General features: G+C 49.3%; 2 protein-coding genes and 2 pseudogenes across 2 annotated transcripts; 3 read left to right on the forward strand and 1 right to left on the reverse strand.

The window, feature by feature from the left end:
* The first annotated feature begins 1,593 nt into the window (after nucleotides 1-1,593).
* DMP1 (dentin matrix acidic phosphoprotein 1) lies at nucleotides 1,594-9,905 on the forward strand. The gene is made up of 5 exons (XM_052642304.1): nucleotides 1,594-1,647; nucleotides 2,128-2,175; nucleotides 5,431-5,463; nucleotides 5,918-5,965; nucleotides 8,556-9,905. Exons 1-5 carry the CDS (start codon nucleotides 1,594-1,596, stop codon nucleotides 9,903-9,905), a joined length of 1,533 nt encoding a protein of 510 aa, XP_052498264.1.
* A 13,052-nt stretch (nucleotides 9,906-22,957) lies between these two features.
* On the forward strand, nucleotides 22,958-27,768 carry LOC128049557 (sugar phosphate exchanger 3-like; annotated as a pseudogene).
* A 10,938-nt stretch (nucleotides 27,769-38,706) lies between these two features.
* LOC128049558 (epididymis-specific alpha-mannosidase-like) lies at nucleotides 38,707-73,842 on the reverse strand. Its single transcript, XM_052641786.1, is given in 22 exon segments — nucleotides 38,707-38,804; nucleotides 39,233-39,335; nucleotides 40,741-40,853; nucleotides 42,455-42,592; nucleotides 44,077-44,269; nucleotides 44,346-44,401; nucleotides 44,404-44,452; nucleotides 45,574-45,826; nucleotides 46,168-46,355; nucleotides 47,802-47,805; nucleotides 49,112-49,380; nucleotides 51,196-51,329; nucleotides 52,639-52,777; nucleotides 53,861-54,045; nucleotides 56,996-57,197; nucleotides 59,329-59,418; nucleotides 62,136-62,229; nucleotides 62,279-62,367; nucleotides 64,036-64,208; nucleotides 69,054-69,159; nucleotides 71,559-71,702; nucleotides 73,702-73,842. Coding segments are annotated over 22 exon segments (2,961 nt in total).
* Nucleotides 73,843-102,816: 28,974 nt separating this feature from the next.
* The window catches only part of LOC128049648 (epididymis-specific alpha-mannosidase-like), a 43,469-nt pseudogene continuing 2,794 nt past the window's right edge, over nucleotides 102,817-143,491 (forward strand).

Here is a 143,491-nt window from a genome sequence, read left to right on the forward strand (position 1 = left end):
CACCAGTTCTTGAGGTGTGAAATGAAGCCACCCTCCAGGAAAATACAGTTTGATTTGGCAGGTTTCTCTCAGTGTGATTCACAAGTGTATCTCAAACCTCTAATCTTCCCTGGATCTTTCGGTACTGTGAATGACGCTGAAAAAATTTAGCATAATCATGTATAATGTATGACTAAAAGGAGCACAGTGGATATGGAATGCTCTCTGGAGCCATAATATGAAGGCTACCATAATGGTTTTCTTGCAGGTGAAAATGCAGGTGAAAAAAATGCAAAACCAATCAAGTTTGTTTAGATGTTATTATGAGATTATAAGGACTTCCCTGGTGGCTCAGATGGTAAAGCGTCTGTCTACAATGTAGGAGACCCGAGTTCGATCCCTGGGTCGGGAAGATCCCCTGGAGAAGGAAATGGCAATCCACTCCAGTACTATTGCCTGGAAAATCCCAAGAACAGAGGAGCCTGGTAGGCTACAGTCCATGGGGTCGCAAAGTGTCGGACACAACTTCACTTTCACTTTCATGAGATTATAAAAATGACTGAGGATCTCTGGGTGTGTGTGTGTGTGTGTGTGTGAAGACAAATGCCCACATCTGTCAGTGGTATCAATAATGTAGTTTTTTGGTAGGATTATATTTGCCAGTCTGTTCTGACACACTGGGCTGCACAATCAGTATCAAACTGAAAGATCAGAAATTTCTCTATTGCTCTTTCCTTACTTTTCCTTCATTTATCGTAGCTTATTTATTAGTTAAGAAGTATTTATAGAGCTTCTCTTTGAAAAGTTTTCAATTTATCTCTTGGGAGTGAAGTTTTTTAAAAAATCGCTCATAAACCTAATAATTCACACATATACTTCATCCGTTGAAGTATATATACCATTAATTTTTTTGTATACTCACAGAGTTTAACAACCTTCACCAAAATCAATTTTAGAACATTTCATTATGTCCAAAATTCACCCATTAGCTGTCACTCCAACCCCTCATCTTCTCTTTGCCCAGTTACTCAGTCATGTCCGACTCTTTGTGACTCTTTGGACTGTATCTGGCCAGGCTCCTCTGTCCCTGGGATTTTCAGGCAAGAATACTGAAGTGGGTTGCCATGTTCCTTCTCCAGGGGATCTTCCACACCCAGAGACTGAACTCACATCTCCTTTGTCTCCTGCATTCCAGGAAGGTTCTTTACCTGCTGACCCAGGAGGGAAGCCCTGATCTCCTCTGTGCTGTGTTGTGCTTAGTTGCTCTAGCCCTGGGCAAACACTTTCTGTCTCTATAGATTTGCCTTCAATGGACCTTTTCTATGAATGGAATCATACAGTATATGATCTTTGGTGCCTGGCTTCTTTCACCCAATATAATGTTTGCAACATTCCTCTACTTTGAAGCATGCATCAATACTTCATTCCTTTTTATTGCTGAATAATATTCCATTGTACGGATATAGTGCATTTTATTTGTCCATTCATCAGGTTAAAAAAAAAACTCATCTAAATGTCCATCGAAAGTGTTAAAAGTTGAAGCTGTTATATTTCTTTGGTGTGAAGAAAATCATCTTCTGTCTTTCATCACAGGTAGGGGTGACACCCACGGCTATGAAGACCACCATCCTGCTTATGTTCCTGTGGGGACTTTCCTGCGCTCTGCCAGTAAGTATCAGGAGAGGGATGTTTGAAAAAGAAAACTTTGTATCTAAAACTGCATGTGTCATTTACTATAAGCGAAAGTGGTTATGTATGTTCCAGTCAGATGACAATAGTAAATTCCTAGGAAGATCCTTTCTTTAAAGTATCATCCAACTTATTCCTTATTCTGCTCAGATGGCATTCATATAGCGAGATGCTCATTTTCTTCCTTATAAGCCATGGTTTTCAAAATGTTATCCCCAGACCAGCTGCATCAGGATCAACTAGGACCTTGTTAGAAATGTAAATTCTCAGGTCCTAACTCAGACCTACAGAACCAGACTCTCTGAGGATGGGACACGGCAATTTGTGTTTCAGCAAGGCCTCTAGGTGATTCTTATTCATGCTAAAATTTGACGACTACTCCTTCTAACTACGAGATTATATTAACACCTGCTACCTTGGAAATTTCTGGAGACTGACCATGTGTACCAAATTTTCTAGGTAGCCAGGTATCAAAATACTGAATCCAAGAGCTCTGAAGAATGGAAGGTGAGTAGAAATAAGATTTTTGGAAATATTTTTATTTTAGTATGTTATTAGTATAACCAAATTGGCTTCACTGCAAATGTTGAAACTACTAATGATTTTAACGAACACATTAGTAACCTGAGATATAGAGGGTAAGGGCTATGATTTCTATTTCTTATAAGAAAATGTAGTCCATATAATGCTTTGACTTCAACTTAATAATGTAATTTGGTGAGGAAGCATTTTTTTCCTTTAGCTTTATTTTCATAATTGGTCTGTGTGGTAGTGCAAGGGGATGGTTGACAATGAACCAAATCTGTCCTTGAAAAATTAGGACTAGAGATCTGTTTTATCAGATGTCTGGTAGACAAGAGGTTAGGAGGTCAAGTCCTGAAAAGAAAGAAGAATGAGAGAACACTAGAGTCTTTGGAATGACAGCTAATTCAACAGTTCTTAATGCTCAGTAACTCAAGAGCCATTGCCAGACACAGTTCTTTGTTTTGCTTGTGTTAACTTTTTGAATCTTCACAGTATCCCCAGTGAATTAGGTATTGTATTTTATTCTTATTTTACAAATGAGAACTCTGAGACACAGAAAATAACCCAGTCTATCTAGGTAATACGGTTAATTAGTGTTCACGTCTGGCCCCAGAATCTGTATTTTTACTGAGTGTTATACCCTTCTTGGAAAGGAACCAGGTCTAGGAAGTCAGCAGCTTTTCAAGACTGGAGCTATATTGTCACTCCGTATCCATAAGGGGTTTAGTTCTGAGACCTCTGTGGATACCAAGATCCATGGACGCTCAATGCTTATATAAAATTGCATAGTATTTTCATATAACCTGTGCACATCTTCATGTATACTTTAAATCATCTTTAGATTGCCTATAATACCTAATAAGATGCCATGCAAATAGTTGCTGGAGTGCAGCAAGTACGTTTTGCCTTTGGGAACTTTCTGGAAGTTTCTCTTTTTTTTCTTTCTTTCTTCCCTTCCTTCCTTCCCACCCTTCTTTTTTTCCCTACTATTTTTGATCTGAGGCTGGTTGAATGTGTGGATGTGAAACTCATGCATATGAAGGACTGATTGTACATGTGAGGGTTAAAATCTTAACCTAAATCAGAATGTTTTTCATTACCTATTTCCTGCTGGCTTTTACATATACTACAGCTAGTTGTTTAGTTACTAAGCTGTGTCTGACTCTTTGAGACCCCATGGACTATATAGCCTGCCAGGTTTGACACAGCTAAGGCACAATGCTAGGGCTTTCCTGCTGACTCAGACAGTAAAGAATCTGCGGGCAATGCAGGAGACCTGGGCTCAATCCCTGGACTAGGAAGATCCCCTGGAGGTGGGTGTGGCAACCCGTTCCCAGTATTCTTGAGAATACTGGAGAATGCCCATGGGCAGAGGAGCCTGGCAGGCTACTATATAGTCCATACAGTCCAGGCTACAGTCTGGCTATGGTCTGACTCACAGAGAGCTGGACATGACTGAGTGACAGAGCACGGGGAACAATGCTATTAGTGCTGGCCAGGTAATGTCAAAGGCCTGAGACAGGGTCCTGCCCCTGCTTGAGGCTGGAATAGGCACTGCAAGATTTCTTACATGAACTTTCACCAGGGCTGTCCTTGGGCTGGTTAGTTTAAAAGCAGCTGCTGTGGATCCTTCCGTTTAGCCAGAGTACCACAAGCATGCGGGAGTCTCAGGCCTAGCCTTAGCATGAGAAAAATAGCAACGTCTGGCTCCCTTCTGTCCTTTAAGGGACTGGAGTAGAGTCTGCCATGGTGCCTGCAGCAGTGCCACAGGACAGAGACTTACAGTGACCATGGCTTTTCCGTCTAGGAGAGATCCCCAGCCCAGGACTGCCGAGAGGCTTGCTGGAGATGCGCTTCCAGAGCTTCTTTCTGCTCTCCTTGGCACCTTGGATCTGCACACCCATCACTCAGCCGCTTTGGGCCACGTGGGATTAGGGACTTTTGTCCTGCTCAAGGGGGAGGGGGAGAGTAGGTGGGGAGAGGGCACCAGAGATGGTGCAGGCATTCTTAGAGCTCCTATAAGATTAAAGAAAGTAAAATAAATCAGAACTATGACTGATTAGTTTTCAACTGCAGCATTTTGCAACTTGGGTGATCTTACATGACTCAAGACAGGTGGCTTTTTTCTATTCAGTTTTGTCCACTACTCAATTTTATAAAGGATGTTTATAATCCTTTTGAATGTTCTCAAAATGGATCATTTCTTCAGGTTTTATCATACTGAATGGTTCTCAAGAGGCTTTCATAAACATTAGCCAAATTCCTCCTCACAGCAACCATGGGCAATAAGCAAAGTGGTTGCTAATATTCTAAATTTAGGAATAAGAAATGGACATCACAGAGGTGAAGTGAATTGTCCAACCATAGAGCTATGGTTTTTCCTGTGGTAATGTATGGATGGGAGAGTTGGACTGTGAAGAAGGCTGAGCACCAAAGAATTGATGCGTTTGAACTGTGGTGTTGGAGAAGACTCTTGAGAGTCCCTTGGACTGCAAGGAGATCCAACCAGTCCATTCTGAAGGAGATCAAACCTGGGATTTCTTTGGAAGGAATGATGCTAAAGCCGAAACTCCAGTACTTTGGCCACCTCATTCGAAGAGCTGACTCCTTGGAAAAGACTCTGATGCTGGGAGGGATTCGGGGCAGGAGGAGAAGGGGATGACAGAGGATGAGATGGCTGGATGGCATCACCAACTCGATGGACGTGAGTCTGAGTGAACCCCGGGAGTTGGTGATGGACAGGGAGGCCTGGCGTGCTGCGATTCATGGGGTCAAAAAGAGTCGGACAGGACTGAGCTACTGAACTGAACTGAACTGAAGACCTAAGTGTTTTCTGAAACACATGAATTTCAGTACTACCCTCAACACAGTTTTCAGGGCTAAACACAAGCCAAGGAGCGAATTGACACTTTAAATCTGGGTTTATGAGTTCGATGCTATTTTTTCTATCTTATATTTTTTCTGGGTTGTGTATTTTTTTTCAAAGAAAATGTATTTTTCTCTAACTATGGGAAATATGAAAATCTTCTAAGTTATTCTATATACAAGACCTTTTTATGCCATTGGTCTTCTCACATTCATTCATTTTTTTAGCCCTTTCATTATAAAATATCATTAATACTCATGTAAATATAAAATATCTATCAATAAGCTAAAAAAACCTAAAATTATTATGAATGTTTGCAATGGTATGATCTACCTGTGAAGGAGTAACTTGTTTTCCTTCCTTTGTTACAGAGTCATTTGGCTCAGACACCAACACCACCTTTGGTAACTATCTCATTTATTTATTCAAACTTTAAACTTTTTATTTTGCATTGGGTATAGCTGATTAACAATGTTGGTGTAGTTTCAGGTGAACAGCAAAGGGTCTCAGCCATACATATATATATGTATCCATTCTCCCCCAACCCATCCCCCCCTTCTATCCAGACTGGCATACAACATTGAGTAGAGTTCCATGTGCTATACAGTAGGTCTTTGTTGGTTATCCATTTTGAATATAGCAGTGTGTACATGACCCTCCCAGTCTCCCCAACACTCTAATTTATTTTTTGTCATAAACATCTCATAAAATCACTTTGACACTCTTCTCGTCATCTCAGGCCATTTGGAAAGTCATAAATCCAAACCACAAGTGATTGATGCGCACCATGTTTTCTTTCCTTTCCTCAGGAATTACTAACATGAAAAATAAACAACAACATTTTTTTTTTCTTTTTAGGAGAGCAGTGAGTCATCAGAAGAAAGTAAACTTAGCTCAGAGGAACAGGTAATTAAACAGACCTTTCTTAACTTTCCAGGCTACTTAGGAGTTGAAGGAAATGATGTTAGATTAAATTACCTGGTGACTGTTCTAAATATAAGATGTTCTAAACTTTGGTTATGCTGTCTAAAAAGTCCTATAAAATAGGAAGGAAAAAAGAGTGGGAGAATTCAGAGGTAGACATGCTCTTCATTCCATATTTGTCACTGGGGCCAGATGATAGACACTGTGGCCCTAAATGTTCCTCTAGCTAAAGAGAACATACTCACACACACAGACACAAACTCTGTTAGACAACAGCTTGCTCATAAATCTCAGAAATTGCTTTTACAGTTGGAGCAGTTCAGACCAGGCAGAGAAAAACATTCTGGTTCATACCTTCGGGGCCTGAAGACTGCCTCTGTGCCTAGAATCCTGCTAGACTGCTAGAGGAGAGACTAGCTCTCACCCTGAGGAAACTTTAAGAGGACAGTTGCTTCAGTAATGACTTAAAAAAAAAAAAAAAAAAGTTTCTCATCTGTGTCCCTGGGAGATAGAAAAGCTGACTTAGCTTGAAAGTGAAAGTCGCTCAGTCATGTCCAACTCTTTGTGACTCCATGGACTGTACAGCCCATGGAATTCTCCAGGCCAGAATACTAGAGCGGGTAGTCTTTCCCTTTTCCAGGGGATCTTCCCAAGACAGCAATCGAATCCAGGTCTCCTGCATTGCAGGCAGATTCTTTACCAGCTGAACCACAAGAGAAACCCAAGAATACTGGAGTGGGTAGCCTATCCCTTCTCCAATGGATCTTCCTGACCCAGGAATTGAACTGGGATCTCCTGCATTACAGGTGGATTCTTTACCAACAGAGCTATGAGGGAAGCCCTTAGCTTATATCCCTGTAATAAAAAACTTGCTAGCATCTTTTTTCTTCCCTTCCACTTTCCTATGCTTTCCCTCCTGTTCCCCCTTTTCTCCTCCTCCTCTTTCTTCTTTTCATTTTTCTAAGACATTTAGTTATAGCTTTCTTAACTGTCCTGTCGTTTTAACCAAACTCAATCCCCTGTGCTCCAGCTATCCTAGAAGCTGGGTTTCTCCTAGGATATTGACTAAAGATTCATCAGACGAACATTGTATACATTTATAAGCACAGAATTGGGGAAATGCTCTTTTTTGGGGGGACCCTGTGATTTATAATCTCCATGTTCTCTGAGCTCTTAGATGAGAGCAACAGTTTGGGGGGAGGGGGTGCAATATGAGACTACTGAGGTAAGGAAAGCTACATGGGTGCTCAGTTCCAGCAGATTCGTGCAAATTCTAGTGATGGGAAGAGTGTCATCATCCTGTATTCCCTCCTGATCAGAACTCAGACACTGATGAGTAGGGTCAGGTGGGAAATGAAAAAAAAAAAAAAAAACAAAATGGGCAAGTTGCTTGGGCTTCCCAGGTGGCTCAGTGGTAAAGAATCTGCTTGCCAATGCAGGAGACGTGGATTCCATCCCTGGGTCAGGAGGATCCAGTGGAAAAGGAAATGGCAACTGACTCCAGTATTCTTGCCTGGGAAATCCCATGTGGCCTGGCAGGCTACAGTTCATGGAGTCACAAAGAGTCGGACACAACTTAGTGATTAAACAGCAGCAGTAGAGAGAGAGAGAGTAGATTTTTCCAGTGCATGATGAATGAAGGCTCACGGACCTTCCTTATCTGAGTAGAGCATCCAATTGTTTTATTTCTGGGGATCATCCCTCTGAGCTACACTTAGAACTCAGATATCACCCCGGTTGTACTCCTTCAGCTGAGCCTTCTATAGGCAACTCTCTGCCTGTGCAAACCGGTATAAATATGGTTTTGGTGAGATCTATATCTTACTGCAATATTATACTTTCATTCAGCCAAAGGTTTCATTCACCTCCTCTAATACATGTCCATCCTCAGCCTCAGAGTTGATTTGAAAAAAAAAAATCTAAGTCATTTCAAAATCACCTAGTATTTTTTTTTTTTTAAACTCTATTAATAATTTGATGAGTATTATATCTTCCCTAGTGGCTCAGATGGTAAACAATCTGCCTGCAATGCAGGAGACCTGGGTTCGATTCCTGGGTCTGGAAGATACTCTGGAGAAGGGAATGGCAATCCACTCAAAATTCTTGCCTGGAGAATCCCATGGACAGAGGAACCTGGTGGGTTACAGTCCATGGGATTGCAAAGAGTCAGACGCGACTGAGCGACTAATACATTCACTTTCACTGTTTTAAACCAAATAATTTGAGGAGTATTATAAATCAATTCTTTAATTTACAAAAAGTTTATGAAAGTATCCCTTAAGGACTCATACTTACAATATGATTTGAGTTTCATAAATGTGATTTCTAGAGAACATTTTGAAAAGATTTGTGCAGCACTGAGTGAATGGTGCCTATGGAAAATGGAGTGACTTGACTTTCAACTTCCCCTCCTTCATTTTTAACCCCTGTTTGAGACATTACTGAGTCATACAACTGAACATAGCTTAGATGAGGGATACAGGAAGAAGAAAACAAAAAGAGCCTAGATGGGTATTAGGTACAACCCTCTAGAGCAGCTCCTGGGGGTACTGACCATGTCTGTTAACTCCAGGCAAATGAAGACCCCAGTGACAGCACAGAATCTGAGGAGGTCCTGGGCCCTGATGGTCAGCAACACGTTCATAGACCAGCTGGTGGCTTCTCTCGGAGGGGAGGAAGCGAAGGCGATAATAAAGATGATGATGAAGACGAGAGTGGAGATGACACCTTTGGGGATGATGACGGTGGCCCAGGACCCGAACAGAGACGATCAGGAGGGGACTCCAGGCTTGGAAGCGATGAAGACTCGGCTGACACCACACGATCCAGGGAAGACAGCGCCCCACAAGGGGATGAGGGGGCCCACGATACCACCAGCGAGAGCAGGGACCTGGACCGGGAGGATGAGGGGAACAGCAGGCCCGAGGGCGGTGACTCCACTCCAGACAGCGAGAGTGAGGAGCACTGGGTGGGAGGCGGCAGTGAGGGGGACAGCAGCCACGGGGATGGCTCTGAGTTCGACGATGAAGGGATGCAGAGCGATGACCCGGGCGCCTACAGGAGCGAGAGGGGCAACTCCCGAATAAGTGGTGCCGGCCTCGAGTCAAGAGCATCGAAAGGGGACGATGAGGAGCAGGCAAGCACCCAGGATTCCCATGAGCGCCCAGCAGCCGCGTATCCCCGCAGGAAGTTCTTCAGGAAGTCCCGCCTTCCTGAGGAAGATGGCAGAGGGGAGCTTGACGATAGCCGCACGACGGAAGTCATGAGTGACTCCACTGAAAACCCCGACTCCAAAGAAGCCGGCCTCGGCCAATCCAGGGAACACGGCAAGAGTGAGTCTCGACAAGAGAGTGAGGAGAACCGGTCCCCGGAAGACAGTCAGGATGTCCAAGACCCCAGCAGCGAGTCTAGTCAAGAGGTCGACCTGCCTTCTCAAGAACACAGTAGCGAATCTCAGGAAGAGGCGCTCCAGGAGTCCAGGGGTGACAACCCCAACAACGCCACCAGTCACTCCAGAGAACATGAGGCAGATAGCGAGTCCAGTGAGGAGGGCGTGTTGGATAAGCCCTCCGATTCAGAGAGCACATCCACAGAGGAACAGGCTGACAGCGAATCCGACGAGAGCCTCAGGTCCTCGGAGGAGAGCCCTGAGTCCACTGCAGAGCAGAACAGTTCCAGCCAGGAGGGCGCCCAGACCCAGAGCCGGAGCCAGGAGAGCCCGTCTGAGGAGGACGATGGTAGCGATTCCCAGGACAGCAGCAGATCGAAAGAAGACAGCAACTCGACCGAGAGCGTGTCAAGCAGCGAGGAAGAGGCCCTAGCCCAAAACACTGAGGTAGAAAGCAGAAAATTAACAGTCGATGCTTACCACAACAAACCCATCGGAGATCAGGATGACAATGACTGCCAAGATGGCTACTAGCATGGGCGTGCCTGAGCGCCTCTCACAGACAGGCGTCCCGGAGGCTGGAGACTAGGGAAAATCATAACTGTAATTTATTGACGTTTGTATCAGAAGAATAGCCTAAGGCCATTTCTTTCTGAAAGGAAATGCTCGATGTTATACTTGTTTGTGTCTAGGATGTCATCAAACCATAGAGGTTTCAAAAATGGGAAATGTCACTAGAACACCCTCCGTGAGAGACCTGAAGCAAGGAAAGATGCGCATTGTTGCTTCACAGCCGAAATAGTTCCTAACTCATTAACCTAACGCACAGTTACACACGTTGTGCTATGTACCAGGCACTGCGCTGGGTGGAGAGGAGGTCAAGAAGCTTAAAGACTTGTCGCCTGCTCCTGAGGAGAGGTCTTGTTGTTGTTCAGTCTGTAAGTCGTGTCCATCTCTTTCTGACTCATGGACTGCAGCACGCCAGGCTCCTCTGTCCTCTACTAACTCCCGGAGTTTGCTCAAATTCATGTCCATTCAGTCAGTGATGCCATATAACCGTCTCATCCTCTGTTGCCCCCTTCTCCTTGTGCCTTCAATCTTTCCCAACATCAGGGTCTTTTCTGATGAGTGGGCTCTCCACATCAGGTGGCCAAAGTATTGGAGTTTCAGCTTCAGCATCAGTCCTTCCAATGAATATTCAGGATTGATTTCCTTTAGAATTGACTGGTTTGATCTCTGAGAAGCTTATAGAGGGATAAATAAAGCTGAAAAAGGACAAATATGACAAAAGCAAGAATTATTACAATCCAGTGTGGTGAGCGCTATTAACACAGATATGAACAAAGCACATGGATTCACAGAAGAGGGCACACTTTGCCTTAAGAATTAGAGAGGGCTTCACAGCAGGAAAGACACTGGAGTCAGAACGTTGCATGGGATTTCTCCATTTAAGGCTAGACAATTCTATTTATCCTTGGTATCAGCAATAGAAAATCCTGTATGAATAAACATTTAGTTTGTGAAAATGTTTTCAAATTATGGCACAGTAATGTGTTTCAGATAAGCAAAAATTCTTTTTTCAATTAATTAACCCTTTTTGATTTTTTCTTTTTGTGTGTGTGTATATGTGTGTGTGTGAAACTCCCATGAGCGTCACCTCCCTGACCACTGGTGGTGATATGGAGGACTGGGTAGGGGAGGGTGGAAAAATGAAATTCCTCTTTAAATAGACAACTTTCAGCTTAATGTTTTTCTAAGATCAATCTATGTGTTGCACATAGCAAAATTGTGTGTATAGAATTCAATTGATTTTTGCCTAATACACTTTGAAATGTTACCTCAACCTAAAATATTTGTTTTGTAATAAAGATTATAATATCCAGAAGTATGTGCTTATTTCTTATAGTGATGCCAATTTTTAGGATACAAAACAACTTTTCCTTTAAGACATTGCAAAATAGTTTATTAGCTTTCTCCCATTAAAACAAAAGATTTCTTTATTTCCTGAACATTTAATTTTATTGATAATTCAGGTAGCATTTGATAAAATTACTTTTCATGTTGTTTATGATATTTCACTAAAGATATCTGTTATGGATAAGCGAAAAAAGGGAAGCCAACTCTCAGCTTTTTGTATTAGGCCGCACCAAAATTTCATGGTGTTTGGGTTTAACATTAGCTCTTGCTGGTCTCACAGATTGTCTTAAATGTAAACTTTTGGAACTACACGGACACACACTCTTTACACTGTATTTCCCTGAAGGAAACGACCTCACCTCAGCACTTCCATTTTTTTTAAGGTTTTTTTTTTCTTTTTCTAATATGGATCACTTTTAAAGTCTTTACTGCATTTTTTTACAATATTGCTTCTGTTTTACATTTTGGTTTTTTGTCCATGATGCCTGTGCAGTCTTAGCAATCTTACACCCCTTGCCTTGGAAGGCGAAGTCTTAACCACTGGACCGCCAGGGAAGTCCCAAGTATTTCCACTTTTTCAAATGTGTTTTCACCCACACGGCCACTAGAGCACATCACGTACATGCTAAGTTGCTTCAGTTATGTCTGACTCTTCGTGACCCCATGGACTGTAGCCCGCCAGGCTCCTCTGTCCATGGGGTTCTCTAGGCAAGAATACTGGAGTGGATTGCCATGCCCTCCTCCAGGGGATCTTCCTGACACAGGGATTGAACCTGGGTCTATTACATCTCTTGCATTGGCAGGAGGGTTCTTTACCACTAATGCTCCCTACAAAGTCATTCAGAGAACCAAGACTTCCCAGTCTTCAGTCTGACCTTTCCCATCCTTCATGTCTCTCTGTTCCCTCACAACGTCAAGCCTATGGTAGATAAAATATACACAGTTTTCTAATCTTCTTCCTTGAGATTTTAACCCAGTAGATCTGGAGTAAAACCCCAAGTTATGTATTTCAAGAAGGGTCCCAGGAGATTCTGAAGTAGCCCATTGGCATATCTACATTTCTGTTCTCTGACTCTACAGATTGGTTATCTGGCTTTATTAACCTACAGGTTCCCACCAACCCACAGTTTCTTCAGAGGAAAATGGTCTATGCACAGACCTCTTGGTTGCCTGAGATATAGCTGACCAGGTTCCAGCCACCCATATGCCCCTCCTCACAGCAGGTGATCAGGTGGGTTGAGCACCCCACCCAAGACAGATGGGCCAACAGCCTCAGAGCAGGCGTGTTACAAAGGCTCTGCCTGGTGGTGGTTTGAGGTCTGATCTGAGTTCCTCTCTCTGGAGATCTGGCTGTTAGGGAAAGAGAGGTCAGAAAGTGGTCCAAACAAAAACAGATGGGAAAATACAGACAGGCAGAAATAGGGAGAAATTTTAAGTCCATTAATGATGGAGCACAAAACTGAAAATGATCGAGCTCCTGTCACTGAGGGACAAAATCATCATCTTTTTGCTCTCATACTTGGTTCCTGACTCTCCTGTTGTCTATCAGGCCTTTCCTGGATCTCTGTGACCTTCCTGACTCTTAAGGGCCACCTGTATCCTGGCAGTACAGCCACCTTTCTGAGGCTACCTAAGACAGGCTTTGTTCCTTGCAACCAAAAAGCCTCATGAGCTCAGACGTGTGAACGCAGGTGTTAGGCTACCAGTGCTCCAAAGTGATGCTACCACAGAACCCTGGCTGGCTTAACAGCCTAGTGGAGAAAGTCCTGGACAATCTAAATGCACCTTGGAGAGTGAAAAAGAAAATATCCCATGGAGAGGAGACAGAGAAGGAAGTGGATGGAATTGTTTATGGCACATGGAGGTTTGAGTTTAAAGATTTGTTGTCTCCAAAGCATTTGGACGAGAGGAAGAGGGAAGGGGACATGATCAAAGGAGAGACTGGAAAGGTGGACCAGGATCTGAAATGAAGGTCTCTGAATGCCAGGTTAAGGAGAAAAGACTTCATTTTTAAGAAGTGCCTTCCTGGGACCAAGTTTTCACGTCTTTTCTATACCCGTTTAAAAACATATAAAAACTATAGAAGATCAAATGAAGCACAGAAAAGCTAAGTTAATTATTCTAGTTTAAAATCCCAAAGCTAAACTAATACAGCATTGTAAAGCAATCATACTCCAATTAAAAATATATTAAAAAGTAAATAAAATCCAAGAAATGACACAGCCTGATTCCACTTCAGTTTGAGGATGAGCCACTGAAAGTTTCAAGCAGTGGATTAACATTCATGAATATATGAATATGGCCTTATCTGCTTGAAATATAAGCAAAGGAAATGCTTATATTTTAGCTTGTTTTTGGCATATAAGGAAACCAAGAGCCTCTCAATCATTTTCTAATGGTTTGTTTTCCTAGACCGGTAACTTTGAAAGAGCCCCTTTAAATGGAAAAGTTTACTGTTAGCTGGAAAAGCTAACAATATTCCGAAAAAAGGAAGCTTATATGAAATGTTTAGAAAACATGGCTTAATGTGCAAAGAACTCATTCAGCCCAGAAGCCACTGATTGTACCACAAAGCGCTAGACACTGGCTTGTTCCGCTGATCCCACTCATAATGACTCGGGATGCGCCAGTAACACCGGTACTATAATAACACTAGTGCTGCTGATCCCAGCTGTCCTTGTTGCCAGAGATCATTCTCCACCAGCTCTGCTTCACTGCATCACTAGCTCTCAATTCAACATTTGTGGTAGATTCATTTCCCAGGTTTCTATGGAAGACAGGGGGGAAATCAAGACACTCTGAAATTGAGCTACATGGGGGAAGGTGTCTCTATTTGCTCTAAAATTATCTGCTAAATTGTTGGTATGTTTAAGTAGAGGGGCTTCCCTGATGACTCAGATGATAAAGAATCTGTGTACAATTCAGGAGACCTGGGTTTGATCCCTGGGTTGGGACCATCCCTTGGAGGAAGGCATGGCAACTCACTCCAGTACTCTTGCCTGGAGAATCCCATGGTCAGAGGAGCCTGGCAGGCTACAGTCCATGGGGTGGCAAAGAGATGAACAGAAGGATCCACAATTTTCATCATATTGAGAGGGTAACAGGCAGGAAGGCCAGGGGTCTCCAAAGGAGGAAATAGGCTGCAAGTGTCAGACATTTTTGTCTCTCTTAGGCAGCAGGAGGAAACAAACTAGCGATATTTTTTTCCTTCTCTATACAAATTTAAAAGGCGGTTTGTCTTAAAATACTGTGTTGCCATAATGACACCTGGTTTCACCTGAAGTTAATTATTCTCAACCTAGAGATAACCAATGCATTTCTCTTATGGAAATGTTTATCTTAAGCTATGCTAATGTACTGGAGAAGGCGATGGGACCCCACTCCAGTACTCTTGCCTGGAAAATCCCATGGACGGAGGAGCCTGGTAGGCTGCAGTCCATGGGGTCACTAAGAGTCGCACATGACTGAGCGACTTCGCTTTCACTTTCCACTTTCATGCATTGGAGAAGGAAATGGCAACCCACTCCAGTGTTCTTGCCTGGAGAATCCCAGGGACGGGGGAGCCTGGTGGGCTGCCGTCTATGGGGTCGCACAGAGTTGGACACGACTGAAGCGACTTAGCAGAGAGCAGAGCAGAGCATGCTAAGGTACTATACATTTACCCCAAAATCTGTCTTCAAGTCAAATCCACCTCTTGGCTCAGAACCTACTTGACAAACCAGTATGTTATACTCAGATATTGTTCACTATTCGCTTTCATGCATTGGAGAAGGAAATGGCAACCCACTCCAGTATTCTTGCCTGGAGAATCCCAGGGATGGGGGAGCCTGGCGGGCTGCCATCTATGGGGTCGCACAGAGTCGGACACGAATGAAGCAACTTAGCAGCAGCAGCAGCAGCAGCAGCAATCTATGTAAATGAAATTATTTGTATGGTGATCTGCCCTTCAAGATTCAGGTTAATCATTTTATGGCCCAGGATGAACCATTTGGTGCCAAGATAATCCCAAAATGCATCTTATGGATGAGGGGCCTGGTGCCATTCTGAGTTTTAAGACATTCCTTTCTTTTATTAACAGACTCCTAGTGACTATATAACATCCCGCTGAAGACTAGCAGGGGGTACTCTTTCTGCCCCCTTCTGATGCCTATGTCAGAAGCTTTCTCTATCTCCTTTATACTTTAATAAAACTTGATTACACAAAACCTCTGAGCGATCAAGCCTTGTCTCTGGCCCCGGATTGAGTTCTTCTCCTCTGGGGGCCAAGAATCCTGGCGTCTTTGCGTGATTCAGTGACAACCTTTCAATATTCTCACTGGTGTCTGCAACTAAGAAGCTGGAATCTATTAAATTAAATAAAGAAAATAACACCAACAATCATCAGATCTGCCTGAATATTGTTTTGCGGAACTATTGCATTCTGGAAAAACCCATCAGTACTGAGGAGGAGAGCTGAGAATACAGCATAATTAATATTATATGCATTGCTTGCCATACATCACTTGCATATCATAGCTAAAGCGTGGGTAAGGAAAGATAGTATAACATAAAATATCTTTCTGATAAAATGAATACAAATTTTAAACTTCTTCAATGTTAATATAGAAATATATTAATATTCTATGGTAGGACTTCCCTGGTGGCTCAGACGGTTAAGCGTCTGTCTACAATGCGGGAGACCTGGGTTCGATCCCTGGGTTGGGAAGATCCCCTGGAGAAGGAAATGGCAATCCACTCCAGTACTATTGCCTGGAAAATCCCAAGGACAGAGGAGCCTGATAGGCTACATTCCATGGGGTCGCAAAGAGTCGGACACGACTGAGCAACTTCACTTTCACATTCTATGGTAATATAATGAAAATGAATATTCTCAAAGTAAAAATTTAAACTGTAGAGTTCTTTTGCATTTCAAGTATATTTAGATGCTGGGTTGCATGTTGATGTACAGATTGAGAATTGTATTCATTCTCCTCTTCTTTGTATTAGGGAGTAAAATCTTTGGATTTTAGAGGAGCACATGGCTGCCCAGAGGGGGACTCCTTTTCCCAGGCTTCCTTGCAGCAAGGCATGCCCATGTGGCTAAGTTCTGGCCAATGGAATATGAACAGAAGTGATGCTCCTGGTCGCTTTCCATCTCACTTCTCTTTCCTATTGGCTAGAAACTGGCAACTTTGGAAATAGTTTAAAGTGAAAGTAGCTCAATCATGGAGTCTTTGTGACCTCATGGACTATACAGTCCATGGAATTTTCGAGGCCAGAATACTGGAGTGAGTGGCTGTTCCCTTCTCCCGGGGATCTTCCCAACCCAGGGATCGAACCCAGGTCTCCCACATTGCAGGCAGATTCTTTATGAGCTGAGCCACAAGGGAAGCCCAAGAATACTGGCGTGGGCAACCTATCACTTCTCCAGGGGATCTTCCCAACCCAAGAATTGAACCAGGGTCTTCTGCTTTGCAAGTGGTTTCTTTACCAGCTAAGCTATCAGGGAAGCATGATAATTTCCTTGTACCCAAAGGTACCCTTGATTGTTTCATGAAAGAAAGAAAGTGAAGTCGTTCAGTCGTGTCTGACTCTTTGCGACCCCATGGACTAGAGCCTACCAGGCTCCGCCCTCCATGGGATTCTCCAGGCAGGAGTACTGGAGTTCTTTTTTAATCTAGTTTATTTTTTTAGTTTCCTCATAAGAAGCCTGGACTTCCCCTGGCTCAGACAGTAAAGAATCAGGAGGCCTGAAAAGTGGGAGACCTGGTTTTGATCCCTGGGTTGGGAAGATCCTCTGCAGGAGGATATGGCAACCCACCCTAGTATTCTTGCTTGGAGAATCCCCATGGATAGAGGAGCCTGGTGGGCTACAGTTCATGCGTTCACAAAGAGTCAGACATGATTGAGAGACTAAGCACTTTAAGAAGCTTAATCTACATCCTCATGAATATATGTATTATGTGTGTATATTCAGAAACTATATAGAGTTCTCACCAGAAACACTGAATTATCTTTCATTTAATAACTGAAGAAAAACTGTTCTCCAACTGTGCTCTCAGAATATTATTATGCATACTCAGTAGGCTTTAATATTATTTAGATTAAGTTAACTTTTAGACTGAATTTATTGTTAAAGTGAATGGAGTATTTAGCCTTTGCAAATATGGGTAATGAAGACAATGCCCCAGTCTATAAACTATTTTTTGAGGATAAATAGAAATTATATCACTGGTTCATGAAACAACTAGTTACCATTTGGCAAATTTTTACATCAAAGACTAAAATTATTGGTCATAATTTTAAGTTGAAATATTGATTATTCAAGTGCAATTTGCAAATTTGGCTCTTATAAATGAATATAATGAAAATAAGGTGAGGCTGCAAACTTGCTTCTATTCCATTGTAAACTGAGTAATAGAACTGGTTCTCGGCCTTGGCACATCACCTGAGGAATTTTTTTTAAGTCTTTGCCCACAGGGTCCATCCCAGAGAATCTGGTTTAATTGGTCTGGGATTAGACTTCAGCAATGGTATTTTCGAAAAGTCCTAGATAATCCCAATGGGCTTCCCTAGTGGCTCAGATGGTAAAAAGTCTGCCTGCAATGCAGGAGACGCAGGATAGATCCTGGGGTTAGGAAGATCCCCTGGAGAAGAAAATGGCAACTGACTCCAGTATTCTTGCCTGGAGAATCCTGTGGATGGAGGAGCCTGACAGGCTACAGTCCATGGGGTCACAAAGAGTCAGACAGGACTGAGTGACTAAATATAGCACACACAGGTAATTTCAAAGTGTAGCCAGCACTGAGAATACTGCTTTAATATAATAGTTAATTCTGAAAACTTTGGGGCACTCTTGGGTTCTAGGCACAGGTCTTATTCTATAAATAAAACACTAACCAAATTCCAACCCTATTTAATACGATGAGTTAAATTCTTATGTCAGTCACACAGACTTGTCTGCTTCCTCTGCTAACAAATAAATGGGCCCAACATTTGAGTTACTGGAGCATTTAGCTCTCGTCAACTCCCGGATGATGACTAGTTAAGACATAATCAGTCATCAGAAAAATTGTAAAAGTATTTTGGCTTTTTGGTAAACTGCCTATCCCAAGGTCAGTCAGAATACAGTATCTCTAAGTTTTGCTCTAGTTGGCTTTCTCTCAGCATCTGAACTGTCATCAAAATAAACCTGACTTAAGCCCATGAATGATTTCCTCTGTCCTTGCACCACAATACAACAGATGGGAGAGATTACAGCAGGAGAAACCTCTACAGACTGCAGGTCTTGTGATCAGACACACAAAACAGCCTGGCTTTCCCTTTTTGGCACAGATCATGACTATTATTTTAAGCAACTGAATACAAATATAGTGTTTGGTTTGAAACCTTATTGTGTAACTGACATGAAAGAGACCTTTACCATTCTTTTATGTCACACAAGTCATTCTTTCCAAGTTGCACGTCCAGCAGATTGTCTGGAAGTCCCCCATGGGGAAAAAGGGGAACTAGCAGAAGGGAGGGTGCAGGAGGTCTGTCTGGACCTTGTTGTTGGAACCACATCCACCCCCAACCCAAATAGAACTTCAAAGCTGTCTCATCTCCTTCCTGGGGTGGGTGTTTCCGCACCTTCATCCGGCCTTTCCCCTCACAGTCAATACCAAGCTATGGCAATAAATTGGGAGTTTACATAGGTAGAGAAAGGACAGACTTCACTGTGCTTTGAAATGGTGACCGTATTAGTAAGAGAAAGTTTTGTTTGTCCTTTAGAAGTTCGACTCTGAGGATGTACCTAAGAATACACTGTCCTTTATCCTGCCTTATTCAGAACTCTAAGGATGTGAATTACTCTGTCCACTTTTCTCTGTTTTAGCTTCACTAAGGGGGCATCTTGAAGAAGTCAAATGACCCCAAGGAATGAAAAAGGACTAAATAATGGAGGAAATAGAAGGAGAGAGGAAAGTGGAAGACAGAGAAGGGAGACTGGAAGGAAGAGACCCCCTTATGCCCATGGGAATTAGATTCTATATGGGTTGATAAATGTCTTGAAAGGCAAAGTAAAGAACTGTTTTCACTGTCCTTTAGAAATTGTATGTGTACTTGAAGGGATAATGTTATTTTTTTTTCTGGGAGTGGATCATACCTTCCTGACTTCTCAAATATTAAGGAGAGGGGTAAGGGGGCACCCAGCAAGTCTGAGGGATTATGACAATTTGAAATCTGGTCCACATAAGGTCAGAAGCAAAAGGAAGGTCCTATACAAGAGAGTGAGACAGGATGTTCTGGACCTTGCCCAAAACTAGGTGCATGCAGTTCAGAATCTGATACAGAGCAGGGCAACCACAGAGAAGATGTAAATATGATCTAGACATTCACCCTAACATGATATAAATATGAAGAGTTCCATCAGTGAATATATAGCTTAACCTCCTGGCCATCACTTGCATGCATAGTTGCAATTACAGTGATTTTTAATTTTCTCACTTAGCATATTTATGTTTTACAGTTTCAACTTATATCTTTCTTCTTCTTTCCTTTCACTATTTGAAATGAAGCAATGAACAACTTTATGCAAATATCCTTTGCTATTTATCAAGTTAGATTGATTATCCACTCTAAATTCATCCATTATCCAGAACAGCAATGAAAAATTTCCCCCTGTGAGAAGATGCCTTCAATTTAGCTACATGTATTCTTCCAACCAGTCTGAATGGAGAATCATATGTATCTTTTTAACCTCCCTCTATTGCAATGGACGTTCAACTAGGCTATAATTGCTTGATTTAATGTTGGTAATTTAATGGCACCAAGGGCTTCCCAGGTGGCGCTAGTGGGAAAGAATCTGCCTACCAATCAAACCCAGGTTTGATCCCTGGGTTGGGAAGATCCCCTGGAGAAGGAAATGGCTACCTACTCAGTACTCGCCTAGAAAATCCCATGGATGGAGAAGCCTGGTAGGCTGCAGTCCATGGGGTCACTAAGAGTCGGACACGACTGAGTGACTTCACTTTCACTTTTCACTTTCATTTGGGGCTTCCCTGGTGGCTCAGAGGTTAAAGCGTCTGCCTCCAATGCGGGAGACCTCGGTTCGATCCCTGGGTCAGGAAGATCCCCTGGAGAAGGAAATGGCAACCCACTCCAATATTCTTGCCTGGAGAACCCCATGGACGGAGGAGCCTGGTAGGCTACAGTCCACGGGGTCGCAGAGTCGGACACGACGGAGCGACTTCACCACCACCATTTCACTTTCATGCATTGGAGAAGGAAATGGCAACCCACTCCAGTGTTCTTGCCTGGAGAATCCCAGGGATGGAGGAGCCTGGTAGGCTACAGTCCATGGGGTCGCACAGAGTCGGACACGACTGGAGAGACTTAGCAGCAGCAGCAGCCAATATTCTTGTCTGGAGAATCCCAAGGACAGAGTAGCCCGGTGGATTACAGTCCATTAGGTTGCAAAGAGACGGATGTGACTGAATCGATTTAGCAGGTACCGCAAAGTAAAGATGTAAATTACCCAGAGGAATTCTTAAACTGCAGGCTTTGCAGAGTTCAAGTCTAAGAGTTGTAAGTTAATAGCTTTATGACCTGAAAGATAAGAATTATCATTAAATGCAGCTGGGGTTTATTGACATTTCTTTAAGAACAAAAATTTTCAAAACGTTTCAAATTCTGAAGTTCAAGAACGCTGGGTAGTTCAGCTCTGTAATTTCTATAATCCCCAGCAGGTGGCAGTATTGCTTTCTGTTATCATCCCAGAGAAGCCAGAAGAATCTGGAATTCAGAGCACAGGAGGATGGGTTAACCTTGGACAGAAATTTTCAAATTAAGGAATTAAGATTTTTTTTTTCACTAACCAAAAAGAACCCACGTTTCTGTCCACCTGGGAAGCCCCAAATACAGAGAGTGTGCATGACCTAATTGAATTCTTGATTTGAATATGATCTGGCTCTACTGAACTTGTCACTTTTCTGAACCTCTGTCTTTATTTTATTTAAGAAACATTACCTACATTACTGATAAGACAACTAATAAGAAATAGAAGGGAATGGCAACCCACTCCAGTACTCTTGTCTAGGAAATTCCATGGATGGAGGAGCCTGGTAGGCTACAGTCCAAGGGGTCGCCAAGAGTCGGACACAACTGACCAACTTCACTTCTTCAAGAAACAGAAAAGGATCACAACTAGACAGACTGTAGGCATACTACATGCTCTGGATGGTCTCCAAAAGTTCTAGAAATAAATGACATTGTCTGCTGCACTAAAAGATCTTGTGGGTTGGCAGAACCAAGGCACTAGCTTTTAAGGAACTTTTCTGCTCCACTAAAAAAGCACTGAGCTCCCTTGAGCCATCCACTTGCCTCTGCATCGTGATTCCCTAGTCCCTAGTCTGTGAAATCAAAGTTTATACCTTGTGAAATTGTGGCTGATAACTGGCAAGGATTGCTCATTCAGCCCTTCCTTCAATAAACATTAAGCCCCTAACAAGTTGGGGAGGGTTTGTTCCTAACATGCCTACATTCCTTTGGTTCAAAACTCTATTTTTCTTCTTCCCTCTTTGGCTTCTTTGGGTTATTTTATATCTTATGTTGACTCCCTTGGAGGTGAGATTACTGACTTCCACTTCAATATATGTGTGTGTGTATGTGTGTGTGTGTGTGTCTGTATGTGGGTGTGTGCACACACCCGCTAAGTCACTTTGGTTGTGTCTGACTCTTTGTGACCCCATGGACTGAAGCCCACCAGGTTCCTCTGTTCATGGCATTTTTCAGGCAAGAGTACTGGAGTGAGTTGCCATGCCCTCCTCCAGGGCATCTTCCCAACCCAGGGGTCAAACCCACATCTCTTTATGTCTCTGCATTGCAGGCAGATTCTTTACCACTAGGGTAACCTGGGAAGGCCTCCGCTTCAATATACTCCCCCATTTTTCCTTAAACTTCTCTTTTACTTTCTTCCCTGACCTTTCCCATCCTATACAGTATATTTATTTTGTTGTTGCCACAGTAAATAATTAAGGACAGATGCAATTTTTAATTATTTGAAGGAATGGGTTTAGGAAGCAGAAAATTTAAACCTCTGGGTGTATCAGTTATCTACTGTCGAGTGACACATCACCCCAAAATGTAGTGATTTACAACAAAGTAGCTATTATCTAAAAATTTCTATGGGTCATGAACCTCGCTGTGACTTAGCTGGGCCCTCTCTTTTGGGGGTTCTCACGGCTGCAGTAAACACGTTCATTCATCTCAAGTCTCCACCAGGGGAGGGTCTGTTTCAGGCTCACTCATGTCGGGGTTGGTAGTTTTCAGTCCATCACACGTCATTGTGTGAAGCCCTCAGCTCCTCACTGGCTGTTGGCTGGAGATCACCCTCAGTTCCTTGCCATGCAGGCCTCTCTAGAGGGCAGTTCATACACTGGCAGTTGGTTTCCATTCAGAGCACAAGCAAGAAAGAGTGAGCAAGAGGGAAGACACAGTCTCTTATAAGCTCATCTCAGAAGTGATATAACCATCACTTTTTTGTTTTAGTTCTTTTCTTTAAAAAAAAAATGTTTACTTTTATATATTTATTTATTTGACCATTCTGGGTCTTACTTGTGGCATGTGGGATCTTCTATCTTCTCTTTGGCATTTCTAAGCAGAAGCATTAGATTACTTTTATTTCACATATATCCACAGATGTTTGTGGACCAATGCCTGATGGCTCAGATCGTAAATAATCTGCCTGCAATTCGGGAGACCTGGGTTCGATCCCTGGGTTGGGATGATCCCCTGGAGGAGGGCGTGGCAACACGCTCCAGTGTTCTGGTCTGGAGAATTCCATGGACAGAGCCCGGCAGGCTACAGTCCATGGGGTCGCAAAGAGTCAGACGCACTGAGTGGCTTTCACTTTTTCAAAGATGTTTGTACAACATACAGTGACCACTTCTGACGCTTATAGCACTTTTTCCCCCAGTGGCCCAAAGAAAAAGGTTAGTGACACACGTGTATCACCACGGCAACACATGTAACACACGTTACACGTGTTACCCATGTAACACTGTAGCTCTGGGTGGAGCCCTACAGACGGAGGGTTGGGTTGCCTGCACGGCAACCGCCCTGCTCAGTCACTGCAGGAGGGTGATGGAGAGGCCATGGGAACTGTCGTGGGCAGAGGCCCCCACTCACCACAATCAGATGACTTACTTGGAAAAAACTTGATTTTGAGGACCCAGAGCTGTTCGGGATTTTTTTTTTTTTTTCCCCACTGTAGGCTATTACAGTGGAATAAAACTTTGCTCTTTACCAAATCTTAAGCCAGTGTTTTACTTGCATGGTTCTTAATACAAATTTTTGTTGCGGCTTGTGAGATCTAGTTCCACAATCAGGGATTGAACCCAGGCCCCCTGTATGGGGAGCTCAGAGCCTTAGCCACTGGGCCACCAGGGATGTCCCTACCCCTCACTTTTGCTGTAGGCTCTATGTGGAAAGCAGGCCACTGGATCTGGTTCAGTCAAGAGGAAAGGACTGCACAAGGCTGTGAGGATCCAAAGGTAAGGTTCACCGGGGCCACCTTAGAATTCATGCTACATAATGACTAAGAACAAAGGAGATTAGGATGGGGACGTTTGAGAAATTGTTTTAAGAGAGAAATTTGCTTATTTCTGGGCTTCCCTGGTAGCTCAGCTGGTAAAGAATCTGCCTGCAATGCAGGAGACCCTGGTTTGATTCCTGGGTCCGGAAGATCCCCTGGAGAAGGGATAGGCTAACCACTCCAGTACTCTTGGGCTTCTCTGGTGGCTCAGATAGTCAAGAATCCACCTGCAATGCGGGAGACCTGGGTTCGATCCTTGAGTCGGGAAGATCCCCTGGGGGAGGGCATGGCAATCCACTTCGGTATTCTTGCCTGGAGAATCCCCATGGACAAAGAAGCCTGGCAGACCACAGTCCATGGGGTATGTGAAGGTAAAGTTCTCTGGGGCCATCTTAGAATTCTGCCTGGCGCCTAGCACATGCTATATGGTGACTAAGAATAAAGGAAATTAGGGGAAACCCTGGCCGTGGCGGCCCAGGTGAGGTGGCGGGCAGGAGTGGAGGGGTTGTGGGCAAGGCTGACCCAGTGGAGCAACCAGAGCGGCTGGCCAGAGCGCGATTACTACTGCAGATCTCCGGTGCACAAGCGGCAAAAGAAGAAATAATATAAACCATCCATTATCCAGACTTTAAAGTCACGGTGAGAAGGAAGGTCAGGAGGCACACGGCCTGGCCAAGTATTTTTCAGAGAGGAACTCTGCTCTCCCAGTTCAGCCATCACCACGTGGTCACATCCCTGCTCACCTTCTTCAGTTATTCCGTTGTGCCATGCATTGAGAAAAACATTTAGCAAGGTCAAAGTCAATATCTCTAAGCAGTGGACCCCAGGTGCTTTTAACAAGTCCGTTGAACTGCCTGTGGAGATCTGGAGCAGCAGCCGTGTGTTTCCCAGTGCAGAGAAAGTACTCGGAACACTGGACACCATTTTCCTCTTCTCCTGTGCCATAGACTTTCTCATCAGTGGTATCTCGCCGATCGGCTGAATTTGTGATGGGTTCTATCTTGTGGCATGTGCTTTTCCGCATTAGTGGTGTTCATCTTTGGCACTCTCACGGAACGGCTGCATTTCTACAACAAACGGCTATTCTGCAGCCTGGGGATCATTGAACGGCCTGCTGCCATCCACCAGCTGGCCCCGCATGGCTTTTGTTACCAGCAACTGGTTTGGGAAAGCTGGAGTTGTTTTTGGTCTCTGGAGTGCCGGTGCCTCAGTGGGCAATACTTTGGGAGCATGTCTAGCTCCTTCCGTTCTGCGGTATGGTTATGAGCGTGCCTTCCTGGTGATGCTGGCTGTGCAGTTTGCCGGTGGGACCATCATGTTCTTTGGACTCCTGGTGTCACTGGAAGAAATTGGTTTCCCAGGTATCGAGACAGAAGAAAATTTTGAAGAAGACTCACACAGGTCATGAATTAATGGTGCCGAAAATGAAGAAGAAGCTGAGCCTAATTATTCAATCCAAGAAGGCAATATTGTAACCCAAGTCAAGGCAATAAGCTTCTACCAGGCTTGTTGCCTTCCTGGAGTTATAGTGTATTCACTGGCCTATGGGTGCTTCAAAGTAAAAGTCGCTCAGTCATGTCCGACTCTGTGGGACCCCATGGACTAATTCTGCAGGCCAGAATACTGGAGTTGGTAGCTGTTTCCTTCTCTAGGGGATCCTCCCAACTCAGGGATTGAACCCAGGTCTCCCACATGGCCGGCAGATTCTTTACCAGCTGAGCCACCAGGGAAGCCTAAGAATATTGGAGGGGTAGCCTATCCCTTCTCCAGGGGATCTTCCTAACCCAGGAATCGAACCGGGGTTTTCTGCATTGCAGACAGATTCTTCACCAGCTGAGCTACCAGGGAAGCCCTTGAAGTTAATGAATTACTCCTTCTGATTGCCCTTTTATCTGAGTATCAACTTCAAATGGAAGGAGGCCGAAGCTGACCAGCTGGCCATTTGATAAGATGTTGGAGGAATTATAGATGGAATTTTGCAATGCTTCATCTCTGATGTGTTACAGAAAAGAGCACTGCTGTTAGCTCTCAGTCTGCTTCTGTTCTTTCGGTCCCTCCATGGATACATTTGTTCTCCAAATGATAAGTCCTTCAATGCACTTGTCACAGGATTTTTTATTAGTGGACCTTCTAATATAATTCAGTTCAGTTCAGTTCAGTTGCTCAGTTCTGTTCGACTCTTTGCAATCCCATGGACTGCAGCACGCCAGGCCTCCCTGTCCATCACCAACTCCCGAAGTTTACTCAAACTCATGTTCACTGAGTCGGTGATGCCATCCAACCATCTCATCTTCTGTTGTCCGCTTCTCCTCCTGCCTTCAATCTTTCCCAGCATCAGGGTATTTTCTAATGAGTCAGTTCTTTGCGTCAGGTGGCCAAAGTATTGGAGTTTCGGCTTCAGGATCAGTCCTTCCAATGAACACCCAGGACTGATCTCCTTTTGGATAGACTGGTTGGATCTCTTTGCAGTCCAAGGGACTCTCAAGAGTCTTCTCCAAAACCATAGTTCAAAAGCATCAATTCTTCGGCACTCAGCCTTCTTCACAGTTCAACTCTCACATCCATACGTGACCACTGGAAAAACCATAGCCTTGACTAGATGGACCTTTGTTGGCAAAGTAATGTCTCTGCTTTTGAATATTCTGTCTAGGGTGGTCATAACTTTTCTTCCAAGGAGCAAGCGTCTTTTAATTTCATGGCTGCAATCACCATCTGCAGTGATTTTGGAGCCCCCCAAAATAAAATCAGCCACTGTTTCCACTGTCTCCCCATATATTTGCCATGAAGTAATGGGACCAGATGCCATGATTTTAGTTTTATGAATGTTGAGCTTTAAGCCAACTTTTTCACTCTCCTCTTTCACTTTCATCAAGAGGCTCTTTAGTTCTTCTTCGCTTTCTGCCATAAGGGTGATGTCATCTGCATATCTGAGGTTGTTGATAATTCTCCCAGCAATCTTGATTCCAGCTTGTTCTTCCTCCAGCCCAGGATTTCTCATGATGTACTCTGCATATAAGTTAAATAAGCAGGGTGACAATATACAGCCTTGATGCACTCCTTTCCCAATTTGGAATCAGTCTGTTGTTCCATGTCTAGTTCTAACTGTTGCTTCCTGACCTGCATACAGATTCCTCAGAAGGCAGGTCAGGTGGTCTGGTATTCCCATCTCTCTCAGAATTTCCCACAGTTTATTGTGATCCACACAGTCAAAGGCTTTGGCATAGTCAATAGAGCAGAAGGAGATGTTTTTCTGGAACTCTCTTGCTTTTTCCATGATCCGGCAGATGCTGGCAATTTGATCTCTGGTTTCTCTGCCTTTTCTAAATCCAGCTTGAACATCTGAAAGCTCACAGTTCTCATACTATTGAAGCCTGGCTTGGAGAATTTTGAGCATTGCTTTACTAGCGTGTGAGATGAGTGCAATTGTGTGGTAGTCTGAGCATTCTTTGGCATTGCCTTTCTTTGGCATTGGAATGAAAACTGATGTTTTCCAGTCCTGTGGCCACTGCTGAGTTTTCCAAATTTGCTGGCATATTGAGTGCAGCACTTTCACAGCATCATCTTTCAGGATTTGAAATAGCTCAACTGGAATTCCATCACCTCCACTAGCTTTGTTTGTAGTGATGCTTCCTAAGGTCTGCTTGACTTTGCATCTAATATTTTTAGCTTCACTATTTCTGTGAACCTTGGTCGTCAGGAGCTGATCCAAGTGAGCAATGAGGCTTTGGCGATAGTCACTGGGATGATGGAACTGGGAGCATTGGAGCTGCCATGGGCCAGTATTTAGTGTCTTTGATCCAGGACAACCTAAGATGGATGTGGATGTTCTACTTTTTCATTAGTATGACAATTTGCACAATTCTGTTTATTTCACCATTAATAGTGAGGGAAATATGCTGTCTTATGCAAAGACAACCAGTCGCGTTTTGACTGAGTGACTGGTGCCCACAAAAAAAACAAGAATAACAGGAGACACATCAGGGCTATTATTTAATTGACCCTATTTTGGGTTTGTCTTAAGAACTCCAGCGTAACCTCAGATTGCCGAGCCTCTTTCAGCACGGTCAGCCCCTTGGAGATGCTGACCAGAGCGAAGGCTGGGTTGTTTTTTCTACACTGCAAGAATTATTGTTAATGATTTTTATTCATCTTCTTTGTTTCATGACTGTACTGAATGGAGGGCCTATGAATCTGCCGACAACTCTGTTGGCCTGTGGAGGTTCATTCCTTTAACCATAAATGCTTTTTTAGACCTTGACCCCTGTTCTCCAGCCTGGAAAGCCGAGTGACCTGAAGCAGTCGTGCCTGGTTGGTAGCAATGACACGCTCCATAAATAGAAAGGATCATTGCATTTTGTTTCAGTCATGAGTTTACAGACAGCAGCTCATCTCTGAAGCATCAAATCCAGGTCCAGTGCTCCAGCTGGGTCCAGCGTAAGCCTGTCTTGGACAGAGAATGCCTTAGTTAAGCTCTGGTGGGAAAAATCACACCACATGCTGCGTGGCTCAGTTACTCTGTGTCTGCTCTGAAGTCCTTCAGCTCCAGAAGCAGAAATATCTTCCAGTGATCGTCAAATCTTCTCCTCTGTCTTCATTCAGAATTACCTTCAATGCCTGGAAGTCTTTTGTCTTCCTTTCAAGGACCATGAGATACCTCAGTTGTGGACGTTCCAGTATGCAATTTATACTGGAAGTACTCAACCCCAGGCTTGTTCTCTGGGAACTTTTTAGGATCCACTAGGAAGCCAGGAAGCTTAGCCCTATTTTCAGAGGCTCTATCTCGGTCATAACTGGGTTCCTTGCGTTACCTCAGCAGAAGACTAAAATCAGAGAAAAAGGAAAGACCTTTTGGCCCTCTATGCATTAAGTATGTGACGTTGAATCACGGTGGATTACTAGGGCCTGAGTGGTATCTATTCTTTAGAAGTCTGTAGAATATATGTCTTCAAGGCTGTGAATTCTATACTAATTATCATATTTTAAGGTTATCCTTATATATATTTTAAATATGGAAGTGAGCAGGTGAAAAATGTGAAATTTTATGGTTGCCTAATTTACATGGAGTTAGGGAAAATTTTTCAATTTTTGCTTTAATACTCTCAAATGTGTATTTATAAACTTGTTAATGTTATTTAATCAAGCAGATTTCCAATCAGTTAACTGCTTAATACTGACCAAAAGGAAAACTATGAAACACAGAAAGGGAAAATAAACTGACTTTTATAACATAAAAAAGAAAAGGAGATTAGGATTCTAATGAGATGTTTGAGAAATCGTATTGAGAGAAATCTGTATATTTCTATTTTTGTGTCCATATGTGTATAAGTTGGTGCCTTTTAATAAGCTCTGTTCTGTTCTGTACTTGAAAAACTGTACCTCACTCTCGCTTTTTCATGGGCTGTTCTCTGTTTTTGAAGCACAGTTCCTCCTCCTCTTTAGTCAGCAAACTTTCATCTGTGAGTTTCAGAATTCATCTTAGTCATCTCTTCTTCTGTGAAGTATTCCCTGAATTTCATTTTCAAGGAAAGCTAAGTGTTTTTTTGGTTTCAGTTCAGTTCAGTCGCTCAGTCGTGTCCGACTCTTTGCGACCCCATGAATCGCAGCACGCCAGGCCTCCCTGTCCATCACCATCTCCCGGAGTTCACTCAGACTCACGTCCATCGAGTCCGTGATGCCATCCAGCCATCTCATCCTCTGCTGTCCTCTTCTCCACCTGCCCCCAATCCCTCCCAGCATCACAGTCTTTTCCAATGAGTCAACTCTTCGCATGAGGTGGCCAAAGTACTGGAGCTTCAGCTTTAGCATCATTCCTTCCAAAGAAATCCCAGGGCTGATCTCCTTCAGAATGGACTGGTTGGATCTCCTGGCAGTCCAAGGGACTCTCAAGAGTCTTCTCCAACACCACAGTTCAAAACCATCAATTCTTCAGCGCTCAGCCTTCTTCACAGTCCAACTCTCACATCCATACGTGACCACTAGAAAAACCATAGCCTTGACTAGACGGACCTTTGTTGGCAAAGTAATGTCTCTGCTTTTGAATATGCTATCTAGGTTGGTCATAACTTTTCTTCCAAGGAGTAAGCGTCTTTTAATTTCATGGCTGCAGTCACCATCTGCAGTGATTTGGGAACCCCCCAAAATAAAGTCTGACACAGTTTCCACTGTTTCCCCATCTATTTCCCATGATGCGATGGGACAGGATGCCTTGATCTTCGTTTTCTGAATGTTGAGCTTTAAGCCAACTTTTTCGCTCTCCTCTTTCACTTTCATCAAGAGAGCTTTTTAGTTCCTCTTCACTTTCTGCCATACGGGTGGTGTTATCTGCATATCTGAGGTTATTGATATTTCTCCCGGCAATCTTGATTCCAGCTTGTGTTTCTTCCAGCCCAGCATTTCTCATGATGTACTCTGCATATAAGTTAAATAAGCAGGGTGACGATATACAGCCTTGACGTACTCCTTTTCCTATTTGGAACCAGTCTGTTGTTCCATGTCCAGTTCTAACTGTTGCTTCCTGACCTGCATACAGATTTCTCAAGAGGCAGGTTAGGTAGTCTGGTATTCCCTTTTCTTTCAGATATTTCCATGCTTATTGTGATCCACACAGTCAAAGGCTTTGGCATAGTCAAGAAAGCAGAAAGAGATGTTTTTCTGGAACTCTCTTGCTTTTTCCATGATCCAGCAGATGTTGGCAATTTGATTTCTGGTTCCTCTGCCTTTTCTAAAACCAGCTTGAACATCAGGGATTTCACGGTTCACGTATTGCTGAAGCCTGACTTGGAGAATTTTGAGCATTGCTTTACTAGCATGTGAGATGAGTGCAATTGTGCGGTAGTTTGAGCATTCTTTGGCATTGCCTTTCTTTGGAATTGGAATGAAAACTGACCTTTTCCAGTCCTGTGGCCACTGCTGAGTTTTCCAAATTGGCTGGCATATTGAGTGCAACACTTTCACAGCATCATCTTTCAGGATTTGAAACAGCTCAACTGGAATTCCATCACCTCCACTAGCTTTGTTCATAGTGATGCTTTCCAAGGCCCACTTGACTTCACATTCCAAGATGTCTGGCTCTAGATCAGTGATCACATCATCATGATTATCTGGGTCATGAAGATATTTTTTGTACACTTCTTCCGTGTATTCTTGCCACCTCTTCAGGTCCATACCATTTCTGTCCTTTATTGAGCCCATCTTTGCATGAAATGTTCCCTTGGTATCTCTAATTTTCTTGAAGAGATCTCTAGTCTTTCCCATTCTGTTGTTTTCCTCTATTTCTTTGCATTGATCGCTGAAGAAGGCTTTCTTATCTCTTCCTGATATCCTTTGGAACTCTGCATTCAGATGCTTATATCTTTCCTTTTCTCCTTTCCTTTTCGCTTCTCTTCTTTTCACAGCTATTTGGAAGGCCTCCCCAGACAGCCATTTTGCTTTTTTGCATTTCTTTTCCATGGGGATGGTCTTGATCCCTGTCTCCTGTACAGTGTCACGAACCTCATTCCATAGTTCATCAGGCACTCTATCAGATCTAGGCCCTTAAATCTATTTCTCACTTCCACTGTATAATCATAAAGGAGTTGATTTAGGTCATACCTGAATGGTCTAGCGGTTTTCCCCACTTTCTTCAATTTGAGTCTGAATTTGGTAATAAGGGGTTCATCATCTGAGCCACAGTGAGCTCCTGGTCTTGTTTTTGTTGACTGTATAGAGCTTCTCCATCTTTGGCTGCAAAGAATATAATCAATCTGATTTCGGTGTTGACCATCTGGTGATGTCCATGTGTAGAGTCTTTTCTTGTGTTGTTGGAAGAGGGTGTTCGCTATGACCAGTGCATTTTCTTGGCAAAACTCTATTAGTCTTTGCCCTGCTTCATTCCGCCTTCCAAGGCCAAATTTGCCTGTTACTCCAGGTGTTTCTTGACTTCCTACTTTTGCATTCCAGTCCCCTAGAATGAAAAGGACATCTTTTTTGGGTGTTAGTTCTAAAAGGTCTTGTAGGTCTTCATAAAACCATTCAACTTCAGTTTCTTCAGCGTTACTGGTTGGGGCATAGACTTGGATAACTGTGGTATTGAATGGTTTGCCTTGGAGACGAACAGAGATCATTCTGTCGTTATTGATATTGCATCCAAGTACTGCATTTCGGACTGTTTTCTTGACCATGATGGCTATTCCATTTCTTCTGAGGGATTCCTGCCTGCAGTAGTAGATATAATGGTCATCTGAGTTAAATTCACCCGTTCCAGTCCATTTTAGTTCGCTGATTCCTAGAATGTCGACGTTCACCCTTGCCATCTGTTGCTTGACCACTTCCAATTTGCCTTGATTCATGGACCTGACATTCCAGGTTCCCATGCAATATTGCTCTTTACAGCATCGGATCTTGCTTCTCTCACCAGTCACATCCACAGCTGGGTATTGTTTTTGCTTTGGCTCCATCCCTTCATTCTTTCTGGAGTTATTTCTCCCCTGATCTCCAGTAGCATATTGGGCACCTAATGACCTGGGGAGTTCCTCTTTTGGTATCCTATCATTTTGCCTTCTCCTACTGTTCATGGGGTTCTCAAGGCAAGAATACTGAAGTGGCTTGCCATTCCCTTCTCCAGTGGACCACATTCTATCAGACCTCTCCACCATGACCCGTCCATCTTGGGTTGCCCCGCAGGCATGGCTTGGTTTCATTGAGGACCACCAAGGCTGTGGTCCTAGTGTGATTAGACTGACTAGTTTTCTGTGAGTCAGCCATACTCACAGCAAACTAGTCATTCTAATTACTCAATGAAAACTAGCCAATCTTTTGGTTTACTCCTACAGTATGGGGAACTCTGCTGGAACTGCCTTTTACATATGTCTATCCGTCAGGGCTTTTACTGCAAATAATGATGTCCTCAACACTGTGTTCCCACTACACGTGCTTGACCTGTAACAGGAGAGCAATCAATGTCAGAATAAAGAATGAAGAAAGGAAACACCTCATACTTTGGAAACGTATTGTTTCAGTTTAGCCTCTAATCAAAAGGCTTCTTAAAGAGTACAAACTGGAAATAAATGGAGAAGAGCAACAGAATATTTATTGTTTAGTTGCTAAGTCATGTGTTATTCTTTTTCAACACCATGGACTAGGCTCCTCTGTCCATGCGATTTCCCAGGCAAGAATACTGGAGGGGGTTGCCATTTCCTTCTCCAGGGGATCTTCCTGACCCAGGGATTGAAACCACTTCTCCAGCATTGGCAGGCAGATTCTTTACCAATGAGCCATCAGGAAAGCCAATTATTCAATTACAGGATTTCTTATGTTAAATCATTGTTTTTCCTTGCAAATCCTCAGTCTACCTCTTATAAAGGTAGGATGGTCAGGTGATCAGCTGTGGACTTATTTGGGCTCTTAACTTTCTTCAATGGGGGTAAAACTATGTTCTACCATTTAATTGATGATCAAGGTATATGGATCTGTCTTTAGTAACACCAAATATCTTCGATCTTAAGAATATCAACTTGAATTCTCTGCTAAGTCTTAGCAGTGGGTAAATAGTTCATTTCTACCCCCCCCCCCCCACCAAGTGTTCTACTTTTACTCTCCTTCCAAATAAGACCATATATATCTTAGGAACTTTAACTGGACCATTTGACTTTCATAGAATAACTTTTACTGAATACATTTAAGTTACACGGAATAGTTATCTGAGATGACACTCACTATTATATTAATTGTATTAATAGATAATGCTGTGAAGGACATAATCTCCTGCGGTCTTCCTTATGTTGCTCCATAAAGAAATGCAAATCAAAACCACAATGAGGTACCATTTCATGCCAATATCCAAAAGTCTACCAGCAATAAATGCTGGAGAGGATGTGGAGAAAAGGGAACCCTCCTACACTGTTGGTGGGAATGCAAACTAGTACAGCCACTATGGAGAACAGTGTGGAGATTCCTTAAAAAACTGGAAATAGAACTGCCTTATGACCCAGCAACCCCACTGCTGGGCACACACACCAAGGAAACCAGAACTGAAAGAGACATGTGTACCCCAATGTTCATCGCAGCACTGTTTATAATAGCCAGGACATGGAAGCAACCTAGATGTCCATCAGCAGATGAATGGATAAGAAAGCTGTGGTATATATACACAATGGAGTATTACTCGCCATTAAAAAGAATTCATTTGAATCAGTTCTAATGAGGTGGATGAAACTGGAGCCTATTATACAGAGTGAAGTAAGCCGGAAAGAAAAACACCAATACAGTATACTAACGCATATATATGGAATTTAGAAAGATGGTAATGATAACCCTGTACGCGAGACAGCAAAACAGACACAGATGTATAGGACAGTCTTTCGGACTCTGTGGGAGAGGGCGAGGGTGGGATGATTTGGGAGAATGGCATTGAAACATGTATAATATCATATAAGAAACGAATCACCAGTCCAGGTTCGATGTAGGATACAGGATGCTTGGGGCTGGTGCACTGGGATGACCCAGAGGGATGGTATGGGGAGGGAAGAGGGAGGGGGGTTCAGGATGGGGAACACATGTACACTCATGGAGGATTCATGTTGCTTTATGGCAAAACCAATACAATATTGTAATTAGCCTCCAATTAAAATAAATAAATTTATATTAAAAAAAGAAATTTCTCTAAGTTGTTATTACTAGGAAATACAGTATCTCTTGGGCAGCGGATTTATTTTAAACTTATCTTCTCTGTGGATCCTGTAACCAATAATGTTTTTCTCCTTTTCAGCTGCCAGAAAGTTTAGAGACATACCTGTGGTTTGACTTTCAAAAATGCATAATTTATGAGTTGGATTTTTTTTTATGTACTAACCTTTCAGTTAGCTTTGTTTTATTTTCCTATCCTTAGTCCCCTTCACTCAGATTTGCCTATCTGGCTTTTTCCCATTTGTGTATTTTTGTAAGTTTTTGCAAATTCTTTTTATAGTAACAAGACAGGGCTAAACTAAATAAAAATACAGTTATCTTATTGGATATCATGGTCAATCCTAGAGCATGTGCACTTCAAAAGAAAGTGTATTCTGGCGATTTTTAAATGTAATGTCTGGAAAATATTTAGGTCTAACTGTTCTGTTGTATCATTTAGGATCTCTGTTGCCTTACTGATTTTCTGTCTAGAAGACCCGTCCATTGATGTGGGTGGGGCATAAAAGTCTCCTACTATTATTGTAGTCCCATCAATTGCTCCCTTTATGTCTGTTAATATTTATGTATTTGGGTGCTCCTGTATTGGGTGCACATGTGTTGACAAGTATATGATTTCCTGGCCTTTTGGCTAGGATCAAATGCAGAGTGGAGGCTTCGCGGGTGGCACAGTGGTAAAGAACCTGCCTGCAGTGCAGGACACACAGGTTCGATCCCAGGGTTGGGAAGATCCCCTGGAGTAGGAAATGGCAACCCATTGCAGTATTCTTCCCTAGAAAATTCCATGGACAGAGGAGCCTGCTGGGCCACAGTCCATGGGGTCACAAAGAGTCGGACACCACTGAGAAACTGGGTACACACACGTGCTTCCTGTGCCTGGATATCTGTTTTCTCCTTTAGGTTTGGAAAGCTTTCAGCCATAATTTCTTCAAATATATTTTTGACCCACTTTTCCTTCTCTCTCTCTGGAATCCCTATTATGTGTAGATTGGCACGCTTTGTAGTATCCCATAGGTCTCTTATACTGCTTTCTTTCTTTCTTTTTTTTTTTTTTTTTTTTTGACTTTCTGTTCACTGTTTTGATTGGGTGATTTCCATTGTTTTATCTTCTAGATCACTTATTTGCTCTTCGGCATTATTCAATCTGCTAATCATTGCCTTTAGCACAGTTTTCATCTTGGTAAATGAGTTTTCCAAGTTTTCTTGGCTCCTCTTTAAAGTTTCTAATTCCTTTTTATAGTAATCTTCATTTCTACTGATAGCCTATCTGAATTCCTTCAGTAATGAATTTTCATTATCTCCTTTTTGAACTTGGTGTCTATCAAACAGAAGCAGTCTGTTTTATTATGCTTTTGGTGAGGGGGGTTCTCTTGGTCTTTTAACTGGAAATAGTCCCTCTGCTTCTTCATTTTACTTGTGTTTCTCTTACTCTGGGAATTTAAGAGAAACAATTGTCTCCTGTGGTCCTGAAAGGCTGTTTTTTGTGTAGGAGTGCCCCTGTGTAGCCTGTGTGGGTTTAATGTTTTTGGTGTGAGGGCTGTTTCTAGTGTGGATGCCTGCTGCCTCTTTCCTCAGTGTGTCCTAGCCGTTATCCCCGTGATAGAAGGTGTGACTGGTGTTGTGATGACCAGAGTCTGTGCTGGATGTTGAGTGGGGGCTCCTCTTTGCTCTGTGGTTGTCACAGTCCTGTCAAGGGCAGGATTTGCTTCCTAGCTGATGGAGTAGAGGTTCCCAGATTCATTTCTGGGTTGTGGCATGAAGCAAACAGAACTGGAGTGCTCCTGGATGTGAGAGTTGGACCATAAAGAAGACTGAGCACCAAAGAATTGATGCTTTCTAACTGTGGTGCTGGAAAAGGCTTTTGAGAGTCCCTTGGACTGCAAGGAGATCAAACTAGTCAACCCTAAAGGAAATCAACTCTGAGTATTTGTTGGAAGGACTGATGCTGAAGTTCCAAAACGTGGGCCACCTGATGCAAAGAGCTGACTCATTGGAAAAGACCCTGATGCTGGGAAAGATTGAGGGCAGGAAGAGAAGGGGACACCAGAGGATGGGATGGTTGGATGGCATCATCAACGCAATAGACATGAGTTTGAGCAAGCTCTGGGAGATGGTGATGGACAGGGAAGCCTGATGTGCTGCAGTCCATGGGGTTGCAGAGTTAGACATGACTTAGGAGAGGAGCCACTGAATATTCAGAGCTGTCCACTGGGGAACACACTTTGTGGTGTTACCTGTCACCCGGTGTGCAGGATCACAAAATGTACTGTTGGCAATGCCCTTGGCCCTGCCTCAGCCAAGAGAACGTCGGCACTCAGCCCTGGTGTCCCTCAAGCATTGTTTTTGCAAAAGCACCAGTGCAGACCCACAGAATTCAGGTCCCAGGTCCACAGTTGTTGTGCACCTGGACCAGCCATGGGAGCTATGGAGGCAGCCCAGCCTTGCCTCCATGTACACGCACCCAAAAGCCCACGGATACCAAGACTGGATCCATCCCAGCCACAGTAGCACCCATGTCTACTCAGATATCTCACACACCCTGAGTTTACAAAGCCAGCGGCAGTGGTGTATATCCCTAGCCACAGGGAGAGATTTCAACCCAGTTTCTTAAGAACTGGGGCTCCTGGGGCTCAGCTATGGTTTCAACTCTGCTTCTGCATGTAGACAACCCACCAATGCCTGTGCCCAGAGCCTACCTAGGCAGCGGCTGGTGTTTACACTCTGAGAGTCCACTGAAGTGGTGCCCTGTTCACTGAGAGTATCTGTGAGTGCGGGGAGAAAGAGGCTGCTATGGTGGGCCCCCTCCTCCCTTTATGCAGCATTTAACAATGGCGCTTATCTACTAGGGCAGGCTTAGGCTTTTTCCATGAACAACCTTAATTGTGACAATAACACACTCCAGCCCCTTGAGGCTGTTTCCATGCAGCCAACCCCAGCCCTCTCCTTCCCTTCTAAACCACCATGCTTCAGCACCCATTCCCTGCCTGTACAGCAGATGTGTGTCTCAGCCTGGGGTGCATGGAGTGGTGACGGGACAGTGAGCAGTCACACCATTCTCTCCTCCCACAGCCCCTGGCAAGTACAAATCTATCTTCAACCTGTGTGGATTTGTCTATTCTAGACATTTTATGTAAATGGGAAAGTACAGTATGTGGCATCTGTATCTGCCTTTGTTTGTTGTTGTTGTTTAGTTGTGACGTCGTGTCCGACTCTTTGCGACACTATCCATGGGATTCTCCAGGCAAAAATACTGGAGTGGGTTGCCATTCCCTTCTGCAGGGGATCTTCCTGGCCCAGGGATCGAACCTGCATCTCCTGCATTGGCAGGTAGATTCTCTACCACTGACCACCGGGGAAGCGCTGCCTTCCTTGACTAAGCATAATCTTTGGGATGTTCTACATCCTTTTCTATGGCAGAGTAATAGTCCATTCTGAGGATACGGCATGCTTTGTGCATCCAGGTACCCAGGTGTGGACACTTGAGTTGTGTCCACTTTTGATCACTGTGAATACGCATGAAATAGTTCCTCGTGGGTGAAGGTTTCAATCCTTTGGGCACACCTCGGAGTAGAAGTTACCCTTTTCTTGTTGTTAATAGTTCTTATATTGGATGTCCCCTCTTTCACCTGCTGTGGGTTTTTCCTTTCATCACTCAGTGCCTTGCACTGGGAGGCCCTCCTGCTCGGCAGGTGTGCCCCTGGGGCACAGGGAGAGTCTGGAGTTAGGCTTACAGTTTGGCTTCAAACACAGGTTCCGGGCTGCAGCTCCCTGCCCTGAATGGTGTGTACAGCCTCCCTGCTGCAGGGCTGTCACCGGTCTGAGATGAGCCTGTGAAGGCGCCCAGCACACAGAAGGGCCACTGTTAAGCCTGGAGCCTGGAGAGATCCAGCAGGACCTGCAGGCAGATGCATTTTGGTTATCAATGTGGGTATCCCCTCTGTCTTTAAGAGAATCTTCTATCTTTGACTTTTGCAAATGAAGGAGGAAGTATGAGCTTGTGTGAAGCTACCGTCCATGGGAGGAGAGGAGAGAGAGGGCAGGTTCCAGTGGGCAGGGCAAGAAACAGGTCCTTACGCAATTTTTATTTAAGAAATCAGAACACCCCAATTCCGTCCATTTCCTGCCCTTAGCCCACCAGATGGGCAGCTGTTCCCCTCATCTCTCCAGGCTGCTTTTCCATGTCCGGGGCCCACAGAATCTGCCAAGGGCTCACTGCTCTTGAAAGTGAATGAAGAACGTCTGGATCTCCTTTGGGTGAATGGTGATGTCAGGGCCTCTGTAGGGTGGCAAGGGACGGTGTGCGCCACCTGGGGGAGCAGAGGCGGTCTGTCACTCCCCTTTGGAGCTGCCTGCTTCCCCAGGTCACCACATCCCTGCAGCCCCCTCAGAACACTCCTTCTGTCTGCATTCTTGGGCCTCACTCTGTGGTAATGGTCTTCAGTTGGCCCCTTCCTGACCGGATGTCACTGCCCATGGGCCTCTTTCATTTACGGCATCCTCTGACAGCTCAGGGGACAGCATCCCCCTACATTTCATTGCCAGAGCAAATACTCATGGACAGGATGAAAGTGAAAGCTGCTCAGTCCTGTCCGACTCTTTGCGACCCCATGGACTATACAGTCCATGGAATTCTCCAGGCCAGAATACTGGAGTGGGTAGCCGTTCCCTTCTCCAGGGGGTCTTCCCAACCCAGGGATCGAACCCAGGTCTCCCACATTGCAGGCAGATTCTTTACCAGCTGAGCCACCAGGGATGGACAGGATAGACAGGATGGGCAGCCCCATTTTACAGATGAGGGAACTGAGGCCGAGGAGGAGCTGGTCTCCCCAGGTGCCGAGCTGGAGGAGCACACCAGCAGGGGGTAGGCACATGGAGCTGCTCCCAGCTGTGAGTCCCCTCCTCCCCATGCTGCTCAGATGGAGCCCTGCCTTGCTGCAAGATGGTGTCAGTCATGTTACCCACCCCCTCTCCCCATAATGTTCAGACCGGGAGAGAGGGGAGGGGAGGCAGGGGGTAGCTCCATCCCTGAGGAGGAAGGACAGTGCTGATTGGTAGGCTGGGGGCTCTTCTGCAGGAGCTTCCTTGAGAGGGTGGAAGGAGGAGGCATAGAGGGCGAGGCGCTCTGTGCTGCCACCATGCCCCCTTCTGCATTTACGTCTGCTCCTGAGACTGGTGTCAGCTTGTGAGCAAGAGGTGACAAGGAGGAAGTAATGAAGCCAGTGTGCTGCTGAAGCCAGGTGGGAAGCTGACAGTGTCTCTGATGACAGTGGGCTGGGAGTCAGTGAGGAAAGAGGCCACTCCCCACCCCTATATTCATGGCTGTGAAAGAAGGGCATTGGGAAGACACCACAGGGAGGGCTCCAGGTTGGGTTGCTGGGATTCTCTCGGATTGCAAGTATCCCTGAAGCCAAAGCAACAAGAGAGAGATTTAGAGAAATTCTCCATGAGCAGGAGACAGGTAAAGAGCTCAGATCCCCCATGAAGAGGGCAGACTGGGGATAAAGGAGGGGTCTCCATACATCACGGTGGTGTGGCACGGAGGATGTGGTTGGGCTGGTGCAGCAGCAGCCTCACTTGTAGTGAGGGTCAGAGGGTGATCCAGGGGTCAGGAGGGGAGGGAGGACACAGGCAGGAATCTGGGGGCACTGACATCCATCAGGGTGTCAGGCACCGTGTGTGCCTTATCAGCTGAAAGCATCAACATCCTTGTGGGGAAAGATCCTTGCCTCTCCATTCACAGGTGAGGACATGAAAGCCCAGAACCTGGGGTGGGGTGGAGGGGCAGGGAGCAGAATACCAGGCAGAAATGCCCAGACTCACACCTGGGACTGAGTGACTCTGATCACCTACTCCATAATCCATGTGAGAATCTTTTGTTTTCTGATCCCACAAATAACATCTGTGTTGTGTAAAAAGATTTACCACAAGAATAAAACAATAAACACACAAAATACAGGCATGTGGTAAGAATCAAAAAGTCTAGAAGAACATGAGTAGGAGGGGTTGGGGTGCCCTTATGCACCCCAGAGATCAAATCTCGTGTTTTTTTTTTCAAGACTGCCATAATGCATCTTTTAGCCAAGGTGGCATCTGAGTCAGGATGGTCACACTTGGGGTTTGACTTGGGGTCACACAAATGAGCATCTGCTTGTGTGTCCTGACTCAATGATCCAGGAGTGGGACATGGAGTGGGAATTCCTAACTCAGCCATCTGGGAGTGGGACGTGGGGTGGGGCAGGTTACCTGCAGATTCACCGTCACAGGCTGAGACAGGACAGGGTGCTGTCCCTTCTCATACAGGTGGTGAAGCCGCAGCAAGACTCGGCAGAAGTCCACTTTGGCCTGTCCTTGATGGCCTTAGGGACAGAATGAAGGGGGCAGTGAGGACCCCTGGTCTGTGCCTGGTACTTTACACACACCTACCTTTCCCATCTTCAACCTCCCACAGAAGCAGCTAACACAGCCCCTACTTCACAGACAAGAAAACCAAGGCTCAGAGAGGGGTAGGTGCTTGGTCTGCAACAAAAGAAGGAGTGAGGATTCCAACCAGGTCCAGCCGATGTTAACGCTCCCCACCATGCACACAGGGGCCAATGCGGATGCCTAGAAAGTCTTGGCCTCATTCACTGTTGTGGTCTTCACTGGGCCTGCCCTCCAACCTGCCAGTTCTCGGGTATAGTCTTTCTGCCTCTGCCCCAGTGAACAGTGGTGTGGCTTCTTGACTCTGAGGCCAACACAAAAGTGATGTGTCATGTCACACAGATGCTTTATCCTGTCCCTCTAATTGAGGAAGGCTGTGTTAGAAAAGAGTCTCTTGCTGGTCCCTCGTGAACAAAGGTGTAGGGCCTTCCTGCTGGACCCCACTAGACACATGGCATAGGGGTGAAACAACCTTACGCTGTGTTAGGGCCCTGAGAGTTTGGGATCTTTGTTATTTCAGCAGAAGAGTTCATAGACTCTCTTTCCCCCCTTCCTAATGCTGTGGTTAAGGACAGGAGCAACAGAAACAGGCGAAGACCTCTGGGTCCAGAACATGACAATGATGATGGTGATGGTGATGGTGGAGACGGTGATGCTGGTGATGCTGGTGATAATGAGGACCCTGGCGATGATGGCAGTGATGCTAACACGGGGATTGTAAGAGTCTGGGAGAGCAGGGGGCCCTCTAGCCATCTGCTGCTGCTCCCCTTGCTCGGTCACTTACTTTTCTCTAGGAGGAGGGACTTGCTTGCTTAGCCCAGGCTCATCTCTCCTCATCTTTGGTACAGGTTGCCTCCAGGAGGTGGGTTCTCAGTGGACTTTGCCTCTAACACAGGTAAGCATGACTGCTGCTGTAAGAGATGATCCCCCCCTCCTCTTCTGTGACACGTGGAGCGAGGTGCGAGAGGTCAGCATGAAGAAGCCATGTGGCTACAGGACTAAGCCACAGCCTCCAACACCCACATTATTAGCCACAAAGGTGGTATTTGGCCTCTGCCTCTTCCTTTCCCTCTTGATCTTCATCCTGCAGACCTCACACTGGAGTGTGCCAGCTCTTGGAGGGTCTCCAGGAACAGGGGGGTGGCTGAGGCAGGGTCAGCCCCACGTTTGAGATGCTCTGAGTGTAAAGGGACACATAAGGTGTACCTGGGCTCCCAGGGGCTTTGGCAATATGATAAGCTGTTTCCTGACAGTTGTTTCCTCCACCAGGAGGTCCTCCCGGATGCCCTGCTGGGGGCTCCCCTCTGTACACAGTCACTGCAGTCTAGATGGCACCTGGGCCCCACCTGCCCCTGGCTTGCTGAGTGACCTGCCTCTCAGTGGGCCTTCATCTCCTCATTTGGCAGATAAGGAAACCAGATGACTTCACAGAGCCTGGATGACTCTGAGGGAGCACCTTTGTCTGGTGATGGGTTTGAGGATCTAGTTGACAACCAAGAGGCAAGAGCAAGTCTGGATGCCTGAACACCTGCCTCACCTTTCTGAAGATTCTGCAGGTGCTTTGTGTGGTTTGAGTTGGACATCCAGCCTGGGATGCTGAGGATCTGCAGGTGGAGACTTGGAGGCAGCGTCACTGCTTCTTGCTGCTGGAAGTCCGGGTGAACCCGGGTAGTCTCTGCAAGGCAGATGGACAACAAGGAGAGAGTCTGGGCCAAGCTTCTCCTCCTGGCATTCAGAGCCCTCCACATTAAGTGGAGCTTTCCACACACATTTCATCCAACCTCACACCCCTCCAACCTGTGGCCCACACCACAGGCAGCCCGAAGCATCTGCTGGTGCAAATGCCATCTCCTCACAATACCTGGGGCTACAGTGACTGACGCTTTTGAACTGTGGTGTTGGAGAAGACTCTTGAGAGTCCCTTAGACAGCAAGGAGATCCAACCAGTCCATCCTAAAGGAAATCAGTCCTGAATATTCATTGGAAGGACAGATGCTGAAGCTGAAACTCCAATACTTTGGCCACCTGATGCGAATAACTGACTCATTTGAAAAGATCCTGATGCTGAGAAAGATTGAAGGCGGGGACAACAGAGGATGAGATGGTTGGATGGCATCACTGACTCAACGGACATAAGTTTGGGTAAACTCCGGTAGTTGGTGATGGACAGGGAGGCCTGGTGTGCTGCAGTCCATGGAGTCGTAAAAAGTCGGACACAACTGAGCGGCTGAACTGAACTGAACTGACAGTGATTGGTCAGGCTCGGGTCATGTGATTTGATCAGGCCAATCGGATTCTTTTCCTGGGATCTCGGCTCTTAAGACCTGAGCGAGTCTCAGTTCCTTTTGGGTGGGGAGACACAGAGTCCCAGAGCTGTTCACAGCTACGTCTCAGGTAGGAGGAGAAAGAAGGTCTGCAGTCAGAGCAAAGCTCAGGTGACAGAAAGAAGGAGAGAGTGGCCTCGTGAAGCATCCAGTGCCCAAGGCACAATTACACCCCAGCCCTTCTCTGGGGTGCGTTGGCCTCTGAATAAAGTCTCCTTGTGGCTCAGTCGGATCAGCTTCAGTTTCTCTCATGTGCCACCAGAGGCGCCGAGGGTGGGACCTGTGGATGGAGCTGACCACAGCCACGGAACTTGCTCACCATGGCAACATCTGTTCTGCAGGAAGGGCTCCCAGGTGCTAGGAAGGAACCACTGACTGACCCAGGAGCAGACCCGACCCTGCTGGTCCATCATATCCCCTCTCCTGGGAATCTGCCCCTGGACCAGGAGGTGGCCGGGAAGGCAGCTCTTGGCAGTCCTGAGAGAGATGGACATGAACACCCACTCCTGAGAGGCCCTGAGCTTCTGTGTCTCCCTCCTGCCCTGGCCTCTTCTCCAGCTCCTCCTTCTGTTCCACAAGAATCTCTGGGCCTGGTTGCCCCTTGGGATTCTTTTCTTCCAAACAAGAGAACATCAGTTGATAGCCCTTGATGTTGATTGCTGAACTCCCCCTGGTTCAGGATCCCATCTCCACCAGACCTCCAGGGCACCAGGCCCTCTCTTCGGCATCAATCCCTCTCCTGCTGAATCGGTTTCTGCCTGAGCTCATCTCACCCATACAGGCCAGCTCACCTTGGGGCAGGGATGACAGCTGCTCTGAGAGGAGGCCCTCTTACTGCTCAGCTCTCGAAGCAGCACTAGGGGTCTGTGCTGCAGCGCCAGCCCGCTCCTCTGGCCGAGGTCCCTGGTGAGGGTCAAGGGTCCCAGCAGGAGCCAGAGCACCGAGTGGATAACCAAGGTGTCGTTCAGCGTGACGTTGACAAACAGGGCCCACTGCTGTTTGATCAACAGCTGCCGATGGAGCATGACCTACAGGGAAGAGTCATCTGACAGGCCCCGCCTGGCCCCTGGCTGGCCCGTGGTGACCAGAGGGGCCTCCTCCTACCTCCATCTGCCCGCTCCCTTGGCTGGAGACGCCGTGCGCCTGCTCCGACAGCAGCACCTGCTCTGTCTGTCCTGGATGAAGGCCGACTGAGTCGTGGGGTAGTAATTCTGTGGGCAGAAATATTGCCAGACTGGTGGTGATGGTCATGGGCCAAGTGGGCCACCTGATCAGGCATCTCCCTCGGGCCCCCACAGGCACAGCAGCAGCTCAGGGCGGCACTGATAGCATCAGGGAGGCGCTCTCACTTGTGAGATGGATGCCCTGGGATTCAAATCCAGCTCCACTGCTTCCTGACCTTACGAGCTGGGGGACTCAGGCTGCCCAAGCCTCAGTTTCCTGACCTGTAAAAGGGGCTCCCAAACCATCCCTGAAAAACTGTCGCAGGAAGGGAACGAAGGCTTGTGTGTCAGTCCAGTCTGAGATAGGCTAATGGTTGCCCGATAGTAAAGGGCTCAAGTCTGGGCTGGAAAGCGGTCACACAGTCCACACTCTTTGCTCTGTTGGAGCAAGATGTCCTGGGCTGAGGGCCTTGGACTCTCTGGAGCCCAGGCTACAGGGGGTGAGAACCAGTCAACAGGAATGAGAGGGACCAGAAACTCAAGGAAAACAGAGCAGGGAGGGGCCACATTCCCCACTGGAAGGAGAAAGAACTAACATGGATTGAGGCTCAGGAGGTGCCCAGCCTGGCACTGCTCCCGGATCATCCCAGCTGATCGCACAGTGCTGGGGGGAGGTTACCCCCTTTCCCAGGAGAGCACTGAGGCCCAGGGAAGCCAAGGGACTTGCCCCAGGTCACGCTGCTGGGGGCAAAGCATCTCAGAGCTGAACTGATTTCAGAAATCAGCCTGTGCTGTTTCCCAGGCAACCAGGCAGTGGCTCGAGTAAGAGCAGCAAAGAAGGGTCACACCTGCTCAGGCCTGGACAGGCGCCATCTGCTTCATCCTCAGAGCAGTCCCAGCGGGCCAGTCATCTGACAGAGGAGGACACGTGGTGCCCACAGTGGACCTCAGGGACTTTCCTCATATGTGGGGGCGCCAGAGCTCCGACCCCATGGCTGAACAAGCCCGGGTCTCAGCCCCTAACGGCACACATGGGCGACAGAGGTTCTGGGAGATGCTCTGGAGGCCTCTGCCGCTGGAGCTTAAGGGGTGTCTCCAGCCTCTTTTGAGAGGCTTCCTCTCTTTTCTGCTCTGTGGCCACTGTTCCCACGGGGCACCATAGGATGTACCCAAGCTATAGTGTTCGCCATGTACTGCTTATAGGCTCTGCGCTGCATCTGGTACCCGTTGTTGTCGGAGTAGAGGACCCACCCGGTGATGAGATTGGTGCTGGTCCTCAAGATGGCCTCACGGTTCAGCTCCAAGGGGCCCACAGTGTACTCCTGCTCTATGCGATGACCCAGCAGCTCCCCGTCAGTGCCCGGGGGCCCGCGGGCCAGCCCGGAGTAGATGGTGTACGCGGGGTCCCTGTCATTCACGTCCTGGAGGAGGAGCAGAAGAGATATGTCAAGCTGGGGGAGACTTCCGGATGCCTGTCCCTGCTTCTTTCCTTCCTCTCTTCCTGTTTCCCTCCCTGCCTCCTTCCTGCCAGGCAGGGCAGGCAGAGGGGCCTTTTGGGCAAAAGAACAGGAGGAGCCCACTTCACCAGAGGCACTGAGCACCTGGCCGGTTCTGGGTGGCTTATTTCTCTGCATTGATGAAAACACAGGAACAGCTCTTGTGTGTATATAATTGCTGGTTTCCCAGGTGGCTCAGTGGGTAAGTCCCCCACCTGCCCGTGACCACCTACTGTGTGCTGTGCACACGCAGAGGGCCGACTTCACCTGTAGAAGCATTGCCAGATCTCGGTCAAGAGCTGCTCCTCCAGGATCTCCATTTCCACAGCCACCCAGGCTGGCTTCGCTGTACCATTAGGAGCAAACACGTAGTTATCGGAAATGGATACCTGACCCTCATCACTGTTATCATGGTATTCCATGAACTCCTGGGTCACCTGGATGGTTTGGTTACTCTGCAGAGGTGGAAAAGAGAAAAGAGTATGATTGTTATGGACAGTTTCTTCCAGGAATTCTCCTTGTGATGGGATCCAGGCTCAGAAGGCCTCTATTTAATATTAACACACCAACACGGAACCAGGAGTGAACAAAAATAACTTCCTCAGAGCCTATGTGATGGTCATGAGGACTCAATGACGCTCATGCACTCAGCTTGGACAAAAGCTCCGTGGACTCACCAAGAGCCCAGGAGGTAGGTTTTCTCCCTATCCAGGAAAGAATCCCACAGGGGGAGGGGAGAGACGCTGCCAAACACGCTCCTGAGAGCATAAGCAGAGGGTGTACCACGGTTTCAGAGGCTCTGCTCCCACTGCTTTATTGAGTTAAATATTTATTTATCTATTTCTGCCTTATGGACTGCGTCAAAGCCTTTGACTGTGGGGATCACAATAAACTGTGGAAAATTCTGAAAGAGATGGGAATACCAGACCACCTGACCCGCCTCTTGAGAAACCTGTATGCAGGTCAGGAAGCAACAGTTAGAACTGGACATGGAACAACAGACTGGTTCCAAATAGGAAAAGGAGTACGTCAAGGCTGTATATTGTCACCCTGCTTATTTAACTTCTATGCAGAGTACATCATGAGAAACGCTAGGGTGGAAGAAGCACAAGCTGGAATCAAGATTGCCGGGAGAAAGATCAATAACCTCAGATATGCAGATGACACCACCCTTATGGCACAACTCTGTGGGCACACAAAATAGCATATACATGTACAGCGTGTAACGTGGTGACTTGTATGGTATGTATATATCAACATGCTTGTCATATATGAAGGAACAAAGGCCCTCCTCCAGCAAACGCCCTGGGGTGGTCTGCGCACAAGGTGGCTTGCCCCCCTCAGGTCTCTGCACAGGCAGGTCCTTCTAAGGAACCGCTGTCCGCTCGTCTCTCCCACGGACTCCCTCCAGAATGCAAGGCCTCAGGCCTGGCTCTGGGTGTCTCGTCCCTGCCAAGCCTCCTCTGAGCCACCCTCTCTCTATTCCAACAGGCTTCCCTCTCTGACTGTGTGGCAGGTGCTGGTTGTACCCCTACTGGGAGGTGAGGGAGCCCGGTAAGAAGCACACATTCTCTCACCTGAGCCCAAAGCACCTGAAGACACACAGGGGCCAGGCAGATGGACGGCAGGACACTCCTGGGAAGGGCTGGGCGGGGATGTGGCTTGGGTGTAGGGCACCTGTGGGTGGGCAGAAAGGGATGACGAGCTGGAGCCAGCCCTTCAGGGGCGTCCCAGAAGGGGCATGGGGCCTGAGTGATGACGGAGCCCAACGCCGGCCTGCAGACTTCACCTTTCCCTGCCTGACCAGGGAGGCTCACATGTGCTGGGGTAGTACCCCACTTCTCCGGCTCCCCCACACCCACTGCTGACCTCTCATGTGAGCTGCAGTCGGCCCTCCCTACCTGCCTCATGCTCTCCCAAGACGTCCCTGTGGACTGACTGAAGGACAGAACTTCCCATGAGCCCCACTGGGGGCCAGTCCTGGTCTGAGCTTACAGAGCTGCTGGCAACCGATGGGGCTGAGCTCCAGGTGACACTCGTCTTTCTCACATCAACACCCCGTCTCCCTCCCCTGCAGTCTGGCCCCTTTCCTTTCTTTCCTTCACCTCACTTTCTAGCCGGTGCTCCTCCCAAGCTACCTGTTCTCCTGAGTCTTCTTCCTATGAGGAGGTCACAGGAGAAAATGGAAGTGGGTGTGTTGGAAGAGACAGTGGAGGAGCAATGAAAACTGCCTGGGATGGGAACTGAGGATGGACAAGGGTGGCTCCAGACTCTGGGAGCCAACTTTCCCCTGATAAGTGACTACATGAGTGAATGGATAGATAGATGGAAGGATGGATGGAGATGTGGAGGGGTGGGTGCAAGGATGAATGTATGGTGAGTGGATGGATGGATGGGAGGGTTGGTGGACGGATGGATATTTTGTGTCTCTCAATTTTAAAAAAATTGACAATGGCTACACTTTTTCCATGGTGAGCTTTTCAGCGCCCCCCGCCCCACCCCCCGCTTCTTTTCCTGTGGAACAACATCTTTGGAATGAACAAGTTCACAAAAGGTTTTCTTGACCTGGCCCAATCTCACACACTTCTCCAGCACCACAGTTCAAAAGCATCAATGCTTCAGCCCTCAGTCTTCTTTATAGTCCAACTCATACATCCAATACATGGTTACTAGAAAAAGCATAGCTTTGACTGTACAGACCTTTGCTGGCCGAATGGTGTCTCTGCTGTTTAATAGGCTGTCTAGGTTTGTCAGAGATCAAACCAGTCAATCCTAAAGGAAATCAGCCCTGAATATTCACTGGATGCTGAAGTTGAAGCTCCAGTACTTCAGCCACCTGATGCAAAGAGCTGACTCATTAGAAAAGACCCTGATGCTGGGAAAGATTCAAGGCAGGAAGAGAAGGGGATGGCAGAGGAAGAGATGGTTGGATGGCATCATTTACTCAACGGACATGAATTTGAGCAAACTCTGGGAGAGAGTGAAGGGAGGTGTGTTGTAGTCCGCGGGGTCATAAAGAGCTGGACATGACTAAGCAGTTGAACAACAACAAGACCCACACGCCCAGAAACAGAGCTGGTTACACAGCAAGAGGCTCCACCACCATCACATCCTTGACATGCAAATGAGGAAATGGAGACCCAGGTGAGGCATTACCTGCACAGGTCCTAGGACACTCCTGGCCTCAGAGGCAGCAATGGCTGCACCTCACCTCTCCCAGACGCTGTGCATCAGGTTGGTGTCCTTGCCCAGGGACATGGTATAGCAGTCATTCCCCCACATGCGTCTGCCCACTTGCCTACGATTTGTCCCGGGTCTGCGGCCAAACTCGTTGGTGCTGTCCACGGAGGCCCCAGTCTGCTGAGTGTCCTTCTGGGCCCTCCTCATGGGCCTGATGAAGTAATACTGGTAGCAGAGTCCTGGGATCGTGGTCAGCACAAGCAGGTCATAGGCAGATGGCGTCTTCTTTGAGTTCTGGACCTGCGAGTCCAGAGGGACAGGATCACATGATGGATGTCACGGGGGGAAGACATCTCAGTCTCCGTAGCAACCCTGGGCTTACACACCTCCTGGATGGAGTGCTCCCTCCCCACAGGGGCAGCAGGGTCATCCATCATGGGGCTGAGCTGGGCTCCCCTCCTGCATCCTCTCTGCTCAACAGGGTCCTAGCCCAGGCCCTACCCCTTCCTCCTTCCCTTCTCCTTTGGGGCTGAAAAACCAACGTCCCTCCTTTCCAACTCTCCCTGCTGTTTCCTGCCTCTGAACTTTTGCTCACACTGTTCCCTCGACCTGGAGGGCCTCCTCTTTGGAGGGAGCTCTCTTATCTCTTCATCCTCCAATTTCCCAGAGGAGAGAGGTTTTCAGGATTTTCCCCATCTCCAAGTTATCTGATTTAGGGATGGGATGAGGACTCTGGATCCATGTAGGGAACCCCTCACTCTCCAGAGAACGGGTCCCATCTCTGGGCTGTTGAGGGTTTTGTGGAGGGGGCCAATTAACGAGCTCACGTTGCTTCTCACCACCTCCAGCCTGGTTGTTCTCTGAACGAAAGCAGACACAATGTGCCCATGCATACCCCTCAAATTGTCCTGAAGGCTTACCTCCACTGCAGTTATCATCTGTCACATTCTCTACTTTCTAATTTTGTTGCCTGCTTGGATCCCCCTGCTAGAATACTAGCCCCCTGAGGGCAGGGACTTTTGTCTGCTTGCTTATTAAAGTTTCTCCAGCACCTAGCATAACCCTGACATGCAGTAAGTGTTCAATAATATTAAATACATTTATTCTTAGTGGGTATTGCCTTTGGGTGGGGAGAGGGGATGTTGTGTGTTGGGTCTTCTCAAACAATATTCTTCCCTCCTCCATCAACGTGAGAGGATCTTCCTCCTGTGTCTCAGCTAAGTGCTGGTTCCTGGTCATCACTCCGTATCTTAACTGTCCATTTCTGTGTCTGCTCCCTGAACCCCAAGTGACTCCAATGTCCAGTACTCAACTTGAGGCCACATCCCAGATAGGCGTTTGGAAGTGTTTACTGAGTGATGGCAGTACCTCTATCGTCTCCGCAAGGAAGGATCAGCTGGGGGTAAGTAGGGCACCCTCTGAAATCACTTTCAGGTCCTGGTTGTGGACAGAGATGGGGAGGGATCACATGCTCACACTGGATGTGGGTGTTGCAGAAAGAGGCATCTTGGGCCCAGCCCCTAACATGGCACATCCATAATGATCCACCTTTAAGATCCTTTGTGCCTTTCCACACAAGGTGGAAATTTACAAGCCTGTGTGCTAATTCATTTCAATTATGTCCATCTTTTTGCAACCCTATGGACTGTAGCCAGCCAGGCTCCACTGTCCATAGGATTCTCCAGGCAAGAATACTGGAATAGGTTGTCATGCCCTCCTCCAGGGGATCTTCCCAACCCAGGGATCGAACCCACGTCTTCTGAGGCTCCTGCACTGCAGGCAGATTCTTTACTGCTGAGGCACTGGGGAAGCCCAGAAATTTATATGAGAATATATATATTCCCAAAGGAGAGGCAGGAGGTGAAGCTTCCCATGCAGCTTAGATCACCCTGAGACGTTCCAAGGAGGCGACAGAAGGGACTTTGGGTCATATCAGATGCCCAAAGCCCGAGGTCAATCCCCTGGGTGGATCTCACTGACCCTAATTGACAAGTGCCTCATTATGGTGATAGCAGTTATTTCATGATCACGTCAAAGTCTCCCACTTCTAGGGGTCCCTGCCTGGATCAGAGACAGCAACCACAAGTGCGGCTGAGGCAGGATTCCCACCTGTACCTGTGCAGGCACGGGGTTGCCTGTCTCATCTGTGAGGTTGACCTCAGGGAAGTTCACAGTCAGGGTGACGATGGTGGTGACTGTCCAGGCCAGGGGATTATAGACCACGGCAAAATGCCCCCCAGGCTCTGGGCCTGCACACGGACAAGAGGTTTTACTGCGGACACCTGACATACTCCACACATCTGGATGCCCCTTGGAACAAGGGAAGCGGAGGCCGGCGAGCCCGGCCCTGCAGATCCTAGGTGAGTGGGACAGGCTGAAACTTGGGATCAGACATGCAGCCCCTCTACAGTGTTCATACTATCGTCCTGATTCCCAAGCACGGGGGTGGGGGGAGCAGCCCTCCAGAAGCTGAGCCCTCCTCACGCATCTCTCCGTCAGCCCACTTTCCTGGTGAGGACGGTGAGGCCATGAGAGGTAGCATCACCTGCACAAGATGACCCATCTCCCAAGGCCTGGCTCCAAAGCACTTGGCAAAGGAGGGGTGGAGAACTCTCTGGAGCTTGGAGGGTCAAGTTCAATCACCTAGTTCAGCACTGGAGGCCCCTGCGATACTGACCTGGATACTCCATACACCATGCCCTGCCCCCGCACCATCTGTCCTTTCCAATGACTCCCTGATCCCTGAACACCCACACTTTCCAGCCCCTGGCCTCCGCCCAGGCAGCTCCCATGGCAGGATGCCTTCCTGGGGTCCCCACCTACCCCTTGCCTGGGGAGCTGCCCTCCTGAGCCCATGGCAATGGAAGGTCCCACCAGCGCTGAATCGGCACTGAATCTAGCTCCCTTTCTGAGACTGTCTTCCCCTTCCAATCCCGGTCTCTGTGGGCAGGAGCCCGTCTGCTGCACCCCTGGTCCCCAGGACCTTTCCCAGGTGTGAAGGTAGGGTGGGATTGTACACAGACACAGAGGGGAGGGCGGAGCAGGTTAGGTGAACAGTGAGGTCAGAGGGGGAAGGGCATGGTGACAGACAGCAGGCTGAGTGCGGACCCCTGCAGAAGGTGCAGCAGGCCTGGCACCTGCCCAGGGAGACTAACTTGTCTTTGCCCAGGATTTGCAGGGATGAAGCCCGTCAGCTTCAGGCAAATGGCCTGATCAGTCACTTTTCCTGTGTGAAACTGTCATAGTCACACAGGCTGGTCAAGTGGTGGGCCTGACAGGATGTGGCCCCAAGCTGAGCTCGGGAGGGACCATGTTAGCATTTACTCCTCCCTCCAGCTGTCACATCACCCCTTCTTTGTTCACAGAGAAGAAACAGAGGCTCAGAGAAGTGACTGCCCCTTGCCAACTTCCTGATGAAAGTAAGAACCGCATCTGGGATTGGGACTCGGCGTTTCAAGCCCAGTGGAACAGGTGTCTCCACAGACCTCAAGGTTCTCTTCTTAGAAAGGGATGGGGACCCTGCCAGGCCTCAGAATCCACCACTGGGGGCAGGCTTACCAGAGAGGGCTGGGGACCTGTCCTGGATGATAGAGACCATCAGCTTGCGTACCCCCTGCATCCCGGTGCTCAGGTGCTCCACAAACGTGTCTCTCACGTTGGGGGTGTGAATCCCTGTGATGGCGTAATGGTGCTGGACCTGGGCCCCCCCCAGAGCTGGAAGGAGTGGGGTCAGGACCTGCTCCTGCTCAGCACCTGCTCTCCTGGTGCCCACTGGGCACTGGTTCTCCTTCCTTTTCAGCAGGTGCTAATGGAGAAGGTGGGGGGTTCCTCCCACTTTACAGAAGAGGAAACAGGTCAGATAGACTGACGGACTTGCCCAACTTTTGTTTACCTTGATCTGAATCTCTGACCTGGGACAAAAAACAGACTTCTGGAAGCAACCCCAATCCACTACCATCCCCAGCTTCACCTCCCAGGCCTAGTCATCCCATAAGTGCTGCTAACCTGCTCAGACACGCCCCATACATGACCTTGAACTTGTCTGCACTGAGTAGGGGTGGGATTACCTCTTTTTCCCTGAAGTGAAACTGAGTCACCATGGGGTGAAGTGACATTTCTGGCTACTCCAGTGGAGGCATAAGTCAATCTGCTTCACCCTCCTCCACACAGTGATTAGTCCTTCCAGCCGTTAATTCCCTTTGGGTGACAATGAAAGTCGTGGTCAGTGAGGCCCATTTCTGATTGGGTGAGGACACAAGTTACAGAACGTCTTAGACCTCAGTTTCTCTGTCTGTACAGGGGGAGACAAGTGAGATGGAAATTAGTGAACAACTTCCTTTGTAGCAGCCACAAAGCCCACAGGGTTATGTGTTAGGTATATTATCCCATTCAACTGGCTGCCTTCCTAGGCAGACATGTGGTTCTCATTGTCCAGGGAGTGAATTGGGCTCAGAGAGGGAAAGTCACTTGCCTGAGGCCACACAGCTCAACTGAGATTTGAACCTGGACAGGACTGTGGGACACCAATACTGCTCCACTTTGCCCTTTACCCTCTAGGTGAATCTGGTTCTAAAGCTCAATGAAGCTACAGGTGGAAATCTGGGGACATAGCCTTGATGCAGCTTCATCATGTGTGGGTCCCAAGTTGACCTCAGTGTTCTCATCTGTCAAGTGGACCTGTAGTGACCGGAAACCAGGAGGATCTGGTGGCCTAGGGAGGGGGAAGCACACACCCAGGAGGGTCCGATCCTGGTCCTGCCACTGAGAGGTGTGGCGTTACCTCGGAGACCACCCAGCGGAGCTTCTGGAGCTGCTGCAGGGCCCAGGCCCAGTCCAGGAACCAGTGTGGAGCCAACATGAATCGTGTGAACATGGACTCCCCGGCTTAGAGCAGAGAGCTGGCTCGCCGCGCCAGCCCCTTGAGCCCGCTGCGGGAGGCATAGAACCTGGTCCAGGAATGAAACGTATCTAGGAGAAAAAGGCCAGTAGTGGGTGTGAGGTCCTGCCCATGGAGGCCCCTGAGCCCTAGTCTGGGAAGGGCTGAGGAAGATTTGGCCAGTGAAAGGTCTGCCTGGATAACCCGGGAGACAACCTAGGGTAGGCACTGATCTCAGGGCTCCTACCCCAACTAGGCCAGCAAAAGCCCAAGATCCCTGAAAGGCCTGGGTAGACGGGAAGGTCTGGCTGGTCTGGGCCAGGCCTGGAGAGGCCTGGATACTGAGGTGACAGGAACGATGGAGCCATGAATCCCACTGTGAGCCTGCGGGTGCTAAGCCATTTCAGTCGTGTCCAGCCCTATGTGACCCTATGGACTGCAGCCCACCAGGCTCCTCTGTCCATGGGCTTCTCCAGGCAAGGATACTGGCGTGGGTTGTCCTGCCCTCCTCAGTGTGAGCCTAGGACCCTGGGAAAGTCTGTGAGCAAAGGTCTTGGAGGACATCGGGGGGAAGGAGTGGGATGAGGGCCAAGAGGACAAGACCCAGAGGGGAGGGGCCTGGAGTGCTGGCAGCCGCCCTGTGAGTGTCACTTCTAGGGTGAATAGGAGCCTGGACAGGCCTGCATATCAGGGGGGGGGGTCCCTCTGGCTGCCTGCAGGGAGGGCCAGGAGAGGCGGTGGCAGCTGAGAGAGCCCAGTAGACACTGTCCTGACTCCGCCTGAGAGGACAAGTTGGGGGTGGGAGGACAGAGGCTGAGCTCCTTAGGGACAGGCTGTCTCAGCAGGTGGCTCAGTGTTCCCTACTATTTCTGCTTCCTGCCTCCTCCCCAGGCTGGGGGTGGTTTGGTGGTTTAGTTGCTAAGTCATGTCTGACTCTTGCAGCCCCATGGAGCCTACCAGGCTCCTCTGTACCCATGGAATTCTCCAGGCAAGAATACTGGAGTGGGTTGCCATTTCCTTCTCCAGGAGATCTTCCTGACCTGGGAATCGAACCCAGGTCTCCTGCACTGCAGGCTCATTCTTTCCTGTCTGAGCCACCAGGGAAGCCCAGGAATACTGGAGTGGGTAGCCTATCCCTTCTCCAGGGGATCTGCCCAACCCAGGAATTGAACCAGGGTCTCCTGCATCGCAGGTGTGTGTGTGTGTATGTGTGTGTGTGTGTGTGTGTGTGTGTGTGTGTGTGTGTTCAAGTCACACATTGCTGTGTGTAAATTCTTTACCAGATGAGCTACCAGGGAAGCCACACCAGAAGCCAGTCCTCCCCTAATCTGAGGTTCCCGGGAAGTGTCCTGAGAGCTAAACAGCTTCCCCTTCTCGCCACTCAGATGAGAGGCCAAGGCTCGAGAGGCACGACCAACCCAGGTCTGGGGGAGTCAGGGCAGCGGCCAGCCCAGAACCAACCCTGCCAGTGGGGGCCCATCCTGGTACCTCTTTGCAAGGGAAGGAAATGAGAAGAGAAGTATTTACGGTTGAACTGCCATGTGGGTGTCCCTCCAGTCCTCCTGGAACCCACTTCACTGATAACAAAGTAGGGGCTTAGAGAGGTGATGTCACTTACTGGAAGCAACTCAGCTTGCGAGGCGAGGAGCTGTGATCTAAACCCAGGTGAGTGTCCGAGTCACCGTGTGGGGCCAGCCCTCCTGAGGCTCTGTGCCTGCCGAATGGTGAGGGCGGGCAGGGGACAGGCCTGGGACAGACCTAGCTCCAGGGACCCTGGCCCCATGGTGAATGTTCAGCTAGAGGATGCCCCTGTGAGCTTACCTAACCTGTCCCGTGTGGATAGCCTCACATCTCCTCTCTCCCTTCTGCAAGGGCCTCTCCAGCTGAGTGACCCAGCATGGACCGGCGGCTGGGCAAAACTGGCTGGAGGCAGGGCCTGATTTCGTGTCCCTGGGATGTCCTGGCTAAAGCTGACCTGGGTCCTTTCCTCTCTCACTCCCCAGACCTCGGCTTCTCCTTCTGGGCAAATGGGGAACAAGGCAACAGGATTCTTCAAGGGCTCTCATATTTTATGTAGTGAAGGTATTAAATAGTTCAACAATTTGGACAGCCCCATTCCCCACTGATGCCCTGAGCAGGGCCTGAGCTAGGGTGTGGAGGGTATTTCTGCCTCCCCAGCTCAGTGTGACGCTGTGTGTGGATAATTCCTGCCTGGCTTACAGACAGAGGAGCTGGGTCAGCAGCGGGGGTGGGTCAGCAAGCGGTGTGAGTGTGGCTTGTCCTGGGAGGGGTGTTAATGGGCTTCCCAGGGGCCACCTAAGGCCCTGAACTGGCTTCCTCAGCAGGCACTGCCTGGATCACGTCTAGGTTTTGACCCAGCAACACAAGACAGAGTTGACACCAGAAGCTACATCTGCTGGGCACTTCTTCTGGACCACTTACTAGGCTAAAACCTCTTATTGTTCCACTTTGTTTTGACACGTGATGGACTAAGCAAGATTAATGTCCCCCCTGTCTTACTGACACGGGACAGTGCCATGTCATGCATGTACCCAGGCAGAAGGCTCACCCCACAACCTTGAAATGACTTAGACCGTGCTGTCTGCAGCCAGAACAGTCCTGGCCTCTGGGACACAGGCTGGAGGGAGACAGGGTCCCCCCAAAATGAGTAGGTGGTAATAGAAGAAAATTGGGGCTCTGGGGCAAGGAGGGGCCAAGTGATCTAGCCTTAAAGTCAGGAAAGGCTTCCTGGAGGAGGTGACGCTGCAAGACAATTAGGATTTGCAGGAAGAGAAGGTGCCAATAGGGCACTCCTTCAGGCATCACTGTAGTTAAAGGCATAGAGGCAGGAACCTGCTGTGTGTGGACAATGTTGAGAGGCTCAATGTGGTGGGAAGCAGGCTGTGTGTCTCTATGAGTCAGGTAGGTGGGGCAGGGACCATCTCTGCCCCAGTGCCTCTAGTAGGTTCCCAGCACTGTGCTGAACAGACACTGAGTTGGGGGAGTCTTGTACCTACCAGGCACCAAATCACCACCGCAGTCCCCAGGTATAGGGCAGGAAGTCGCAGTGGTTTCAGACAGGCCCTGACATATGTTTAGAGTGTATAGCTTGGAAGTAGTTGCTCAGTGTGGCATACTCCAAGAAGATACCAGTCTTGGGTGTGAGGCTGTTGATGTAGTTCATCAGACGGTCCATGTTGGCAAATTGCACTGAGGCATTGAAGAACTGCCTGCTGCATCGCTGTGGGCCAGAAGCAACATCCTGCACTTCTGGAAGCAGAGCCCAAACTAAACAGAGTGAGTTCCTCTTCAACTCTCTCCCATTCTCCTTGGTGGGCCACAAGTTCCCAAACCAGTTCCCAGGCCCTGTGCTCTAGATGTTTCTCTCTGCCCCTCTCTCTTTCTCTCGCCTTTTTTTTTTTTTTTCAGATTTCATTTTATTTTTTTACTTTACAATATTGTATTGGTTTTGCCATATATCAACATGAATCCACCACGGGTGTACACATGTTCCCAATCCTGAACCCCCCTCCCACCTCCCTCCCAGGTTCATTGTTGCATTATTTAAAACAATATATGGAGTCAGCCTATGTGTGCATCAGTGGATGAACAGATAAAGAAAATGTTATATGAATATTTATAAATGTGTGTGTATATATATAAATATATATATAGTTATTCACCAATAACATCATCAATAAAAAACAGGAAATCTTGCCATTTGCAGCAACATGGATGGGACTTGAAGTCATTATGCTAAGTGAAGTAAGTCAGACAGGGAAACATGAATGCCATATGATCTCACACGTGAATTTTTTTAATGGAGGTAATATAAAAAATAAGCTTATGCCTGGAGAGAACAGATTGGTGATTGCTTAAATGACTGATGGAAGTCAAAAGGTACAAATTTCCTTCGCCAAAACACATAAGTCTTGGGGATGCAGAGAACATCATGGTAACTATGGCTAATGATACTCTATCATGTATTTGAAAGTTGCTAAAAGAGTAGATCCTAAAAGCTCACATCGCAAGAAAAAATTTTGTAACTCTCTGTGGTGACAGATATTAACTAGATCTATTGTGGTGATCATTTTGCAATATATTTATATATGGGGTCATTATGTTGTATTCATGTGACTAATATAACGTCATATGCAATAAAGAAGGAGAGAGCTACAGTTCTAAAAAAAAAGTACCCCACCCCCCCAATAGTCACAGTATTCTATGTTTTCCTTGTTGAAATCTGGCTTTGGGAAAAGTACATAAAATAGAATTATAGTGAGAATATATGTAAGAGGCAGGGTTCACAGGAGTGAAAGTCTTCCTTTGACTGAGATGAAATCATGTAATGGATAAAGTTGTTCAGAGGCATTTCACGTGTATCTCAAATGTTGGACTCAATTGAATGTCCAGCCACCTCTGAATGCATCTTTACTAAAATCGGCAATTCCTGGCTCACAGAAATCTTGCAGAGGAGATTATCTGGCTCTCGTGGGTGTGTGCATGCTCATTCGACTCTTTTGCTGCCCCTTGGACTGCAGCCCACCAGGATCCTCTGTTCATGGGATTTTTCAGGCAAGAATACAGGAGCGGATTGCCATTTCCTCCTCCAGGGGATCTTCCTGGACCAGGGATCGAACTCACATCTCCTAAGTCTCGTGGCGTTGGGAGGCACATTCTTTACCACTGAACCACCTGGGAAGACTCTAGTGGGCACAACAAGGTCAGGACAAAGAAAGTTCTCTTCAGGTTTTGACAGGTGAGTCCAGGCAAAATTAGTCCTGTGAGTGGCCAGAGTGATGAAACCTTCAGAATTTATTGCTCTCAGGCTGGCCAAAGAGATATTTCATAAAATCTATCTCATCTTCTCTCTCTCATGATCTGTGATGAGCTCACCACAAAAACTCACGACAGTGTATAGCACAACAAACTGCTTAACTTCCCCTTCTTTCCCCGTCTTTGATCAGAGGGGAAAGGTCATGACTGGATCTCACGGGGGCCTCCGAGTGTGTTCAGAACCATCTCCAGAAAGAAATGCCAGAGCAATAATATGTTGATGAAGCAAGCCTAGATTTATATATCCTCCAGCACCCCACTTTGACAGTCATCATAACGAGTAAGAAGTAGGAGGTTACAAGTAGATTTTTATAAACTTTTGTGACCCGGACCCAAGTTACTTTAGGCAGGCGTTTCTATTTTCCTTTGGCAAACATCACATTCTGAACTCCCAAGGCAGTAAAACTGCCTGGATGAAGACCAGCTTGGTTAGAGCTGCAAACAGGTTGAGGGTATTAGCAGGTACAGAGGCCAGACCCATCATGGCAATCTCTGGGTGTGGTTGAGGAATCAGGGCCAGGGATGTCCCCCCTTACCCATGGCCAGAGAACATGTCCTGTCTGGAACCAGATGAATCGTTCCCGCGCATTGTTCAACAGTTTCTTGGTATACATTTGAATGTTGTCCTTACAGACATGTCACTGGGGGTGAACATCTCATTCGTGCATTGATCTTGGAAGAAAAACCCTTCACTGAGAGACAGGGAGGAGTGTTAGGAGGCTGCACCCTGAGAAGGAAGGCAGCCTGGGGTCCAGGTGGACCGGAAGAACTCCATGAGGCCAGACTGCATGTGGGCCAGCAGACCCCTCTGCTGGCCTCCATCATCCATCAGTCAGACAGGCAGGTCAGTGGTGGGCAGATGAGAGCTTTGTGGACAGAGGGCCACATTTCAGCCCTGTGGGGGACCTCAAGCACATCTCCTTATAGGTCCTCTGTTCCTTCTGCCGCCAAGTGAAGCCCACAACCTCTGGGCCCCACTTCCACCATACGGATTAAGTGAGGATCGTCTTGATTCCTCCTTCCTTATGTCAGCTCCACGCTCATCAGATCCACTCCCAAGGATGCAAAGAGGGCTGGGGCCAAGGGTAAGCAAGGAATGCAGGCACCATGGGCACCAGACTTCGGGGGTATAAAAATCTTGATACCTAACTTATGGTATTTTAAAGAAAGGCAATGCCAAAGAACGCTCAAACTACTGCACCATTGCACTCATCTCACATGCTAGTAAAGTAATGCTCAAAATTCTCCAAGCCAGGCTTCAGCAATATGTGAACCGTGAACTCCCTGACATTCAAGCTGGTTTTAGAAAAGGCAGAGGAACCAGAGATCAAATTGCCAGCATCCGCTGGATCATTGAAAAAGCAAGAGAGTTCCAGAAAAACATCGATTTCTGCTTTATTGACTATGCCAAAGCCTTTGACTGTGTGGATCACAATAAACTGTGGAAAATTCTGAAAGAGATGGGAATACCAGACCACCTGACCTGCCTCTTGAGAAATCTGTATGCAGGTCAGGAAGCAACAGTTAGAACTGGACATGGAACAACAGACTGGTTTCAAATAGGAAAAGGAGTACGTCAAGGCTGTATATTGTCACCCTGCTTATTTAACTTCTATGCAGAGTACATCATGAGAAACGCTGGGCTGGAAGAAGCACAAGCTGGAATCAAGTTTGCCAGGAGAAAGATCAATAACCTCAGATATGCAGATGACACCACCCTTATGGCAGAAAGTGAAGAGGAACTTAAAAGCTTCTTGATAAAAGTGATAAAGGAGAGTAAAAGTTGGCTTAAAGCTCAACATTCAGAAAACGAAGATCATGGTATCTGGTCCCATCACTTCATGGGAAATAGATGGGGAAACAGTGGAAACAGTGTCAGACTTTATTTTTTGGCTCCCAAATCACTGCAGATGGTGACTGCAGCCATGAAATTAAAAGACGCTTACTTCTTGGAAGGAAAGTTATGACCAACCTTGATAGCATTTTCAAAAGCAGAGACATTACTTTGCCCACAAAGCTCTGTCTAGTCAAGGCTATGGTTTTTCCAGTGGTCATGTATGGATGTGAGAATTGGACTGTGAAGAAAGCTGAACGCTGAAGAATTGATGCTTTTGAACTGTGGTGTTGGAGAAGACTCTTGAGAGTCCCTTGGACTGCAAGGAGATCCAACCAGTCCATTCTGAAGGAGATCAACCCTGGGATTTCTTTGGAAGGAATGATGCTAAAGCTGAAACTCCAGTATTTTGGCCACCTCATGTGAAGAGTTGACTTATTAGAAAGGACTGTGATGCTGGGAGGGATTGGGGGCAGGAGGAGAAGGGGCCGACAGAGGATGAGATGGCTGGATGGCATCACTGACTTGATGGACATGAGTTTGAGTGAACTCCAGCAGTTGGTGATGGACAGGGAAGCCTGGCATGCTGCGATTCATGGGGTTGAAAAAGTTGGACACGACTGAGCGACTGAACTGAACTGAACAATATTTTTAAAGTAAAAACGAATCTGAAACCTTCTCGATGAGCAGAATCTCAAAATTCTGTATAAAGACAGGCCAACATGCTGGCATCCACAGGCACTAATATGGTTTGGGAGGCACCAAAAGTGACCTTCTGGGGTCTGGATAGCCCACAGCAAGGGGGCCACTTGCCTCTTTGCCACTCATGCCAGGCAGCATAGAGGTGACATCTCAACCAGGCTCCAGGAACGACCACTCTGAATCTCTGCGAATCTCCATTTGCTGATCACTGCTGCTGCTGCTGCTAAGTCACTTCAGTCATGTCCAACTCTGTGCGACCCCATAGACGGCAGCCCACCAGGCTCCCCCGTCCCTGGGATTCTCCAGGCAAGAACACTGGAGTGGGTTGCCATTTCCTTCTCCAATGAATGAAAGTGAAAAGTGAAAGTGAAGTCGCTTAGTCGTGTCCGACTCTTAGCGACCCCATGCACTGCAGCCCACCAGGCTCCACCATCCATGGGATTTTCCAGGCAAGAGTAGTGGAGTGGGGTTAAGGTATACTAAAGATTGTGATGATAATTAAAAGACAATAGTTGACGGAAAACACCAAGAAACAATGCTAGGCACAGAATGGAGACTGACATCACTGATAGTGAGCGCCTACCCACCCTCTTCTCTCAGCTGCCCCTTCATCCTGTGGACAATCTCCCCTCTTCAAAGAGGGGCTCACTCCCCTGCCTGTGGCCTCGCAGGCTCAAAGGGACAGAAGGGGACTGAACCCAGGTCTTCCAACCAGACAGCCCACAAGAGGGCTGTTCCCATGACTTGGAGGTCTTGGAGCAGCCTCCTGAGCCCAGTGTTGCTGCCCCACGGATGCTGCCATGAGACCTTGGCTGGGTGTCTAGACCTCAGTTGTTCTTTCTGTAAGATGGGTGCTTGGTGAGTCCCCTCAGGGCTGGCTGTGAGGGTCAGGGCTGACGTGCTTCAGGGAGAGGGCTGGGAACAGGGTCTGGCCCAAGGCAAGAGCTCACGAGCAGTAGCCGTTCTCATCCAGGACGTGCGTGAAGATTTCCTGCTGCGCCAGCAGGGACCTGGATCCTCTCCACACGAACTGCATCTCCTGCAAACCCAGAGGGAACAGTGAGGGCCCAGGGGCAACAGGGTTGCCGGGCTCCCCTCCCCAGAGCCCGCCTGAGTCTCATGGCTGCCTGCACCCCACTCCTCTCTCAGTGGCTCATGGCCAACGTCTCCCTCCATTGCCTCCTCCTCAAGATTCCTCCTGACCTCCCAAAGCCACAGGGGGTGGAGGAATTTGCCCTTCAGAAGGCCCCTGCCTGCATGTTCATCCCACCCCTCCTCAGGGCAGGACATGCTGTCAGAACCTGCCAGTCATTTTCTCACTAACTCTGCTTGAATGCCCCCAGACACGGGGGGCTCATCACCTCTCACTGAGGGTGCAGTTCATTTTTCAAGATCAGATGCCTAGAAAGAGCTCAGAGCTACAAAGCAAGGATAAAATCCTGTTTTTGTGAGTACTCCCTCCGATTCATACACAGTTCACCAACTCCTATGTGATTTGGTCTCTGAACATGAATCTCTGGGAATCACACCCAGCTCACAGACTTACCTGCAAGAGAATCAAGCTGCTATGGAAAGTGTGTGCAGTGTTAACTGCGGCACTCAGTGGGGTCATTGTAAAGTTTATTTCTCTTGCCCACCGAGAGCCCAAATCCTCTTTGATAACTCCTGCTGGCCATGCTACCACTGCTCTCCAAAACTTCATTACCTGAGTCATCCTGCACAGAATCCTTGCATTTTGGCCTAATTTTCCCATTTATGAAATAGAGTAAATTATACGACTCCTATCTGTAACTGTGTGAATAATGTCCTAGAAAATATATATTGAAATCTTAACCCCAGTGCCTCAAACGTTGGTTCTCTATACCGGTAACTGAGTAACAAGGGTAGGCCCTGATCCCATATGACTAGAGTCCTCATAAAAGGAGGAGTTGGACCCAAACATGAGCAAAGGAGGATGATAGGGAGAAGTCAGCAGTCTGTAGGCTAAGGATGCCTGAGGCCCCCAGAAGTAGAGAGAGGCCCAGAGCTGACCCATCTGAACACTCTCAGAAGACGCAATGCCCTGTCCAGGATTGACCTCAGCCTTCTGACCTCCAGGCCTGTTAACAACACATTTCTGTTGCTGGAATTTCCCAGTTTCTGATACTTTCTTCAGACAGCCCCAGGAAATAGAGAAACTACATCATAGGCTGCTGTGAGGATTAAAAGAAACCCAGAGGGCAGTGGCTCCCATCAGGCCTGGCACTTTGTAGATGGCAAAGGCACTGTCTGTGTGGTTGTTGAGTGTTACATTCACTCATGCTCGCTGCCCACCCATCAGATGAGTTATTATGTCCCAGGTACCCTGAACCCCCCACAGCCTCCTCTCTGCATCGAGCATGGTTTACTGAGTGTAGGTCTGTGCCAGTCCCTTTGGAGACTCAAAGAAGAAGGCAGTGCCAGCCCAGCTGAAGGGGGAAGGGGACTCAGAGCCACAGGCATCTGAGCTGGGCCTGCAGCTCAGCCAGGAGCTAGACCTGCGGGGGCAGAGAACCATTCATGCCGGAGGGCACAGCAGGGCAAAGATGGGGCTGGGACATCCCATGGCCTGTGTAGCCGCCAGCATCCCAAATGCTCAGGAGAATAGCAGGGGCTCTGAGATGCAGGAAGGAATAGAGGAGGAGAAGCAGAGGCGGGTTGGCAGCAGTGGATGCAGCTCACTGCTCACCTGGTCCTTCTGCATGGCCTCTTTCAAGTCATAGTCAATCTGGGAGATGATGTGGCCACTGCAGCCAGCCAGGGCAAACAGGGTGGGGGTTGTGGCAGAGGCGCCAAGTGAGTCCACCTGCCAGGAGAACTGCGGCCGGATCCCAAATGTTTTGTAGAGAAATCCGTGTTCTTCTGCAAAGAGATCAGCCTCCTCAGTGACTGAAGGGTGGCCCCTCAGCCCCTAACTCCCTCAAGGCCCCCTGCCCTTCTCTGTGACTGAAGTGCCACCTACCAGGCCAAGCAGGGTCTTGCTGCTCTAGACACTAATACAGAGGGCTCCATCTCAGAATCATCCAACCACTCACTTATTCAATTCTGATTTACAAGCTGCTATATTGAGCCACATCAGCATTACCGATTTGATGGACTTGGGTTTGAGCAAGCTCCAGGAGTTGGTGATGGACAGGGAGGCCTGGCGTGCTGCAGTCCACGGGATTGTGAAGAGTTGGACACGACTAAGCAACTGACCTGAACTGATATTGAGCCAGGCTGTTCTGAGGCCATCAGAGAGAAGAGATGGAAAAGCACTTGGTCCAGCCTCCAGGGAGAGGGGCTAAGAAGCCCCTCACTGACCGGGCCGGGCTCAGGTCAGAGCCACGACTCTCACCTGGTGGCAGTGTGACTCGGGTAAGTTTTAGTAGCATTTGAGCCTGGACCTTTACCCCTATGAGTGGAGTCTTATAAGACTCCCCATCTCCAGGACTGCCTCAAGGACTAAAGGGACTAAGTGTATGTCTTGTACTTAGAACGTGAAGTTTATTGGGAGAGGAAAATCAATGTCCATCCTCCGGGGAGCTTGGCTGGTCTTGGAAATGGAGCCCCATGAAATCCCCTGGGGAGGAACCAGTGTCTGGAGGTCCATGTCCTTTCCTACCCCAGGGTGATGGGGACACACGTGTGCTGGGATTCTGGCTGCCATGGTCTAGGCCTGGCCTGTAGGGTCATCTCTGGGGCATCCAGGACAGTGGGCATGGTGGGCTGAGATGAGAGGTGAGGGCTGTCCCCTGCATGGTCACCCCCGAGGAGGGAAAGGGGTCCGCACCTATCCCCTCCTTCCAAGCTCAACAGCACTTGTCTGACCAGATTCTGGGCTGAGCTCTGGGGACCCATAGAAGGATCAGACACCAGTCACTGCCAGAGACAACCTGTAGCTTCCAGGTGGAGAGGGGAGATGATAAGGTCCTGTGGGTTTAACGGAGGTTCCTGGACCGTGAGACCCCTCAGCTGAGTCTGAAATGAGCTGTTTGGGTGGAGACAACAGGAAAGCTTGTGATTGAAAGCACAGGAGGCCCTGTTGTAGGAGCAGCTTAACAGCAGCAGGAAGCAGAAGGATGAGGTGGAGGCCAGGAGGTGAGGTCTGTGACTGCACTTGGCAGACTAGGAATTTATTTAACAAAACTTAAACATTCCCATCACATTCCTCTTTACACCTAGAAATAAGTCAGTAGAAACTCAGAAGGAAGGAACCACAGATTAAAAGGGTGAAAGGAGAGACACTGTAAAGAAAATTCTCAGAAAAAAATCCAGTACCATCTTGATGTTCGACATTTGGTATAACTGGGATCACTCTTAGGGGGGTGAAAATGGGCTACAGCTGTAGTCAGTTCTGGCTCATCCACTGTCTCTTTGACCTTCCCTTGGCCTCAGCCTACGTGTCTGTTCCACAAAATGAAACTTAGAACAATGATGCTCCCTTAGTACCCTGCCTTTCAGTTCAGTCGCATCCGACTCTTTGCAACTCCATGAACCACAGCACACCAGGCCTCCCTGTCCATCACCAACTCCCGGAGTTTACCCAAACTCGTGTCCATTGAATCAGTGATACCATCTAACCATCTCATCCTCTGTTCTCCCCTTCTCCTCCTGCCTTCAATCTTTCCCAACATCAGGGTCCTTTCAAATGAGTCAGCTCTTTGCATCAGGTGGCCAAAATATTGGAGTTTCAGCTTCAACATCAGTCCTTCCAATGAACACCCGGGACTGATTTCCTTTAGGATGGACTGGTTGGATCTCCTTGCAGTTCAAGGGACTCTCAAGAGTCTTCTCCAACACCACAGTTCAAAAGCATCAAATTCTTTTGCGCTCAGCTTTCTTTATAGTCCAGCTCTCACATCCATACATGACTATTGGAAAAACCATAGCCTTGACTAGACGGAACTTTGTTGACAAAGTAATGTCACCCTGCCTTTAGGGATGGGTGAAGCTATTTCTTGTGAAGAAACATTTGTTACATAGCTAGGAATGGGTGTTTGGTGCAAATTGTGCAAGGGGATGGAGAACAGTGGTGATAGAGGGGATGGAGGTGATGATGGTGGTGGAGGTGATGGTGGGTGAGGCAGTGGTTGCGGTAGTAATGGCCATGGCAGAGATAATGATGATGGAGGTGGTGCTGGGGGTGAGGATGGTAGAGGTGGTGATGGAGTTTTTGAACTGCTCATGATGGTGTTAGCATTAATGGTGGTGGCTTTGGAGGTGGTGGTAGAGTTGACACTGGAGATGTTTTTGTTGTTTGTGGCACTGGTGGTCATGGCGTCAGAGGCCATTGAGATGGGGAGGTGATGTGCTGGTGGAGGTGGCCCTTCTGTTTGTAGTGGCAGTCGTGATAATGCTAGTGGAGCTGGTGATGATGGTGGTAGAGGTTTTGTCGGTGGTGAAGATGATGCAGAAACTGGTGGTACTAGAGGTCTTCATGAGCGATGTGGTTTAGGTAGTTGTACAGGCGGTGTCTGATGAGATGGTGGTGGTGGCAATGAAGTAGTGGTGGTGTGTGAGGTGGCTGCGGTGTTTGAGCTGATGGTGGATGTGATGCCAGTGGTGCTGCTGGTGGTCCTCAAGGTGGTGTGGGCCCTGATGACAGTGGCAGAGCTGCTGCTGCTGCTGATGGAGATGTGGTGGTTGATGGTGGACATAATGATTGTGGTGGTGGTGTTAGTAATGGTGGTGGTGGTGGTGATGGTGTAGATGTAATGATTGAGGTGGTGGTGTTAGTAATTATGGTGGTGGTGATGTTGTATATGTAACAACTGAGGTGGTGGTGTTAGTAGTGGTGGTGGTGGTGGCGTAGATATAATGATCGAGGTGGCAGTGGTGGTAGTGATTACGGTGGTGGTGGTGTTAGTAATGGTGGTGGTGGTGGTGATGGTGTATATGTAACGACTGAGGTGGTGATGTTAGTAATTGTGGTGGTGGTGGTGGTGTAGATGTGATGATCGAGGTGGTGGTGGTGTTAGTGATTATGGTGGTGGTGGTGGTGGTGTAGATGTAATGATCGAGGTGATGGTGGTGCTAGTGATTGTGGTGGTGGTAACGATGTCAATTTCATGATCGAGATGGTTGTGTTAGTAATTGTGGTGGTGGTGGTGGTGGTGTAGATGTAATGATTGAGGTGGTCGTGGTGTTAGTGATTGTGGTGGTGGTGGTGGTGGTGTAGATGTAATGATCGAGGTGGTGGTGGTGTTAGTGATTATGGTGGTGGTGGTGGTGGTGTAGATGTAATGATCGAGGTGGTCATGGTGTTAGTGATTATGGTGGTGGTGGTGGTGGTGTAGATGTAATGATTGAGGTGGTCGTGGTGTTAGTGATTGTGGTGGTGGTGGTGGTGGTGTAGATGTAATGATTGAGGTGGTCGTAGTGTTAGTGATTATAGTGGTGGTGGTGGTGGTGTAGATGTAATGATTGAGGTGGTGGTGGTGTTAGTGATTATGGTGGTGGTGGTGACGGTGTAGATGTAATGATTGAGGTGGTGGTGGTGTTAGTGATTGTGGTGGTGGTGGTGGTGGTGTAGATGTAATGATTGAGGTGGTGGTGGTGTTAGTGATTGTGGTGGTGGTGACAATGTCGATTTAATGATCGAGATGGTTGTGTTAGTAATAATGGTGGTGGTGGTGGTGGTGTAGATGTAATGATTGAGGTGGTGGTGGTGTTAGTGATTGTGGTGGTGGTGGTGGTGGTGTAGATGTGATGATCGAGGTGGTCGTGGTGTTAGTGATTGTGGTGGTGTTGGTGGTGGTGTAGCTGTAATGATCGAGGTGGTCATGGTGTTAGTGATTATGGTGGTGGTGACAATGTCGATTTAATGATCGAGATGGTTGTGTTAGTAATTGTGGTGGTAGTGGTGATGGTGTAGATGTAATGATCGAGGTGGTGGTGGTGTTAGTAATAATGGTGGTGGTGGTGGTGGTGTAGATGTAATGATCGAGGTGGTGGTGGTGCTAGTGATTGTGGTGGTGGTAACGATGTCAATTTCATGATCGAGATGGTTGTGTTAGTAATTGTGGTGGTGGTGGTGGTGGTGTAGATGTAATGATTGAGGTGGTCGTGGTGTTAGTGATTGTGGTGGTGGTGACAATGTCGATTTAATGATCGAGATGGTTGTGTTAGTAATTGTGGTGGTGGTGGTGATGGTGTAGATGTAATGATCAAGATAGTGGTGGGGGTAGTAATTATGGTGGTGGTGATGGTAGAGTATGTGCTGTTATTGGAGGTGGTGGGGGTGTTGGAGGTGATGCAGATGGCGACGATGATGGTAATGATGTGAATAATGGTGGAGTATGTGGTGGGTGGGGTGATAACAAAGATGGGATGTAACCTTTACTGACCATTCACTGGAGATCCACACACTACATTCAATGTGCTCTATTTGAATTATCCCAATTTAATCTCAATAACAATGCTTTGAGGTACCTCATTATCAAACCTTTTTATAGAGGAGGAAGTTGAGACTTCATGGGGTTACATCACTTGCCCCCTGTTCAGAGGGTTGAGAGCCAGGATATAGCCAGCCCATCTGGTCTAAAATCCACACTCAAGCCCTGCACTCAAGGGCACAGGGAAGGGTGTGGCATCAGCCAATCAGTTTTTGTGGATCACAGTCTCCTGCTGAGAGGTGAACATGGAGGCCAGACCAGGGCTCAGATACCCAGTCCCAGCCTAACAGGAGACCCAAGGGACCCTGGGTCTGGGAAGGGGTAATCAAACCTGTGAGCTGGAAGATCTGGTCATCGACGTGGGTCACGACCTCATCATGCATGACCTGGCCTCCAAGGACAAACTCCAGGAGTCTTTGGGCCACAATCTCATGGACCTTGGCATTGGAGGCAGAGAGAAATAGCCAGGTTACAGCCCCCAAGCTGATCCTGGTTGTGTTTGTTGGGGACATGCCTACAGAGTCTCATGGTCCTTCCTCCTAACTCCTTACCTCATTTATTCTGCAAAAGCAGGACACTGTCTGTCCTGGTCAGCACTGTGTCCAGTACCTAGACCAGCACCTGGCCCATGACTGCAGCTTCATCAAACACATATATAATATATAAGTATATATTTTGAAATTTTGCTTTTGAAATAATTTCAAACTTAAAGAACACTTACTAGAATTGTATCAAGAGCTCCCATAAGTACTTCCCCCAGATTATCTCATCATTATTTTTGCCTGTTTCCTTGAATACTCTCCCGTATCCTCACACACATATTTCGTTTCTTCAAAACCATTTGAAAGCACAAGTTAGCCTTTAGAATACTTCAGTATAAGTTTGGCAAGAACAAGATTATTGTAACTTTTGTATACTTATCAAAATCAAGAAATTTAATGTTAAAAACGCTACTATGGAATTAAGGAACTTTAGTCACAAACTTTGCCACTTTCTCCACTAATGTCCTTCCTCTGGTGCAAGATTCAATCTAGGATCGTGAATTGGTTTTGTGTCATTTCTCTTTATTATCCTTTAATTCACGACACTTCACGAGCCTTTCTTTTTCCTCCATGTGACTGATAATTTCAAAGATTTCAGGGTAGTTATTTTGTAGACTGTCCTTCAAATTGGGTTTGTCACATGATTGGATGACAAATTTTAATATACATGAAAGAAGGGGAGGATGGAAGATGGGAGATGAAGCTGAGAGGAGCTGACCACTGGGGATGTCCCTGGACATATAAGGGCAAAGGCTACGGCAGTAAGGTGCCATGCACTGGACAGACTGTAGTTTGATTTGATTTCTGAAGGTACAGTATTTGAAGCTCATTCACTGAAAATATACTGAATGACACCTACACGTACTGTTTCAAAAAACACTGACTACATTCTGGGCATCGTCCAGGTACTGAGGATTCAGCCAAAATAAAGCTGAGAAGAACTCTCTCTTTATGGGCTGTGCCTTTGAGTTACCTTAGCCTGGCAAATCCCATGGATGGAGGAGCCTGGTAGACTGCAGTCCGTGGGGTCACCAAGAGTTGGACACGACTAAGCGAATTCACTTTCACTTTTCACTTTCATGCATTGGAGGAGGAAATGGCAACCCACTCCAGTGTTCTTGCCTGGAGAATCCCAGGGATGGGGGAGCCTGGTGGGCTGCCGTCTCTGGGGTCGCACAGAGTCAGACACAACTGAAGTGACTTAGCAGCATCAGCAGCCAGGCCATACCTCTCTCTGGGGGAGGAGACGTATAGTTGTGTTTGGGGTCATCCGTGTAAAGAAATGGGGACTTTCTACTGAAGACCTTGGAGAGTTATGCTTTGAGTCAGGATATCTGACCCAGAATCCCACCTGGCTGGTGGGCAGCCAGTTACCTGCCCTCTCTGAACCTGAATCTTCTCTGTACAGTGAGGCTGTTGGAAGGAGTCAATGAAATAATGTATAGAAAGTCGTAGGCCAGCACCTGGAATGCCACAGAGCCCATCAAACAGGAGGCTGCTCCTCCAAGCTCTAAGGTTACAGGTTCCCATGCCCTCTGGGAGGACCTTGTGGACACCCTGCTTCACCATCTGAGTTTTGCTACCCTGACCAGGTCGCTGGGCCTCTGGGTCTCACCATCAGTGACTGTTGCGGAAAAAGGTGAAGCCTGGAGGGACCAAGCAAGCACCAAAGAGGCATCCCAGGCACTTCCATCATGTGGTTACTCCAAGTACAGCCTCTCTGAGGAGGGAGGTCACTCCCACTGTAGATGCGGCTGACAGAGGCCACTGGCCACCTGTGATCACCCAGGGAGGAGGGGAGCAGGCCCTGGTCCCAGGCTGCCCTCCGTGGAGCGGGGCCTCTCACTCCCCATGATGAGTGAAGACAATCCGCAGCCAGCCCTGAAACCACAGGGACTGGGGCACCCCTGGCTGGGTCACCAGCTCCCGTCCCCACGGGGGCCACACAGATGTGTAAATGAAGGAAGAGAGTGTGGACACAGGGCCCCCCTGGAGTGCCCAGTGTCAGAGGTGACCCCATTCACACCAGCTGAGCGCCAGCGGGGTTGCCACAGCTGCAATGAGTAGCCAGAAAGGCGGGATTAAACACAAACCTATCTCCCGGGTATGGGGCTGACCACAACTCTCATCTAAACTCTGAGAGCAGCCCCAGAGAGTTTAGGGCCTCCTGGTTTACCCAGCAAAGCCCTGGCCACAGAGAGCACTGCCCCAGGAGTTTCCTGAAGGGTCATCATTGGGACCCCCAGGCCACTCCTCAGCTCCCTGGCGAGGACCACCCTGGAGGGCAGTGTTACCTGGAGTTTCTGCTTGGCTGACGTGACGCCATCCCACCACAGCTGGGAGAACTCCTGCTCCACGATGATGAACCTGTGCTGCTTATTACGGGTCAGCTCCTCCACCACCGAGGTGTGGACTTTGGTGACATAAGCCTGCATGCTCTCCTAGACCGGGGGGCGGGGAAGGGGGACACCATCACACCAGCTCCATCGGGAATCCCGGAGGCCAAGGAGTAAAATCCAGGGACCCACAGTGTCGGGGGGCCCCTGGCACTCACACCATCTGCCCCGGACCTGCCCTCTGCTCTCACTGCTGTTCCAACAAGGGAGCCTCTGTGCCCACTCTGTACCCACTCTGTGCCAGATGCATGATAAACGGTGCACAGGGGGAAGGTCACGGGCAGACACTCCTTCATGAGAAGGAAGGTGCTCCCCTGGGGAGATGCCTGTGAAACAGATCATGGCACTGTATGTGACAGAGGGACACGCCGGCCAGGCCCAGGGTCAGGGGCAGCCTCCCAGAGGGACACGCCGGCCAGGCCCAGGGTCAGGGGCAGCCTCCCAGAAGGACATGCTGGGTGGCCCCGAGACTGCCATGGGGGACACACCAGTCAAACCCAGGGGCCCCAGGGCAGAGGTCCAGGGACTCAGAGGGGCTTCCTTGGGCTGGAATGATGGGGGTGCGGGTGCTGGGAGATGGAGCTGAGAGGAGCTAACCCCCTGTGGATCTACCTGCCTCCCCGCAGGCAGGGAGCCCCCAGGATGGAGCCACAGCTGCTTCACATCCGGGTCATCCTGGCTCACCACGGAGCCCGGATATGCTGGTAAAGGAATGCAAAGAGCACTGGGCAGGGAGTCAACAGGCATGGTGACTATTCTCTGGTGACCTTGAGCAGCCCTGATCCTCCCTGGGCCTCAGTTTCCCCTTCTGTAAACTGGGGGTGACAGGTCAGCAGCTGCACACACAGGAGGGTGGCCCCCAACAGAGGCTACCCAGTGGGCCCAGGACCAGACTTAACACTCAGCCTCAAGGCTCTTGCTGCCCCTGTCTCTTTAAAATGAGCTCCTCACTTGTTAACATCTCATGTAATGAATTATATCCATCATCACAGAGCAGGGTTGTGTGTTTTATTTCCTTCCTTCTTCCAGAAAAGAGCTCAAGGAGGCATGTCTAACAATTTAAAGTCACCTGCCCAGAAACCTAAAGAAATCAGAGTCTTTCCCTCTTCTCCTTCCTGGCATCATTCATTCATTCACCCTCTACTCATGGAGCCTCTACTCCATTCATCAGGCGGGTTGAGGATATGTTCATAGACACAGTGGATGAAGCCCCTATCCAGGCAGCTGATGTTCTAGTTTGGAAACCAGAGATTCACAAGCTGGTAAGTAACATATAAGGAAGGGAGTAGGGGGATCATATACAGGGGAGTAAGGGCTTTCCAGTGGCCCAGCAGTAAAGAATCTGTCTGCAATGCAGGAGATGCAGGGTCCCTGGGTCGGGAAGATCCCCTGGAGAAGAAAATGGCAATTCACCCCAGTATTCTTGCCTGGAGAATCCCATGGACAGAGGAGCCCAGCAGGCTACAGTCCACAGGATCACAAACAGTCAGACCCAGGATCACAAAGGGTCAGACCCAGGATCACAAAGAGTCAGACCCGACTGAAGTGACTGAGCACAGCACATACAGGAGAGTGGGCAGGGGTGCCAGGAAGGCCTCACCATGAAAGCCCTTTTCAGGAACAACCAGGAGAGAGAGAGGGACTGAACCCCTCAGGCATCTGGATGAAAGACTTCGGGGCAGAGGAAACAGGCAGTGCAAATGCCCCGAGGCCCCTGCTCCCTACAGAAGTGAACCTCAGGGTGCAGAGTGGGTCCCCAGACTGGGCCTGTGACCATGCCCTTCCTCAGGCCCGTGCACACTTCATCTGACCTCTGCTGCCTATAATTTTCCCCAGTACAGGCCAGGAAACTAAATCACAGAGACAGGAAGTGACCGGCCCAAGCTCTGCCTCACAGACTGTCCATAACCGAGGCAGAACCAGAGCCCAGGCTGACTCTCCCAGTGGTGCAGACCCAGGGCACAAACCCACACTGGATTCCAGTGGGGGAGAAAAAAAGGAACTGCAGCTCCAAGAGATGAGCAGGGATCACTGAGGACACCCAGCTGGAGGTGTGGAGCCAGCCTATGTCCACGTGGTGGTGGGGCACCACGAAGACCCTGATTTGTGATGGGACCAGGGCCTCCTGGGGCCTCAGCAGCACCTGTTGCATGAACACAGGCAGCCAGCTGGGTGACTCCATCCCACTGGCCTGCAGGCAGGAGTGGAGGACTTTACTCTGCCTACAGGGCCGGGCTTCTTTGGAGCTGATTGGGCTACCACCCCTCAGGGGAGGACGGAGGAAGAAAAAGAGGAGAGACGCCCACATAGATGCCATCACCTGAGCAGTGCAGGCTGGAGACACTCGCTTGCTGCCCTTCTGACGTCCACTCCCATCTGCAGTTTCCTGGCAAACTCTGTTCACTTTCAGGCCAAATACTGAATGCCACCTCCCCAGGGAAGCCTGCCAGACTTCACTCCTGCCAGGAATGCTACTCCTCACTCCAATGCCCGTGCCCCTCCTTTGTGCCTCTCCAAGCTTTTCCTGCTGGGCTTCCCTGCCCATCTCTACTTGCAGCCCTCTGACTGGCTGATTGACTCAGAAGCTGCCCTAAAAACTCAACACTCCATCCGGGGAGTGCCACCACCTGGAAGCCTGCCTTGATAAACTCTCTGTCACATGGAACCCCCAATCGGGGCCTTGCAATAAGGATTGCAGTTTATCTCCACCTGTATAGTATAGTGTTAGTCACTCAGTTGTGTCCGACTCTTTGCGACCCTGTGGACTGTAGCCCGCCAGGCTCCTCTGTCCATGGGATTCTCCAGGCAAGAATACTGGAGTGGGTTGCCATTCCCTTCTCTGTAAGCAGTGTAATCTCCATTTTAAGGAGGAAAACAGGCTTTCACAAATAGTACCTGACCTACCCAAGATCACATAGCTAGTAGAGGAGCAAGACTACCTGAAACTTTCTAAACAGGATCCGGGTAATCGACAGTGACCTTGATGAGATGCCTGATCTCTCTGGGCCTCAGCCTCCCATCTGTATAATGGGATGGCCATAGAGGAGCCGGGGATCAGGGACAGAATGCACAAGAGATAACAACCTCAGGGTCTCCTTGCTGGGGGAAGGCTGGTCACGTGGTGCAGCTGAGTGCTGCCTGGCATTGTCTCTGTGCCCCTTGACCGAGGAGCAGGGGATCCATGGGGTGGGCTCTTCTGCCTGAGATCCAAATGTTTTATTGGCATTTTCTATCATGACCAGAGCTAAGACTCATTCTCCCTTCTGGCCAACTTGCCCACCCATTCATCAAATACAACTGGAGAATATGGTCTGCAAGCAAGTCTTCATCCTCTCTGTCCCATCTCCCTTCCTTGCCCCACATCTGACATGATTTGACCTTGACTTTCCTCCTGTTGAGAACAGGGTCTAGTTTCTTCTCCCTTTGTTGCTGGCGGGCACGTGACTCACTAGCAACCAACAGAATGTGGATAAGGTGCCCTGTGTGACTTGGAGGCTGTCAGAAATGGCAAGGCAGACTTTGCCTTGGTCCCCGGGGCACTCACGTGTGGAGGTGGGGCCGCCATGCTGTGAGGAAGCCCAAACCAGGCCACGTGGGAAGAAGACATGGCGAAGCCCTGAGAGTCCTTCAAGAGGGAAAGGCAGGCCAGCCCCGCTGCTCCAGCCCCACATGACCACACGTGTCACACATGTGTGCGTTCTTGTCCTTTCCTCCAGGCCTGTGCATTAGCTGTTCTTGCTGCAGCTCTCTCAAGGTTGGATCTGATACTCATACCCCCACCTACCACCCATCCATGCCTCTCACTTCCAGCGAGCACCTGGGCTGGAAATGATGGCATCCTCCCCACAGCCAGCATTAACTTGCCTGCCACATGCAGGTACCTGGCCTCTCCTTTCCTCCTCATATTACTTCCAGTGCCACCAGGGAGCCCCTTCTATAATGGCAGAGCTCTCATCTTCCCCAGCCTACAGGGGCAGCCCCAACTCTGAGCTTGGTGATGCCTGTGCTTTGTAAACCGAGTATCCTCTGGGCCTCCTGGAGAAACACGGAGCTCACCTACCACCTTCACTGCAGCCCCTTCCTACATCTCTGCCTCTTTAATCCCTTCCCCCTCTGTCCGCCATGTAGAGCTGGCATCTCTTCTTCACGCATGTGGACCAACACTGACCAGCTTCAGAGCATCTCTGCAGCCTGTCAGCCTGCCTCCTGCTGCTAAGTCCTCTCTGGCTGGCATTTATTCTACTTCGGCTGTCACAACAGGTAACAGAGGGGCTTAAACAGCTGACATGTATTTTCTCACAGTTCTGGAGGCTGCAAGACCCCGGGCAGAGTGGCGGCGGGCGACATTTCTGTGACAGCCTCAAGGGCTCACTGTCCTTCCCTCGGGGGTTGGCACGTCCCTACAGGGACAGGCTACGGCACAGGAGCAGCTTTTCTAGGACAGGTTCTGCATGTCCAGCCTGAAGGGGCTATTGGAGGTGTTGGGTTCTGTGACCAACAGCAAATTGTTGTCAAGCAAAAGGGCCAGTGCCACATGTTTTGGCCGCTCCCATGAGATGCACCACATTGGATCCAGGCACCGTGAGGAGAACGCAGGGTGCTGCCAGCTTTCCCCGCAGAAATGCCAACTTGTTCCCATCATCACATGTAGGCATGTGGCCTGTGACCTCTTCTTGATCCAGGTCATAGCTGCACACGAGAGTGTGAAGCGTGACTTGTTCTGGGTGATCTAGCGAAAGGACAGCCCAACCCTACGTTTTGGTGCATGGGAGCTTGTAGCATGGACATGTCGGCACCATTTCCATTTGTTCTTTGTGAGAACAAATCAGTGCTCTCTGTCCTCTAGGGCGAGTGGACTTGCCTCTGGGCTCAGGCTTACCTTGATGGGCAGATTGCCTGGGGCTGCACGTGTACCAGGAAGGTCCCCACAGCAGCTTGGACCCAGCATCCTCTTGCTTCCAACCCTCCATCGCTCCCAGTGTCTGCCCTCCAAGTGGTTGGCTTTCAGCTTGCATCTCAAACCCTTAGGACTTGTCCCACCTGCCCCTCTGGCCTCACCTCCCACACCCTCTTCTGCTCCATTCCAGAAGCTACTGGAAGGCCCACTGCCCACCATCCCCACAACCCCTTTCCTCTGCTCTTTCCTGGCCTCTTGTGTCCCCTCCACCTGCAAGGATTCACACTTCCTCCCAGCACCACCTCAGCATGACCAAATCCTCCTTACAAGGTCGAGCCCTTTGCGACCTCAGGCTCTTTGCAGGTGCTGTTGCCTCCACTGGGAAGCATCTTCCTCCACTTTCTGATGGGCAGGTTGTTAGTTCTCCTGTACGTCTTTTCCCTCTACGAGAGATCTTCCATGGACCTCCCACCCACTCCTCCATAGCATTTACTGATAAATATAACTCTACATTAATCTGTATGTTTCGGTAACACCCTCCTCACTCACTAGACAGGCTTCATGAGGCTTCATTCTGTTCTCGACTGTATCAGCACCTGGGACAAAGCAGGAGCTCTTTATCTCTTGTGTGGACACATGGATGTAATCGTTATGAACAATCCTGTTTGCTTCTACCCTGGTCGACATGGGTGATTCCCAGGGTGCAGTGTATAAAGCTCAACTCAGCCACTCACTACAATTCCACTTCATCCTGATTCATGGGCAAATTGCTTAAGCCTGGAGCAGGGTGACATACAACTCCTGCAGCCTAACTCAGAGCCTCAGGCTTCTGACCTGTGCAATGGGGATATGTAGGTCTGCCCTTAGGGTGATTTCGATGTTAAGCTGTTGGGGATGTAAAGTGATCACCCAATGCCTGGCCACAGAGAACAACTGCTTATACACAGCAGGCCTGCCCCACTGAAGGCTGCAAGGCTGCCCTGGGTCCTCTTCTCACATTTTCATCAATACACAACCCCTCCACCCCACTCTATCTCAGGCTCTGTGCTGGGAGGTGAGGCAACAGGAAACGTGCTGCTTTCAGGATGCCCTTGCTGGGGAGAAGGGCCTTGGCCACGGTGGGCTCTGCCCACATGAGAAGCTACTGTGGTGGTTTGGGGGCTCCTGGAGGACCCAGGAGGCCTTCCTGGCTCCCCTCCCTCATCTGAGTTTCTACTGTCCTGATTTAATTTCCTGTTACTACTGTCCTGATTTCTAGACCTGATTCAGTTCTGAGATTTGCCACTTCCACTCAGAAGGTGGTGCTGCTGACAGAACCCTTTTTGATTAGACCCTTGCATCTCTTTCTTTTTTAAAAAATTTATTTATATCTAATTGAAGGATAATTGCTTTACAATACGGTGTTGGTTTCTGGCATACATCAACATGAATCAGCCATAGGCTTACATACGTCCCCTCCCTCTTGAACCTCCCTTTCTTATAGCAAACTCCCACTAGCTACCTATCTTACATATGATAGTGTATATTTGCGTGCTACTCTCTTTATGTTTGGTCACGATGCCTGCTACAGAGTCCTCCTGCGAGCCAGGAGCTGCTCCTGTGCCCTTGTGCATGCTCACATCTAGGAGGAGGGCTGTCACCCCCTGTGCCTGTGAAGGTGCTGAAGCTGAGAGAGTGAGCCTCTCCCACCAGGCAGGTCTGCAGGGCCATTATTGAACCTGGTTCCCTGACTCCAAAAATCTGAAACTTTTTCATTTCTCCTGTTAAAATCTGAGCGAGGCCTTTCAGTTTGAAGCCATAGCAAGGAAGTGGGAATGTGGTGGCCATCTTGTAGTTACCTTCATACAAACTTCTGAGTCTCCTTAATGCAGCCTCAGGCATCACCTCCTGGCCTCATCCCCTTCTCTCTACTTCCTGCCATTCTTGACCTGTTCCCACCACAGGGCCTCCCGTGCCTTCAGTCACAAGGTTTCCTATTGTTTCCATTGGAATAGCTCATCTCAGACTCAGCTGAAGGGTCTCATGGTCCAGGAGTCTCCACTGGGGCCACAGCACCTTATCACCTCCCCTCTTCATCCTGAGACTATGAGTTTCTTCTGGCAGGGACTGCCATCTTGTTAGGTAGTTAGAATAGGAAAAAGGAGTCCAGAATGGTGGTGGCTAAAAGATAAGGGAGGGAAAATCCCACAAAAATAGAACAGAGGAAGGTCCAAGTGAGTGAGAACCTCAGGTAAAACAAACAGCACTCCTGGCTAGCCTGATTTACATAGGGCAGGCCCAGGAAAAGAAGAAAAAAACATATGAAAAGAGGAGCCAAAATTGGGCTGGGGGGCCTCTCTTCTTTTCGCATCTTTTGGGTGGTCATTCCCTTATGCCTGGAGAATGTATTTTCCTTTACTTTCTAAATAAAACTGAGCTGTTGCATGGAGCTGCAACACCAGCCCATCCAAGAGCTGTAACGCTGGTCCACCCCATCACTTCAAATTTTTGTTGCAACGAGACAGAACCGAGGAAATTGCACACTCACTTGATAATCTGATTCTCCTCTGGGTCCCCAGGGCTCAGCCCAGGGTCTGGTCTGACAAGCCCTGGTGGGCGCAGAGGGAGGCAGTGGGTGCTGGTTCGCCCTCCTTGTGGGACACAGGGACATCCCTCACTTCTGGTCTCACCCTGCCCACCACACTGAATGCCCCAGAGCTGACCCTGCAGGGCTGCACTAGAGCACAGCACCCAGAATCTTGGCAAAGTTGGCTTCTCATAGCTGTGCCAGGAAGGGCTGTAGAAGCCTACAGTGTGGTTCCTCCACAGGGGACTCTGTGAGGCTCCATCTGCAAGACCAGCCAATCTCCCAGGATCCACAGAGTAAGGACACCGATTTCCTCTCAAAATAACCTCCCAGTTCTAAGAACAAGACGTACACTTATTTCCTTCAGATCTGGGGACAGTCCAGGAGATGGGGAGTCTTACAAAATATCACTCACAGAGCTTGAACTTGAGACTCAAATGCTGCTGAAACTTACCCAAGTCACATTGCCAGCAGGTAAGGGTCACAGATCTGACCCGAGCCCGGCCCAGTCAGTGAGGGGCTTGTTAGCTCAGCCCCTCTCCCTAGTGCCTGAACCAAGTACTTTCGCATCTATCCTCTCCTGGTAGCCTCAGGACAGCCTGGTGGCAGGTGATATTGTTCACAGTCCCATTTTCCAGATGAGGAAACTGAGGCACAGAGAGCTCAAGGGTTTGCCTGCACCCAGTAGGCAAGTTGGACTCCAACCAGGTCCATCTTGGCCCTGCTCAGCCTCTAACTTGCAGCCCAGGTGCAGGAGGGTGTGCAAGGGGAGGGCGGGTGTGCATCAGATTCTCAGGTGCCCCTTTTCAGACCACTCATCCCTGAAGTTCCAGGGACAGTAGGTTGTGCCCACCATGGTGGTGTTCCTCAGATGTGTCAGGTGGGACATGCTGGACCAACCCTCCTTGCTCCCAGATCCCTGTCCTCCTTCTCACCTTTGTAGACCCCTGCTAAGAGTCAGGCCCTGGATAGGAAGGAAGAAGCTGGAAGGTCCCTGTGGGCTCAGGACTCAGGTCAAAATGTTTTCCCAGGTAGACCTCAGGATGGATGAGTTCTTACGGGCCAAGCACGTCAAGGCCTCTGACCTTCTGCTGCTGTAGCTGGGCTTCTGAGGCGTCTCGTTAACCAAGACCACTCTGGCTGCCTGCCGGGGAGCTTGCTTTCTCACCTCTCCATCCTCCATGTCCTGCTCTTTGCATCACGCCAGCACCCACCCACCTTAGTAGTAGACAAGACACTTCTATGGGGGAACATGGTCTTTCTTTTTTGAATTAACTAATTAATTTCTGGCTGTGCTCAGTCTTTGCTGCTACGCTGGCTTTTCTCTAGTTGCGGCAAGTGGGGCCTACCCTCTAGTTATGGTGCGAGAGCTTCTCATTGCTGTGGTCTCTCTTGTGGAGCACGGGCTTTAGCACATGCAAACTTCGGTAGTCACAGGACGTGGTCACAGTAGTCGTGTCTCCTGGACGCTAAAGCACGGGCTCAATTGCTGTGGCGCACAAGCTTAGTAGCTCATTGGCACATGGAATATTCCAGGATCAGGGATCAAACCCACGTCTTCTGCATCGGTAGGCAGATTCGTCACTACTGAGCCGCTAGGGAAGCCCTGGAACATGTTTTTTCCCAGCAACTCAGTGAACAGGAAAAGCTGAGTGTGGACAGCAGCCCCTGGGGATGTGAGCTCGTCCCCTCCTGGAGGTGACAGCTCCTCAGCTGGAATTCTCAGCGGAGGCCTGGGAGAGCGGCGCGGAGAGAGGGCTCTCCACTCACCCCATCGGGCCTCAGAGGTGCCAGGGCTCCTCCAGCTGCAGCAACAGAAGTGAAATGTCCTGGAGAAGGAAAGACACTCTTGGAACGGTCCTGGGACAGTCCTGCGAGGGCCCTGCTGTCCTGGTTCCCCAGCCCCAGCTCTGGGCCTGCCCCCAACCGCCCCCCCAATACCAGTAATCCCCTGTCTCCTGGATTTCCTCCTCTGTTCCACCTCCCTCCTTCTCTCTGACTCCTCCGCAGAGGACTAAAGCATGTTTAACAGTCTCCTGAAAAGGAAGGAAGCAGCTCTCCATCTGGGGCAACAGTCTCATCCCTATGTCCCCTTGTTCTCTCCATCACCTTGGTCCCTGCACTCTGGATCTGCCCACTGTGCACTGGTCAGGAAGGTCTTGACCTGATCACTGTGCTCATTAGGACGCATGTGCAGCTGCTTAAACATGACTGAGAGACAGTGGTTCAAGCAAGAGCAAAGGTCACTTCTCTGGTGGGGAGAAGTCTACAATGGCAGGCTGTTCTGGGCTACTGGTGGGGCGCTGTGTCACAGGCTTCCCTGGCGGCTCAGCTGGTAAAGAATTCTCCTGCAAAGCAGGAGACCCTGGTTTGATTCCTGGGTCAGGAAGATCCCCTGGCGGAGGGTGTGGCAACCCTCTCCAGTATTCTCGCTGGAGAATCCCCATGGACAGAGGAGCCTGGTGGGATACAGTCCACGCGGTCACAAAGAGTCAGACACGACTGAGCGGCTAAGCACAGCACACAGCGCAGCGTCACAGAGTAACCCAGGCATAAACTGCTGTCTCTCTTGCTCTGCATCCCCAGGGTGTCTCTGCCTTCCTTATATGGCTGCAGGTGGCTCACCCCGCTGAAATGCCATCTCAGCAGGGAAGAGGGAAAGAAAATGGTGGGGAGAGGGCAGGTGCATCTTTGTCCAGGTGACCTAGAACTTTCATCATTTCTGCTCATATCCATTGTTCAGAGCCTAATCACATGGTCTATCTTCCATGGGAGGCTGGAGAATGCATTATTTATATATATCCATGTCCTGTTGGCTATCACTTAGTCACATGGTCTATTTTCTACATGAGGCTTGGAAACACAGTCTCCAGCCAAGTCTATTATCCTGTCCTAAGAGGGACTCTGTGGTTTTGTTACTAAAAGGAAGGGGACTAATGTGTCATGGGGGGCAATTAGCTATTTTATTCGTTAATCACCTGTTCATTTAGGTCTCAGGAATTCTTTCTCCTTGAGTCCAGAGAAACTGAATAACAGTGACTTGAATCGTTAGGATACCTACTATTCACTTACAAAGAAGAGGGATGATTTAGGGTCTGATTCTGCAGCCCATTAAGGTTTCTCATATTCTCACATCCCTCGATCACAGAATGGCTGCTACAGCTCCAGTCATCTTGTCACCATACATCGACATTCAAGGAAGGAAAGATATGCAAGGGGTGTTACCTTCCTAGCTCTCATTTTTAAGAAAAGTGAGAAACCTTGCTCTGAAACCCAAACAGGCTTAACCCCCATATCTTTGAAACTATAACCATAGTACAAGCCCAGCTCCAGCTTCTAACAGGCTGGGAAAACAATATCCGGCAGAGCAGAATGATTTTGCCATGACTGATTAGACCAGTGAAAGGTCACCCCTTGGGACTGAGCTGGTGTCCAGTGAGCAAAGAGAGAATCCTGTGAGTGATGAATTCTGGGCCACGGAGTCAGCAGTTATCAAGCCTGCCCTCCTGAGGCTGCCCCTCTGGGAAGAGGGTGTGCCCTCCACAGTTTACTGCCCCTCAGTGTGGTGATATTGGCCCACCCTCCCTCAACCTGGACCCTGCACCCCCCAGCCTTCCCCTTTCTCTCCAGCATCTCCTTGGTCTCCTCTATTTCCTGCTCCCCCTCTGCTGCTCCCAGCGGTCCCTGAGGGCTCAGAGCCCCACCCCAAGTCCAACAGCCTGGCTGACCCTCATCACCTCTTTTGTGTACCAGACCCCGAATCTTCCTCTGGTCCACTCTAGCCTCCCAGCAATCACCTTCCTCCTGGTGACTCCTGGCAACTCATCAATGAAGGGCAGTTTGACTTAACACCAGTGACTGGAGTTCTCTGAGTCTTAGTTCTCTCATCTTAAAATACAGACATTAGCCTCCAGCTCTCTTGGCGTTCAGAAGATACATTTGATGGAGCCCTTAGGGCCTTTAAATCAATTGTTTATCAAATCTGGAACTTTCTTCAGTCACCCTGACCTCAGGTCATTGTGGCAGCTTGTAAATTATCAATAAAGATAAGAATATTTAGATGATTCTGGGATGGAGCTCTCTGTATTAGTGTCTAGAGCAGCAAGACCCTGCTTGGCCTGGTAGATGGTACTCCAGTCCCAGAGAAGGGTAGAGGGCCTTGAGGGAGTCAGGGGCTGAGGGGCCACCCTTCAGTCACTGAGGAGGCTGATCTCTTTGCAGAAGAACACGGATTTCTCTACAAAACATTTGGGATCCGGCCGCAGTTCTCCTGGCAGGTGGACTCACTTGGCGCCTCTGCTACAACCCCCACCCTGTTTGCCCTGGCGGGCTTCAGTGGCCACATCATCTCCAGGATCAACTATGACCTGAAAGAGGCCATGCATAAGGACCAGGTGAGCAGTGAGCTGCATCCACTGCTGCCAACCCGCCTCTGCTTCTCCCCCTCTATTCCTTCCTGCATCTCAGAGCCCCTGCTATTCTCCTGAGCATTTGGGATGCTGGCGGCTACACAGGCCATGGGATGTCCCAGCCCCATCTTTGCCCTGCTGTGCCCTCCGGCATGAGTGGTTCTCTGCCCCCGCAGGTCTAGCTCCTGGCTGAGCTGCAGGCCCAGCTCAGATGCCTGTGGTTCTGAGTCCCCTTCCCCCTTCAGCTGGGCAGGCGCTGCCTTCTTCTTTGAGTCTCCAAAAGGACTGGCACAGACCTGCATTCAGTAAACCATGCTCGATGCAGAGAGGAGGCTGTGGGGGGTTCAGGGTACCCGGGACATAATAACTCATCTGATGGGTGGGCAGCGAGCATGAGTGAATGTAACACTCAACAACCACACAGACACTGCCTTTGCCATCTACGAAGTGCCAGGCCTGGTGGGAGCCACTGCCCTCTGGGTTTCCTTTAATCCTCACAGCAGCCTATGATGTAGTTTATTTCCTGGGGCTGTCTGAAGAAAGTATCAGAAACTGGGAACTTCCAGCAACAGAAATGGGTTAACAGGCCTGGAGGTCAGAAGGCTGATGTTAACCCTGGACATGGCCATATACCTTCTGAGAGTGTTCAGGTGGGTCCGTTTCAGGCCTCTCTCTGCTTCTGGTGGCCTCAGGCATCCTTGGCCTGAAGACAGCTGACTTCCCCCTGTGTCTTCATGTCATCTCCCTCTGGGCATGTCTGGATCAAATTGCCCCTTTTTAAGGACCCTAGTCATATTGGGATCAGGACCCACCCTCAAGATCTCCTTTTTCTTCAATCATTTCTGTAAAGGCTTTATTTGCAAATAAGGCCTCATGAGCTAATAATGTTAAGAATTCGGCATATATTTTCTGGGGGAAGCCATTCAACCCATAACAGATAGTACTAAAATTATCCACTTTTACAGATGGGTAAATAAAGCCACCAATGTAAGGATTCTGTGCAGGGTGACTCTGATAACAAAGCCCTGGGATTTCTTTGGAAGGAATGATGCTAAAGCTGAAACTCCAGTACTTTGGCCATCTCATGTGAAGAGTTGACTCATTGGAAAAGACTCTGATGCTGGGAGGGATTGGGGCCAGGAGAAGAAGGGGCCGACAGAGGATGAGATGGCTGGATGGCATCACTGACTCGATGGACGTGAGTCTGAGTCAACTCCGGGAGTTGGTGATGGACAGGGAGGCCTGGTGTGCTGCAATTCATGCGGTCGCAAAGAGTCAGACACGACTGAGCCACTGAAGCGAACTGAAATAAAGCCACCAATGTAAGGATTCTGTGCAGGATGACTCTGATAATAAAGTTCTGGAGAACAGTGGTAACATGGCTAGCAGGATTTATAAGAAAGATTTTGGGCTCTCCGTGGGCAAGAGAAGTAAGATTTTTAAGCTTACTAAGCACCACACTGAGACCTGCACGCATTTCCTATGGCAGCTCTATTCTCCTGCATGTAAGTCTGGGTGTGCTTCCCAGATTCATGTGCAGAGACCACATCACAGAGGAGTCAGGAACACTGTAGCCAGAGCTAGAGCTCCTAGGAGCAGGATGATGTTTTTGCTTTGTAGCCCTGAGAACTTTCTATCAGAACTTAAAAATGGACTGTACCGTTAGTGAGAGGTGATGAGCTCCCCATGTCTAGGGGCATTCAAGTAGAGTTAGAATATGGCTGGAAGGCCCTGGTAGCAGCTCTTGCCCTGAGGAGGGGTGGGATGAACATGCAGGCAGGGGCCTTCTGAAGGGCAAATTCCTCCACCCCCTGTGGCTTTGGGAGGTCAGGAGGAATCTTGAGGAGGAGTTAGCGGAGGGAGATGTTGGCCATGAGCCACTGAGAGGGGAGCGGGCTGCAGGCAGCCATGAGACTCAGGCGGGTTCTGGGGAGGGGAGCCCAGCAGCCCTGTTGCTCCTGAGCCCTCACTGTTCCCTCTGGGTTTGCAGGAGATGCAGTTTGTGTGGAGAGGATCCAGGTCCCTGCTGGCGCAGCAGGAAATCTTCACGCACGTCCTGGATGAGAACGGCTACTGCTCGTGAGCTCTTGCCTTGGGCCAGACCCTGTTCCCAGCCCTCTCCCTGAAGCATGTCAGCCCCCACCCTCATGGCCACCCCTGAGGGGACTCACTGAGCACCCATCTTACAGAAAGAATAACTGAGGTCTAGACACCCAGCCAAGATCTTGTGGCAGCAGCTGTGGGGCAGCAACACTGGGCTCAGGAGGCTGCCCCAAGACCTCCAAGTCATGGGAACAGCCCTCCTGTGGGCTGTCTGGAAGACCTGGGTTCAGTCCCCTTCTGTCCCTTTATGCCTGTGAGGTCACAGGCAGGGGTGTGCCCCTCTTTGGAGAGGGGGATTGTCAGCGGGATGAAGGGGCAGCTGGGAGAAGAGACCCGGTGGGGACTTACCATCATGCCCTGGGCGCCCTGCCGGGTGACGTACCCGAGATGCCACAGGGCTGAGATGTGGCACCTTCTGGCCACAAGGCTCTCACTGCTCGCCACTAGCCTGTCCTTCCAACTGATGGGAGACAGAGGCCCCGAGCAAAGTCTGCAGGCTCAGATGCTCTGTGGCCTCGCTGAGCCCCACTTGCAAGCTCCTGGACCACAGGCTGCCTCCCTTCCCAGAGGGGGGCCCCTAGCACTCCTCTCTGTCTCAGCCTCGGGTTTTACTGGGATGGAGAGCACGTCTTCCCAGCTCTACCCAGTGATGGCATGTATTCCAACATGGACACACCTGTTACCCAGACAAACATCAAATTCTATGCCAACAGTGTGTTAAAGAATGTGAAAGAGTGTGCCACCTGGTTCCAGACACCACACGTCCTCTGGCCCTGAGTAAGTCGGGGCCCCAGGCCCTGGTTCCCCAACTCTTCCCAAGGACTGCTGTGACAGGTCCACCCTGGACTCAGGCCCACCTCTCACCAGATCAGTCTCCATCCAGGCAGTGGGCCAGGCAGCCGTCCCAGCCCTGGCTCAGGCCTCCTTCCCTGCAGCCCCCGCCCCTCGAGTCCTCACCCACTCTACCAGCTCTTTCCCCCACCCTGGATCCCCCCCCAGACCCTCCCATCCAAAATGCAGCCCCTCACCCAAGAGGGTCTCCTGCTTCTACCCAGTTGTCTCCTCCTTTTCCCTTTGCAGGGCTGGGGCCTGAATCCTGGCTGCTTCTGGGTCAAGGAATGCCTCAGCACCAACTGAACAGTAATCAGGAGACTCCCTGTTAGATTAAGGCTCATCAGTCCTCCCATCTGGAACAGCATGTAGGAAGTCTCCCATTTTCACACTAGGGCACTGTGACCTTGAGAGAGCCCAGTGCACTGACTTGCCTGGTTCTGCCTGTGTGTCTGTTTCAGGCAATACTGGCCACGTGAAAGAGAAACAGTCTCTACCACTATGTCTGATTTTTCCCCCCACGATGTGAATAGCAGGAAGTTGTGTACATAAGCAAAAAGGAGGCCTAGAACTGAGAGACACGAAGGACCCAGGGCAGGTGGCAACCACCCAAGCATCGGGAGAGAAATACTCTGATCATCAATGCTTACTCTCAACAGATTTGCAAACAATAGGAGAAAATGATGGAGGAAATGTTCGCATATTGTGGTATGAGGAAGGCATGGTAGTTTATCCATGATTTAACTTCAATTTTAAATGAACCAAAAACAGCTATTGAAGGCCTAGTAAACATGCATTGTACATCTGTATTAATCATTAAAGAAAAGAATGTATTTTAAAAATTCAAATTGGAGTAACTGTGGTTCAGTCATCCAAAGGGAGCTCAGTGCCCATTATGCATGTGGATTCAGATATGTTCCTGTATTACTGAGAATCTGAATTTTCTGAACTAGATCAGACTCAAGGGCATCACCAGCCACTCTCAAAACATCTTCTCCAAGCTGCCGTCTTTAAACTTATGGCCCCAAGATCTCCTCTTATAAACTTTCTCTTACTTTAGGAATTGTGGTGACAGATAAGACAACTCAAGTCATAGCCTCCCAGTAAAAGGGACTCTGCTTATTTAACTTATATGCAGAGTACATCATGAGAAACGCTGGGCTGGATGAAGCACAAGCTGGAATCAAGACTGCCAGGAGAAATATCAATAACCTCAGATATGCAGATAACACCACCCTTATGGCAGAAAGCAAAGAAGAACTAAAGAGCCTTGTGATGAAAGTGAAAAATTGAAAAAAAGGAGAGTGAAAAAGTTGGCTTAAAGCTCAACATTCAGAAAACTAAGATCATGGCAGCCAGTCCCATCACTTCATGGCAAATAGATGGGGAAATAGTGGAAACAGTGGCTGACTTTATTTTGGGGGGCTCCAAAACCTTGCAGATGGTGACTGCAGCCATGAAATTAAAAGACGCTTACTCCTTGGAAGAAAAGTTATGACCAACCTAGATAGCATATTAAAATGCAGAGACATTACTTTGCCAACAAAAGTCCATCTAGTCAAGGCTATGGTTTTTCCAGTGGTCATGTATGGATGTGAGAGTTGGACTATAAAGAAAGCTGAGCGCCGAAGAATTGATGCTTTTAAACTGTGGTGTTGGAGAAGACTCTTGAGAGTCCTTTGGACTGCAAGGGGATCCATCCAACCAGTCCATCCTAAAGGAGATCAGTCCTGAGTGTTCACTGGAAGGACTGATGTTGAAGCTGAAACTCCAATACTTTGGCCACCTGATGCGGAGAGCTGACTCATTTGAAAAGACTCTGATGCTGGGAGAAATTGAGGGCAGGAGGAGAAGGGGACGACAGACGGTGAGATGGTTGGATGGCATCATTGACTCAATGGACATGAGTTTGGGTAGACTCTGGGAGCTGGTGATGGACAGGGAGGCCTGGCATGCTTGCAGTTCATGGGGTCGCAAAGAGTTGGACACGACTGAGTGACTGAGCTGAACAGAACTGAAAAGGCACTAGATTCTTTCAGCTGGGAAGCCCATAGCTCCAGTTATATAAACCGGAGCTGATCCTAATGGATCAATACAGAAGTTGAAATTAAAGTAAATAGTGTAATTTAAAAAGGCTGCTTAGTTAAAGAATGTACCTAAAGAGGACCCATGCAAAAACTTAATCTTCAGACTATATCTGGTATAAAAGGACTCTTTTAAGGAGTACTACAAGGGTGCATTTTATCAGTATCCTTCTTATAATATGTCTACTAATTCTTAAATGCTTTTCCAGGCCCCAGGAAAAGCTATCTAAAAGAGAGAAAGTTTTCATAACACAGACTATTCACACTAAACCTGGGGCTCCAGATTCTTTAATGTGATAGTCAATGGCTTTCTCACTTTTAATCTTGAACAGTTGACTTCACCCACCTTCTGCAGGGCATATTCAGAGGGGCTGTCTTAATTGGCTGGAGTATGCATTAGACACAACGGACTCCGAGTTCCTGAAAAGCAACTTGGGCAAGCATCTTACTGTTTAGTCTAAGAAACACTTGGAGGATGTGCAAGTCTTTTCAGGCAACAATTAAAGCAAGTCTGACAATGAGGGTAGGTGACTGGTGTATGCCTCTGACTGATAGTCACTCTCCTTTTGGTAGCAGGAATATCCAGGATGGATCCCTGAATTTGACGTCCCTGCTGTGGAACTCAGGACAACCCGATTCACCTGTGTCTGCTTTAGCGTTCTCTGAGTAAAGTGTGGTCATGGCTGCCCACTCCCTGGGCCCCTGGATGTGAAGATGTCCTTTTTTCAACTGGGGTAAAACATATATGACATGAAACATCATTTTAACCTTTTTAAGTGAACAGTTCAGTGGAATTTAGTGCGTTCAAAATGTTGTGTAACCATCCCCTGTACCCATTTCTGGAAATGTTATCTTCCCAAACAGAAGCTCCCTGGTAGCTCAGATGGTAAAGAATCCACTTGCAATTCAGGAGACTCCAGTTCAATTCCTGGGTTGCGAAGATCCACTGGAGAGATTCTTGGTTTTCCCTGGTGGCTCAGTTGGTAAAGAATCCCCCCTCAATGCAGAAGATCTGGGTTTGATCCCTGGGTTGGGAAGATCCCCTGGAGGAGGGCATGGCAACCCACTCCAGAACTGGCCTGGAGAATTCCATGGACTGTATAGTCCATGGGGTCGCAAAGAGTCAGACACGACTTGAGCAATTTTCACTTTCAAACAGAAACTCTGTACTCTTTAAACACCCAGCCCCACCATTCTCAGGGATCAGGCTGGTGGTCTCTGTGTCCAGATATAGCAGGCCCACTTCAGTCTGACAGCATCAGTTCCAGAGCGGGTCTTATACTGCTCAATAGCTAATCCTGGGCCTAAAATTTGGGGTCCTTCCTGCCTGTCTCCCCTCTCCTGCTATCTCCATCTTCCTTTTACTCCTTCTTCTCCCCTTCTAATATCAACTAAAAAAGTTAATGCAGGTGGTTGCAAATAAGAAAAGCATTTATTTTTGGTCTTTAGAAAGCAATTCAGGAGACGCAGATACAGGTAACCTCCAAAGAGTGTTCCAGGAAAGAGAGAGTCAGGGGCTTTTAAAGACAAGCACTGCAAGACTTTTGAAGTTACCTGGCGAGAACTGTGATTGAATCTGATGCTAGTGAGAAAATATTAGCCATGCATCCTGGCCTGTGCCCCAGCCTGCAGCTCAGACTGTGCAGATGCATTGCCTCAGCTTCCTGATCTGTGAAATGAAGATAATTCCCGCCTGCCTGCATTGCTGCCTGGATTGCTGCAAGGATTCCATGGAGCCAGGGAATGACCAGCACCATCCAGAGTCAGCAATTGAGAAAGGTCCTTTGGCCTCCCCACCCCAGGGCACTATCTATGCCTCTTTGAGTTGTCTATTCTCCTCTGCCTCCTATAAGTTAACCGTCTTTCTTTGGGAAATGCTCCACCTTATGTAGCCAAGCTCTCTTACCGCCATACTAGTGAAGTAGAAGGATGCTGGACATCCTTTCTCCCCGTGCTATGGTGCAGGCACATGACCTGGGCTCTGCCTGCCCATGTACCTGCCTCAGACACTGACTCAGAATCCAGTGAGGTAAGGGACCAGGGATGGTGGGGTGAGAGGTGGGGTCACAGCAGGTGACCAGCTGTGGAGGCAACCATGGTAATCACTGTGGGTTTACACTGTCCTTCCTTTTCCAGCCTCAAAGATGCAAAGGTCAAAGACCAAAGCATAGGAAGCTAAATTCCTGTTTAGGGTTTTTTTTTTAATGTCACTTAGCCACTAAGTCATGTCTGACTCTTTGCAACCCCACCGACTGTAGCCCAGCAGGCTCCTCTGTCCATGAGATTTCCCAGGCAAGAATACTGCAGTGGGTTGCCATTTCGTTCTCCCAGGGATCTTCCAGACCCAAGGATTCAATCCACATCTCCTGCACTGCAGGCATATTCTTAACCGCTGAGCCACCAGGGAAGCCCAAAATGCTATGCTGACTGAACCTAAATACATGTCTTTCAAAGGAACAGCTGACATGGCTTCTGCCCCCAAGACTCATGGGCACTTAAGCAGTTCCACCTGCTTGCCATAAATTTCAGGGCCAACTCCAGCAGCTGCCTTAGGCCACTGCGCCCTCTGGTGGCCATTATGAAAACCAGCAGGCCATGAGACGGGCTCTCAAGTTGGTCAGCCCCTCCTAGAAAAGAGTGGGTTGGCATAGGAAGGGGGAAACGAAGAGATGGCAGGAGGGAATGACAACGCCCACCATCATAGGAAAGCGGTCACTCCAAATGTTCTCCAGGACTCGCTTCATCTGAGAATCTGGACGAGGGACCCAGAACTAGCATTATGAAAACACTGGCTCATACTCAACCACGGCATCACTCACATTTAAAAATTATCAAGATTTTGCTTCACTTGTTTCATCTCTCCCTTCTTTCCATTGCTCATATTCCTTGCCTGGAGGGTTTTCAGTGGGATCACCTCTTCACTACATCATGTGTGTTTCTTACACACACAATTCCGTTATCACACCTGGCAAAGCAACAATTCCTTGGAATCAGCTGTAGAGTTTGAGGTCTAATTTCCTCTGCTGGGATCCTGTACATTTATGTATATCCACCCGCTCCTGGTTGGAGTTTCCGAGGAGATTAGCATCTGAGTCAGAGACATCAGTGCAGATTGCTTCATGCAATCTGTTGAAGGCCTAATAGAACAAGTGTGAATGAAGTGAAGTCAAAGTTCTTCAGTCATGTCCGACTCTTTGCGACCCCATGGATTATACAGTCCATGGAATTCTCCAGGCCAGAATACTGGAGTGGGTGCCTTTCCCTTCTCCAGGGGATCTTCCCAACCCAGAGATCGAACTCAGGTCTCCCGCACTGCCTGCAGATTCCTCACCAGCTGAGCCACAAGGGAAGCCCAAAAATACTGTAGTAAGTAGGCTATCCCTTCTTCAGTAGATCTTCCCAACCCAGGAATCAAACTGAGGTCTTCTGCACAGCAGGTGGATTCTTTACCAACTGAGCTATCAGGGAAGCTCAGAACAAATGTGGGGGAGGGTGAAGTCTCTGTCCCCTGGAGCTCTCCAAACTCTCGTGCCGTCAGACATCCCTGTTCCTGCTTTTGGGGCTTTTGGACTCAGATAAGAACTTGCACCATCACCCACCAATTCCTAGACCTTTGGTCTTGGACTGAGTTACATCACCAGCTCTCCAACTTCTTCAGATTCCAACCCAGAATTCTGGTGCCAAATCAGGCAGGTGCGCTGCGCTCAGAAGATAGGAAGCAAAAACCTTCTGGGGGTAATTATGAGGTTGAGCATTATGGGTTGAACTATGTTCCCCCAATTCCCTAAGTTGACATCACAACCCCTCATCCTCAGAATGTAGCCAGATGATAAAGTCTGAATGAGATTATTCAGGTGGACCCTGCTCTTATAAGAATTGGGTCTCTGTAAGACAGGTAATTTGGAGAAGGGAATGGCAACCCACTCCTGGAGAATTCCATGAACAGGGGAGCCTGGCAGGCTACTGTCCATAGGGTTGCAAAGAGTCAAACATGACTGAGTGACAAACACTTTTTGGATGCAGACCTAGGTAGAAAGCTGTGTGAAGATGAAGGGCAAAGCTGGGAAGATGTACCTACCAGCTATAGAAGGAAAAAGTTTGCCAACAACCCCCAGAGCCTGGGGAAGAATCACTGACCCTCACATTCTGGCCCATCAGTGAGACTGTCCATGGGGACAGAAATGACCGCCAATAGGAAGATGGCCCTAGCTCAGCCAAGCAGAGTCCTTTCCCACGATTTGAAAGGAGTCCTTTTCTCTCCCAAAGAATTCAAGACCTCTGAGTTCTCACCTGCTGACTTAGACTCCACATGGGAGAACGTCCCTGAAAAGGAGAAAACCCCTGTACTGGGTCACCCCCAAACCAGAGTACCGCCTGCACTTCCACACAGTTGCTGGAGCTGGGCTGGAAGAAACTAGGAGAGGACACGTCCCTGTCCTAGACTTGTACGTACACTAGAACTATTGCCATCCTGGGGTTTAGTGTTTTTCCAATATGTCCACGTTGGATTCATACTCACACTCACACCCACACTCTGGGGCTCAGATCCCGTGTCCGACTCCCTGGCCGAGGACCTTCCATGACCTCCTGCCTGCCCACAGAGGCTCTGCAGGGGCTTCAGAGAGTGATGGGGCAAGTTGGACAGCTAGCCTGCCCACCGATTTTATGGAGAGCAGAGAAAGACGACGTGTTGTTCATTGATTCGCTCACTCCACACCCACTCGTCAATATTCAGCGGCGATTCTGCACTGAGAAGGCACGGTCACTCCTGGAAGCATTGTCCTGGTCCTGCAGACATGATGGGTGCAGTCCTGCCCCTGGAGGGGAGGATCAGGAGGGTTTCTAGGGGTGAGGGGGACTCCTGGGATGGAGAAGCAGAGGAAGGGATTCGAGGTGGGAGCAAACCCTCAGGCTGGGGCAGGGAGATGAGACGCAGACAGATGCATCCAGGGACCAGGAGGGAGCTCAGTGCGAGCAGGTGAGAGGTCAGGGCAGGAGCCCGCGGGGGCCGTGAGGCTGGAGGGAGCCACGGGGAGACAGAGGCGGCCGGGCCAATCAGGGCTCTGAGAACCCACCTGAAGCCCCCAGAGAGCCCGTTCCCCGACCACCTCTGCCTCTGCAGAACCGTCTGCCTGGACGGAGCAAACCCAGGGGAACTGGAGGCTGCCTGAGAAGGACGCAGACCTCTGGGGCTCTGCCACTGACAGCTGTGTGGCCTCAGACCGTTACTGAACTTCTCTGAGCCTCAGTTTCCTTCTGTGCACTCAAGGAAGTGCTGGTATTTACTGGCCGACGGTGGTGAAGACTCAAGGAGAAGGAACCCACAGGGCCAGGTGAGTTTGTTACAGTGACAGAGGCCACCCCCACCCGGCTGGGCTGTGTCCAAGTGGCCCCTGTCACTCACCTCACCAGACTGCTGAAAGACAGGAAGGAATGGGAAGCAGAAACAAAGGCCTGGGTACCTAACATGAGCCTGGCAGGCACCTCCATCCGTCTCTGCCCCACCTGCCAGCCAAGTAGCATCACATCATTGTACAGAGGAAACCTGCCAGTGACTTGCCTATGGCCAAGGGGCCAGTCAGAGTGAAGCCAGGACTCCGGGCAGGGGGAAGGTCTGGCCACTTGTTGCTCTTATTCCAGCTGGAAAGACATCCATCAGTGGCTCCAGCCACGCAGAGGCCTGTGGCTCTGGGGATCCTGAGTAGAAAGGCCAGCATCTATGATTATGGCCCTGTTGGCCTCTGAGGGCACATCCCTTGGATACTCATCCAGGCCCCTCTGGCCCTGGCATTGCCATGAGGCTGTCATTGCCAGTGAAAGTTTCCCCCACCAGGATCAGCAGTGGGGTGGACTCTGCCCCCACGGTGCTGGCTTCTGCGTGAGCCCTGGACACAAGCTGGATGGGGAATTCAGCTGTGCTCGCTAAGCTCATGAGGCAGCACCTGAGGTCATTCTGAGACCTGGGCTCCCCTGCCTGCTCTCAGGAAGTGACACTGGGGCTCAGGGAGGTGGAGGGTGTGCCCAGGTTCCACAGCTGGTGGGGTCCCGTCCTGATCTGGAGGACAGGGGCTCTAAAGTGGCCTGGAAGTATTTCTAAACTGACTTGAGGTTCAGTTCAGTTCAGTCGCTCAGTCATGTCCAACTCTGCGACCCCATGGACTGCAGCACGCCAGGCCTCCCTGTCCATCACCAACTCCCAGAGTCTACCCAAACCCATATCCATTGAGTCAGTGACGCCATCCAACCATCTCATCCTCTGTCGTCCCCTTCTCCTCCTGCCCTCAATCTTTCCCAGCATCAGGGTCTTTTCAAACAAGTCAGCTCTCTGCATCAGGTGGCCAAAGTACTGGAGTTTCAGCCTCAATATCAGTCCTTCCAATGAACACCCAGGACTGATCTCCTTTAGGATGGACTGATTGGATCTCCTTGCAATCCAAGGGACTCTCAAGAGTCTTCTCCAACACCACAGTTCAAAAGCATCAATTCTTCAGTGCTCAGCTTTCTTTATAGTCCAACTCTCACATCCATACATGACCACTGGAAAAACCATAGCCTTGACTAGACGGACCTTTGTTGGCAAAGTAATGTCTCTGCTTTTTAATATGCTGTCTAGGTTGGTCATAACTTTCCTTCCAAGGAATAAGCGTCTTTTAATTTCCTGGTTGCAATCACCATCTGCAGTGATTTTGGAGCCCAGAAAAATAAAGTCAGCCACTGTTTCCACTATTTCCCCCATCTATTTGCCATGAAGTGATGGGACTGGATGCCGTTTATCCTTTATATCAATAACCTCAGATATGCAGATGACACTACCCTTATGGCAGAAAGCAAAGAGGAACTACAGAGCCTCTTGATGAAAGTGAAAGAGGAGAATGAAAGAGTTGGCTTAAAACTCAACATTCAGAAAATGAAGATCAGGGCCTCTGGTCCCATCATTTCATGGTAAATAGATGGGTAAACAATGGAAGCAGTGAGAGATTTTATTTTCTTGGGCTCCGAAATCCCTGCGGATGGTGACTGCAGCCTGAAATTAAAAGACGCTTGCTCCTTGGAAGAAAAGCTATGACCAACCTAGACAGCATACTAAAGAGCAGAGACATTACTTTGCCACAAAGGTCTGTCTAGTCAAAGCATGGTTTTTCCAGTAATCATGTATAGATGTGAGAGTTGGACCATAAAGAAAGCTGAGCACTGAAGAATTGATGCTTTTGAACTGTGGTGGTGAAGAACACTCTTAAGAGACCCTTGGACTGCAAGGAGATCCAACTAGTCAATCCTAAAGGAAACCAGTCCTGAAAATTCACTGGAAGGACTGATGCTGAAGCTCCAATACTTTGGCTACCTGATACAAAGAACTGATTCATTAGAAAGACCCTGATGCTGGGAAAGTTTGAATGCAGGAGGAGAAGTGGACAACAGAGGATGAAATGGTTGGATGGCAGCATCCACTCGCGGGACATGAGTTTGAGCAAGCTCCGGGAGTAGGTGATGAACAGGGAAGCCTGGCGTGCTACAGTCCACGGGGTTGCAAAGAGTGAAACACGACTGAGCAACTGAACTGAACTCCGTTTTACCCACACCTGGTCCAGTGCTGGGCTCCACACGGCCTCTGATACGGGAGTGGACCAGACAACCAGGGAGTCTGGATGGGTGCAGGGCCTGGGGACAGAGGGGGGCCACCAGGCTGCTGCCAGGAGCAGCAGACTCTGAGTGCCCTCGAATCAAGATGAATTTGGGAAACTGAGGTCGGAGGTCCTGATGGAGTGCACGTAGGTTTCAAGAGGCTTCTTCGCTTCCTGGACAACAGGGAGCAGGCATGGCTGGGAACCAGGAGCCAGGGAAAACTTCAAGAATCCAGGCCTGAAGGTAGGGCCCTTGGCCAGGATGAAGTCTAATCGGGTGCTGGACATGCGGCTCCTGGAGGCTGTGACCCTTTCTGGTGTTCCCAGAGGCGAGGGGTCAGGCCTGGCACCAGCTCCTCCCTCCTGCCTCTCCGTCCTCCCCTCTCTCCTCCTCCCCTCTCTCTCCCAGCCTGTGTCTCCCAGGTTTGGGTGAGGCGTGCAGGTTCAGAGTGGGGACTGCGCTCTCAGGACGCAGGGTGCGGACCCTGGGCAGCAGCCTCGTCTGTTCTGTGAAGCCTATCTTACAGAGGAGAAACTGAGGCTGGGGGCGGGGATCTCAAACTCTGGACTGTTCCACTGTGTCCCGAGACCCTTTTCTGTCTCCCCATTTTCTAACCCCCGCTCTGCTGGGCGCGGGGAGGACTGCTGTCTCCTGCTCCCCAAGAATGCCCTATACAGTGGCTGGTGGGGGGGTGCTCTGAAGCCAGCTCCAAGGAGGAGAACAGAGGTGCCCCAGACCAGATCCTGAAGGACTGGTGGTGATCTGGTCCCAGCTACCTCCCCCAACACGGGCCAAAAAATACCCCTCGGGGTGCTAATGTTCCCAAGGTGCAAGGGTCGATGGACTTGAATACTGTGCCTTCCCTGAACCACCCCCAGCCCCAGCAAAGGAGGGAGGCGAGAGGGCCAGGGAGAGGGGCCAGCTTGAGCTTTGAAAGGTGAAGAAGGAGCACAGAGAAAGAGCCTGTAAGCTCCCACCTCCCCCTGACTCTCCACCCACAACTTGGCGGGGGACTAGTGGCTGACAGCCAACTCCTCAGCATGCTGTCCCCTCTTCCAGGAAGGCTTCCAGGATTTTCCAGGAGCCCCCAAATTATCGGAGCAGCTTCTCTTCTGGGCAGAGTCCATCGGGGCCAAGGCCTCACTCCCTAGCAAGGACATCCTAGAAGCAACACATCTGTTCTCTCACCTCCAGCACAGAGTCAGGGTTCAGTGGTTGTTCACTGATGAAAAGTTGAGAAGATGACTCAGGGCAGCCTTGCAGCCTAGGGTGCGGGGAGGGCTCTGCGATGTGTGAGTGGAGTGCTCTCTGTGGTCAGGCATTGGGAAACCACTTTATAGCCCCAGCAGCTTAATATCTAAACCACCCTACATATCCCCATTGTACAGATCAGAAGCCTGGGGCTCTGAGTCAGACTGCCAGGAGCTGTGTGTCTCCCTGCTCCAGGGTTCAGTGTCCTGTTCACACAGCAGGGAGAAGTGGAGTTGGGGTGAGCTGCTGAGCTGAGCCGAGCTTTATACACTGCACTGTGAGTATCACACGTGTCATCCAGGGGAGAAGGGGACAGCCGTGTCCATGACAGTGACATCCATGCGTCCTTTCCACACGAAAGGTAAAGGGCTCCTGCTTTGTCCCAGGGGCTGATACAGAAGAGAGCAAACTGGAGCCTGTTGGAGACTGTTGAAGCCTGTAGTCTAGTGGGTGACGAGAGTGTTAACTAAACAAAAAATTAATACACAATTGTGTTCATCAGTAAATGCTATGGAGGAGGTGATGGAAGGTCCAAGGAAGGTGGGGACCTCAGAACAGGGAGAAGAGAAGAATAGCAACCTGCCCAACAGAAAGTGGAGGAAGATGCTTCCCAGTATAGAGAACAGCACATGCAAAGGGCCTGAGGCTGCAAAGGGCTTGACCTTGTAAAGAGGATTTGGCCATGCAACCACACTGTCAGGTAGAAGTCACCTTCCAGGTGAAGGTAGAAGTCACCTTCCAGGTATCACCTTCCAGGGGGGGCAGACACAACAGACAGAAAACAGCAGGAAAGGTTCATAATGACGGTGGGCAGTGGGCCTTCCAGCAGCTTCTGGATGAAATGGAGCAGAGGAGGGTGTGGGAAGTGAGACGAAAAAGGCGGTAGGACAAGTCCTGGAGGCTCTGAGATGCATGCTGAGGGCCAGCCGCCTGGAGGGCAGACACTGGGAGTGATGGAGGGTTGGAAGCAAGAGGATGCTGGGTCCACCCTGCTGTGGGGACATTCTTGGCACTGGGGGCAGCCAGGGGAAGTCTGCCCATCAAGGGAACTGGGAGTCCCCAGGCTGGTCACTTGCCCTAGAGAACAGAGAACACTGATGTCTCAAGGATGAAATGGAAATGGTACCTGTGTGTTCATCTCACGAACTCCCACGCAGCACAAAGAAGAGTCGGGCTGTTCTTTCTCTAGATCATCCAGAAGAAGTCATGCTTCACACGCTCATGTGCAGCTATAGCCCAGGGCAAGAATGGGTCACAGGCCAGCACCCACGCGTCACACTGGGAACAAGCTGGCCTTGCTGTGGGGAGGATGCTAGCACCCTGTGCTTTTCTCATGGTCCTCGGGTTCAACGTGGATTTTGTGGTGCATTTCATTGGATTCTCCAAGACATGTGACATCAACTCTTTTGCTTGACAACAGTTCGCTACCTGTAAGCGGATGGGAGGGAGGGGAGGGGATATATGTATACCTATGGTTGATTAATGTTGAGGTTTGACAGAAAACAATAAAATTTTATAAAGCAATTATCCTTCAGTTAAAAAATAAATTAATTTTGAAAAACTAAAAAAAAAAAAAAAGCAACCTCAAGTAGTCTCTTCTGGGCTAGGCATGGCAGAGCCTGTTTTAGAAAGAGCTATTCCTGTGCCATAGCCTGTCCCCAAAGGGGACATTTAAATGTCACCCCTTAGCGAAGTACAGTGAGCCTCTGAGGCCATTGTAAAAGCTTCCCCTACCCTAACCCTCCCCAAGGATCTTGCAGCCTCCAGAACTGTGAGAAAATACATGTCTGCTGTTTAAGCCCCTCTGTTGTGACAGCCGAAGTAGAATAAATGCCAGCCAGAAAGGACTTAACAGCAGGAGGCAGGCTAACAGGCTGCAGAGATGCTCTGAAGCTGGTCAGTGTTGGTCCACATGAGTGAAGAAGAGATGCCAGCTCTACATGGCGGACGGAGGGGGAAGGGATTAAAGAGGCAGAGACATAGGAAGGGGCTGCAGTGAAGGCGGTAGGTGAGCTCAGACCATGTTCCCCAGGAGGCCCCGGGGACCCTTGGTTTACCAGGCATCAACATCATCAACAAGCTCAGAGTGGGGGCTGCCCCTGTAGGCTGGGGCTAATGGCAGACAAGCCTTTGCAGAAAGGTCTTCCTGGTGGCACTCCCAGTAACATGATACGGAAAGGAGAGGCCAGGTGCCTGCATGTAGTTGTCAGAAGCAAGGTCAGTGCAATTATTGTGACAAACTTCAAGGTCAAAATGACAGCAAGACCCACTTCTGACCATGGGGATGGTTACTAGGAAAAGGGATACCTAAGGGCAAAATAGATGGACAGATGACATGGGTGACTGGCAGCATGTCCTCTGAGGGGCAATTGAGGATCAATGGTTTAGAAGGCCAAAGGCAGACTCCTACTGAAAATCCCAACCGCTTTCTAGGTTCCAGAGCAGATGTATGTGCGTGCTTAGGCATTTAGTCGTGTCCAACTCTGTGACCCCATAGACTATAGTGCACCAGGCTCCTCTGTTCTTGGGATTCTCCAGGCAAGAATACTGGAGTGGGTTGCCATTCCCTTCTCCAGGGGATCTCCCTGACCCAGGGATTGAACCTGGGTCTCCTGCATTGCAGGTGGATTCTTTACCTATTGGTGGTCTGAGCCACCAGGGAAGCCCACCAGACCAGAGCCAGTTTTCAAATCCGAAATCCATTGACTGGAGGAGAGACTGTGTGTGTCCCTGGGAGGAAGAACTCTGTAAGACCCTGAGAAGGGCGTATGGTGATGACTTCCCAGCCTTTCCCTAGGTGCTTATTCACACACAGGACTGGATACCTGGGAGAGGGCAATACTGATTTATATTTAGAGGACTGTGGCTTAACTACAGTAAAGCGCTATCATCATGAGAGTCTCTGGGGTGAAAAATTCAGGAGCAGCTTAGCCGGGAATTTCTGGCTCCTGGTCTTTCATGTGGTTGAGGTCAAGATGTTGGTTGGGAGTCTTGGAGCTGGAGCTGCCCTGGAGGATCGGCAGCTGACCCTCCTGGCTGGGGACACAGTTCTGTGTGTGGGCAGGACGCCTCAGCGGATCCCTACGTGGCCATGCCACAGGCTGCTTGAATGTGCCGTGACTTCGCTGCTGGATTTGTCCAGAGTGAGGGCCCCAAGAGAGGACATAGTGACACCAGGCAACGCGTGCATTTTAGTGAGGAGATGTGACGGGGACACACGACCACGGGGTCTCTGCTCCCTCTGTGAGCCCAGTTTCCAGAAGCTGCAGGCTTGAGTGAGGAATGGAGTGGCCAGGTGAAGGCTCAGGTGAGCTGGAGCCTGGAGACGGCACCTGTGACTCTGGGGCGCCATCCTCTAGGAGGCATGTACACCCCAAATCCGTGGCCAGTGCACGGGGTCCCCAGTGGGTAGAATATGTGAGATGGAAACAGGAGGGGCCTCATGTATCATCACTCCCAGCGACCTCCTTGGGAATTGGAGTCTCACATGCACGACTCTGGACTCCGAAGTTTCAGAGGTTTGGCATCCAAAGGAGGGATGTATCCACCAGGTGACAACCTACTGGTGGCCCTGGTCCTTTTGGACTGCTTGTGCCAAGAGACCAGCAGATGAGGGGAAGGGCCAGCAGTCTAGCGGGGATCACTGATGGAGAACACAGGAAGTAGGTCAGGAGGGCTGAACACAAGGAGGCAGAGAAGGCTCAGATGGTAACAGATGTGTGTGTCTCTGGGGCTTTTCCTGACGGGGAAGGTGAACGGACAGGTGAGTGCTGTGACTCAGGAAGACATGCTGACCAAGGGTCAGGCCCCTCAGGAACGAGGCTCTGGGTATCCCCCCACCAGGTCAGCCATCATTTCCAGCCCAGGTGCTCGCTGGAGGTGAGAGGCAGGGATGGGTGGCAGGGAGGGGATGAGTATCGGATCCAACCTTGAGTGAGCTGCAGCAAGAACAGCTAATGCACAGGCCTGGAGGAAAGGGCAAGAACAGACACGTGTGTGACACGGCGTGATGTCCCCACGTAGGTGAGGCCACGTGGGGCTGGAGCAGCGGGGCTGGCCTGCCTCTCCCTCTTGAAGGACTCTCAGGGCTTCACCACATCTCCTTCCCACGTGGCCTGGTTTGGGCCCCCTCACAGCATGGCAGCCCCAGGTCCACACGTAACCAACGGACCACAGGGGACCAAGGCAAAGTCCACCTTGCCACTTCTGACAGCCTCCGAGTCACACAGGACATCTTATCCACACTCTGTTGGTTACTAGTGAGTCACGTGCTCACAAAGGGAAAAGAAACTAGACCCTGTTCTCAACAGGAGGAAAGTCAAGGTCAAATCATGTCAGATGTGGGCCAAGGAAGGGAGATGGGTCAGAGAGGATGAAGACTTGCTTGGAGACCACGTTCGCCAGTGGTATTTGCTAAATGAGTGGACAAGGTGGCCTGAAGGGAGAATGAGTCTCATCTCTGGCCACAACAGAAAATGTCAGTCGGGCATTTGGATCTCAGGCAGAAGAGCCCACTCCATGGATCCCCGGCCCCAGGGTCAGCGGTACAGAGACAGTTCTAAGCAACACTCTGGCCCCTCCAGTTTGCACCATTGTGATCAGCCATCCTCCAGGAAGGAGTCCCTGAGGTTGTCACCTCCTGTGCTTTCTGTCACTGACCCCCAGCTCCTCTATGGCCATCCCATTTTATGGGTGTGATGCTGAGACCCTGAGAGATGAGGCGTCCTGCCAAGGGCACAACTGGTGATCCAGATCTAATTCTGAAAGTTTTAAGCAGTCTTGTTCCTCCTCTATTTCTACTATCTTAGGTAAGTCAGATACAACTTGGGAAACCCAGCTTTCCTCCTTAAAATGGAGGTAACAATCCCTTTTGCAAGGCCCCCAATGGCAACAACTATCAGGGCGGGATTCTGGTGGTGGCCCTTACCGAGTGTTGAGTTTTGCAGGACAGAGTCTGAATTAAGAGGGGTTGGGGTAGAGAGGGGCTGGGATGCCTCGTGGGAAAGGCTGCCAGAGGTCCAAGGCAGAGGCTTACACGTTGGAGAGAGGGGAACTATGGCCAGAAAGGGAGAATCTGAAGGGGAGGTGGCATCTGGAATCTGGCTTAAAGTTGGAAAGGGAGGGACAGGAAATTGGAGGTGGGGTGGGGTGCTGAAAGGCAGTCAGCCAGTGCCAGCCGCATCACCTGGGCCCCTGCCTCCCACTCCCCCGCCCCCTGTCCCTCCCCCAAGAGGCGGAGAGCTGAGGCTGCCTAGTGTGCCCCATTGCTAAACCAGAGGTCTTTGAAACTGCCCGACCCAGCTCCAGTCCGCAGGCCGCTAGGATGGGGTCAGTGCTCACGCAGTTGCTGTTACTGTGGCTTCTGGGAACCCAGCCTGAAGCCACGATCAGGGTCTTCATGGTACCCCACAGTCACTTGGATGTGGGCTGGCTGCCTACCGTCCAGGTAGGAGCCTGGTGCCGCTCTCCTTGCCACCTCTGAAGCTGTAGCTTCCTTCTTCATTCCGGATCCTGTGCTGGGTGTGCAGCCTGGGGTCGACCCAGAGTATCTGGAATCGGCCTGGATTCAAGTCCTGATCTGCTACAGACAGGCTGAGGAGCAGACTTCGCGCTTGTCACTTCCTGTCTCTCAGCCTCACTTTCCCCATGTGTGCTAGGGAGAACCAAAGGTTGCAAAGGTTAGATGGAGTGTGCACGGCCCTGTGTCAGGCCACGGTCACATTCCTCGTCCAGGGGACCCTCTCTGTGCCCTATGTCCACTTCTGATGGGTGGTAGGGGTCTTCACACCGGCTGTTCCCTCTGCCCCAAAGGCTTTTCTCCCAGAGGCCTGCAAGACCCAGCCTCTCTCTTCCTCCTGGTTGTTCCTTAAAAGTATTTTCTTGGTGAGGTCTTCCTGACATCCCTATCTATTCCCCTATTCCATTTCCCCATTCCTTCCATTGAGAACATTGAGAGCATTTTCTAGGCCCAATATATAGGCACTCTCTTGTCTGGGAGGTCACATCAGTAAACCGAATCTTGGGTAACTTTCTTGTCCCTGTAAATGTTCCAGAAATAGTCTGTGGAGCAGCAAAATCCCAGTGGCCAAGTCAATCTCAAGTGTGAATCTTATTTCCCTGTACGTTTTGCCCAACAAGACGGAGTATGTGGCCCCAGCTAGATTTTTCAACTTTCCTCTTCCTTTTCCTTCCTTCCCCTTAGAGAATATTCTTTATCTTCTAAAACCTTTCTGCCACACACTCCATTCTGAATTCTGCTCAAGGACACTGCTTAGGGAAGTATTAAATAAAGTAGGTGTGTCTCACCTATATTGTCTCCATTAATCAGTTTTTAAACACTTCCCTTTAGTACATTTTACTTACTGGCTTGTTGAATGTCTGTTTTCCCCACTAGAGCTTCAGTTCCATGGGGAAGAGGCTTCATCCATTGAATATGTCTATGGACATATCCTCAAGCTGCCTCATGGATGGGATAGACACTCCATGAAAATTTGTTGAAGGAATGAATGAACGAGGGCAGAAAAAAAAGATAAAAAGACTCTGATTTCTTTAGGTTTCTAGGGCAAGTGGTTGGGTATTATTACTTACCTCCTTGGGCTTTCCAGGCGGTGCTAGTGGTAAAGAACCCGCCTGCCAATACGGGAGACATAAGAGACGTAGGTTCCACCCCTGGGTCAGGAAGATCCCCTGGAGGAGGGCCTGGTAACCCACTCCAGTATTCTTGCCTGGAGAACCCCATGCACAGAGGAGCCTGGTGGCCTACAGTCCATGGGGTCGCAGAGTCAGACACAACTGGAGTGACTGCACGCATGCACGCACCAACCTCCTAGAGCTGTTTTTTGGAAGGAGAAAGTAAATACATGAATAAATGAACAAAATTGCTCTGTGATAGTGGATATAAGAGTGTAGCTCATTTTAAAGAGAGAGGGGCAGCAAGAGCCTTGAGGTTGTGTTGAATCTGGTCCTGGGCCCACTGGGCAGCCTCTGTTGGGAGGGGCACCCAGAGGTGTGTGGAGTGCTGACTTTCTGGGAAGCATGATTGCCACTCCCAGTTTACAGAAGGGGAAACTGAGGCCCAGGGAGGATCAGGGCTGCTCAAGGTCACCAGAAATAGCCTCCAGGCCTGCTGACTCCCTGCCCGGTGCTCTTTGCATTCCTTTACCAGCATCTCTGGGCTCCACAGTGAGCCAGGATGACCCGGATGGGAAGCAGGTGCGGCTCCATCCTGGGGGCTCCCTGCCTGGGGGGAGGCAGGTAGATCCACAGGGACAACCCAGGGGGTCAGCTCCTCTCAGCTCCGTCTCCCAGCACCCGCACCCCCATGATTCCAGCCCAAGGAAGCCCTTCTGAGTCCCTGGACCTCTCCCCTGGGGCCCCTGGGTTTGACTGGTGTGTCCCCCCATGGCAGCCTTGGGGCCACCCAGCATGTCCCTCTGGGAGGCGGCCCCTGCCCCTGGGCCTGGCCGGCGTGTCCCTTTGGGAGGCTACCCCTGACCCTGGGCCTGGCTGGCGTGTCCCTCTGGGAGGCTGCCCCTGCCCCTGGGCCTGGCCGGCGTGTCCCTCTGTCACATACAGTGCCATGATCTGTTTCACAGGCATCTCCCCAGGGGAGCACCTTCCTTCCCATGAAGGAGTGTCTGCCCGTGACCTTCCCCCTGTGCACCGTTTATCATGCATCTGGCACAGAGTGGGCACAGAGGCTCCCTTGTTGGGACAGCAGCGAGAGCAGAGGGCAGGGTCCGGGGCAGATGGTGTGAGTTCCAGGGGCCCCCCGACACTGTGGGTCCCTGGATTTTACTCCTTGGCCTCCGGGATTCCCGATGGAGCTGGTGTGATGGTGTCCCCCTTCCCCGCCCCCTGGTCTAGGAGAGCATGCAGGCTTATGTCACCAAAGTCCACACCTCGGTGGTGGAGGAGCTGACCCGTAATAAGCAGCCCAGGTTCATCATCGTGGAGCAGGAGTTCTCCCGGCTGTGGTGGGATGGCGTCACGTCAGCCAAGCAGAAACTCCAGGTAACGCTGCCCTCCAGGGTGGTCCTCGCCAGGGAGCTGAGAGAGGAGTGGCCTGGGGGTCCCAGTGATGACCCTTCAGGAAGCTCCTGGGGCAGTGCTCTCTGTGGCCAGGGCTTTGCTGTGTAAACCAGGAGGCCCTAAACTCTCTGGGGCTGCTCTCAGAGTTTAGATGAGAGTTGTGGTCAGCCCCATACCCGGGAGATAGGTTTGTGTTTAATCCCGCCTTTCTGGCTACTCATTGCAGCTGTGGCAACCCCGCTGGCGCTCAGCTGGTGTGAATGGGGTCACCTCTGACACTGGGCACTCCAGGGGGGCCCTGTGTCCACACTCTCTTCCTTCATTTACACATCTGTGTGGCCCCCGTGGGGACGGGAGCTGGTGACCCAGCCAGGGGTGCCCCAGTCCCTGTGGTTTCAGGGCTGGCTGCGGATTGTCTTCACTCATCATGGGGAGTGAGAGGCCCCGCTCCACGGAGGGCAGCCTGGGACCAGGGCCTGCTCCCCACCTCCCTGGGTGATCACAGGTGGCCAGTGGCCTCTGTCAGCTGCATCTAGAGTGGGAGTGGCCTCCCTCCTCAGAGAGGCTGTACTTGGAGTAACCACATGATGGAAGCGCCTGGGATGCCTCTTTGGTGCTTGCTTGGTCCCTCCAGGCTTCACCTTTTTCCGCAACAGTCACTGATGGTGACACCCAGAGGCCCAGGGTCTTGCTCAAGGTAGCAAAGCTCAGATGGTGAAACAGGGTGTCCACCAGTTTGCCCCCCTACCCTCAGAGGGGATGGGAACCTGCAGCTTGTGGAGCTGGGTGCCCATTACACGGGCTCTCCCATGTGCCAGGTGCTTGCCAGATTTTGTACACATTATTGAATTGACTCCTTCCAACAGCCAGTATGGTTGGAATACTAACCATGCTGTACAGAGAGGGCAGGCAACGGGCTCATGGTCACACAGCTTATACCAGCCAGGTGGGATTCTGGGTCAGGTATCCTGACTCGAAGCATAATTCTTTAGGGTCTCCAGCGGGCAGTCCTCACTCCTTTTCATGGATACCCCCAAATCAGTTGTCTGTCTCTTACCCCCAGTTAAACACGTGGTCTGGCTATGACCTGGGCAGGCAACTCCATGGTGTAGCCCTGGAAGGCAGTGTTTTTCCCTGCTTCGTTTTGCTGAATCCTCACTGAGTGGGCAGTGACTGGTGGGCAATAGATGCTGTTGACCAAAAAAGACAGTCACGACCTGAAAGTAGAGAGTTACTTTATTTAGCGGGAATGTTTAGGGCTCTGAGCCCAGGAGCCAGCATCTCAGTAGCTCTGAGAAAACTGCTCCAAGGAGGCAGGGGAGAAGTCAGGTTATATACAACTTTGCAACAAAGAAAGCAGGCAGTCTGAACATCAAAGGTCAGGTATCAAGTTAAGGAATTTAGCATTCTTTGCATGGGAAGATGCAAGCCTCTGGGCTCACTGAATTCATTTCTTTCATATGCACCTTAGCTATCTGAGGCCAATCCAGTTTCCCTGTTCACCTGGCTTCTTGTGTTCCCCCAGCTCCTCAGCAGTCACCCTGGAGGCGGGGGCAGCATCGCTGGATCGCAGTTTTGGGAGCTCTCATTCACATTTCAAGGCCAGAAATCGCTGATGGCTGTGGCATTTCTTATTGATTAATATGGAAGGAGACATTTGCATTTCACAGTGCTCATTTAAAACGGTACACAGCAGGTGTTATTCAAAATTCCTCAAGTGAGTGAACTGCTAATACTGCACCTTCAGCAATCCAAGGGCAGTCTATAAACAGTGCGGTGGCCTCACTGCCATAGTCTTTGGCCTTATTTATATTTCCGTACCTCCCTTAATTTATGTATTTTAAAATATTTGTCCTCCAATCGTGACACATGCAATTTGAAGGACATTATACAAAATGTCCCAGGTGGTACAGTGGTAAAGAATCCACCAGCCAATGCAGGAGACGCAAGATCCATGGGTTCAATCCTTGGGTCAGGAAGATCCCCTGGATTGGAAATGGCAACACACTCCAATATTCTTGCCTGGAAAATTCCATGGAAAGAGGAGCCTGGCCGGCTACAGACCTTGGGATCACAAGGAACAGGATATGACTGAGCAGACACACACACACATACAAAATAGCAGCTGATAAGCTTCAAAACTATTAATCCCATGAAAGAAAAAGCAAGGCTCAGGAAGTGTTGTGAATTAAAGGATAATAAAGAGAAATGGCATTAAAAGCAATTCATGATCCTAGATTGACTCTTACACCAAAGAAAGGACATCAGTGGAACAAATGGCAAAAATCAAGTCAAGTCTATGAATTCAATAGCAGCATTATTAATGTTAAATTTCCTGATATGGATAATCATATGAAAAGTGAAAGTGTTAGTCACTCAGTCGAGTCCAACTCTTTGCGACCCTATGGACTGTAGCCCGCCAGGTTCCTCTCTCCATGGAATTCTCCAGGCAAGAATACTGGAGTGGGTTGCCATTCCCTTCTCCAGGGGGTCTTCCCGAGCCAGGAATCACATCTGCATCTCTTGAATCTCTTGCATTGGCAAGGGGATTCTTTTACCACTGCACCACCTGGGAAGCCCAAGTTTCCAGAAGGCTGACATGATTTCAAAAGCAAAATATTAAATACATGTGCTTATATAAGTATATTTGATGAAGCAGCAGCCATGGGCCAGGTGCTGGTCTAAGTACTGGACACAGGGTCCTGCTTTTGCAGAATAAATGAAGGTGAGGAGTTTGAAGGAAGGACCATGAGATGCTATAGGCATGTTCCCTACAAACACAACCAGGCGCAGCTCGGGGGTTGTAACCTGGCTTTTTCTCTCTGCCCACAATGCCAAGGTCCATGAGCTTGTGGGCCAAGGACGCCTGGAGTTTGTCCTTGGAGGCCAGGTCATGCACGATGAGGCCGTGACCCACGTCGATGACCAGATCCTCCAGCTCACAGGTTTGATTACCCCTCCTCAGACCTGGGGTCCCTTGGGTCTCCTGTTAGTCTGGGACTGGGTGTGTGGGCCCTGGTCCTGGGCTTCACCTTCCCCTCTAAACAGGAGACTGTGATCAGTAAACATTGGCTGGTGCCATGTCCGTGCTTGGGCCCTTGAGTGCAGGTGGTAAGAGTGTGATTTTAGACCAGACGGGCTGACTGGCTGTATCCCAGCTCTGTGAATTACCACCTGTGATCCAGAGCAAGCGATGTAACCTCTAGAGGCCTCAGTTTCCTCCTCCATGAATGAGTCTCATAAGGAAGTAAAACCTGCCTTGAAGGGTTGGTATCAAAATTAAACTGGGATAATTCCAGTAGAGCACATTGAGTACAATATGTGGGTCCCTAGTAAATGCTGAGTAAAGATTAGATCCCATCTTTGTCATCACTCCACCCACACCTGCTCCACCAATACCACCTCCAAAATCAATGCCTCCACCTCCAACAGCAGCACCATTACCACCATCATCAGCATCACCTCCAACACTACCGCCTCCAACACCACCACTTCAGCCATCACCAGCACAACCCTAAATACCATGACCTCCTCCATCCCATACCTCCAACACCACCTCCTCAGCCATCACCTCCACCACCATCACTAAAAATAACACCACCTCCTCCATAATCTCAACCATTATATCCTCACCATCACACCACCACCACCTTTACTACAGCCGAAACAATATCAACCACACCACTATCACCATCAGCACCACCAACACCATTTCACCACCCCTTCCACCCTCATCGTCATCACCACCTTCAACACCACAACCACCATCTCCACAACCACCGCGGTCACAACCCCCACCATGAACACCAAGACCTCCGCACCACCACTAGCATCACCACTATCAACACCCCCACTGCCACGAATAACACCAGCACCACCTCCACTGACACTGTCCACCATGCACAGTTGCACTGGGCCACAGTCCTCTCCCACTGCCCAATGCCTCTCACAAGCAACACTTCACCCAGCCCTTCAAGCAGGCATCATGATTTTCAGTCTTGTTTTGCAAAAGAGATGACAAAAAAGGGCAAAATTCAGTGGACCAGCTAAGGTTTTCTCTAGGGCATGGCTGAAGCTCTAACTCCGCCATCACTCCACGAAAGAGGAACCCCAGTTACCCCCTGTGACAAACATTGAAATAGCATTGGATATTGTCTAAAGATCCACTTAGCATTTTCTTCCTTTTTCCCTCTATTCTGGGGTCCCTCCCTCATCTGAGCTTCTACTCTCCTGCTTCTAGACCTCATTCAACCTCAAGATTTGCCACTTGCATCCCAAAGGTGGTCCTGCCAACAGAACCCGTTCTTCTCAGACCCTCAGATCCCTTTCTTTTTTTAAATTTATTTAGTTTTAATTGAAGGATAATTGCTTTACCGTATTGTGTTGGTTTCTGCCACACATCAGCATGAATCGGCCACAGGCATATACATACGTCCCCTCCCTCTCAAATCTCCCTCTCTGAATCTCCCTCTCATACAGCAAATTCCCATCGCTGTCTATTTTGCATATAGCAGTGTATGCTTGCATGCTACTGCCTTTATGTTTGATCATGATGCCTGCCACCGAGTCCTCCTGCGTGCCAGGAGCTGCCTCTGTGCCCCCGTGCATGCTCACACCCTAGGAGGAGGGCTGTCACCCCCCGTGCCTGTGAAGGTGCTGAAGCTGAGAGACTGAACCTCCCCCACCAGGCAGGTCTGCAGGGCCAGCACTGAACCTGGTTCTCTGACTCCAGAGTACGTGACTTTCTCATTTCTCCTGTTAAAGGTCGTTGGGTTTGAAGCCGTAGCAAGGTAAGTGGGAACGGGGTGGAGACCCTTTAGCCGTGCTCATACAGACTCGCCATTCTCCTTGGTGTAGCCTCAGTCTCGTCCCCCGGCCTCCTTCCCATCCGTCTCCTCCTGCTGCCCTGCCCTGCGCCAGAGACATGTCTCTGTGCTTTCAGTCCCAAGTTTTCTATTCTTCCCGCTTGAACGGCTCACCCTGGACTCAGCTGAGCGCTCTCTTGGTCCAGGTGCCTCCACTGGGCCCCAGTACCTTATCACCTCCCCCTCTTGCTCCTGGAACTATAGGTGGTCTCTGGCAGTGCCCGTCATCTGATTCTCCTCTGGGTCCCCAGGACTCAGCACAGGGTCTGGTCTGATAGTGGTGGGAGCGCAGAGGAAGGGGGTGGGTGCTGACCCACCCTCCTTGGGGATGACCCCATGGGGACAGCCCTCAGCTGTGGTCTCAGCCCATCACGCCCACCATGCTGATCTCCCCAGAGCTGACCCTGCAGGCCTGCCCTCCAGCATGGCATCCAGCTTCTTAGCAAATGCAGGTTCTCATCACTGGTGTGGGAAGGAACGTAGAACCCTATGTGGCTCCTCTCCAGGGGACTATGTGAGGCTCTATAATATTCTGAAGACCAGCCAAGCTCCTAGGACTCGTAGAGGATGGACACCGATTTCCTCCCACAATAACCTCCTGGTTCTAAGAACAAGATGTATACCCACTGTGACTTCAGTCTTCAGGGTAGTTCAGGAGATGGGGAGTCTTTATTTATTTATTTATTTTAATTAGAGGCTAACTACAATATTGTAGTGGTTTTTGCCATACATTCACATGAATCAGTCATGGGTGTACATGTGTCCCCCATCCTGAATCCCCCTCCCACCTCCCTGCCCGTCCCATCCCTCAGGGTCATCCCAGTGCACTGGCCCTGAGCGCCCTGTGTCATGCATCAAACCTGGACTGGCGATCTATTTCACACATGATAATACGCATGTTTCAATGCTATTCTCTCAAATCATCGCACTCTCGCTGTCTCCCACAGAGTCCAAAAATCTGTTCTTTACGTCTGTGTCTCTTTTGCTGTCTCATATATAGAGTCATTGTTACCATCTTTCTAAATTCTATATATATGCGTTAATATACTGTACTGGTATTTTTCTTTCTGGCTTACTTCAGTCTGTGTAACAGGCTCCAGTTTCATCCACCTCATTAGAACTGATTCAAATGTATTCTTTTTAATGGCTGAGTAAGACTCCATTGTGTGTATGTACCACAGCTTTCTTATCCATTCGTCTGCTGATGGACATCTAGGTTGCTTCCATGTCCTGGCTATTGTAAACAGTGCTGTGATGAGCATTGGGATACACATGTCTCTTTCAATTCTGGTTTCCTCAGTGTGTTTGCCCAGCAGTGGGATTTCTGGGTCATAAGCCAGTTCTATTTCCAGTTTTTTAAGGAATCTCCACACTGTTCTCCATAGTGGCTGTACTAGTTTGCATTCCCACTAACAGTGTAAGAGGGTTCCCTTTTCTCCGCACCCTCTCCAGCATTTATTGTTTGTAGACTTTTTGATAGCAACCAGTCTGACCGGTGTGAGATGGCACCTCATTGTGGTTTTGAGGGAGTCTTAACCTAATGTGCTTAGCACTCCCCTGAGAAGGAGGGAAGCAGGTTTCTCCAGCTGAGGTGGCGGCCACCTTTCCTATGTCCCCTTGTCCTCTCTGTCACCTCAGTCCCTGAACTCTGGCTCTGCCCACCACATACTGGCCAGGTAGGTCTTGACCTGGTCATTGTGCTGATTAGGACGCATGTTCAGCTGCGTGAAGGTGACTGATTGGCTGTGGCTCAAGCAAGATGGAAGGTTACTTCTCTGGGAAGGGTCAGGGGGCAGTTTATGACTGCAGGTTCTTTTGGGCCACTAGGGGGCGCTGCGTCACAGAGAAATCCAGGCGTCCAAGTTGTTTGTGTCTTTTGCTCTGAATCCCCTAGGGTGTCTCTGCCCTCCTTGCCTACCTGCAGGTGGCTCACCTCACTGAAATGCCATCCTCTCAGGGAAGGGGCAAAGGGGATGGCGGCGGGCTGCAACCTTGTGAAGGTGACCCAGAATTTACCCTCCTCACTTCTGCTCACATCCATTGTTCAGAACCTAGTCACAAGGTCTGTCTTCCTTGGGAAGCTGAGAAATGCAGTCTCCAGCTAGAATTCTATTGTCCTTCCCTAAGCAGGATTATGTGGTTCTGCTACTAAACGGCAGAGAGAAAAATAAATCTTGGGTGATTATTAGCTGTTTCATTCAATATTCACTTGTTCATCGGAATCTCAGGAATGTTTTTTTCTTGGAGTCTAGGGCTGTTGTCTATGGGGTCCCAGAGAGTCAGACATGACTGAAGCAACTCACCATGCATGCATGCATTGGAGAAGGAAATGGCAACCCACTCCAGTGTTCTTGCCTGGAGAATCCCAGGGACGGGGAGCCTGGTGGGCTGCCGTCTATGGGGTCACACACAGTTGGACACGACTGAAGCGACTTAGCAGCAGCAGCAGCAGAAAACCTGTATAACAGTGACTTGAGTGTTTAAGATATTTACTATTTACTTTCAAAGAAGGGGTGGGGGGGAGGTTTAGGACTGATTCTGCAGCCCATTGATGTTTGTTATATTTTCACATCCTCTCCCACACAATCTGGAGAAGGAAATGGCAACCCACTCCAGTATTCTGGCCTGGAGAATTCCATGGACTGTCCATGGGATTGCAATGAGTCGGACACGACTGAGCACCTCTCACTTCACTTCCCACATAATCGGAGAATGGCTGCCGCTTCTCCAGTCATCATAAAGCCATATTTGCACATTCAAGGAATAAAAGGGGTACAAGGGAGGCTTACCTCCTCTTTTTTTTTTTTAATTAAAAAGGTGGACATTCTTGTCCTGAATCCCAAGCAGGTGAAACCCATACATCTTTTTTGATATGACCATAGTCTGTGTCCACTTCTCCATTCCACAGTCTGTGAAAACAAATATCTGACACAACAAAATGATCTTGCCATGACTGATCAGACCAGTGAAACGCCATCCCTTGGCTTTGGGTCGGTGCCCAGTGAGCAAAGAGAGAATTCTGTGAGTGATGAATTCTGGGCCACGGAATCTGCAGCCGTCAGGCCAGCCCTCCTCAGGCTGCCCCTCTGGGGAGAGGGTGTGCCCTCCACAGCTGACTGCCCCGCAGTGTGGTGATATTGACCCACCCTCCCTCAACCTGGACCCTCCGCCCCCAGTCTCCCCTCCCCTCCAGCAGCTCCTTCTCGGTCTCCTCTGTTCCCTGCTCCCCCTGTGCTGCTCCCAGCGGTCCCTGAGGGCTCAGAGCCCCACCCCAAGTCCAACAGCCTGGCTGACCCTCATCACCTCCTCTATGCGCTAGACCCCGAATCTTCCTCTGGTCCTCCCTAGCCTCCCAGCGATCACCTTCCTCCTGGACGGACCTTGTACAGGGATCTGGTTACAGCTCTGTCCCATGACCCTGGAATCGTCTTCAGGGCCACAGCCAGTGTTCCAGCCTGGGCAACTCATCAGTGAAGGGCAGTTTGACGTAACACCAGTGACTTGAGGGCTTCCCTGGTGGCTCAGATGGAATGCAGGAAGACCTGGATTCAATCCAGAATTCAATTCCTGGGTTGGCAAGATCCCTGGAGAAGGGAATGGTTCCCCACTCCGGTACTTGTCTGTAATATGCCATGAACAGAGGAACCTGGAGGGCTACAGTCCATGGGGTCGCAAAGAGTTGGACACAACTGAGCAACTAACACACACACACAGACACACACACACAGAAATTCGAGCTCTTTGAGTCTTCCTTTTCTCACCATAAAATGCAGGCTGTAACTCCCAGGTGATAAATAATGTTTGGGGGAATCCTTGGTAAATGTTAATTAACGGTTTATCAAGTCTGGGAGACTTTCTGCAGTCATCCTGATCTTTGGGTCATTTGTGGTGGCTCATAAATCATGAATAAAGAGAATGTTTAGATGATTGTGGGATCGGACCTCTGTGTCAGTATCTATAGCAGCAAGACCCTCCTTGCCAAATGGAAGGGACTCTAGCCCTGAGAAGTCAAGGGGCTCTGAGTTAGGGGGTGAGGGGCCACCACACTTTTATCAGCAAGGCTGATCTCTTTGCAGAAGGACACGGGTTTCTCTATGAAACGTTTGGGATCCGGCCACAGTTCTCCTGGCAGGTGGACTCATTTGGCGCATCTGCCACGACCCCCACCCTATTTGCCCTGGCGGGCTTCAATGCCCACATCATCTCCCGGATAGACTATGACCTGAAGGAGACCATGCGGAATGATCAGGTGAGCCGTGAGCTGCATCCACTGCTGCTGACTCACCTCTGCTTTTCCCCTCTTTTTCTCACTGCATCTCAGAGCCCCTGCTATTCTCCTGAGCATTTGGGATGCTGGCAGCTACACAGGGCATAGGATGCCCCAGCCCCATCTTTGCCCTGCTGTGCCCTCCAGCATGAATGGTTCTCTCCTCCCGCAGGTCTAGCTCCTGGCTGAGCTGCAGGCCCAGCTCAGATGCCTGTCAGCTCAGACACCTGTGGCTCTGAGTCCCCTTCCCCCTTCAGCTGGGCTGGCACTGCCTTCTTCTTTGAGTCTCCAAAGGGACTGGCACAGACCTGCACTCAGTAAACCATGCTCAATGCAGAGAGGAGGCGGTGGGGGGTTCCTGGTACCTGGGACATAATAACTCATCTGATGGATGGGCAGCGAGCGTGAGTGAATGTAACACTCAACAACCACACAGACAGTGCCTTTGCCATCTACAAAGTGCCAGGCCTGATGGGAGCCACTGCCCTCTGGGTTTCCTTTAATCCTCACAGCAGCCTATGATGTAGTTTCTTATTTACTGAGGCTGAATTAAGAAGGTACTAGAAACTGAGAGCTCCCAACAACAGAAAATGTTGTTCACAGGTCTGGAGGCCAAAACTTCAAGATCAACCCTGGACAGGGCCGTGTGTCTTCTGATGACGCAGGGTCTGGGAAGGGTCAGCTCCAGGCTTCTCTCTGCTTCAGGGAGCCTCAGGCGTCCTTGGCCTGGAGCCAGCCTGTGTCGTCACATCATCTTCCTCAGTGTCTGTCTGGGTCCAATTTCTCCTTTTATCCCTACTCGTAGTAGACAAATGTCCGTCCTCACGATAATTTATTCTCAATAACTTCCCTAAAGGCCTTATTTCCAATTAGGTCACATGAGCAAAAGGGGTTAGGAATTCAGCATATGTTTTTTTGGGGGATACTATTCAACCCAAAACAGGTAGTGCTAAAATTATCCTAGATGGAGAAATTAAGGCCAAAAATGTAAGGACTCCATGCAGGATCACTCCGGTAATAAAGTTTTGGAGAGCAGTGGTAGCATGGAGTTATCAAAGAGGATCTGGGCTCCCAGCAGGCAAGAGAAGTAAGCTTTTTAATGACCCCACTGAGCGCCATGCCTTGCGCTGCACACACTTCCCATAGCAGCTCGATTCTCCTGCAGGTAAGTGTGTGAGCTGGGTGTGAGTCCCAGAGATTCATGTGCAGAAACCAAATCACAGAGGCGTCAGGAACTGTGTATGGATCAGAGGCAGTTCTCCTGGATGCAAGATTTTATCCCTGCTTCATGCTGAGCACTTTCTAAGCATCAGAACTTGAAAATGGACCATGCCCTTAATGAGAGGTGATGAGATCCCTGTGTGGGAGGGATTCAATCAGATTTAAAAAGAGTATGGCTGGCAAGTTCTGACAGCATGTCCTGCCCTGAGGAGGGGTGGGATGAGCATGCAGGCAGGGGCCTTCTGAAGGGCAAATTCCTCCACCCCCTGTGGCTTTGGGAAGTGAGGAGGAATCTAGAGGAGGAGGCAGCGGAGGGAGACGTTGGCCATGAGCCACTGAGAGAGGAGTGGGGTGCAGGCAGCCATGAGACTCAGGCGGGCTCTGGGGAGGGGAGCCCGGCAGCCCTGTTGCCCCTGGGCCCTCACTGTTCCCTCTGGGTTTGCAGGAGATGCAGCTCGTGTGGAGAGGATCCAGGTCCCTGTTGGTGCAGCAGGAAATCTTCACGCACGTCCTGGATGAGAACGGCTACTGCTCGTGAGTTCTTGCCTTGGGCCAGACCCTGTTCCCAGCCCTCTCCCTGAAGCATGTCAGCCCCGACCCTCACGGCCACCCCTGAGGGGACTCACCAAGCACCCATCTTACAGAAAGAACAACTGAGGTCTAGACACCCAGCCAAGGTCCTGCGGTAACAGCTGTGAGGGCAGCAACATTGGGCTCAGGAGGCGGCTCCAAGGATCCAAGTCATGGGAACAGCCCTCCTGTGGGCTGTCTGGTTGGAAGACCTGGGTTCAGTCCCCTTCTGTCCCTTTGAGCCTGTGAAGCTGCAGGCAGGGGGTGAGCCCCTCTTTGAAGAGGGGAGATTGTCTGCAGGATGAAGGGGCAGCTGGGAGAAGAGGCCTGGTGGGAGGAGGGGGACTCACTACCATGCTCTGGGTGCCCTGTAGGGTGACGTGCCCGAGACCCCACAGGGCTGAAATGTGGCGACTCTTGTCCGCAAGGCTCTCATCTGCCCACCACTTGCCTGTCCGTCCAGCTGATGGGAGACAGAGGCCCCGAGCAGGCCTGCCCCCCCAGCAGGGTGTCTCCTCTAACATTCCTGTTTCTCAGGAAAGGGTTTTACTGGAATGAAAAAGCTGTCTTCCCAGATCCACCCTGGGATGGAATGGACCCCAACAAGACTGTACCTGTCACCCTGAGCAATGTCCAACACTATGCTGACACCCTGTCCTACAATGTGAGGAGGCGAGCCCCCTGGTTTTTGACACGATACATGTTCTGACCCTGGGTAAGTCGGGGCCCCAGGCCCTGTTCCCCAACTCTTCCCAAGGACTGCTGTGACAGGTCCACCCTGGACTCTGGTCCACCTCTCACCAGATCAGTCTCCATCCGGGCAGTGGGCCAGGCAGCCGTCCCAGCCCTGGCTCAGGCCTCCTTCCCTGCAGCCCCTGCCCCTCGAGTCCTCACCCACTCTACCAGCTCTTTCCCCTACGCTGGATCACTGCAGACTCTCCCATCTGAAATGTAGCCCCTCACCCAGGTGGGCCTCCTACTTCTACCCAGCCGTCTCCTCCTTTTCCCTTTGCAGGGCTGGGGGCCTAAATCCTGGCTGCTTACTCAGCTGCTGTGAGACTTAAGACCCTCTAAGCCTCAGTTTTCTCATCTGTAAAATGGGGATGATGGCAAGACCTGCTTTATAGGTTCAATTTGAGGTCAAGTGCCAAAAGTATGCCCAAGAGATTGTTATCACAGCTAAACTTTATGGAGCACCTAAGAGGTGCTCAGTTGGTAAAGAATCCTCCTGCAATGCAGGAGACCCTGGTTCAATTCTTGGGTTGGGAAGATCCCCTGGAGAAGGGATAGGCTACCCTACTCCAGTATTCTTGGGCTTCCCTTGTGACTGAGCTGGTAAAGAATCCACCTGCAATGTGGGAGACCTGGGTTCGATCCCTGGGTTGGGAAGATCCCCTGGAGAAGGGAAAGGCTACCCACTCCGGTATTCTGGCCTGGAGAATTCCATGGACAGTATAGTCCATGGGGTCACAAAGAGTTGGACACAACTGAGTGAATTTCAGTTTCACTTTCACTTACTGTGCCCCAAGCACTGTTCTATGGGATACACTTGTCTTATACATTTAATCTGCCCCATTGGGCCTAGGGGGCAGGCAGCATGGTATCCCATTTGCCAATGAGGGAACTGAGAGTCAGAGAGGTTAAGAAATTTTCTCTAAGGCCACACAGCTACTTAGCAGGGCAGTTGGGAAAGTGAAATTTGTGTTCAGACTCAATCAGGTAAGTCCCACAGCCTGCTTTTTAGCACTTGACTACCATTTTAAATGTTATTTACTTTCTTTGCTATTTTTACTTACTACATTTTTATATAGGTGTATATATTAGTAAAAATTTTTAACAAACAAAACTCTATACATTAGGTCTATAGGCCAATTGGTATGACAAAGTCAAAATATATAAATACATATTACTTTCTCTGCAGCTTGAAGCATAACTGAAAATATCTGTAGGAAGTAAAGAAACAGAATAATGAAATATCCATGCAGAGATATCAGAGTGGGTTGCCATTCCCTTCTCCAGGGGATCTTCCTGACCCAGGGATCGAACCCAGGTCTCCTGCATTGCAGGCAGATTGTTTGAGCACCAGGGTAGCCATCCTGAGAACCGATAAACTCTGATGGTCTCGTCACACTGGCCACTTCTAGGACTAATTTTGCCTGGGCTCGCCTGTCAAAGCTTAAAGAGAACTTTCTTTGCTCCTATTTCCTTGTGCCCATTAGAGTTGGACAGAGGTCTCCTCTGCAAAACTTCTGTGAGCCAGGAGCTGCAAACTTTAATGTATGGAATCAGAGATGATAGATATTAGATTGAGTCTAAGATTTGAGATATACATGCAATGCATTTGAACAACTGTATGCATTGCATAATTTCATCTCAAAGTAAGACTTTGCCTCCTGTGGGCCCTGCCTCTTACATACAGTCTCACTATAATTATATTTTATGTCAAACTTCAACAATGATAATTTAGAATACTGTGACTCTTAGGGGGAATTTTTTTATACTGCTGCTTTCTCTTAAGCATCTGCCTATAATGCGGGAGACCCAGGTTCGATCCCTGGGTCTGGGAGATCCCCTGGAGAAGGAAATGGCAACCCACTCCAGTACTCTTGCCTGGAAAATCCCATGGATGGAGGAGCATGGTAAGCTACAGTCCACAGGGTCGCAAAGAGTCAGACATGACTGAGCCACTTCACTTTCTTTCTTTCCTTTTTTCTTTTTTTACTGATATAATTAACATATAACATAATTTTAGTTCCAAATGTACGTCCTAATGATTCCACACATGTGAATATTGAAAAATGACTGCGATAGATCTAGTTAACATCTGTCACCACACATAAATATAAAAGATTTCCTTGTAATGAAAAGGTTAATATCTACTCTTTTAGCAACTTAAAAATAGAACACAGCATTATTAGCGACAGTCACCATGCTATACACTTATCCCCATGACTCATTTATTTTGCTTCTGGAAGTTTGTACCTTTTGACCCCCATCATGCATTTCACTCACTCTCCAGTCTTTACTCCTGGCATTCACCAGTTTTTCTCGTATATGAGCTTATTTTTCATGTTATTTTTTTAAAATTCACACATAAATGACATCATGTGGCATTCATCTTCCTCTATTTGAGTTCTTTCACTTAGCATAATGCCCTCAAGTTCCAATCCATGTTGTTGCAAATGGCAGGATTTCCTTGTGTGTGTGTGTGTGTGTGTGTGTGTGTGTGTGTGTGTGTGTGTGTTTAATGGCTGAATAACAATTCATTCTGCATATATATCACATTTTCTTTATCTGTTCCTCTCTTTATGGACACTTAGAAGTAAAGTCAGGTGAAGTGTAAGTGACTCAGTCATGTCCGACTCTTTACAACCCCAAGGATTATTCAGTCTTTGGAATTCTCCAGGCCAGAATACTAGAGTAGGTAGCCTTTCCCTTCTCCAGGGGATCTTCCCAACCCAGGGATCAAACCCAGGTCTCCCACGTTGCAGGTGGATTCTTTACCAGCTGAGACAAGGGAAGCCCAGGAACACTGGAGTGGGTAGCCTATCCCTTCTCCAGGGGATCTTCCCAACCCAGGAATCGAACCGGGGTCTCCTGCACTGCAGGGGATTCTTTACCAACTGAGCTATCAGGGAAGCCCTGTTGGTCACTTAGGTGACTTCATATCTTGGCTATTTTAAATAATGTTGCAATGAACATGACGGTGCAGACATCTTTAGTAATTTTGCTTTCTTCGGATAAGTATCCAGATGCTATCATATGTAGCTCTCCTTTTAATTTTTTGAGGAACTGCCAGTCTGTTTTTCGCAGTGGCTTCACCCCACCAGTTGATACTCCCACCAACAGTGCAAGAGGGTTCCCCTTTCTCCTCATCCTCACCAATACTTGTTGTTTCTTCTATGTGACAGGAAACCCATTGTGATAGGTGTGAGGTGTATCTCCTCGTGCTTTTGATCTGCATGTCCCTGACTATCAGTGATGTTGAGCATTTTTCCATGTGTCTTTTGGCCATCTGTATGTCTCTTTTGGGAAAATGTCTATTCAGGTCTTTGGTTCAATTTTTAACCAGTTATTTGTTACTGAGTTGTATGAGTTCCTTATATAATTGGGGTATTAATCCTTTATCTGATATATAATTTGCAAATATTTCCCCCTGTTTGGTAGGTTGTCCTTTCATTTTCTTAAAGTTTCCCATCCTGCACAAAAACTCTTTAGTTTGATGTCATTCCACTTATTTATTATTTCTTCTGTTGCCCTTGCTTTTGGTGTCAAACACAAAACAGAAGTATCATCAAAATGAAACCCAGCAGGACCCTTCTCAGGGACAGACTCCCACACCCTTCCTGTCCCTCACCTCTTGTTTGTAGAAAAGCTTTAGCTTCCTAGATCTTCCCTGAGTTCCCAAGAGCAAATTCAAAGAAAAGAGAAAATGAAGAGACAAAGCAATGCAGTAACAAAAGGAAATAAGACTAGCTTAGGACCGGCAGATCCCCCAGGGACTATGAGCACTAGCGAGAGCCACGTACTTGAGTTGTTTTGCAGGCCCAAAAACCCACACTAGGTGAAGGAAGTTGACTGTGTGCCGACCACCAGTGTGTAGACCTCAGGTTAACTGGAGCCAGAAATACCCTAACACCACCAGCCAAGGAAAAGAAATTCCACGAGCGAATAACACATGCTGCCACTCTCGCATCGAGTCTTGCCTTTGAAAACTCTCCATTGAAAGCCATTTGGGAGTTCGGATTGCTTGAGCGTGAGCTGCCCATTCTCCTTGCTTGGTGCACTGAAAATAAACTCTCTATCCATAGAAACACAGACAGATAGATATAGATATGTGTGTATACATATATGTATACACACACACACACACATATATATATATATATATATATTTTTTTTTTTTTTTTTAACCAAACCCAGTTATCAGTAGTTTGGCTTTGCTTAGCATGGCATGAGTGACGTGGAGTTTGGTCCAGCAACTAAGACCTCAGCAAGGAGATTACCACCTATGTTTTCTTCTAGGAGTTTCATAGTTTCATGTTTTATGTTCCATTCTTTAATCCATGAGTTAGTTCTTGTGCACGGTGTTAGACAGTGGTCCAGTTTCATTCTTTCACATGGCATCCAGTTTTCCCAACACCATTTATTGTAAAAACTCTCCTCATTTTATATTCTTGGCTCTTTTGCCATAAAGTAGTTGATCATATATGCTTGGGCTTATTTCTGAGTGCTCTGTTCTCTTCCATTGATCTACATGTCTCTTTTCATTCCAGTGCCAGACTATTTTGATTACTGTAGCTTTGGAGTCCAGTTTGAAAATAGGGCAGGTGATTTCTCCAGTTTCATTCTTCTTCCTCAAAATTCCCTTTGCTGTTCAGGGTCTTATGTGGTTCCACACAAATATTAGGATAGTTTGTTCTGTGTCTGTGATGAACATCATTGGGATTTTCATAGGGAGTGCATTGAAACTGGATTACTTTGTGTAATATAGATATTTTAACAATATAAATTCTTTCAATTGTGAACGGAAAATATCATTCCATTTATTTGTGTTTTCTTAAATTTCAACCATCAATGTCTTATAGTTTTCAATGTACAGATACTTCACCTACTTGGTCAAATTTATTCCTAGGTATTTTAATCAGTTTGATGCAAAGTGGAATTGTTTTGTTTCTTTCTGAGAGTCTGTTATTAGCGCTTAGAAACACTAATAGGCAAGTGATTTTTGTATATTGATTTTGTATCTTGCATCTTTACTGGATTCAGTACTTGTAACAGATTTTGTCTTTAGGGTTTTTGTACATATAATATCATTACATCTGCCAAAAGTTTTACTTCCTCTGTTCCAATTTGGATGCTTTCTTTCCCTTGCCTAATTGCCATGGCAAAGATTTCCAATAATATGTTAGATAAAAGTGATGAGTGAACATCTGTGACTTTTTCCTGATCTTAGAAGAAAAGCTTTAAAAAATATTTATATTAAGTGGAGGATAATTACTTTACAACATTGTGATGGTATCTGCCGTATGCCAACATGAATCTGCCATAGGCATACATGTGTCCCCTCCCTCCTGAATCCCCCTCCTTCTTCCCTCCCACCCCATCCCTCAGGTTGTCACAGAGCACCGGCTTTGAGTTCCCTGTGTCAGACATCAAACTCCCACCGGCTATCACAGAAGAAAAGCTTTTAGCTCTTCATCAATGCATGATGTTAGCTGTGGGCTTGTCACATATGGCCTTTTTTAAGTTGAGGCATGTTCCTTCCCTATGCACTCTGTTGAGTTTTATCATAATAGGATGTTGAATTTCGTCAAATGCTTTTTATGCATCTTTTGAGTTGAATGAGTGATTTTTATCTTTCATTTTCTCAGTGTGGTGTACCACATTGATTTGTGAATGTTGAACTGTACTTGGATCCCTGGAATAAAGCCCATGGTGTAGTATTTTTTGCATGTATTGCTGACTTTGGTTTGCTAACGCTTTTTTTTTTTTTTTTTTGAGGATATTTTCACCTATGTTCATCGAGAATATCAACGCGTACACTTCTTTTCTGCAGGATTCTTTGTTTGTTTGTTTGTTTGTTTTTTCCTGTCAGGGTAATGTTGGCCTCACAGAATTAGGTTGGAAACAATTCCTCCTCTTTCATTTTTTGGAAGAGATTGAGCAGCACTGGTATTATTTTCTCTTAAATTCTTGGTAGAAATCACCAATGAAACTGTCTCTGAACTTGTTTGTTGGGATGTTTTTTGACTTTGACTCAGTTTTGTAACTGGTGATCAGTCTGTTCAGATTTCCTACTTATTCATGAGTCAGTCTTGGCAGATATATAGGAATTTACCAACTTTATTAAATTTTGACAACCTTTTTGAAGATGAAATTAATGGCAATAAACATGAGCAACCTATTACCATTGTTATTTATACTTAGTATGTTGTTACTATTAATGACATTAATAAGTAGTAATACTGATGGAGTCTAACAAATGTTCAGGGAGTGAAATCAATTAGAAAGAGGAAGACTGCATGATCTCACTTATATGTGAATTCTTGAAAAAAAAGAAAACTTATAGAAAAAAGAGGTGATTCGTGATTTCCAGAGGTGAGGTCAAGGTGAAGAAGAGTTGGGGAAAGGTGCTGCAAAAGTACAAATATCCAATTACATGATAAACCAGTACTAGGGGTGTAAGTTACGTGATAGAGTGGGAGAGAGAAGGAAACACTCAGGGCATTGAGCTTGCCAGCTGACTTGGAAGTTTATTGGCCACCATGGGGAGTAGGAGGGTGGTTTTGGGGAGTTGAAGGGGAATTCACCCTGTTTAGTTTGGGCTCTGCTCCCAGAAATGTCAGGCACTGCTTCTGTTCTCTGGCCTGCAGGGATGCGACAGGCAGTTCTTCAATGCCTCGGTGCAATTTGCCAACATGGACCATCTAATGGGCTACATCAACAAGCACATATCCCAGTTTGGGGTCCTGATGGTGTACGCCACGCTGGGCGAATACTTCCAAACTCTGTACTCTGAACATGAGCCAGTGCAGGTCCGAGACCACCGTGACTTCCTGCCGTATTCTTCAGGTATGAGCCTCTGGGGGTTGAGGTGGCGATTTGGTGCCAGGGAGTTAAAATGCCTCCAAACGCAGTGTCTGCTCAGCCCTGAGCTTGGAGCCTACTAGGGGGACTGGGGGAGATATGGGCGCTGCTTGCATCTACCTGACCCACCAAGGTACACAGCCTGGTCCCAGCACGTTGAACCTCTCACCAGGGTCCACACTCAGCAGGTTCCTGTCTCTATGCCCTTCACTACAGTGCTCCCTGTGGGAGTGCTCTCCTCCCACCCTCTCTTCCTGGAAAGTCCTCATTGCCTTGTAGAGTCACCTCCTCCAGGAAGCCTTTCCTGACTTTAAGGCTAGATCCTTTGGCCCCCTCCTTGCCCCCAGGGCCCCAGTTTTCACTGATTACCACATAGTCCTTATTGGGGAACCTTGTCTTCCTCAAGCCTGTGTCCTGGAGTCTGGGATGGTTTTGGTCTAAGGGGTGAGAAGTCTTGGGGTGAGCCTTCTGCCTGGATACATGCATACCCTGCGATCTGTCCTCTGTCAGGAAGATAAGGATGTTAGTGGTGCTTAGTGCATCAAAGGTAAAAATGAGGTGAGAAGGAGGAAAGCCCTTAGCCTAGTGCCTGACCCAGAGAGAGGGCACAGCAGATGCCCTTAATAGTTTATGATGGCATCTCAGCCACGTGGGGTCAGGTCCCACTTGGGACATAATCCGGGCAGTCCCTCCTAAGGAATCTTAATTCAGGGCCTGCAGTGACCTAAAGGCAGCCCAGAATCAGCACCACTCTCAGGCCCAACCCCACTGTCCCCTATGCTGAGCTCCTTGCAGACTCGGCTCCCCTGTCTGCCAGCCAGGAAGGACTTTTCCACACACAGCATCCCATTGACAGCTGGGGAGACAGAACCACCCCCTACACCCTGGCCCAGGGCCTGATCGGGACATCAGTAGGGAATGCTTTTGGCCAAATGGTCGAATCCTCTGCAACCTTGATTGCATAAAACCCCGGAGTCCTTAAAGGAGCCTTGTCCTCCTGCTCCGTCTTTGCACAGAATGAGAAACCAAGAGGCTGAAGAAGGTAGGATCAAGGTTGGAAAAGGCCCAGGTGCCCATGAGCCAGGACATCCCAGGGACACGAAATCAGGCCCTGCCTCCAGCCAGCTTTGCCCAGCCGCGGGTCCATGCTGGGTCACTCAGCTGGAGAGGTCTTTGCGGAAGGGAGAGAGGAGATGTGAGGCTATCCACACAGGACAGGTTAGGTAAGCTCACAGGGGCATCCTCTAGCTGAACATTCACCATGGGGCCAGGGTCCCGGGAGCTGGGTCTGTCCCGGGCCTGTCCCCTGCCCACCCTCACCATTCGGCAGGCACAGAGCCTCAGGAGGGCTGGCCCCACACGGTGACTCAGACGCTCACCTGGGTTTAGATCACAGCTCCTCACCCCGCAGGCTGAGTTTCTTCCAGTAAGTGACGTCACCTCTCTAAGCCCCCACTTCGTTATCAGTGAAGTGGGTTCCAGGAGGACTGGAGGGACACCCACATGGCAGTTCAACCGTAAATACTTCTCATTCCTTCCCTTGCAAAGAGACACCAGGATGGGTCCCCACCAAGAGGGGTTGGTTCCAGTCTGGGCACTGCCTTGATTCCCCCAGACCTGGGTTGGTCGTGCCTCTTGGGCCTTTGGCCTCTCATCTGAGTGGTGAGAAGGGGAAGCTGTTTAGCTCTCAGGACACCTCCTGGGAACCTGTGATTAGGGGAGGACTGGCTTCTCCTCCCCTAATGGGAAGTGAGAGGGGCTACCTGGATGTGGGCGGGGCTCCAGCCCAGGTGGAAGTGGGTACCTCTATGTAGGCCTGGTTACACTTGAGGTGGGAAAGGGCACAAGGATGTATGTGGGGTTATGTTGAGGCTGGGGTTGGGGGGAGGGGGGTTGGGGGGGGAGGGGGAAGGATGTCTGTACAGAAGTGGCTGCATCCAGATGGAAAGGAACAGATAAGTCCTGTGGATGTGTGGAGTGGGTGTGGCTACATTGCTGATTCCTGGAGGAGGCACCATTTAATCAGAGACTGGACATCAGAGAGGAGGCTTGGGTCCTGATCGGAGGACAGTGGGATCTTGACAGCCTTGGTGGGTTGGTGCTGAGCTTAGAGCTGAGGCTGTGGAGGGGCTGTGCCTGACCTGTCCACACTCAGCTTGGGGGAGGTGCTGTGTGGAGGACCCTTGCATCTGGCCCCACAGCTGTGATCTTTCCCCCGGCCATGTGGCTATCCCTCCTGGTCTGAGCCAAGTCCTCTGAGGGAAGAACAGGGAGCATAGCCCAGCCTGGGGAACAGGCAGGAAGCAGAAATAGTAGGGAACAGTGAGCCACCTGCTGAGACACAGCCTGTCCCCAAGGCGCTCAGCCTCCAGCCTCCCACACCCACCCCCCAACACTTGTCCTCTCAGTCCAGGGTCAGGACAGTGGTTTCTGAGCTCTCTCATCCCTCCCACCCCTCTCCGCAAACAGCCAGAGGGACCCCACAGAAATGCAGGCCTCTCCAGGATCCTGTTCACACTAAAAGTGACACGCGGGGGCTGCCAGCACTCCAGGCCCCTCCCCTCTGGGTCCTGTCCTCCTGGCCCTCATCCCACTCCCTCCTCCCCTGAAGTCCTCCAGGACCTTTGCTCACAGGCTTTCCCAGGGTCCCACGCTCACTGGGCTGTCTTGTCCCCATCACAGTCCTTCAGTACTCAGGCCTCTCCAGGCCTGGCCGAGCCCAGCCTGACCTTGCCACCTGCTTAGTTCCTCAAGGGCTCCTGGGCATTTGCTTGCCTGGTTGGGGGAGGAGCCCTGATATCACCCCCACCCAGGTTGCCTCCCCGGGTAATCTGGTAGGAGTCTACCCTTCACTAACACCATCTTCCTCTGTCTTCCAGGATTGAGGCTTAGGGGGCTCCAGGACATCCTAGCCACTTACTGGCCTTTTTCTCCTAGATATGTTTCATTCCGGGACCGGGTTCTACACCTCCTGCAGTGGGCTCAAGGGGCTGGCCCGGCGAGCCAGCGCTCTGCTCTACGCCAGGGAGTCCATGTTCACATGATTCATGTTGGCTCCACACCGGTTCCTGGACCGGGCCTGGGCCCTGCAGCAGCTCCAGAAGCTCCGCTGGGCAGTCTCCGAGGTAACGCCACACCTCTCAGTGGCAGGACCAGGATCAGACCCTCCTGGGTGTGTGCTTCCCCCTCGCTAGGCCACCAGATCCTCCCGGTCCCCGGTCACTACAAGTCCACTTGACAGATGAGAACACTGAGGTCACCTTGGGTCCCAGGACCTGAGCATAATGAAGCTGCATCAAGGCTAGGTCCCCAGACTTCCACCTGTGGCTTCACTGAGCTTTAGAACCAGATTCACCCAGAGGGTAAAGGGCAAAGTAGAGCAGTATTGGTGCCCCAAAAGTCCTGTCCAGGTTCAAACCTCAGTTGAGCTGTGTGGCCTCAGGCAAGTGACTTTCCCTCTCTGAGCCTGATTCTCTCCCTGGATAATCAGAAGCCCCTGTCCACCTAGACAGGTGGCAGGCAGTAGAATACGATGATACATATAAACTGCTGATCTCGGTGGCTGCCACAAAAGATGTTCCGAAATTTCCATCTCCACTTGTCCCCCACTATACTGATGAGAACCAAGAAGTGCTAAAACTTGTCTCCAGTCAGAAATGTGCCACACTGGCCATGACATTCATAAAGAGAACTGTTGGCAGGACTAGTCATGGTGTATGTGGGAGTCGGGTGGGTGGTGAAACGGATTGACTTTCCCAACCATCAGAGTGGGGACAAACGTGGCTTCACCCCATGGAGATGGAGACCCAACTCTCTTCTATGAGGAAGAGGTAATATTGCCTCTGTAGGATGCAGACGAGTGTCAAGGTCACGTGTGGAGCATGTCTGGAGCAGGTTAGCAGTACTTGTGGGATGACTGGGCCACGGAGGTGAAGCTGGGGAGTTCAGTTCAGTTCAGTTGCTCAGTCATGTCTGACGCTTTGCGAGCCCATGGACGGCAGCATGCCTGGCCTCCCTATCCCTCACCAACTCCTGGAGCCTACTCAAACTCATGTCCATCAAGTAGGTGACGTCATCTAAACATCTCATATTCTGTCGTCCCCTTCTTCTCCTCCTTCAATCTTTCCCAGCATCACGGTCTCATCTAATGAATCAGCTCCTCACATCAGGTGGCCAAAGTATTGGAGTTTCAGCTTTAACATCAGTCCTTCCAATGAATATTCAGGACTGATTTCTTTTAGAATGGACTGGTTGGAACTCCTTGCCATCCAAGGGACTCTCAAGAGTCTTCTCCAACACCACAGTTCAAAAGCATCAATTCTTCAGCGCTCAATTTTGTTTATAGTCCAACTCTCACATCCATACATGACCACAGGAAAAACCATAGCTTTGACTAGATAGAACTTTGTTGGCAAAGTAATGTCTCTGCTTTTTAATATGCTGTCAAGGTTGGTCATAGCTTTTCTTCCAAGGAGCAAGTGTCTTTTAATTTCATGGCTGCAGTCACCATCTGCAGTGATTTTGGAGCCCCCCAAAATAAAGTCTGTCACTGTTTCCACTGTTTCCCCATCTATTTGCCATGAAGTGATGGGACCAAATGCCATGTTCTTAGTTTTCTAAATGTTGAGTTTTAAGCCAACTTTTTCACTCTCCTCTTTCACTTTCATCAAGAGGCTTTTTAGTTCCTCTTCACTTTCTGCCATAAAGGTGGTGTCATCTGCATATCTGAGGTTATTGATATTTCTCCCAGCAATTTTGATTTCACCTTGTGTTTCTTCCAGTCCAGCGTTTCTCATGATGTACTCTGCATAGAAGTTAAATAAGAAGGGTGACTCTATACAGCTTTGACATACTCCTTTCCCAGTTTGGAACCAGTCTGTTTTTCCATGTCCAGTTCTAACTGTTGCTTCTTGACCTGCATACAGATGTCTTGGGAGGCAGGTAAGGTGGTCTGGTATACCCATCTCTTTAAAAATTTTCCACAGTTTGCTGTGATCCACAAAATCAAGGGCTTTGGCATAGTCAATAAACAAGAAATAGATGCTTTTCTGAAACTCTCTCACTTTTTTCTATGATCCAACAGATCTTGGCAATTTGATCTCTGGTTCCTCTTCCTTTTCTAAATCCAGCCTGAATATCTGGAAGTTCATGGTTCACATACTGTTGAAGCCTGTTTTGGAGAATTTTGAGCATTACTTTACTAGCATGTGAGAGGAGTGTAATTGTGCAGTAGTTTGAGCATTATTTGGCATTGCCTTTCTTTGGGAGTGGAAAGAAAATTGACCTTTTCCGATCCTGTGGCCACTACTGAGTTTTCCAAATTTGCTGGCATATTGAGGGCAGCACGTTCACAACATCATCTTTTAGTTTTTGAATGAGCTCAACTGGAAGGAATTCCATCACCTCCACTAGCTTTGTTCATAGTGATGCTTCCTAAGGCCCCGCTTAACTTCACATTCCAGGATGTCTGGCTCTAGGTGAGTGATCACACCATCGTGATTATCTGGGTTGTGAAGATCTTTTTTGTACAGTTCTTCTGTGTATTCTTGCCACCTCTTCTTAATATCTTCTGCTTCTGTCAGGTCCATACCATTTCTGTCCTTTATTGTGCCCAAATTTTCATGAAATGCTCCCTTGGTATCTCCAATTTTCTTGAGAACCCCAGGAACAGTATGAAAAGACAAAAAGATAGGACACTGAAAGATGAGCTCCCCAGGTTGGTAGGTGCCCAACATGCTACTGAAGATCCATGGAGAAATAACCCAGAAAGAATGAAGAGATGGAGCCAAAGCAAAAACAACACCCAGCTGTGGATGTGACTGATGATGGAAGTAAAGTCCAATGCTGAAGAGAGCAATATTGCATAAGAACCTGGAATATTAGGTCCATAAATCAAGGCAAATTCTCCTGTTTGACAGGAGATGGCGAGAGTGAACGTCGACATTTTAGGAATCAGTGAACTAAGATGGACTGGAATGGGTGAATTTAACTCAGATGACCATTATATCTACTACTGTGGGCAAGAATCTTTTAGAAGAAATGGAGTAGCCATCATAGTCAACAAAAGAGTCTGAAATGCAGTATTTGGATGCAGTCTCAAAAATGACAGAATGATCTGTTCGTTTCCAAGGCAAACCGTTCAATATCACAGTAATCCAAGTCTATGCCCTGACCAGTAATCCTGAAGAAGCTGAAGTTGAACAGTTCTAAGACCTACAAGAACTTCTAGAACTAATACCCCAAAAAGATGTCCTTTTCATTATAGGGGACTGGAATGCAAAAGTAGGAAGTCAAGAAACACCTGGAGTAACAGGCAAATTTGGCCTTGGAGTACAGAATGAAGCAGGGCAAAGGCTAACAGAGTTTTGCCAAGAGAATGCACTGGTCATAGCAAACGCCCTCTTCCAACAACACAAGAGAAGACTCTACACATGGACATCACCAGATGGTCAACACCAAAATCAGATTGTAGGGAAAACCACTAGACCATTCAGGTATGACCTAAATCAAATCCCTTACCATTATACAGTGGAAGTGACAAATAGATTCAAGGGATTAGATCTGATAGAGTGCTTGAAGAACTCTGGACAGAGGTTCATGACATTGTACAGGAGGCAGTGGTCAAGACCATCCTCAAGAAGAAGAAATGCAAAAAGGCAAAATGGTTGTCTGAGGAGGCCTTACAAATACCTATGAAAAGAAGAGAAGCGAAAGGCAAAGGAGAAAAGAAAAGATATACCCATTTGAATGCAGAGTTCCAAAGAATAGCAGGGAGAGATAAGAAAGCCTTCCTCAGGGATCAAGCTGGGGAGGGTCCCTCTGAAAGTCTGTTTTCTGCCCCAGGTCAGGGAGTCAGGTATAGGTTTTCACAAGGTCTTCAAAGATGGGCAAGTCCATCAGCCTCTCTGACCTCAGCTTCCTCTTCTGTAAAGTGGGGGGCACCCCCACCTTCTCCACTAGCACCTGCTAAGAGGGAAAGAGAGCCCATGCCCAGTGGGTCCCAGGAGAGCAGGTGCTGAGCAGGAGCAGGCCCTGACCCCACTCTTGTCCTGCTCGGGGCGGGGACACAGGTCCAGCACCATAAAGCCATCACCGGGACTCACACCCCCAGGGTGAGTGACATGTTTGTGGGACACCTGAACAACGGGATGCATGGGGTGCAGAAGCTGATGTCTGCCATCATCCAGGACAGGTTCCCAGCCCACACAGGTAAGCAAGGCCCTTCCTGGGAGCCCCTTGCAGTCTGGCAGAGTCTAGGCCCCTTTCTGAGAAGAGAGCTTCTGGGACCAGGGAGGGGGCCCGACCACCTGAGCTTCAGACTCTGAGTCCCATCCAGGTGAGTCACCAGGCCTTGTGCAGGTGATTCTACCTCTCTGGACCTCAGTGTACTCACCAGGAAATTGGGCTGACAGGGAGAGATGGGTGAGGAGTACATGGACCCTCAGCTTCTGGAAGGACACCCCCCACCCCACATTTGGGAACTGGGACAGCGCCATGAACAGAGTGTGGAGGGTTCTGCATGTCTGAGGCCCCGTGTCTGTCTGTCCCTCTTCCTGGAGTCTGCAGGGTTTGTCTCACCTGCCTCAGTTTCCCTTGTTCCAAGGGGCACCCAGGTGTGTGGAGTGTGTCACATGGCAGCAAGTAAACCTCTTGTGTGTGTGCAGGCCTTGAGCCTGGGGGATACTTTGCCGTCATCTACAACCCCCTGGCCTGGACAGTCACCACCATCATCACCCTGACTGTGGACTTCCCCGAGGTCAGCGTCACAGATGAGTCAGGCCACCCCGTGCCTGCCTAGGTATGGGCAGGAATCCTGCCTCGGTTGCACTTGTGATTGCTGCCTCTGTTCTAGACAGGGACCCCCGAGAAGTGAGGGCCATTTTAGTGAGCAATGACAACCCCACTGTCACTATGAGGACATTGTCCTCAGGGTCAGTGGGATCCACCCAGGGCACTGATCCTAGGTTTGGGGCATCTGATCTGGCCTGAAATCCCTTCTACCATCCCCAACCTGGGAGGTCTCCTGGTGGTCTGGGCTGCGTGGGAGGCATCCCCCCACAAAGGACTGTATACAATATAAGGGCTTCCCTCGGGGCTCATGTGGTAAAGAATGTGCTTTCTGTGCTGGAGACCCGGGTTCAATCCCTGGGTCAGGAAGATCCCCTGGAGAAGGAAATGGCAACCCACTCCAGCATTCTTGCCTGGAGAATCCCACGGACAGAGGAAACTGGTGGGCCACAGTCGGACACAACTGAGCAGCTAACACTTTCACTTTCATAGTATTATCAAAATTCCCACTTTGTGTAGGAAAATCCATGCAGAGTCTTACAAGTGGGTCTTTATGGAAGTGCTTTGTTAGGGGCTGGGGCAAATTCCTGTCTTGGCAACACCCTCATCCAGGATGAGTGGGTAGTCCCGCCCCATCTCCTCCCAAGACCTGGAACTGGATGTGGTCCCAGACAGCACCCTACTTGTCACCCAGCCGACTCTTCCTTGGGGAGGTGGAGGAGGTTCTGCCATCAGCAACCTTTCTGCAAACACTCCTAAACACCCACTCTGGGCCCCTGGACACTGGAAACCCCATGGATTCAGGAAACAGACACAGAACAGGACAGTTAAGGCAAGGAGTGAGGACCTAGCAGTCCAGGCAGTAGTCCTTAGCTGAGACTGAGAGGAAGGGTTCCTCTGACATTGATGAGTGTTGGCTTGAGCAGATTGAACACTCAACATCCCCCTCCCCAAGCAAAAGCGATACCCACTAAGAGTAAACGCTCTTAAAGATGATTGAACAACTACTATGTGTCAGGCCTTAATCTAGGTGCTGGAGAAATTTTAATTACCAAGCCAACAAAAGTCCATGCCCCCTGGGGGCTCATATTCTAGCAGGGGGATCCAGACAGGAACAAAATAAGAAGGTAAAAGAATGTGGCCCATGATAACTGTAGTGGAGGAAAAGCTTCAGGACAGGTTTGGGGGGTATGGGTGGGGCAAGATGCCTGCTTTTATTCACAGGGTCTGTTACTGACCAGGGTGAATGTGTTAGTGGCTCAGTTGTGTCTGACTCTTTGCGAGTCCATGGACTTTAGCCTGCCAGGATCCTCTAGCCATGGGGTTCTCCAGGCAAGAATACTGGAGTGGATTGTCATTTCCTTCTCCAGGGGAATCTTCCTGACTCAGGGATTGAACCTGGGTCTCCAACGTTGCAGATTCTTTACCATCTGAGCCACCAGGGAAGCCCCACTGACCAGGGTACTTGACATTTTTAATTAATAGAAGTTGATCAAAGGCCAGACCAAGAAATTCAGGCAAGGCTTTATTGGGGCCCCAATGGCAGCATGGGGGTGAAAACAAACAACGGCTTCCCTTGCTTGCTTGTTCTCCAGGAGGGGAGCTGGCTCTTTATATGGCGCGAGGGTAGGGGTGTGCCCAGCAGTTGGGTCAGAGGGGTGGCTGAGGTGTTTGTCCACCCCTCAGGTGGTGGTGTGTGCAGGGCCCATGCTTTTGCTCTGACCCCTGCTTTCCCTCCAGACTCTTAAAAAAAAAAAGTGACAGTTTTCTTGTCTTTTTGTATCTTTTGTCCAGATTTTGCCCCCAACTGGACATGCACGTGGTTATTTTTGGTCCCATACAATTTGTATTTTGTTGCTGGAGGAGAAGTGTGTCCAAGCATTGCAGTACTGCAGCAAGGGGGCCCAGGTCCCAGTCCATCTTATAAGGAGCCACATAAATTTGCTAATAGCCCCCCTACCCTACCACAAAACCCCCATCAGAAGCCCAGAGATGGCACCTGTTCCCTAAAGAGTCAGGGGGCTCCCTGCATAGAGTCAGGGGGCTCCCTGCATGGACCCAGAGTCCTCATCCCATCCCTAAATCAGATAACTTGGAGATAGGGAAAATCCTAGGGGGATGACCTGAAAACCTCCTTCCTCTGGGAAATTGGAGGATGAAGAGACAAGAGAGCTCCCTCCAAAGAGGAGGCCCTCTGGGTTGAGGGAACAGCGTAAGCAAAGACTCAGAAGCAGGAGACAGAAGGGAGAGTTGGGAAGGAGGGACATTGATTTTTCAGCCCCAAAGGAGAAGGGAAGGAGGAAGGAGAAGGGGCTGGGCTAGGACCTGTTGAGCAGAGAGGATGCAGGAGGGGAGCCCAGCTCAGCCCCATGATGGATGACCCTGCTGCCCCCGTGGGGAGGGAGCACTCCATCCAGGAGGTGTGTAAGCCCAGGGTTGCTAAGGAGACTGAGATGTCTTCCCCCCGTGACATCCGTCATGTGATCCTGTCCCTCTGGCCTTGCAGGTTCAGAACTCAAAGGAGATGCCATCTGTCTATGACCTGCTTGTGCTGACCACGATCCCAGGACTCAGTTACCGGTATTATGTCATCAAGCCCAGCAGGAGGGCCAAGGGGGACACTCAGGAGACTGAGGCCACGATGGCCAACACCAAGCAGTTTGGCCGCAGACCCAGGAGACATGACTCAAGCGTGGGCAGGCGCCTGATGCACGTGGAGAATGACTGCTGCACCGTGTACCTGGACAAGGACACCAACCTGATGCACAGCATCTGGGAGAGGTGAGGTGCAGCCATTGCTGCCTCTGAGGCCAGGAGGGTCCTGGGACCTGGGCAGGAAATGCCCCACCTGCCTCTTCACTTCCTCACTGTCATGGCAAGGACGTGATGGTCGTGAAGACCCTTGCTGCGTAGCCGCTTCATTTCTAGGTTGTGTGAGTCTAGGCTGTGCCACAAAAGCAACCAGGACCCATAGGACCCAGCATGAGAGGTCAGCAGTGGGTGTGGGGGAGCCGGAGAAGTGGGGTACAACCCCAGCACATGTGAGCCTCCCTGGTCAGGCAGGGAAAGATGAAGCCTGCAGGCCGGCGTTGGGCTCCGTCATCACTCAGGCCCCACACCCCTTCTGGGACGTCCCTGAAGGGCCGGCTCCAGCTCGCCATCCCTTACTGCCCACCCACAGGTGCCCCACACCCAAGCCACCTCCCCACCCAGCCCTTCCCAGGAGTGTCCTGCTGTTCATCTGCCTGCCCTCTGTGTGTCTTCAGGTGCATTGGGCTCAGGTGAGGGAAGGTGTGCTTCTTACCCAGCTCCCTCACCTCCCAGTAGGGGTACAACCAGCACCTGCCACACAGTCAGAGAGGGAAGCCTGTTGGAACAGAGAGAGGGTGGCTCAGAGGAGGCTTGGCAGGGATGAGACACCCAGAGCCAGGCCTGAGGCCTTGCATTCTGGAGGGAATCCATGGGTCAGACAAGCGGACAGTGGTTCCTTAGAAGGACCTGCCTGTGCAGAGGCCTGAGGGGGGCAGCCACCATGTGTGCAGACCACCCCAGGGCATTTGCTGGAGGAGGGCCTTTGTTCCTTCATATATGACAAGCGTGTTGATATAGTTCACATACCATACAAGCCACCACGTTACACTGTACACATCTGTGCTGTTTCCAGTATTCACAGAGGTATGCAGGAAACTCCACAGTTTTCAGATATTTCCATCACCTCCAAAAAGAATCCTCATATTCCCCATTTTCACCTCCTCCAAGGCCCTGGCTACTGGAATCTCCTTTCTGTCTCTCTGGATTTGCCTCTGTGGGCATTTCCTGTAATGGAATCACACCACCTGGGATCCTTGGGAGACTGGTTTCTTTCACATAGGATCACGTTTCCAAGATTCGTCCACATGGCAGCATGGATGAGACCCTCATTCCTCTTGAGGGCTCAGTAATATTCCATTGACAGATATGCACCCCCCAGGTTCTACAGAGGTCACTTCTGTTCACTCTTGGTTCCAGGCTGGTGTCTGTATAGAGGCTTGTGAGCCTGGTTTCCATCAGAGGGATGGGACATCAGCAAGAGGATAACGCTCTTTTCTCTTTCCCACCGCTGCAGGCAGAATAACCAAACCATACGAGTGACCCAGCAGTTCATGCAGTATGAGGTGAACAGTGATGAGGATCAGGGACCCATTTCCGATAACTGTGTTTACGTCCAATGAAACCACGAAGTCAGCGTGGGAGACTGTGGGAGTGGAGATCGTCAAGGGGGAGCTCGTGACCAAGATCCGGCAATACTTCTACAGGTGAGGTCGGCCCCTCTGGTTGTGCCCAGCACAGGTGGGTGCTCGTGGGCAGCTGAATGGGGAAACGCGTCTGCTCCAGACACCCAGCTCCTGCGCCTGTGCTCACACACGGTCCTATCTCAAAGAAAGTTTGGTGCAGACATGAGTTGGTCCAGCCTCTGCAGTCCCGGCTGTGCTTGCCTGCGCTGTGCCACCTTGGTGGCCTCTAAGTTCAGAGGTGGGACAGTAGCCCGTGGTGGCAATGACATTACACACCAAAGCAGTTCTTGTGTCTTCATTAACAGAAGAGGAATAAGCCACCCAGGCCTGGCCAGATGCTCTGGGCTTTCAGGGAAGGGAGGCTCTTCCTGTTTTATTGCCCAAGAAGGCCCTCTGCCCACGTGGCCCTGCAAGAAGGAGGGAGGGAGGAAACAGGAGGAGATGAAGGTAGGAAAGGAGGAGAGACTGGCGTCCGGAAGTCTCCCCTAGCTTGATGTCTCTCTTCTGCTTCTCCTCCAGGACGGTGAATGACAGTGACCCCACGTACACCATCTACTCCCGGCTGGCCCACGGGCCCCCGGGCGCTGACGGGGAGCTGCTGGGTCATCGCATAAAGCAGGAGTACAGGGTGGGCCCCTTGGAGCTGAACTGCGAGGCCATCTTGAAGACCAGCACCAATCTCATCACCGGGCGGATCCCCTACTCTGACAACAACGGGTACAAAATGCAACGCAGAGCCTACAAGCACCATGAAAACATCGCCCGGGTACGCTCTGTGGTGCTCCATGGTCAGAGGGTCCACAGAGACAGTCCTGATGGCACTTTGCCAGAACACTGAAGGGACCCCCTTTAGCTCCAGCGGCAGAGGCCTCCAGAGCATCTCCCAGAATCTCTGTCGCCCATGTGTGCCTTTAGGGGCTGAGACCCAGGCTTGTTCAGCCCTGGGGTCGGAGCTCTGGCGCCTCCACATATGAGGAAAGTCCCTGAGGTCCACTGTGGGCACCGCGTGTCCTCCTCTGTCGGATGACTGGCCTGCTGGGACTGCTCTGAGGATGAAGCAGATGGCGCCTGTCCGGGCCTGAGCAGGTGTGACCCTTCTTTGCTGCTCTTACTCGAGCCACTGCCTGGTTGCCTGGGAAACAGCACAGGCTGATTTCTGAAATCAGTTCAGCTCTGAGATGCTTTGCCCCCAGCAGCGTGACCTGGGGCAAGTCCCTTGGCTTCCCTGGGCCTCAGTGCTCTCCTGGGAAAGGGGGTAACCTCCCCCCAGCACTGTGCGATCAGCTGGGATGATCCGGGAGCAGTGCCAGGCTGGGCACCTCCTGAGCCTCAATCCATGTTAGTTCTTTCTCCTTCCAGTGGGGAATGTGGCCCCTCCCTGCTCTGTCTTCCTTGAGTTTCTGGTCCCTCTCATCCCTGTTGACTGGTTCTCACCCCCTGTGGCCTGGGCTCCAGAGAGTCCAAGGCCCTCAGCCCAGGACATCTTGCTCCAACAGAGCGAAGGGTGTGGACTGTGTGACCGCTTTCCAGCCCAGACTTGAGCCCTTTACTATCGGGCAACCATTAGCCTATCTCAGACTGGACTGGCACACGTGTCTTCATTGAGTCCCTGCCACAGTTTTTCAGGGGTGGTTTGGGAGCCCCTTTTACAGGTGGGTAAACTGAGGTGATGGACATGGAGGCCTGGCGTGCTGTGGTTCATAGTGTCGCAAAGAGTCGGACACGACTGAGCAACTGAACTGGACTGAACTGAACTGAAACTGAGGCTTGGGCAGCCTGAGTCCCCCAGCTCGTAAGGTCAGGAAGCAGTGGAGCTGGATTTGAATCCCAGGGCATCCATCTCACAAGTGAGAGCGCCTCCCTGATGCTATCAGTGCTGCCCTGAGCTGCTGCTGTGCCTGTGGGGGCCCGAGGGAGATGCCTGATCAGGTGGCCCACTTGGCCCATAACCATGACCACCAGCCTGGCAATATTTCTGCCCACAGAATTACTACCCCATGACTCAGTCGGCCTTCATCCAGGACAGACAGAGCAGGCTGGTGCTGCTGTTGGAGCAGGCACACGGCGTCTCCAGCCAAGGGAGCGGGCAGATGGAGGTAGGAGGAGGCCCCTCTGGTCACCACGGGCCAGCCAGGGGCCAGGCGGAGCCTGTCGGATGACTCTTCCCTGTAGGTCATGCTCCATCAGCGGCTGTTGATCAAACAGCAGTGGGCCCTGTCTGTCAACGTCACGCTGAACGACACCTAGGTTGTCCACTCGGTGCTCTGGCTTCTGCTGGGACCCTCGACCCTCACCAGGGACCTCGGCCAGAGGAGCGGGGTGGCGCTGCAGCACAGACCCGTAGTGCTGCTTTGAGAGCTGAGCAGTAAGAGGGCCTCCTCTCAGAGCAGCTGTCATCCCTGCCCTGGGGTGAGTGATGGAAACGAGCTGGTGCCCCCAGGAGTCTGAGCTCCTTTTGGGGCAGGAAGGGACCTCAGGGATCTCAGATTCAAGTCTTTCATTTTAAATATGGACAAACTGAGGTTTAAAGAGGTTCAATGATTTAAGATCATACAGCTAGTAAGCAAGTGTAGATTTGGGACTCACCCATATCCCCCTGTACATCTTTTCCCTGATTCTCCTGGTAGGCTGCAGTCCATGGGATTGCGAAGAGTCAGGCATGACTGAGCGACTTCACTTTCACTTTTCACTTTCCTACATTGAAGAAGGAAATGGCAACCCACTCCAGTGTTCTTGCCTGGAGAATCCCAGGGATGGCGGAGCCTGGAGGGCTTTCATCTATGGGGTCACACAGAGTCGGACATGACTGAAGCGACTTAGCAGCAGCAGCAGCAGCAGTGCATGGAGCAAGTCTATCTGCACTATTCTTCCAATAGTATTTGCTCACTTCACATCCATGTGTCACATTTTTCTGATTCTTACAATATTTCAAACTTTTTCATCATTATTATATTTATTATGGGGACCTGGAATTAATAACCTTTGATACTGTTATTGTGAAAAGATTACAACCCAAAGAAGACTCAGAGGAGATATTATCTTTTTCAGTCAGTTCAGTTCAGTCACTCTGTGTGTCTGACTCCTTGCAACCCCGTGGACTGCAGCACACCAGGCCTCTCTGTCCATCACCAACTCCTGGAGCTTACTCAAACTCATGTCCATACGTCAGTGATGCCATCCAACCATCTCATTCTCTGTTGTCCCCTTCTCCTCCTGGCTTCAATCTTTCCCAGCATCAGGATCTTTTCCAATGAGTTGATTCTTCGAATCAGGTGGCCACAATATTGGAGCTTCAGCTTCAGCATCAGTCCATCCAATGAATATTCAGGACTGATCTCCTTTAGGATGGCCTGGTTGGATCTCCTTGCAGTCCAAGGGACTCTCAAGAGTCTTCTCCAACACCACAGTTCAAAAGCATCAGTTCTTCGGTGCTCAGCTGTCTTTATAGTCCAACTCTCACATCCATACATGACCACAGGAAAAACCATAGCCTTGACTAGAAGGATCTTTGTGGACAAAGTAACATCTCTGTTTTTCAACATGCTGTCTAGATTGGTCATAACTTTCCTTCCAAGGAGTAGGCATCTTTTAATTTCCTGGTTGCAATCACCACCTGCAGTGATTTTGGAGCCTAGAAAAATAAAGTCACCCACTGTTTCCACTGTTTCCCCATCTATTTGCCATGAAGTGATGGGACTGGATGCCATGATATTAGTTTTCTGAATGTTGAGTTTTAAGCGAAACTTTTCACTCTCCTCTTTCATTTCATCAAGAGGCTCTTTAATTCTTCCTCACTTTCTGCCATAAGGGTTGTGTCATCTGCATATCTGAGGTTATTGATATTTCTCCCGGAAATCTTGATTCCAGCTTGTGCTTCTTCCAGCCCAGTGTTTCTCATGATGTACTCTACATATAAGTTAAATAAGCAGGGTGACAATATACAGCCTTGACGTACTCCTTTTCCTATTTGGAACCACTCTGTTGTTCCATGTCCAGTTCTAACTGTTGCTTCCTGACCTGCATACAGGTTTCTCAAGAGGCGGGTCAGGTGGTCTGGTGTTCCCATCTCTTTCAGAATTTTCCAGTTTGCTGTGATCCACACAGTCAAAGGCTTTGGCATAGTCAATAAAGCAGAAATAGATGTTTTTCTGGAACTCTCTTGCTTTTTCCATGATCCAGCAGATGTTGGCAACTTGATCTCTGGTTCCTCTGCCTTTTCTAAAACCAGCTTGAACATCTGGAATCTCATTTGTCCTGATCAAATCATATGATCCAAGCCTGACCAATAACTGTGGCCTGAGGTGTTGTAAGGCACCAGCAACTCCAGCCTGAGCCCAGAGTTGAACAGAATGTCCTAGAAGGATGAGAGCTGAGGTCCGTCAGACCTTGAACAGCAAAGAGAGATCTAAGCTAACTTCCTGTGTGATCTGGAAGAAATGAAGTTCCCTCTCTGGGCCTTGTCTCTTCATTTGTAATTTAAAATGGCTGCACTAGAGACTCAAGGTGGTTTGAGGCATTTTCAACAATAGATGCTTCAGGCGGCCTGTGGTGTGGGCCACAGGTGGGAGGGGTGTGAGACTGAATGGAATGGGTGACTTGGTGGGAGAACTCTGAATGCCCAGAGGAAACGTTTGGCCCTCTGCTTGCATCCATCTGCCTTGCAGAGACTGCCAGGATTCACCCACACCCCCAGCATCAAGAGGCTGTGACACTGCCCCCAAGCGTCCACCTGCAGATCCTCAGCATCCCAGGCTGGACGTACAACTCGAACCACACAAAGCACATGCAGAATCTTCAGAAAGGTGAGGCAGGTGTTCAGACATCCAGACTCACTCCTGTCTTCACAGGTCAACCAGGTCCCTGAGCCCGTCACCAGACAAAGGTGCTCTCCCCAGAATCATCCAGGCTCTGTGAGATCACACGGTTTCCTTATCTGCCAAATGAGACAGAGGCCCACTGAGAGGCAGGTCACTCAGCAAGCCAGGGACAGGTAGGCCTGGATGCCATCTAGAGCGCAATGACCGTGTACAGAGGGGAGCCCCCAGCAGGGCATCTGGGAGGAGGAAACAACTGCCAGAAAGCAACGCATCATATTGCCAAAGCCCCTGGTGCACCTTATCTGCCCCTTTACACTCTTGCCAACAAAGATCCGTCTAGTCGAAGCTATGGTTTTTCCAGCAGTCGTGTATGGATGTGAGAGTTGGACTATAAAGAAAGCTGAGCGCCAAAGAATTGATGCTTTTGAACTGTGGTGTTGGAGAAGACTCTTGAGAGTCCCTTGGACTGCAAGGAGATCCAATCAGTCCATCCTAAAGGAAATCAGTCCTGAATATTCATTGGAAGGACATGCTGAAGCTGAAACTCCAATACTTTGGCCACCTGATCTTTTCCACTCATTGGAAAAGATCCTGATGCTGGGAAGGATTGAAGGTGGGAGGAGAAGGGGATGACAGAGGATGAGATTGTTGGATGGCATCACTGACTCAAAGAGTTTGAGGAAACTCTGGGAGCTGGTGATGGACAGGGAGGCCTGGCATGCTGCAGTCCATGGAGTCGCAAAGAGCTGGACACAACTGAGCAACTGAACTGCTATTTACACTCTGAGCATCTCAAACGTGGGGCTGACCATGCCTCAGCCACTCCCCTATTTCCAGAGACCCTCCAAAGGCTGGCACACTCCAGTGTAAGGTCTGCAGGATGAGAAGCAGGAGGGAAAGGGAGAAGCAGAGGCCAAATACCACCTTTGTGGCTAATAAAGTGGGCATTGGAGGCTGTGGCTCGATCCTGCAGACAAGTGACTTCCTAACACTGACCTCTAGGGCATTGCTCCGTGTGTCACAGAAGAGAAAGGGGGAACCCCCTGGCATGGTAGAGCCTTCCCTATAGACCTGTGTGTGTTGCCAAGCCCACTGAGAGCATGCCTCATGGAGGCTGCTTGTACCTAAGAGGAGGAAAAGGGGCTGGACCAAGCAAATCCTTTCTTCTAAAGAGAAGTGAGTTGGGGCCAACTCTGGGGAGCATCAGTGGATGGTGTGAGGCCCCCCTGCCTCCCTAGACCATTAGAATCCCAAATCTCAATCACCGTCTTCATCACAACCATGTCTTCAGCATCATCACCATCAGCACCACAATCACCACCACCACCACCATCATTGCATCATCCTCTTCAGGAGCCAGAATACCTTGTCTGTTTCTAGAGCTGCAATCCGTAAGCACCTCAACTACGAAGGCAGAGAAGAGGTTTTGCAAGCCTCCTATGCTGCAGTAACAAAGAACCCAAATTCTCACGGTCCAAACACAACACAGGGTTATTTTGCCCTTACCCCACATATCCGGAGGGTAGGGGGAGGCTGTCAGCAGGGAAGTCCTTCTCGTGTGGTCACCAGGGACCCAGCAGATGAATGCAGTATTGCAGCACATGCTTCCTCATCTCAGAGGCAGGAAAAAACCTTGCTCATGGTTGGGTCAGCCTTGGGGTTAGGAGACCCTTCACAGGGGCCAAGGCAGAGAGTATGTTCCAGAGAACTAGAAGATTTCAGGACAGGACCAATGATGATCATAAAGTGAATGAGGATGAAGACTTTCCAGACATTGGCATCTGTCCCTGTGTGGGTGGTGGGAAGCCTTAACATTGCCTGAGTCTGGGTTGGAATTCTCCCTTCTCCTTCTTCCTTTCCATATCAGCTGTTTGGCCTTGGGCAAGTGCCCACCCCTCTCTGAGCTCTGGTTTCTTTGGTGTCAAGTGGGCACCATGTTTGCCACTTCTTAGGGAGGTTGAAGATGTGAAGAGGAGGTGAGTGTGTCAAGTACCAGGCATGGTCAGGGGTCCTCACTGCCACCTTCCTTCTGCCCTCAAGACAATCAAGGAGAGGCCAAGGCAGAGTCCCGCCGAGTCCTGCTGCGGCTCCGCCATCTGTATGAGGTGGACGAGGACCCTGTCCGGTCTCAGCCTGTGACGGTGAATCTGCAGGTAACCTGCCCCGCCCCACATCCCACTCCTGGATCACTGAGTCAGGACCCACGAGCAGATGAGCACAAGGCAGGCAAAGCCCAAGTGTGACGATCCTGACTCAGATGCCACCCTGGCAAAGACATGCATCAAGAGCATCGTGAAAGGGAGTGAGGGTCAGTGTCGGGGGCATCAGGGCACCCCTCCCCCGCTTCCTCTCTCTTCCTGGTCTTGATTTTTCAGTGATTCCAACATCCCTGTGTTTTGTTTGTTTTCTCCTTTATTCTCATAGTGAATCTTTATGAGAAGTGAAAGTGTTCATCGCTCAGTCGTGTCTGACTCTGCGACCCCACAGACTATAGCCTGCCAGGCTCCTCTGTCCATGGGATTCTCTAGGCAAGAATACAGGAGTGGGTTGCCATGCCCTCCTCCAGGGGATCTTCCCAACCCAGGGATTGAACCTGGGACTCCTGAATTACAGGCAGATTCCTTACCATCTGAGCCACCAGGGG

This window comes from Budorcas taxicolor, chromosome 6 (genome assembly GCF_023091745.1).
Source record: "Budorcas taxicolor isolate Tak-1 chromosome 6, Takin1.1, whole genome shotgun sequence".
NCBI classification, from domain to species: Eukaryota; Metazoa; Chordata; class Mammalia; order Artiodactyla; family Bovidae; genus Budorcas; species Budorcas taxicolor.

Excerpts from the sequence above, each read along its gene's own strand:
- DMP1 (XM_052642304.1), top strand. The coding sequence starts at position 1,594 with ATGAAGACCACCATCCTGCTTATGTTCCTGTGGGGACTTTCCTGCGCT. Across the intron at positions 1,648-2,127 it reads GACTTTCCTGCGCTCTGCCA|GTAGCCAGGTATCAAAATAC; the intron begins GTAAGTATCAGG and ends CAAATTTTCTAG. Across the intron at positions 2,176-5,430 it reads AGAGCTCTGAAGAATGGAAG|AGTCATTTGGCTCAGACACC; the intron begins GTGAGTAGAAAT and ends CCTTTGTTACAG.